The 141,608-nt window shown below is 46.8% G+C and overlaps 4 protein-coding genes and 1 non-coding gene across 5 annotated transcripts; 2 read left to right on the forward strand and 3 right to left on the reverse strand.

Moving 5' to 3' along the window:
- The first annotated feature begins 2,663 nt into the window (after positions 1–2,663).
- TRNAF-GAA (transfer RNA phenylalanine (anticodon GAA)) lies at positions 2,664–2,736 on the forward strand. The gene has a single exon. It is a non-coding gene; the product is annotated as a tRNA-Phe (tRNA).
- A 3,957-nt stretch (positions 2,737–6,693) lies between these two features.
- LOC149366598 (thioredoxin-like) lies at positions 6,694–27,398 on the reverse strand. The gene is made up of 5 exons (XM_089551396.1): positions 27,217–27,398; positions 20,782–20,886; positions 17,929–17,988; positions 15,844–15,909; positions 6,694–8,077 (listed from the first exon to the last, which is right to left on the reverse strand). The coding sequence occupies exons 1-5, from the start codon at positions 27,241–27,243 to the stop codon at positions 8,015–8,017; spliced, it is 321 nt and encodes a 106-aa protein (XP_089407522.1). The 5' UTR covers positions 27,244–27,398; the 3' UTR covers positions 6,694–8,014.
- A 9,995-nt stretch (positions 27,399–37,393) lies between these two features.
- Positions 37,394–60,956, reverse strand: LOC149366599 (neprilysin-2-like). The gene is made up of 10 exons (XM_089571473.1): positions 60,713–60,956; positions 58,525–58,753; positions 57,019–57,313; positions 54,951–55,109; positions 53,090–53,405; positions 51,820–52,244; positions 50,180–50,425; positions 47,189–47,268; positions 44,337–44,609; positions 37,394–37,677 (listed from the first exon to the last, which is right to left on the reverse strand). The coding sequence occupies exons 1-10, from the start codon at positions 60,954–60,956 to the stop codon at positions 37,425–37,427; spliced, it is 2,520 nt and encodes an 839-aa protein (XP_089427599.1). The 3' UTR covers positions 37,394–37,424.
- Positions 60,957–68,714: 7,758 nt separating this feature from the next.
- LOC149366600 (uncharacterized) lies at positions 68,715–97,459 on the forward strand. Its single transcript, XM_089571485.1, has 8 exons — positions 68,715–68,825; positions 70,586–70,689; positions 76,977–77,117; positions 82,550–82,752; positions 84,437–84,513; positions 87,360–87,447; positions 89,272–89,430; positions 97,316–97,459. The coding sequence occupies exons 1-8, from the start codon at positions 68,740–68,742 to the stop codon at positions 97,457–97,459; spliced, it is 1,002 nt and encodes a 333-aa protein (XP_089427611.1). The 5' UTR covers positions 68,715–68,739.
- A 20,385-nt stretch (positions 97,460–117,844) lies between these two features.
- LOC149366601 (isocitrate dehydrogenase [NAD] subunit gamma, mitochondrial-like) lies at positions 117,845–123,991 on the reverse strand. Its single transcript, XM_089563550.1, has 3 exons — positions 123,526–123,991; positions 120,797–121,093; positions 117,845–118,727 (listed from the first exon to the last, which is right to left on the reverse strand). The coding sequence occupies exons 1-3, from the start codon at positions 123,763–123,765 to the stop codon at positions 118,101–118,103; spliced, it is 1,164 nt and encodes a 387-aa protein (XP_089419676.1). The 5' UTR covers positions 123,766–123,991; the 3' UTR covers positions 117,845–118,100.
- Between the last annotated feature and the right edge of the window lie 17,617 nt (positions 123,992–141,608).

The raw sequence follows: 141,608 nt of genomic DNA on the forward strand, positions 1-141,608 counted from the left end.
GGAACCGAGTGAGATAATGCGCAGCCCGCGGCGTCCGACCTTGGCGTCGATGCGCTGTCTCGGGCGCATTGTGCAAGTCATGCCACGCTGTCTGATCGGGGCTACGAGAACGCGATAAGGATAAGGAATCGGGGAAGAAGATTGCGGCGCAGTGGGGGCCAAGGCTGGACGCAATCGCGCTTCAGGCGACGTGCTTTAGTACTCACTACGGGGAACGCGGCGCGGTAGCTCCTCACGATTTCCATGAAACGAGACCCCTTGGGTTGGGCGCTGATAACGGCGCCAAGTAACAGTTGCAGATCCTCAGGTTGTCTCCTAGGCCCCGTTCTGTGGTCTTGTATTGCGCGCATGCGCTGTGTGGCTCTACAAGTAGTAGTTTGGTTTATTGGTTAGTTTATTAGGGTTTAACGTCTCAAAGCGACTCAGGCTATGAGGGACGCCGTAGTGAAGGGCTCAGGAAATTTCGACCACCTGGGGGATCTTTAACGTGCACTGACATCGCACAGCACACGGGCCTCTATAATTTCGCCTTCATCGAAATTGTGGTTTATTGGTTAGTTTATTAGGGTTTAACGTCTCAAAGCGACTCAGGCTATGAGGGACGCCGTAGTGAAGGGCTCGGGAAATTTCGACCACCTGGGGGATCTTTAACGTGCACTGACATCGCACAGAACGCGGGCCTCTAGAATTTCGCCTTCATCGAAATTCGACCGCCGCGGCAGGGATCGAACCAATATAAGTAGTAGTAGTAGTAGTGGCAGTAGTAGTAGTAGTAGTAGTAGTAGTAGTAGTAGTAGTAGTAGTAGTAGTAGTAGTAGTAGTAGTAGTAGTAGTAGTTTATTTAAAGATAATTATAAAAGAAAGAAAGATATTTGCTAGTTCCGGCATCTGCTATCGCTACGGGAAGCGCCTGAGCTAGGGCAGTGGAAATAAAGGGATATCAGGCAGACTGGAGAAATGAAACGAAAGAGCTGAGGGGACAGCCAGAAAGGAAAGGGAGGAGAGAGGTACTATATCCAAGTGTTCTATTTACACTATTAACATATGTGCAGGCTCTAAAGATAAAAGGACGATATTCCTTCAGTTTCGGACCGGCCGTGAACACCTGGATAAAAAGGCTTTGTCGATAGAACGAGAGGGCTTACAAGCACGACTGGTTATTTCAATGCTCTTTAGCTTTGTGGAGAAATTGTTAGCTATCCTAGATGTGCATTACACAAGCGTGACCTCTTATCTCCACGTGTATGGTTCAACAAACTACGGTGTGCCTGCAGTGAGAGGTATATAAACCAAGGACCTATACATCGTGTTTTTGAATTAGACGAGCGCTCTTTTCGACATACCATTGTAAGCGGTGTAGTACATCGGAATACATACAGCTGAGACGTGCTAACTAGCAGGCTGGTTAAATAATATTGAACAATTAATTTTTTAACTACTACTGTCAGCCTCCTTACTTATTGAGAGGTGTGTAGCCCACACTAAGTAGTATGCATATCAATTTTCAGAATTTTGAAAAAGCGGTTATCCTCAGCGCTGTGGCCCAACACATTTTGGCTATTTCGACTTCTTACGCGCACTGGAGAGGTTGCTTTGCCTGCAAGCTTCTCGAAAGCGCATGGCGCGATGTAGCCGAAATTTGTTGCGCCACAGTGCCGAGGGTAACCGCTTTTTTGAAATTCTAAAAACTGATAAGGATAATGCTTACCCTGGGCTACACGCCTCTCAATAATGAAGGAGCCTTAGAGTAATAGTTAAAACGTTTATTCAATATTACTGAACTAGCCTGCTAGTTAGCACATCGTATCCTGGTGTACTACAACACTGACAATGCTATGAGGCAGAAAGCGCTCGTCTAACTCAGAGTCTATATTTTAAATCTTAGGTGAACCTGCACTATATACGCGTTTAAATTACTCTCTTGGCTAAGCAGCTAGTGCATCATGAGGACACTATAAACTGAAAGGAGCAAAAAGGGTGTAAAGCTGTCCTCTAGCGCACACCCTTTTATACAAGGGTGTGCGCTAGAGGAAAACTTACTCACTTTTTACTACCATATAGGGCGCATTTCGCATTCCTATGGAGGCGAAATGCTAGAGGCCCGTGTGCTGTGCGATGTCAGTGCAGAACCCCAGGTGGTCGAAATTTTCGGAGTTCTTCACTACGGCGTCCCTCATAGCCTGAGTCGCTCTGGGACGTTAAACCCCATAAACCATTCCGTAAAAATAAAAATTGACAGATGATTACGATAGTCGGTAATGAGAAATTTCAGCGCAGTCCTTCACTTGTTTTCAGGCCACCTGCCACGGCTGGAAGGTAGCCTGTAGTGTTCCTGTAGGAACACTAGTAGCCTGCTACGCTCCTAGCCACTTTCCGGGGTTTTCCAGTGCCGGGTAACCTTCCAGTTGTCCATCCCTCCGCACTCACCGTGGTAGGTGGCGTTTCGCCTTTGCGAAATGTTACGCCGGCAATGCCGACGACTCAGACGGAGAACGCAGGAAAGGCGCCCAAGAGCCGCGCTCTCAAATTACGTTTGAGGCTTGTTGCGTACATGGCGAAAATCAGCGAGAGCTGCCTAAGCATTCTCAATAGCTTTTCACCATTGCCCCTTTTCACGACTGCCTCAATTCTTCGTTTGCAGTACGGCTCAGCGCTGCCATCGCGCCGAAATAGCTCAGTTGGGAGAGCGTTAGACTGAAGATCTAAAGGTCCCTGGTTCGATCCCGGGTTTCGGCAGAGCGTAGGTTTTTTTTTTTTGCTAGCTTTGGTTGCGCCGTCGAAAAGGACAGCGCAAGGAAACTTCTGCGCCGTGGCAGGTACGCGCCGTGGCAGGTACGCGCCGTAGGGTCCATCGACGCATGCGCAGACAGCACTTTGCGGAAGCGGTCTTTGGTAGCGATAGGCGGATCACGCATGCTGAAACTATTTTTAGAACGTTATCCTACAGACTAGAATCTGATAATCTCGCAACCAGACTGAATGCGCCGGCGGCACGCAGTTCTTACCGCCGCTACATCCTAGGTCGATCAGTTCAAATTGATTCCTTGCCAAATCGATTGTTTTTTAATTCTCCGTTCTTTGCCATTGGCTGAAGCGACGCCACGCCTTATGCTTGAGCCAATAACGAAGAGGAGGAGGAGGAATAAACTTTATTAGGAATGTTTGGTCGTCGTTAATCTACTGACGACCCAGGCGGCCTCCATGAAGGGGCGACCTCGAGGATCCAATTTGCAATGTTCGCTTGTAATTCTTTGTTTTCATTGGATATAATTTTATCCCAGCTGTCAGGGCTATGGCAGGAGCTTCCTGGGGGGGGGGGGGGGGGGGGGGGCAAGATTTCCCTTGCATCCGCAGAGAATATGGTCACCGTCTGCGTCATCAATCGCGAAGTACGGGGAATTAAAAAAAACAGCAGAAATCGGCTACAGAATCGTTATATTATACCGCCCAAGTCGTCATGTTCTCGGAAGTTTAGAATCCAGCGTTGCATCCGCAACACGACGCCGCCTGCGAGGCAAACGTGATGCAAAATCAAAGTTCTCTGCTTTTGAAAGGGAACCGGCACCAGTGGACAGTTACACGCTAGTGAAAAAAAAAAAAAGACAAGTGGTTCAACTCTGCTGAACCGAGTTTTCACGTAGCGAAAGCAAAGCGCACAGTTCCGGTATATATACTCCATGCCTCGACATCACAACTGCAAATCGAATCACGTGACCCAGCGCGATTAAGTGAGGTGGTGCAGCACCAAGGAGGACCCCAGATGGTAAGGCAGATATGTGCAACCATTACTTATCTTAAGGTCATTCGTAGGCTCACGGCTAAATGTGTGTTAGCTATCCTAGTGTAGCTTTCGCTACAGAAGTTCTCCGGGACTGGCGCAAACCTACAGGAGTGCTCTGGTCGATGAACCCAACAAAAAAGGCACGCTTGTCAGGTGGTTCTAGCATATATGGCATAAGATGTACCCCATGGAAGCCCTACGTTGTGACGTCCGTCTTTATTACTCCATTTACGGCAAACTTTGAGACGTAAGAGAACATGACTGCTGTCACTCGTCATCCGTTACTTAAGTGGGCTTCAATAGACCTTGACGTTTTGAAACTGCCGCGAGAACTACGGTTATGTCCGCCTGGATAGCCGGCGCCGCTAAATCCGAAAGCGGCGAGTTTGGAGCAGCTTAGCGCAGTATTCCCGATTTTTATCAGGGTGGCGCAAGAGTGGGGTTTCTTTACTGTATCGTTATCATTCAGATCTCAGTACAGTTTTTTTTTTAGTCAAAGATAGTTCAACAAAAGGTAGCTATAGAAGAAAATCACATGCCACCAGAAAGATCCCAGCCCATGACCTCAGCACGTCGCATAACGCGCCGGTTGAGCTGAGGCAGTGATTGAAGAATGGCAGGAAAAATTAGGTTTTCACCTAGCACAGGTGCACGATTACACGCGTACCCAAGAATTTTGTACTTAATACGGACTTCAGGCACAGAGTAGTATAATTTCAAACACTTACACATCGCCGCCATTAGTCGCTTGATGAAATCCACACTATAGCACAACTTCAAAAAAAAGAATAGCACTTACTAACACTGGGTCGCGGCTTCCTGTATTACTCCGCTGGCCAATCGCAACAGTGAATGAAACCAGCTTTTTAATGTTTGGCTATATCAAACAATCCACATATCAAAATTCTAGAGCTTTCATAATTTTTTTCCTGTGATAAGCTTCTTGTTCAGGTAACAAGAAACGGTTAAGCGTGGAATACTTTTTCATTGTGGAGGAATTCTGTGCACGGAGCTGAATGTGGGCGGAGCATCACTGCAGACTTAAAGGTGCAGTGAAGAGGAAGCTGAACTAGTCTTTTTGCCGCGGGAACTCGACCTACACGTTCCGAGCATTCTTAGAAACTCCGACTTATTGCCCTGTGTGGCCGATTTCCATAATTAAATCGAATTAACGTCCGGCTCCCGCCTTTATTATTTGAATTCTCCCCGTACGGTGGGCAGAGTCGACCAACGCATGCCTTTCAGCCAGCTCCATGGAGGCTTTGCTTTGCTTTATTTTGTCTTTTAGGTTTCCGTGAATAGTTTCGTTCGCAGATGATATGGCCGCAAAATAAGCCCGCAGAAATAAAAATACATGCAGACTATTTGCCACTGCGGACTACTCCGCCGATGGTAGAGCGGCAAGCCGCCACGGGACTCGGTGAAAGGCACTCCAAGCGTTGGTCGATTCTGCCCACCGCACGGGACGAATTAAAAAAAAAAAAAGGCGGGAGCCGGACGTTAATTCGATTTAATTAGGGAAATCGGCCACACAGGGCAATAAATCGAGGCTTTTAAGAATGCTCGGAACGTGCAGATTGAGTTCCCGCGGCAAAAAAGACGAGTTCAGATTCCTCTTCACTGCACCTTTAAGCTGTATCAAACTATATCAGCAATTATTTAGCGGTCATAGGGGATTACCATGGGGTGGCCAATGCACGCTAATCTCCAAAGCATCATTTCAAAGAGGTAAACGCAAGCAAAAGTTTCATGTCTAAACTCCTCGAAATTGTGCACCTTCACAAATGGCAGGGATGAATGCTCTGCAGGTTACTACTGTACCATTTTAAAGAAAGTTCCATTTATGCTATTTAGGTTTAGGGGACGGTTATTCCAATATCTGCCGTGTTGCATAAATGCTAGAAAAACGACAAGAAATATATAAATGTTTCATGAAACCAAGAAGTAACACTGTGGAACATTTCAGGGTTACCCGGCTGCTTAAATTTTTTCTCCTGCCCCACTCCGGACTTCAGCTGCAAGAAAGGTGGCTCCATTACTTCGCACTGAGATAATGGAGTTTTTTTTTTGTTTAGTCAGTTCTTGGCTTGTACTTCCGATGCTTGTGCATGAAAAGAGGTTCTTAAAGGGGCTGCGAAACACTGCTTGAGGGGATACCGGCTATACTTCGGGTGGATTCTTCATGTCACACAGATGCTGACTTAAGAATTACAGGAATCGATGCACAGGAACGGGAGTTATTCAGGGAAGAAATTTCAAAATACAAGCAAACAAAACGCTGCCCTCAACTCGATTTTGGCGGGGCTTCCCACTCCTATTTCGCTCTCCCAATGACGGCACTTGGCGCAACCAATCAAAACAGCCAGCCAGAGCACGTCGCGGAAGTTTGTACTCCATGGTTGCCTGCTCTCTGTAACTCGTTCTTGCCGAGACTAGCAGCGTCATTTCCATGCCAGAGCGCCCCATGAATTAGTCAAGCTTCTCTGAAGTTTGTAACTGATGGCTGCTTCAGAATGAAAATTTCCCTGCTACAAAGTCTGCTCCAAAACATTCTCAGCCATTTCCACTAATGCTGGTTGGTTGGTTTATGGGGTTTAACGTCCCAAAGCGACTAAGGCTATGAGAGACGCCGTACTGGAGGGCTCCGGAAATTTCCACCACCTGGGGTTCTTTAACGCGCACTGACATCGCACAGTACATGGGCCTCTAGAATTTCTCTTCCAAAGAAATTCGGCCATTGCGGCCGGGATCGAACCCGCGTCTTTCGGGTCAGCAGCCAAGCACCATAACCACTGAGCCACCGCGGCGGCTGCTACTCGTTCACTAGTGCTTGCACATGTGATGAGGGCAACAGCACTTATACAGAAGTGCATTACAAGACAAAAAAAGGAAGAGAGGAAAAAGACGCCTCGTGAAGCATAAAAGAGCCTTTATAACAGTACAAAAATCAATGCCAACACACATCACAGCCTAGCCACATGAAATATGGCAAAAACCAAGAATGCTGAGCAAACTCAATCCGATAAATCACAGCACCGGAAATTCCTACAATAAAAATGTCGAAGAATACCGTATAGTTGCATGTTTCAAGAAAGCTTCGTGGTATACTTTGCGACCATTAAGGCTTAATCAACAAATATCGGAAAAAAATTCAAGTGCATTTTAATATCCGCGACTCTTCAAGCAGCAATACTTAGGGCGCAGCTAGCTAGAACCCACAACTAGCATCTTGCACAGCTTATAGTAAAAATGGTCCAAAATGGAGCAGTATGTCGAGTATGAATAAGAAACTTTAAGCACTGCACAATGAGCAGCCAGCGGAAAAGTGTTCTAGTGAACCAACATGTACTAAATGGAGGCGTTAACTGATGTGATAGAATTTTCAACCTTTTCTCTATACACTTCTTTCGAGCACATGGAGAGGGCAATACTTGAGGCTTAAAAAGTAGTCACACTACGACAATAGTTTGCACCAACCATCCTACGACTAGCATCGGAAAAAACTTGCGGCACACAAATGCAAACCAACTTTTACAAGCATCTTAATGCTCAAGTTGCCGATAACAATTGTATACATGCCTATACCTTCAAGTGACCCAGAAAACAGGGAACATGTAATCACTCAATCAAGCTGGCTATAAATCTATCAATAAAAAACTACTTCCACTAGCGATGAACAGCTAAAAACGAGCTACTTCCAAGTTTACCAAGACCGGCTGCACACAACGCAACTATGCATAATGCCCTTAGGACTCTAGGTCTTCAACTGTGTTATCACCTCAGCTAGTTAAGGACCAGCGAACAAATTTGAGAGAACTGGTTGCAGCCATGAAGAAGCAAGCATTGCTGAAGAAGTGCAAAGGCTAGTCACTGTTGTGGACGGCAGCGGAGGCAAGCGCGTGCACTGTATACATGGGTTAAGGCGCAGTCAATGTTCCTGCTGACACTGGAACTGCAGCAGCTTTCCATGCTGGCTTAGGTGCTCAACACTTGTGGCTACATGGCTATGTATCTCGATTGGACCATTCGTTTTTTTTTCTTAATACGATGCAGGTAGTATGTGTGTACATGTGCGACATGTGGCTGGCATAGGAAATGAGTAGGAAGGCATGAACGACGAGCAAAACAAGGAAACCAAGGAAGGCTGTTGTAGCGTGCTCGTTGAGAAAGCCGCCCGGGCTTCTTTCCTGCTTCCTCCAACAGCCCGTGGCTGGCTGGCAGTGGCGAGCCCGCCTACTTGTACTTCTCCAGCATCTGCTTGATCATGTCCTGGTTGGCACCGGAGATTTCATCAACCTAGAAAAGCGCACGCCAGAGTGATTAGTTCTCTCTGCACTAACAAAGCACCATCTCTTACTCGAAGACAGCCTTCAGTGCTTCCGTTAAATGAGTGGTCACATACGACCTCCAGTTCTGGTTTCTATGTGCAAGATGTGGAAGATCCATGGGCAGAAGCTTGCATGGATACCTCGGCAACATCACGAGTGCTCACTCAAGCTCACTCAGAAAAGTTTGCTCGACCTATGGGCTCACTCAAACCCAGACTTGCACAGGCACAGGCTCAGCAACTCATCTGGACTCTGAATCGCAACTTATCAGGGGTCAGCCCCTTGTAGCAACTCATGACCAATGCTCCCGGTGCACGAAAGAGCGGCAGCCGAGGTCAGATATGTGGTGCTGCGTCTGCTGGAAATCTGGCCCCCCCAAACGGTTAACTCAGATGTAGTTTGAAGGAGAACCATGTCAAAATCCAATAGACACCTTGCTGCCATGTTTTCTGATTCGCTACTAACCCTTGGAGATAGTGGCTGTCGGCCGTGTATCAGCACATCCCTTTGGAAGCCCATTGGCACGTCACTCATCTTTAGCCAATTTAAATGGAGTCTCACCCTTCCAGTCCAAATGTGCGTTCCCCTCACTTCCATTCGTGCGGTCCTGTGCGCCAAAAACGCGTTCTTATTACGGGTTTCTTGTTCGTGCGATGAAGCCTCCTTAAGCGAATGCCGTGGGCTGAGGGGGCTCCACCACTACAATGTAGCACCTGGGAAGGATGCCACAGAAGGCCTTACTATCCTCTCTCACCCGACATTCTTATCTGGCAGGGTTCAATAGAAAACCCTTGAAGAAGGCCAGCAGGAAAGAAAAGCTGTAAAATGAGGATGCCGAGGTTGACGAGTGAAGTCACAAGAAAGAACTGAGTCCGGAATGACCACATACGAGAGAACATGAGAGGCACAGGCACTGAAAGAAAATTTTCAGAAAGAAGGCTGTGATGGTTGGGCCATGTAATTACGAGGCGCAACAAATACATCAGAAAGAGGGCGATGAGACTCGAAATTGGTGGGAAGGAGTTGCCCAAGAAGAGGAACTTAAATCCTTCAGTGCCTCAGAAAACAGTGCTGCAGCAACAGAACTGTTTCAACAGTTGTCTCGGGATTTCCTTCGAGACAAACTCAGTTACAGGGCTCATGACACCATTTTCAGACCCAAGCTGTTTACTGCATGTTGTGTGCTATGCCTCTCTGAACAACCTGGGAAAATATGAGCTCATTTGGTGCAGAGAGTAATTTGTAAATGAATCGTAAAAGTTCTCCTGAACTGCAGGGCAGCTGGGAAACTCTAGCACACTAGCGGTCCATGATGACACAAGCTGATGGCCACAAGCATGCGTGTGACTGAACGACTGATTGCGCATAGAGGGCACAGGGGAATGAGTTGTTCGGGCTAGGGGTGAAGGGGGGCAAATTTGGAAAGACGATGTGGGGTCGTTAGAGTGCTGAGGAGACAACTCCCCGCGACAGGGCGACAAAGACAACAAAGGCGTACGGACTCGAGTAGGTGCGTGCACGTGGCACCTTTGCAGCAGACGGCGCTGTCGGGTCATGAGTTCACTTAGGCTGCTTCAGTATGACCATCGCGGCTAGGAGGAGGGGCTTAGAGCAGATAACTTCCAACTGCGATTTCTAGCTCAAATGCATGCGCAGAGTCCTACTTCATTCTTAAAGGGGCTCAGAAAGACATCAACTCGCTCTGGTGTTGTCATGACCACCTGAGCCAAATAATACACTCCTACATGCAGCAGAGAACCTACAATCATGCGCGAAAGTTGGCAGGCCCTTCCCGGCGACTTTTTCACGCTTGTACACTCCTCCGTTGCTCGCAGCTACGCGTACAAATTGAGAGGTGGATATTGGTTAGATTCTTTGAGATGTCAGGCAGCTACCATGGCTGCAGCCAGTAAGCTGCGTAGCTCTGAAGGGTCCAGAACCTCTGTACCCCGGCAGTGGAACCAGCAGAGGAGTGCAGACCTTTCAGCATGTAAAAGTGGACAGGAAAGGAAAAGGTGCAAAGACGCTGAAATTGAAATTTTGACTACGGATAACTTTGCTTCAACAAAGCACATTAAAATATTCTCGCAGGATATTAACGAAGTGGAGTCTAATATCCGAGGCATACCACAACTTTATTGGAGCCTCTTTAAGTATGCATAATAACATCATGGCTAGTAGCCCCTACATAAAAATTCAGGGGGCACTTTGACAGTCTAAAGTGCGTAGAGGCGAAAGCCTTTTCTGCAGCGACAAGCGCATGCGTAGTAGGGAGAAGCGACTAACTCAGTGACATCATCAGCGGCATTGGTAATGTCACCACTGGATGACTTTATACCTAATTAATAACTGATTACTAATTAATGTCTAAGTACTACACAATGTACTTAATGACCAAGCATGAGCATTCATGGCTACGACATACTACACCACCGATGATGTCATCAGTTTGACAGCTATAGTGCGACAGAATTTTGGCCGACAGGATGAGCCGTTAAAGGCTTTCGCCTTAAAAACCACGATTTGTTGGTAGACCATGTCACGACCTCCTTTAATTGAAAGAGAAGCTGAACAGTTCCAGTCCCTTCAGTTTCCCATATAAACAATACAAACCACACATGAATCTGTGCCCATTACTTATTGTTACCACACAGAGCTACAAGTTCATAACTGAAGAGGGTTGATTGTGTGGACAATTCTTAACCTGCGAAAGGAATGATAAATAGTGGTGTGCGAATATCAAATTCTTCGAATATGAATCGAATACGAATACTTGGTTCCTAATATCGAATCGAATATCGAATAATCAAGGACAGACGCATTTAACCACTAGAAAACATTTTTGAGCACCCAAGAACATCACAGTTCAACTATCGATGATTAAATGAACACAAAAGGTGTGTGTGGCTGCACAAAAAGTATCAAAGTCTCGAACATTATTCTTAGAAGAGTGGAAATATCAGAGAAGATGGCTAGTACACAGCATTGATTAAGGCTAGCTTGCCATCAGTACGAACGCGCGTTGATGGGATGAACATAAAAGGTTGTCGTGAAAGAAAACCCACAGCTCCACATGGTCAGGCAGAAGCAGTTCCCTTCTAGCTGAAACGACTTCTCCAGCCACAGAAAATGCCCTCCCACTTGGCACTGAACTGGTACGTATTGCGAGGTACTTCGTGCACAGCTCTGACTATACCAGCTTCGCAAGTATAGTCACAAAGAAGATCACCAGCGCAGTCAGCTACGGCATGGCCCTTGGAGGAAGGAATGCGTATTGCTCTGGGCGCCGCCTTGTTGTTACGTCTCTGTCAATAGAGCTTGCGGACCGAAATGAACGCCGGTGCTCACAATGAATATTCGGCTAGATACGAATATTCGCGTCGTGTCGAATATTCGAGACAACACGAATACTTGGATTTCGAATCGGTTATGAATACTAAAAATATATTATTCGAATTATATTCGAAAATTTCGAATATTCGCACACCCCTAATGATAAATCTTGAGTGCCTTTAATGTTTTGGTTTATGGGGGTTTAAAACATTCCCAAGTGACTCAGGCTAGAGATGCCGTAGTGGAGGGCTCCGGAAATTTCGACCACCTGGGGGTTCTTTAACGTGCACTGACATCGCACGGTACACGGGTCTCTAGAATTTCGCCGCCATCGAAATTCGGCCGCCACGGACAGGAACATAAAATTAGGCAAATTCTGCTCTTATATGTGATAACAGGTCATAGCAACTTGAGAGCTGTGAGCTGTCTTTAACAAACTAAAGGACAACATGAAACGCAATGTCCAAAGAACACCTAAACAAACTGAAACGTTGACTGCAGATACAGTGCAGCAGACAGGAATAGGGAACTGAGGGGGTTGTTATGACACACGTATAAGGAGAGCCAACAGTCAATGAAACTGTAGAAAGACAGGGTTCTCAAATTTTATAAAAGCAAAAAACTTGACTTCGGTCTCATCCAAGGAAGCCATCATGCAGAGAACTATTGCGTTGCAACTCTCTTAATGACCGCACTCTTTTCTACCACCCTTCTTCCATCTTTATTCCTCTATTCCCTCCCCTACGCACAGTAGCATGTCAGCAAATATTCATGCAGGCTAAAATCTGTTTACCATTAAAGAGCTCTCTCTCTCTCTTTGGAAAGGTGGACATCTGGGGACTGGAGTCCTGGGGCAACCTTTCTTTTCACAGCCATCTCTGGCACATGGCACTATTGCAATGAGGCTTTGTCTACATGTCAATGCCTCTCTAGTGCTAGTGTGCATGAGATCTGCCAGCGAGAGCTTCGCTCGCATGGAGGACATTCAGTGGCACACACACCATGGTGAAGAACGGAACATTTTGAGAGTGTAAATGCACCAGACATGTTGGCGCTGTATTATTGCCGATATTGCACAAACAGAAAAGTGCACTTTCTGCATTTCAAGGGAAGTCTTCTGCAGTGTTTCAGATTAGTGCACCATGCTTTGCACAGTTCCGATTACCTACAGAAAACGTAGGCCATTAAGCAGAGAAAACAATCACATGGTACTACAGTCGAACACGGATATATTGAGCCCACATATATTGAATTATTGTCTGTATCGAACTCGTAAATTATCCCCTTGAAAATTCTGTGTAAAAGTATAGAAATTCGAACGTTTATATTGAACGATATTTTTACCCGCCATTGGATATATAGAACGCCGCGCGATCTCGGCACTCGCTGCACACACGAGCTCCGCGCCTCCCCCGAAAGACTCTGAAAATGTGAGAGCGAGGGGGAGGGAGGCTCGGACTGTACTCCCGCTGTGCACGCGCTCCGACTTGCGGAACAGCTTTTTTTTTTCCTCTCTCCCAATGTCTCTCATCCTTCCCCCGCGTAACCATAGTGATTGGCTCGGAAAAGGTAGCCAGGAACAAAGGCGCCGGCGGCCTCCTCCTTTTGCCTTTTTTTTCTTATTGCTTTTTCACGAGTTTTGCTCAGCCAACCACAGCTCGTGCCTTTCGTACGTCGCTGTCACCCTCGGAGGTGGCCATCGCGAGCGCTTTGTTGGCGGAGGCTGCGCACGTGAATTGTTGTGTTTTGTGCGCGTTCTTGTGTTTCGTGTTCATTATTGTTTTGCGTGCGTCTCACGACACGTGTGACTGGATCGTGGTGAGCTGACGCAGAAGCAATGGCCGCAGCAAGCACAAGCAGCGTCAAGAAGCGCAAGAACCTGGACTTTGCGACAAAGCTGAAAGCCATTCAGCGTGTTGAGGCGGGCGAGAAAAGTGCGACAGTGGCAGACGACATCGGGATTCCTCGGAGCACTCTAAGCACTTTGTTAAAAAACAAGGCGGACATAAAGTCGAAAGCGGCGGAGCAACGAACGTCGGGAGCTTGTCGTGTGCGCGCTCCTGCCCACGAGAAAGTTGAAAAGGCTCTCTATGCGTGGTTTTTAGAGGTGCGGGCTAAGAACATTCCGGTGGATGGCCCAATGCTAATGGCTAAAGCCATTAGCATTGGGCCATCCACCGCTGCACTGGTTTGCCGCTGCACTCGGTGATGACAACTTCGCCGACAACACAGGGTGGCTGCAGAGGTTTAAGAACCGCCATAAGATAGTTGGCAAAACCATTTCTGGGGAAAGCGGAGCCGTCATCAGCCAGGATATCCAGCAGTGGATTTCGAAGGAATGGCCGGAAATTTGCGCGGAGTTTTCACCCGCGGAAATCTTCAACGCCGACGAGACCGGGTTGTTTTGGCAGATGCTGCCCAGCAAGACGCTCGACATCCGGGGCAGCACGTGTCACGGGGGCAAGATGAGCGTTCCGCGTGAGCGTTCTGCTCGCTGCTAATATGGATGGCTCTCAAAAGCTCCAGCCCTTTGTGATCGGCAAAGCAAGGGCACTGCGCTGCTTCAAAAACTGTAAGCAGCTCCCCGTTCGCTACGCCTTCAATAAGAAGGCGTGGATGACGCGTCAGCTGTTTACAGAATGGCTGCAAGCGTGGGACGCCGAACTGGGCAAGTCGGGGCGTCACGCTTGCCTTCTCGTCGATAATTGCTCGGCCCATCACACCACCTGCGAGCTCGAAAACATCGCGCTCAAGTGGCTGCCGGCGAACACGACAGCGAAGTTGCAGCCGCTCGACCAGGGCGTCATTAAGTCGTTCAAAGTCGGCTGCAGGAGGCGACTCATTGAGAGGCTTTTGGTGAACCTCCGCATGGGCACCGAGCTTAAGGTTGACCTGCTGGGGGCCATTCAAATGATGACGGGCGCCTGGAGAGACGTGAAGCAGGATACCGTGGCCAACTGCTTCCGGAAGGCAGGCCTCGTGACGGCCGAACTTCCCGAAACCTGCGAAGACGGTGACAACGAGCGCATGGACGACGCATTTCACGAGTTGTTGTCCCTTTTCCCGGCTGCCGTTCCAGCCGAAGTGTCTGCTGACGATTTTGTGAACGTTGACAGCAATGTTCAGGCTGTTGCAAGCCTCGCCGACGAGGACATTGTAGCTGCAGTCGCAGGGACCCAGGCCGACAGCTCGAGTGGCGACGAAGATCGTCCGGACGAGGGGGCGGCTACACGCTCGTACTCCGCCGCTGAAGTGGCGGCCGCGTTCAGCTTGATTCGCCGTTGTTGCGGCGACATGGAAGGAACCGGGCTTTCGCATCTGAACAGCCTCGATAAGATCGAGGTTGGCGTCTTTAATTTCATTTGCAAGGCGAAGAAGCAGACCACCATAAGCGATTTTTTTTCACGCAAATAAAGCATTACGTTGCGTCGTGTGTGCGGAAATAATTGTCATTCTTGAATGCTCCGATCGGTAGGTCATCGTCCGCCACAGGTAAAGTCTCTGGGCCTGTATGTTTTTTATATCGAATTTTCAATATATCGAATTAATTCGCGATCCCCTTCGAGTTCGATATATCCGTGTTCGACTGTACAGATTCAAAACCTGATAAGGTATGCAGGTCATTTATAACCACACTTTGGAGCATGCCTAGTGTTGTTGACAGACGCTCGTTCTGAAGACTTGAAGTGACATGTTTGTGTGAACAGACAGAGGTAACAATTCAAAAACTAAATAGACTATGATACATATACATACACTGCAGAAATATGTGCCAAGAGGCACTTTTCAGCCCTCATGAATTTCAAACACATACTTTTGATGAGACCTTACTTGAATGCCCCTCTACTCATCTTCAAAACCTGACCTTCGTCTACAATAAAATAGCTTCACTTCCACAAAATTCTGTTCACGAAAAGCAATCTGCATTGACCATGCTGAAACCCACTCACAGCTATGGCAAGAAGACTTGGTCAGACCGCCAAATGATAAAAACTGCTCTCTGTGGCGACGCATTACGAGCTGCCATTCTGGTGTTTTCAGAACTTTTTACGCTCACGAAATCTGACCCCACTCTGCTAAGTAAGCAGATCGTGTGCGTGGCTGTACTTCACCACAAAATGAGCAATGAGTTTGGATGACCTGTTTCAATCACTTATGCACTACAAACACACCAGGCCAACACGCATTAATAAAATGAAAAACTTCAAGTTATTGTATGTCAAGCCAGCTAGAGCCACAGAAAACAGCTTCGTCAAATTCAGCCAGCTGTGCCAATGCCAGTGTTCTGGTCCAAAGACTATGCTGATTCTGATACATGACAGCAGAATTGCATTTACGCCCCACTCTACCGCATGCGTGAGGCACAGAAACAGGAGGCTGCTTCCGTTTCCAGCCTCTCACCTTTTCTTTCTTTTTGATGAACAGGAACGTCGGCATGCACGAGATTTCGTACCGGGATGCAATTTCCTGGGAGAGAAAAAAAAAAGAAGCGATGCTGGTGATGCCTCAAGCTTGCACAAGCACGACGCATAAGCTTCAGAACACACAGGGGTAGAAGTGTCAGCTCTGTAAACACTTTTTCACACCCCTGTCCACTCTCTTTCATCTTCCCTTTCCCACTTGCCCTCTCCTCTAAAAGTGGAAAGGGAGATTTTCCTCTCAATTCTGCCACCTGCCAACCAAAGCTTCAGAAGGATGGACAGATATTTCCAATACGGACATTTTATTGCAAATGCAATAAAAATCACTGTCTGCATCCAATCCTCAACTGATGTTCTGTTGCTGTCTGCTGAGGTTACACCTGAAATGAAAAACACAAACAAGCAGCTAGGCAATGGATGCTAAGCAGTGGAGGATGAGAGTCATAAGCACTGTTTGTGCTTATGACTCTGTTTTGTTGTTTGTTAAATAATACACTGCATTTTTTTGTTCAGTACCCGATTGCTTTTCCTTTTTATGTGTGAATATACTGTTTTGTTGTTTGTTAAAAGTATGCGGAGCATAACTGCCTGTGTAATTTTCGTCCGTTTGTTTTCCCTATATTTCAAAATGCACGGATCATAGAAATGCACGTACATCACCATGCCTCGTTGTGTTTTTCTTCTATGTATAAATATGACCATGGCCATACTTTCTTGTCCCCCCCCCCTTATGTAATGCCCAAACCAGGACCCTTAAGGGATAATAAATGATGATAAATGATGATGATAAATTAAAGACCTTGCGACAGTGAAATGAGCTGCCTACAGGCATGGTTACTCCCTGCAAAATAGCCCCTCCCCAAAAATGGTGGAGCACTCCATTTCACAAAAAGTCTAGAACTTTGTGGCAAGTTGCAAATGAAAGCAATAATGATAAGCTCTCAGGACAAAGTTCAGTGTCACAAAGCTCATTCAGTTTAGTGGCTTTTAGTCATCTAGTGCGAACTGTTTGGTCCCACCTCTGTCTTCAAATGAATACGTGTAGCATGCTCCATTTCATGAGTTGCTGTCTCTCCTTGGCCTGAAGCAATATTTGAGACATAAGTAATGGCAATTTTTCCTGCTTTCAAAGCTGCGACTCAACATCATCAGCCTGACTGCATTTACCGTAGGATAAAGGCCCCTCCCATATTTCTCCAGTTATCTTTAAGTTGAGACTACTATGCAACATTACACCGCTGCGCAATACCAAGATGCTCTGTACCTGCACTGGCTAATCGTTCGCACTCCACTACTTTTTTGCTAAACACAACTGGCATTCCGACAAACAAGCTCAGTTGTCAACAAGTAGAAAGCATTGCAGAATACAGAGCATCTAAATGCTTTTTGTTTGGTTGCAATGTACAACTGAGCAGTGTAGCAAGTATGTTCGCTGGTGTTTTGCTGCTATTGGTTTCGTGTTTGGATGCGTTCCTTCATTATGCTAGCTTCAGGACTCTCTGTATCATTGAATGCTTCCACAGGTCTGCCCCAATTATGTACACGATGCACAAACTTGTTATGGTTTGGTTTGTGGGGTTTAACGTCCCAAAGCGACTCAGGCTACGAGGGACGCCGTAGTGAAGGGCTCCGGAAATTTCGGCCACCTGGGGTTCTTTAATGTGCACTGACATTGCACACTACACGGGCCTTTAGAATTTTGCCTCCATCGAAATTCGACCGCAGCAGCCGGGATTGAGCCCGCGTCTTTCGGGCCAACAGTCGAGCGCCGTAACCACCGAGCCCAAACTGTTTTCATGTTTGTCACCCATGACATGAAATTTCAACAAACCAAGCTATGAAACAAACCCTCAACACTTCCAAATACTTGCTAAAAACACTGGCCACTTGTCTTAGCTGCAGGCTTGGTTCAGCAGCTCTACTTCAAACTGGCAAGAATTCTGAGACAAATTCTTCCCATTTTCCTCCTACTGTTTCCTTAAAGGGGCCCTTAGGATGGCCCTCTCTTTCAGAAGCAACAGCTAATACAACAGTAATTAGCACACAAAAGTTCGTCAGGTCTCACCTCATTTTCATCAACGTCCACCTTGAGGAACACTACCTCTTTGTAGATTTCAGACTGTTGCTGCAAGGAGGAAAAAATAAGAACACATAAGGTACACCACAGACACTGATTGTTCAGATATTCCCCTGCACAGTTGCAACTGCTGTTTTGATGCATGAAATGTCTGAATGCATTTGTAAGACAAAACTGAGCATTTTCATACAGACAATGAGGGCACGAAATCTGATTGTGCAAAAGTTTGCCAGTCTAGGAAAAATTTGAATGGTTGCTACCCTTTCCAGGTGGTTCATCCCTATTTGTGTACATAGCCTGAACACTGCCAAATCCTCGCATGCCGGGCTCAAAGCTCACTAATGTGGGCATAATAAAAACGCTTTGAAATGTGAAAAGTTTTGACTACGGTCATCTCAAGCCAAGCGTGTGGAATGATTGCAAATTTCTTTTCTGAAGAGGGACCCGTTAGTGCCATATGGTAGCTCTAGCACGGCTTCGCTAAGCGCATTAAAATGCCTGAAATATGCTGATTTGTTCGCATGTGAGAGGAATTAATCAAAAGGAGTTCAACTGAGACCCTGACAGCAGTGCTGAGTCATGATGTGAACATAGGACTTGAGAGAAATTGCATACAGTCGATGTCTGTTAACATGACTGCAGTTAAGATGGATTTTCTGATAAGATGAACAAAGTGAGACTATTTAGTTGCTTCCCCACAGGATTCAATTTTTCAAAAATCCAATTAAAACGAACTGTTTTTGTGCTCGATTCGGTCAAGACGAACTTTCACAGCGGCTGCGAAACCCAGCGACTCTTGTGCAACGGTGCTTAGAAGCGCAACTTTCTTCACATTTCGAAACTGTCAACTTGAAAAACCCCTAACTCAACTTCTATGATAGGCAGGTTCATTTTAGCCTTATTACACTCGCTTATGACATGAAAAAGCAATACCGTGCATTTAAGCAAGTTTCTTTCAGCAAAATTCCTTAAATACTTTCTCCAAGACCTGCATAAGTGCATGGAGGCTTATTTTACATTCAACGACACATTTAGTACCACGAGCGTTGCATAAGTATGACTTCGCAATTTTTTTTTTTTTTTCCAAAGACCATGGTCCCTTTGTCATTGAATAGCTTCTGCGGTAGTGTTGTGCAAGCACGCTCATGATTGCCACTGAAGTCTACGAGAATTTAGCTTTTCAAGGGTTGACGAATCAGTGCTCAGCTGCAATCTAAGTTGTACTTAACGCATCATGAGTAATTGGTTACTTGTTAATCAATTACATTTCCTTGTAATTTTGTAATAAATTGATTACTTTTTCAAACGGTAACGTTTCCGTTAGTTCAATTACCTTTTCTGTTATTGATACTCGTAATCAGTTACTTTTTTCCCAAAAACAAGTTGTAACTAACGGTACAACTTTGAGAACCTCAACCTGACAGCAAACACAGGGTCTTTCCTTCGCAGCAGAGCGACAATGGACCGGCTGTGGAAGAGCGACGAAAACTTCGAAAAACAACTCCTGAAAATTAATGTGTAACAAAACACCAAGCACACCACAATGGTTCATTGTAGTCTGTGTAAATCTGTGTTATAGCCATAAAAGTTGGATGGAAAATAATGCAATAGTAATCGATTACTTTTCTGTAATTGTTCAGGCACTATTCTGGAGCTGTAATTGATGACCAATCAGTTACATGTTAGAAAGAGTAATTGTAATTGCCACTGGTTATTTATTTCCTGTAACATGTAGTACAAAACTGGCTGCAATCAAGTCGCACTTCCTGCCAAATTTACCGCAATCCCATTCCATTTGCACACCTTCCCTTACTCTTCCATTTTTAAGGCTTCGTTCCTTCCCTATAAATTCTTTGGGAAAGGTTTCCAAGTTTCTGCACAAATGAACGGACCGCTGAGCTAGTATGGCCACATGGAAGTGCTCTGATCCTGGCGCCATTTTCAGGTGCCACAATTTGATGTCAGCGCACTTGTGTGCAGTAGTTTCTGAATCTGTTCTTGCACACGCTCGCCTACAACCGCTAGAACACTTATAGAAGAAGAAAAAAAAACAACAGCAGAGAACCTTGAATCAGCTTATACAGCAGATTACGAATGACAATCCTGGCAAACTACATGACAAAGTGGACTGCTATGCAAAGACGTCCATGTTAAACGCTGATTGATGTCAAGAGACAGCAGCTCAATCGTTGCTCAGATAGCCTGCACAACTACCACAATGGTACACTATAAGCTTTTTATTTCTAGATCTGCCCCCGAAACACTGTCTGCTTACGTTAAGTTGACACTCTCAGTGTTAACTAATCTTGTGCTTTTTCAAATAACTTCTTTATTTCCTACGGCGCAACTGCCATTTCGACAAATCTCCCACCGTGACTGAAAACCAGCAGTTGTAGGCCAGATGGATTCAAGCAGCGTCATGAATAACAAGCAGCTATGAAAGTGGACAGACGCAGAAAGACAGAGCAAGCCTAACGATTCATGCACTTGATCCAAAAGCCATTACAGTATGGAGCCAAAAAAAAAAAACTGCAGTCACAAGATGCCAATTGCATTCACACAGCACGGCACCTCGCGTCGCTGCTGCAGACCTCATTTCTCGCACTACTGAACAGGCAATGCACTGCGTCAGAACTCGCAGCCGGTGAAATGAGACACAGGCACTTGAATGTTGCCATGGCATAAAAGCAGCAAAGCAGATGCTCCTAGAGTCGACACAGCTGTCCGTCTTAGTCCGACAGTCGAGTCAAGGATAGTCTGCAGTTATTGTGCGCAGCATGCCAGCTGTAAGCGTGGCTATAAAAATGCTACCTGCCCTACAGCAACTGGAGCAATGCGTACCTTTAGGAAGGGTTCAATCATCTTGCAAGGCCCGCACCACGTGGCGAAGAAGTCCACCACCACCAGCTTATCACCGGCATCCTCCAGCCTCGTGTCGAAGTCCTCCTGCATGTTTAATATACCAACAAGATGTGAACAGTGAAACAGCATATGCTTTGCCACCACCGAATTGTTTCGAGCACAATTTTAGCGACAAGCTATGCAAATGATGGATGCTAAGTTGAATAAAGTGAATGCTTTGTTTGGTTGGTTTATAGGGTTTAACGTCCCAAAGCGGCTCAGGCTATGAGGGACGCCGTAGTGGAGGGCTCCGGAAATTTTGTCCACCTGGGGTTCTTTAACGTGCACTGACATTGCACAGTACACTGGCCTCTAGAATTTCGCCTCCATCGAAATCCGACCATGGCGGCCGGGATCGAACCCCCGTCTTTCGGGTCAGCAACCCAGTACCATCACCACTGAGCCACCGGGGTGGACTAAATGAATGCTTCAGTAAAGGATAGCTCCAACTTGATTGACCACCAGGTTTCTTCGGTGCCATTCCAATTATTCTATATGGCCTGTACAAAATTACCAAACTATGCTTTCCAGCATCACATCAGTTGAGCCACTGTGGCAGGTACAAGTTCAGCATAATGCTGCAGAAAACCATGAATGCGTGGAGCAAACGTGGACTTCCATTACTTAGAGAGGATAGCCTAGCCTAACTGGCAGCCTCACTAAGTATGCTGTGCTTAGTTCCCAAAAACTAGCAGTCTCAGACGCTACGTTTAATTACTTTTCATTAACTACCAGCAAAATTTATCTAAACTGGCCGGCCTCAACCATGGCATCGTTCCTATGTCGCTCAGTGTTCAGATACTTAAAGGGCCCCTGAGGAAAACTCAGTCCATTTATTGTTCTTAGTAAAAATAGATTCTTTAGCTCTCTCCGGCTGTGCTGACATTTGTCTGGCAGCGAAAGAGATTTACTGGACTTAAGAAACTTGACCGACGATTACGGTACTCTCTAATATAAAATTTAAGTGCAGGTTGATATCTTGAGGCAGAAAACTGACAACGCTTGAGCTACCTTTAAGAGCATAATGCGAAGCACTGCCGCTTTGTTGCACAAGGTCTCTAAACTATAGCACCGAACGAATGCTGCTCAGTGGTCCAAAGCGGTGCGGTGCAATCCTTGCCCGGTTGCGGCACACTGTCGCGTGTCTGCTCCTCCCCGCAAGAACGCATTGCAACGTGGCGGTGGCGTTGTAAACTTTTATTAAAGCAAAGGTGCTCAGCCCCTCAGGGCTTTGGGCCCCCGCAAGGTCCCACTCGCGATAAACGTGCTCGTCTCATTGTTTCGAGGAGGAACGCTGAAACCACAAAGAACATGTCTTCGTTTGGAGTGGGCCACAAGGTGTGTGGCCCGCACATTCAGAGTAGTGTGCACTCATTCCCATGGTAAAAGGCGAAGACTCCACAAACGGCCCTCCATAGACGCTCATGTATGTGCTGGTTGATGGTTTGACTATCGATTCATGGCTGACTTAAGTTGCAACAACCAGTTTTGTGGCAGATATTACACTGACTCAAACACTGCCATCCACGCATCTGTTTGACAATTAAGGGGCTCACAAGCTTTGCGCAAGAAACTACCTTACTTAGGCAAGGTAGTGAGTCATTCTTCACAAACCCTCCAACGTGTGCTGCCTGAAATGGAGGGCGTACTGGCGCAAAGTGAATGCGACCCCTTTTGCCTACCTCAACCGTACCAACCTCTTCCACTTTCCACCGTATGCTTCTGCCTTTCTCTCTTCCACTGCTACCCCATTAGCCTTCTCACTCTCACCCTCCTTTCGTTGTTGCCCCACACTCTTCGCTTCGCTACAGCTCTGTCGATCATGCTGACGACAGCAACGACAACGTGCAAGCCATGAACGAGTGCCTAAGAGCTGTGCTCTAAAAGCTTTCTGCTAGTCAATACAAATTAGTGATGTCCTTGCCAAAAAGGATGGGCCACTACCTTTTGAGATAAATAGTGGCATCGCCTAGACGATGGGATGTGTACTCGAAAATAGGTATCAACTGATACATTTGACGTGCGAAATCGGCTGGTGACGGTTACACCTGTATTTCGTTTTCTGGTCTTTTCTAGGTCATAAAAGCTCAGTTTTCAGTGAAAGTGCTCCCTTTGTGATCAGAACACATTGACACATTGACCGATACAGGCCGACTCTTATTTCTCCTTAGCATCCCCTTGAGAGCCACTGGGTTTGCCTGGGTTTGCGCAAGTCATTTCCGTGCTTCCTGGAATGTTGTGTATTAATTTTAATGGTAATTTCCTTCTCTTTCTTCCAGGATGGGCATGAGCTAGAATACACAGACAGGGTGGTCCCCTTCACAGTTAGAGCACTTTGGCCCTGCTTTGCAGACATCGGATTCATGTTCATTAGATGCACATTTGGCACAAGTTTGGCGGCCACGACAACTCTGGGATCCATGGCCACGTCTCTGGCACTTGAAACACCGGCGAGGATTGGGGATGTATGGTCTGACTGCTATTTTCATGTAACCTACTTCTATGGTATCAGGGAGTTGGCTGGAGGCGAAAGTGAGAACTAAGTGCTTTGTTGGCATTTCTTTGTCATTTTTTCTGATCTTTATGCACTGGACATCAGTCACACTTTAGTCAGACCCTCCAGCATTTCGGCTCCAGTCAGGGGGAGAAAATCTTGTTCTGAAATAATGACGCCTTCGACAGTGTTGAGGGATCTATGGGTACTAATGGAAACTGGTATTTCGCAAAAGGTCACTATGTTTGTGAGCTTTGAATACTGTGCTTTGTCTTTGATCTGGAGGAGCAGGTCGCCATTGGTCAGTTTCGAAACCTTGCAGCCAAGGCCCAATGATCCTGTGAGAGATTTGGAAACTATGAAAGAAGAGATGATTCGTGCTTGCTCTTCTGCTACCTCACTATGTACGACGTGGTATCTGAGGAAGATCTTTTTTTGCGGGAACTGCGCACTGACATCGGTTCACCATCGTTTGTGAGGGCGATCATAAGTTGAAGAAAAGGAATCCATAAAAAAAAATTGTTAATCAGCTGCGGTGGCAGCTACCCACCATGGAGCTAGTACGGGGACGAGACAGGAACTTGCAAACAAGTCCTGGCCACGCCAGCTGTACACCGCAACTATAACCAAATATGGCGTAACTCAGGTGGGTTCGAAACACAAGGTTAACCTTAGCCGCCCATGAAAAAAGAAAAACCGAGAAACGAGGAGGTGACAGGACAGTAGTGAGGAAGAAGATAGGAAAGTGAAAGATAGAAGGGAGGACAGGAAAAGGCTAGGCCGGAGGTGCCGTCTACAGGAAGCTGGGGCCAAAGTGGTGTGTTGCCTCCACCGAGGGGCAATAAGGAACAAGAGGCCTAAACCACTGCTCTAAGGAGCGCGGGATATGATGTCACTGCAAAGAGATGCGAAGGAACCAAGACTGAACTGCTTACAGAATGAAAGGAAATTTCTCACCCATGAAAAGGTGAAAGGGTGTAACCTAATCGAAATGTCTAGAAAATCAGTGAATACACAGACGCTCTGAAGAAGTGGAATAAGTCGTTTGAAGGTCAGATTATCTACATTTTGCAAGAAAGTTCCTTCACGAAGCCATGTTGGTTATAGCGGAGCAGTTCATCAGTTTTCAAGCGCTGCACGATACTTTAGTGAAACATCTGCCAAAGATGCTGGTCATTATGAATACCTACCGCCAAACTTGACAGGGACAACATTAAAGTTTAAATTTGTGTGGTATTTACGGGGGATTGTTTCAAGACTGGTTACGTCTCTCTAGATACACTGTTTGTGATTGGATACATTCCTCAAGCAGATATGCACCATTTTCAGGCCTAGTGCGTGCACTTATTTGCAAGTGCTGCGGACTTAGCATGAAACAGTAGTTTCACTAAAAATGCAACAGGAGATTCACTCAAGGGGATGAGAAAAAAAAAATGGAGAGCCCAAAATAAAGGGCAACAAAAGGAGAGTAGTGCGAGTTTACATCCTGAGCAAACAAACAGAAGCAGCCGCATTGTCTTTGTGAGAGTGCTGCCATTAGACATGCCGTGATGGCATGTTGGTGGGCTCGGCCAGACACGTGCATCCATACTGCGTCTAAGAAACATTAACAACACTTAATTTTGAACAATGCCAAGCAAGGGTGTCTCACAGACTGCCTTGAGAGCATATATGGCTCGCTGAAAAGTACACTTAATACGTGTAAATTGACCTGCGCCCCTATACTTAACGCACCAAGAAGCTGGTACTTACCCGTTCCCTCATTCTTTTATGCACTCCCGTGCCAAATCAGAGGTCTATTACCTTTTGACTTGTACTTTTCCTACAGGTATGCACAGATGAGTATTTATTCCCATCTATAGTTTGAGATGAACGTCGTGCCACTGCAGTAATAACTGAGTACAGGCTATCAGCATTTAGACACCTCTGCCTAGCTAGTGGGCAAGTGAGAACAGCGTACTTATGGAACCCATCATTTTACCTTTGTAGTTCTCATTACAGTCACACGAAAAATTGCCTCTGGGTATGGTTTGCCCACATGCCTAGTAGTTGCATTTACAAGTTTATGAAAGTAGCTACATGAAGTTGCGTATAATTCAGTCACTCATTTTAATCAAGTACAAAAAAGTGCAGCATGAGCCAACGACATTGCACAGGACTATGAAGCAGGCAGCACTGGGGATTACAAATCGGGTATTAATTCAGTTTTTTTCACCCCCAAAATTGACTACGATGTTCACCTGATCAGAAAGAAAATGCTTCAGTGATTCAATATGGAAACACCGACATATGAGCAGAATTAGACAAAAAGCAATCTGATATGAAAGTGTTGTGAAGGCTGATTCGTAATATATGTAAACGGGAGGTGTGCTTTCTGAATACAAAGGCCTCCTAATGCTAACAGCAAGCATGCATCTACCACTGCACGTGTCCTTGAGTAGCTGTACAGAGTTATCCCAGCGCCCTTACATCTGTCCGAGTAATATCTACTCCATGCTCTAGAGAAATGGCAGGTAGGAAGCAGCTAACGTTTTTCGCTTCAACCGGAAGTACAATACCCAACCTCTCTACACGATCACCTGCTTCGGCCACGTCCTTGCCGCTCCCCAAGTTTATCTACTAACGCCGCTCCAAAAGGTTCCGTTTCCGGTCGCCACTTCAGGTGGGTAAAGTGTGTCGCGACGTACCGCAAACAACCAGCGCTAAATATACCTTCGTCGCCTCTTCCCGTTGCGAGCCGACAAAACCGCGAAGAGTAAACTACGCTCGAGAGTCGGGCGGGCGAAGCAAAATTAGGCGCGATAATGTGCCGATAACGAAATACTCTAACAGCCTTTTCTTTTCTGACGTCAGCATAGGTGAGGCAGACGAGAGTGGGCGTGCGAGACACGAGTGTCTGGCGAACACGCTTACGCCAGCCGGATCTACAATTCTTCGCTTTTGTCCTTGAAACTAGCCACTTCAGCACGAAGGAACGCCTGAGGCGCGAGAGAGCGCCATAAAACTTCGCACGACACAAAACGCCGCTCCATTGCACACGAGTAGGAAACTGCAAGGCACCGCAAGCGAAGGAGACACGGAACAGGAAAGTCGGGACGGAAGAAAAAAATCAAGAGCCGCCAGACAGTTTCGAAAGGCACGTCGGCCACAAAACGCGTCACATCCGATTGAAGTTACAAAAGCGAGATGAGCAACTACTAAAAGAACCAAGAAAAACCACCTGCACACACAGCTGGCAAGCGTCCGAATTTTTTTTGTACACTTATTCCTTTCGCGCTGTTTTTCTTCCGGTTTTCCTACTTTATTCGTTCTATCTCGCGTCTGGGCCCAGACGCCGAGACAAGCAATCAAGCAGAAAAAGAAAGATCGCTATCGCCTCGCTGTGTTTACAAAGCCGAAATGCGGTCAAATAAATACACCACCCACAATGCACTTAACACGAACATGAGAGGGATCAAACTCCGCGAATAGACATTCGTCGCGTGCTCGGTGACAACAGGATCCCCTCGCGCCAGCTCGCGCTTTGGTGAACGCATGCATGAATGAATGAAACGCTGCCGGGGAGGGGGGCGGCTGCCCGCGAGTCTGGCGCCCGCCCACCCACGAGCATGCGAGGCTATCCAACTCGCTCGTTGAAAATCATTTCCGAGCCGGCGTTAAAGCAGCAACTGTGGATCTCGCAACAACAAACGGCAAGACCTCGCATCAAGCGAACATCTCGCCTGGAAGGCTTTTCTCTCGTGAAGCCGCTAAACACCTTTGAAAGAAGGGCCACGGCTAACTCTGGTTAGGCCTACGCGCCGACATCGACGAAAATCGGCGCGACTGCTGCGAACTTCACCCCCCTGATCGAGTCTCGCGGGCCAGTACGGGTTTCTTACCGTGTTCTCGACGATTTCGATGACCATTTTGGCAGGACGTAGGAGTCAGGTGAGCTGACGAGCTTGTCCTAAACACAACACGTTGAGTTAGCTCGAGCAACGGCACTCCAGCAAGGAACTTCGACAACTCCGGGAAGGCGCGGGGTTTTTTTTCTTTGCTTCGCAAGCGCGGGAAAGGACGTACTGGGCGATTGGTCGAGCGTAGGTCACGTGGTTCCGGCTTCTCTTGGCCCGGTTGCTACGGCAACAGACGCAGCCGATCATCGGGTCAAGCACAAAATCGATTCCGTCGGAAGCGAAGTTATACTTCCACTCGCTTCTCTACCCTTGCTTTCCGTTCGACGAGCAAAGACGCACAAACTACGGGCAACCGTAAATCAATCCGGGTTGCCCACTTATTTCTCTTGCTCCTTGGGCACGCGAAATTCGCCTTGTTCCGCAGCGACATTAATCTTTGAAGAGGTCAGCCTGCGGTGCTGACGCCGTGGCTGACGTCGCTTTGGTGACCGGGTATGGTCAGTAACTTCTTTTGTTTGTTTTACATCTTTTTAATATCATCAGCGCAGGGAAAAGAAGCAGTAAAGGGGGCCACAGAACTCAAGCTTTCGTGCAGACAATGGAAACCCTCATGTCGAAAAAGACACATGTGTATAAGCCGCACAACTTCGACGTACAGACAAATAGGTCGTACCGTTCGGCGGCAATGCCATTCTTTTTGTCTGCACCTCTAAATTAGTGCTTCTTGAGGAAAGGAAATGGCGCAGTGACTGTAACTGTTTCAGATGGAAGAAATTGAAAAAATTATTTGTCATGTTCTGGTCAGCCAGTTTTGAACTAGTAAGATCTCAAAGTTTCGTTAATTATACTGTTGGATTGGTATGATGGCCGTAATGCCTGCAGCCAGCTTTGAAAAACTGAGAACGTCGACACAAAAGCCATGATCGCCGTTTTGCGATAGCAGCGCCACCGCAAGTGTTCTTAGATCGCGCGAAGTTCAAACCACCTCTCATGACTTCGTTGTTAGTCGTCGAGGGCTATGTACTCTCGACCACTTAACGCGACCTCTTGCCAAGCTCTTCCCGGCGAATAAAATGTTTTACAATCAATTGGTGTTGACCTCTGATGAAGTGACGCATATGGACACAAAGGGAGAATGCCAGGATTTTGTGGTGAGTCTCAAAAAAGGTGATCGTAGAAATTAATGAAAGAAAAAACAAATGAGGATCTGTGTTTTGGGCAAAACTTTAAAATAAAACAATGTTGGATTAGTTTGAAAGAAACGCGACTGCATTAAAAAAAAAATCAGTGGAGTTAGGAGGGAAATCTGCAGGTGACAGTGGTAAAATTGGGAAGATCCCTCTGCTAAGTGCGACCCTTACTGTCTTTACTTTTCCCTTTCGGGTATGTGAAAGTGATAACAATATTATGAATAATAAAATAAATAACCAGTCCGCTAAGCTAAGAATTCTGACTCGAACGTTACTGCAGAGACCAGTTCGGAGCCTTTTATTTTTTTTTTATTCAGCTTGGCGGCACTTCCAATACTTTTTTTTGTGCTTAGTGCAGCTTAGTGCTTCCGTTGAAACAGTTACACGTCTCTTATTAGAGTGCTTAGAGAGGAGAAAAAAAAAAAAAGCCAGACTCACGGATTTTTTTACTATTGCTAGCGATCCTAGAGAGCGATCCTGAAGCTGCCCGCCGCGGTGCCTCAGTGGCTATGGCGTTTGGCCATTGGGCTCAAGGTCGTAGGATCGAATCCCAGTCGCGACGGCAGCATTTAAATTAAGGAAAAATGCGAGAACACAGTTCGGGCTACTTCAAAAAACCAAGAGGGTCCGAAATTAATTCGTAGCCATCTACTGCACGGTGTTTAGCTGTCACAGAGATGTTGTTGCTTTGGCACGCACGAATTCATAGTCCAATAAAACATTTAATCGTTCACACTTAAAGCCCGTGCACTTTGCACCGTGTGCTCCACATTATTTAATTTGATTTATTTGTGGTTAATTGCGCACGAAGTAGTTCAGTTTTTTTTTCACCCGTCGCAGATTTGGCTACAAAAATTTTTGCATGACTCTGAAAGGGTGATTTTTCCTTTATTGACTTTTTATTTGCCGTTCAGGTTGATTTGATTATTTTGTGAGCGTTTTGTTTTTTTTTTAATCAGAGCCGGGCTACTAAATGAATCTTTCTGAATTTTTTTTTCAGAGATGATTTTTTCAAATTTTTATTTAAATATGTTCGTACGAAGAATTGCTTTAACGTTGCTTCTTTCGTACGTAACGTTCACTCCTAAAGGGTTAAGCATTTCGTAAAGGGGATTTAAGGAAGGAGATATAAGGAGATTAACGCCATTGGTCGGAAGACCTTCTTTGACGTGCATCTGCCGTCTTATTCATGGGTTATATCCGGCTATTCTTAGCTGGGGAGTTAAATGCTAATAGGCAAATTTTAATTATTACAGTTATGCGCCTGACGCATTAATCGGAGGTCTATTAGCAACAAGCATACGAAGTTTTAAGAATTTCGCAAATGTGACTGCGCGCTGTATGGGTAGACTACGTCAGCCTAATGTAGACTACGTCACTTGATGGCGCACTTGCTAAATTTACAAGTTTACCGAGGGTAATCATGTTTCATCATGATCAACAGCCTGACTGCGCCCCCTGCAGGGCTGAAGGTCTCTCCCATATGCCTGCAATTAACCCTGTACTTTTCCAGTTGCGGGCACCGTAACCTCGAAAAGCTCTTAATCTCATCGGCTCACCTAACTTTCGGTTTGGTATTGGTTTGTGGGGTTTAACGTCCCAAAGCAACTCGGGCTATGAGGGACGCCGTAGTGAAGGGCTCCGGAAATTTTGACCACCTGGAGTTCTTTAACGTGCACTGACATCTCACAGTACACGGGCCTCTAGAATTTTGCCTCCATCGAAATTCGACCACCCCGGCCAGGATTGAACCCACGTTTTTCGGGTTAGCAGTCGAGCGCCATAACTAATGAGCCCAAGCTGTTCTCATGCTTGTCACCCATGACATCAGTGTGAAGGTGTTGGGGATGAAATTTCGGTTTGGTTTGGTTTATGGGGTTTAACGTTCCAAAGCAACTCGGGTTATGAGGGACGCCGTAGTGAAGAGCTCCGGAAAGGGACGCCGTAGTGAAGGGATCCGGAAATTTCGACCACCTGGGGTTCTTTAACGAGCACTGACATCGCACAGTACACGGGCCTCTAGAATTTCGCCTTCATCGAAATTCAACTGCCGCGGCCGGGATCGAACCCGCGTCTGCCGTACCCTTGTACGCTCACAAAATGCTAAAAACTCCACTAGTTTACTACTGTCGGATAAAACTTAACAAACGAAGCGGTATAAATGTTACTCGAAGGACGTCCTCCAACCAATGACGCCAAGCATTTTCATGATTGTCATGACGCAGCAGCCAATCGCATAGCACCTACTAGTGTGGGATCTGAAATGGCTCGCATGTGCAAGGTGATCTCATGTCGACGCTATTGGTGCAGGACCAACTTTGAGGGGCATTCGCTGAGTTATACCCGCGCTTATAGACCTTTTCACGAATCCATGTTGAAGCTTGCTTTTGTACTTTGCTTAGAGTGCAAGTGATGTTTAATTCAGGAATTTTCCCTTGTTTTAGGAGAGCTGAGGAGCAAAATTTGGCGAAAAGGAATACTTGCGCAGTTGGAAGGAAACTGACAAGCCTAAATACCCGAGTTAGATCACTGTTTCCAAATTGCTAGATTTTTTAAGTCGCTGCACGGGAAACGGCCCTAAATAGAGATTTTTTAGTTTAATTGCGGCAATTTTCGGTTACAGAGCGAAACAACATCACTGGAGAGTGCGTGAGCTTGGTACCACAATTCTGTCCTGTTTTACGAGGGGTTGTTCGCAGGTGTCTGCAACAGCTCAGTGTCGAATATGGCGGCGCCACTCGACCACTCCGTGAAAACCTGAACGGAAATTCTATATCGGGTGCACGATGATGTCAAAACACTTGCTCTTTGGGATGGTACCGTGTGTTCAGAGTCAACGCCGCTTGTGTCTATTTTGTGCCTTCGTACGCGTATCTTTTGCGCTGTTCCGCAAAACATCAAAAACCAACTAGTCACGCTATCACTTGAATCATATTGTCACGTAGTGGTGACAGCAGACCGGAAAGCAGGAAGACAGCAAAAATGGCTTCTAAACAAAACTCTTTATTCGTGCTGACTTGCGCCCGCAAAGAACTGAGTGAGTCGGTGACGGCGTAGCAACAAGCGTGTTCGGTGGTCGTCGAACCAAATGCCCTCTGCTTTGTTGGCCGTGCTCACTTAAAGCTGATAGCGAACTTTCGAGATAAAGCGTGCAAAGTTACTAGAACAATCTGGAACAACGTAGAATCGGCTCTGCCTGGATGGGATCAATCGAGATAAATCTGGACGCGTCTTGCATCACAAACAAAGTGATAAAGTGGCGTGCCGGTAACTTTGAAGAATGAACAAACTCTACAAAGATTCGCGGCAATATTAAGGCGAAAGCATTTAATGCCTCATCGTTGTCGACAGAACGTTGTCAGCAGTAGGTTGTCAGCAGATCTAGGTGTCACGCTTTTTCTAGTCAGACCAGAAAAAGATCTTTGTGCACGGTGGGATTCGAACCACCATCCTTCCTTCCCGCAGCCGAGGGTGCTAGTGGCTACGCTACTTCCTGCCAACGCATATGCGGTTCTCCTGGTCTAGGACGCTGGAGAGTGTTTGCAGAAAGGCGTCGAATCAGACGGATGCCCCACAAACGCCCTCCAGTGTCTCCAGCACTTAAGATTCACCAACAATTTTGTAATTAACATCTTAGCCACACATCAGTGACACGAGCAGCAACACCGCGCTAAAGGCTTTCGCCTCACCACACTTTAGGTCAACAAAGTGCTCCCCTGAATTTTTTTCCGCCAGGTGCAACACAACAGTCCAGCAAACCAATATGGCGGCGTCCAGGGAGCCCTTGCAGGGGAGGCTTGTTCTCCGCGCCTGTTCTGCCATCTTGTGGTCGAGTTGTGTCCGAGTTCAAAATATGTTTTCGGTGAAGTCGGAAGCATCGACGGAGTCGGCACGCGTCGGACATCCCACAACGGGTTCAGCGTTGCGTGCAATGTTTGTCGCCGCAGCCGCGGTTAATGAGGCACGGAGGATGGGATCGATAGGCTCCGTCTTATGGACGTGGCGCGTGCCTGTATTTGTGCGTGTGCGTGTGTGCGTGCGTGTGCGTGCGTGGTGCGAGGGGAGTAAGAAGTGCGTGTATCCATCGTGCAACCAGGACAATAACGACCCGGAGCTCGGCTGCAGTAACTGCCCTCTCACCGAAAGCGGCCCCGGCTCAGAGCGGTGTACACTATTAAAATAAAGTTAGTAAAAAGGTAGTAAGTTACTAACTCAGACTTCGTTTTACTAATTTTTATCAGCTATTTACTGCCCTCTTCAAGATATAGTTAGTAAAAGTAGCCCTTGCTACCTTGTTACTATAGTAGGTTACAACTTAAAAAAAACAGCAGTTGCTAACACCGGGCCGCGGTCCGCGGCATCCTGTATTACTCCGCTGCCCAATCGCAACAGTAAACGAAATCAGCTTTTTAATGTTTGACTATATCAAACAATCCGTGTATAAAAATTCTAGCGCTCATAATTTTTTTTCTTGTCATAAGCTTCTTGTTCACGTAACAAGAAGGTTTTAAGCAGCGGACTACTTTTTAGTCGTGGAGGAATTCTGTGCGCGAAGGCTGAATGTGGGCGGAGCTTCACTGCAGACTTGAGTTGTATACGACCATAACTATGGTCGCTAGTTACTACCTAGTTAGTAACCGCTCCTTTAGCCCTAAAACAAAGTCAACGAATATAAACTGACCCAGATTGTCGAGCTAATAACTTGGTTTTGTAATTAAACGTTTCTGCAGGGGCATATGGTTATGTAGGCTAAGCTGTTTCTACAATCTCAACTTCATAATTAACGCTGCATCTTAGCTCAACCGGTAAGAGCCACTAGCCCGTAAATGAGAGTCTTATACGCGCAGTGCGCGAGTGAGACTCCTCATTTGTGCTTTTCCTGCATTCTGAATCTTTGTGTGCGCACGGCAAGGTTGTCGATGCCATCACCTCGCATAATTTCTGCATGTAATGCGTGGTAAGGAGGAAGCTCGGGTAAGTTCCGAGGAGTGTCGCGCCAGCTGTAGCCAATGGGAGGAGGGCGTCATCATAACCTGCCCACCGTATTGTGAGCAAATTGAGAACCTTAGCACAACGGCAGATTGGGCGAGTTGGTGTTCCATGGTGACAAGTACATACAAACAGCGCTAAACAACACAAACAGAAAGAGGAGTAGACAAACACGGCGCTGAACTTACAACTGAGTTTATTAGAAGGAGAAATTTTCAATATATACATACGAAAATGGGCACACGTGCGCACAGCCATACATCGAAGTAGAGATAAAATCAACAAGCCACGATGATCGCACGTGTTGTACCTGCCTTCCAAGCTACCCTCTGTGCAGCAATGCCATTTCTTTCGTTGACAAAGCTGAAGAAGTTTTGCTAACGCAACCTTTTTAATAAGCATTTGTCATCACTCTCCGTTGTTGACCCGTTTGTTGTTCCAAATTCGGAGGCAATTGTAAACTTTATCTTGAAAGAGAACCCGGCTTCGTGCTCTGGCTTTAGCATAGACGTGGTTGATTTATTTTATTCTCTTCCCCATAATCAACTTGTGCAATGTGTTCAGAATTGAATCTCATAACAGAATGATGAGTGCGTATTTCAAAATGATTGTGGCATTTCCGTTGGGTCCTTCCTGGAACTTTTATCCTTTTATTTAGAGAATACCTATGTAACGTGGGAAGGTAAAGTTTTTAAGCAAAAGTCGGGAGTGTGTATTGGAGCCAAAATTGCGCCAATTCTTAGCAGCATTTTTCTCAGTTATGTTGACAGAGAAATAGAGAGTGACTTGAATGGAAAGTACATTAGAATTTTTCGGTATGTGGATGACTTCCTGGTTTTAGTAGGCCTTTGGGTATTGAGTGTGTGTCTGAGGTACTTGACGTTTTTTCACAGCATGGGTCCAGACTGCGGTTTACGCATGAGTTCCCTCAGAGGAACGCCTTGCAGTTCCTAGATCTGAGCTTGTCCTTCTTGCCGAACCATGTATGCTGGCGATACGCTCCCAGCAGTGAAAAACCTCTTGTTAATTACGCGTCTTGCCATTCTAAGCTTGTGAAATTCGGAATTGTGACAGGGTGTATTGGTATGGCCGTCAAAAAATCTTGTATGCATCAAATGTTTGCTAGTCTTGCAGACCAAGCGCAGAGATGTAGGGAGGTTGGGTATCCTGATTCCGTACTGGTGGCTGGTGCAAATAAGGTTCTTAGAACACTGAAATGTTTGGGTCAGCCCAAAGAAAATGCTGAGGGGAAAAAAATAGTTGTCATGCCTTATGTGCACGCGTTGTCACGTCATTTTAAAAGGGTAGGGGCCAAGCATGGCGTGAGGGTGGTTTTTTCTGCCCCTAATAAGCTGGGTAAGTTAGGAGCAGCAGTTCAGAGAAAGCAGGAAGGTGCCAAACGTAAGTCTGTCTGCAAAGTGAACCACGTGAACAAGTTCGTTAATTGCAAGATGGGGGTTGTATACCAAATTCCGTTATCATGTGGTCGCACTTACATAGGCCAGACAGGCCGATGCATTAATGTTAGGCTTATGGAGCATGTCAATTCATTGCAGAAAAAAAGACACGAACCTGGCAAGTCATTGCAGTGTATGCAAATGCGTGCCGTTCTTTGACGATATAGAATTATTTTTTCATACTGACAAGACTACAGGAGAAGTCGCCGAAGCATTCCATATCACTAGAAAATTGCAAGGTTGCGTTAGTAATACTTCTTTTGCTTTGTCAACGAAAGAAATGACATTGCTGCACAAAGGGTAGTTTGGAGGCAGGTACAACACGTGCGATCGTCGTAGCTTGTTGATTTTATCTCTACTTCGATGTATGACTGTGCGTACGTGTGCCCATTTTCGTATGTATATATTGAAAATTTTTCCTTCTAATAAACTTAGTTGTAAGTTCAGCACCGTGTTTGTCTACTCTTCTTTCTGGTCCTGTTGTTTAGCGCTGTTTATATTTACTTGAGAACCTTGGCAGGAGGCAGTTAAAATAATGACCGGTCGAAAGAGATTGCTCGGGAAGAGCAAAATAGGTTGCACATTTTTCTAATACTTTGCACATTTTTCTAAAGCTCTTTTTCTAATACTTATAATTCAAGAAACGTTGCGTATGGTCTACGTTCCGTTGCCCTATCTACTGCAAGACCCAGAACAAATTATGGTAAACAAACAACCGATTATCAAATTATAACATTGTGTAATGCCTACCAGTCTCTTATTCAGATTGCTTTAGAAAGTTATAGTGTGTCTGTATTCAAGAAAAATCTGACGATTCTTCCCCCCCGCCGGTAAAATTTCTGCTAATTCTGTATACTTAGTTTTTTGAGTGTTTGTTTGTCTTCTGCTTTTTTTTAATGTGCATATTATGAAATGTTTTGTTTATTGTTAATTGATATTTATTATTGTCTATCATTAACTATTTTCTATTGTGATCATGTTTTGCTCATTGTTTTTTATCTTTTCTCCATTCGGCCCCCGTTTCCATGATGTGTTGATCGGGGTGTAGGCCTTGTCAGGAGGCGTGCTTGGTCGCGTGTTCGCCAAATGCAGCCGGTACAGCCAGCGATGACAGCGCCGCCCACCGGCAGGTAGCAGCCACATTAAGGCTGGTTATAAATATTCATTCAGAACGACGGCTTGACAGCGCCGCTATGGCGCAGTGGATTAGAGGCACGTGTTGCGTATGGAAGGTCGGCCGTTCGACTCCGCTCTCTGTGCTGTAATTTTATTGTTTTTTAATTTCATTTTTTCCAATTTTTTCCCTTTTAGGTCGCAAATCGTGATGCTTAGTGGCATATAACGCCATTTAAGAGGATTTATTATCCCTTTTAGGTAAGCCGTTGTGACAATCTTCAGTCACCGTGATCAATTCACCGTGGTTTCAAGCCTTGTGGCTGTACAGGCTGCAGTTGGCGAATACGCTGGGTCTACCTCCTTTAGCCTCACCTCTAGGGCATATTGTATGTAATATGGCCAAATAAACATACGACTACTACTACTACTACTACTACTACAATCCCTACCTGTGGCTGTGATAGAAACAGCCATACCTGCCACTGCAGTGGTGCATCTCTTAACCCCTGCGCCCCTGGTCTGGTGGTGGTACGAGGAGGTAGTGGAGAGAATGACCAATTCTGTACATATGGGCATTAATCCACTAAAGCTGCCGCGTCATACCCTTAAGGCGGAGTTTAAATGTCCCCTGCAACTGAAGAATGAACACATGCTTTCGAGTCTACTCGGTTTAACTACGTTAAACCCCTACCACTTTTAACCTTTCGGGTAATTCCTTGAACCAAGCATTCCAAGTACGTGCGCCTTGTGTTTCCGCGTGGTCAGAAAAGTGCTTAAACATGTACTAGCATTGCTCTGACTATGCAAGAGGTACTATTAGAGATACTATCGGTCCGGGCAGGACCAGAAGAGGAGTGGCCGAAGCAACAATTGGACCAGTCCCTTACAAAAAGTTTTGTAGACTGTCTATAAAGTTCTGTCTGTAGAGTCTATAGGCTGTCTATAGATAAATTCTATAGGCTAGTCAATAGGCAATACAAATGCTATAGACAGTCTATAGACAATCTATTGATTTATGGCCATGCACTTTTAGTACACTTATGTCGATAGACTATACACAAAAAGGAATATCTACAGGAAGGCAATAGACTGTATAAAAAAGTCTATAGACTGTCTATAGACCATTTTTGTATTGGCTCCAAACAAAAGACAAGCAATGGATGCAAAGAAGCACTGTTGGGGTAACGTCTTCATTTCCAAGTGACGTCATGGTGACGCATATGTGCCAGCTCGTAACCAAAAGCAGGTACAAAGCACTGGTTTTCGTAAAATCTCTCTTAATTCTTCACCAGCCGATCCTTATCGCATAGTCAAAGAGTCTTATCCCTTATAATTACTAACGGCGTTCTTCGCAAACGCGGTCCCATTCAATCTATTAATGATTTTGTGTGTTTATCACGCGTGGATTCTGCTGGGCACGACGATGCTCCGACGCAGCCTAGAGCTTGCAGATGAGCTTGGGACTCATTGGCGAACCACGCGAGCAGTTGAAGGCCCTCGCGAAGGCCCGGAGATTCCGGAGCGGTCCGTTGACGAGTGTAGGCGCGGGCGAGCGAAGCCCGTTGACCGTGCGCTGTTGCAGGTAGGCCTCGTCGTAGGCCTCGCACCGGTCCAAGGCGAACTCGTAGAAGAACAGCTGGTCTGTGCTGTACGTCACGTTTGAACCCGAACCAACTTCACGCAGCTGGAACCTGCGGACGAAGATGGGCGACCACGGGCATGTCCATGTACTTAGTGTGCCTCCATCAATGACATTTCGGCAAGAGAATTCGATGCAAGCGGTAAAAAAAAAAGCGTAGTCATGCATGTTGTAGTGACTGCAATTTAAAAACAAACATGATGCAGTCGAGTTCTGTCACATGGTTGGTTGGTTTATGGGGTTTAACGTCCCAAAGCGACTGAGGCTATGAGAGACGCCGTAGTGAAGGGCTCCGGAAATTTCGACCACCTGGGGTTCTTCAGCGTGCACTGACATCGCACAGTACACGGGCCTCGAATTTCTCCTCCAAAGAAATTCAACCGCCGCGGCCGGGATCGAACCCGCGTCTTTCGGGTCAGCAGCCTAGCACCATAACCACTGAGCCACCGCGGCGGCCGTTCTGTTACACCGAAACCTGGGTGAATTATTTGTTGTATCAAAGAGACTGGTTATTCCTTTGAAGATTCTGAGCAAAGGTATAATAAAGTACCTCAGTATACCGAGCTCCAATTTCGCCGGTTGTTCGATATATCGAACGATCCGTGACAGCGCTCTTCAATCACTTTTGGAGAGCGGAGGAGGGTCGTCGTCTTTGCAGCCTTGGGCACTTACCGGCAGCGCTAGCGCATTGAAACCACGTGACAATGTACCGTACTATAGGTTGTGCTTGAGGGTGGTCTTCGGTCTCTTGCATGCATTTTCGATGTCGCACCACTGTCATGCGACGAAGCCAAGCAAACTATACTAGTAAAGCTTACAGGCGGCCCTCGCTCCTTTCGAAGGCCTTCCGTAAGCCAACTCTGCCATGTTTTAATGAGATTATAAAACTTCGAGACTACTGGAAACACGATCTGACACCTTATTAATAAGCAGTGGCTGTTTTCAAAGCCCCATCCGCTGCGGCCTCGATGCGAAGGAGGCTAAGCTTAGCGACGACTAAAAGGGAAAAGGGCCGCTCAGCCATCAGGCTGGCAGGCGGTGCCTCTCCGCCAGACACACGTCACTAGCGTAGGCTCAATGTATTTTTGTTTCTGTGTTACAGATACGCTTGTCCGCTGCATTTTTTATATATGGAAGTACGCGATAGATCGAACAATTTTGCGATCACCTTCGAGCTGAATATATCTGACTTTGACTGTAGTTTGTTAATATTTGTGATTTATCCAAGGACACTGAACAAGGCAATGCAGAGGTGTGAAAGTGAGGAGCTGTTGCATTTTCCTATCTGCGCAGAACAAGTAACGAGTCATCCCTTACAAAAAAAAAAATTACAGTCTATAGAGTGTCTATAGACTTCTGTCTATAAAGTCTGTAGACTGTCTATAGACAAAAGTCTATAGGCAATGCAAATGCCATAGACAGTCAATAGACAATCTATAGATTTATGGCCATACACTTTTAGTAGACTTTTGTCTATAGATTACGAATAGACAAAAAGCAATATCTATAGGAAGTCAATAGAGTCAATAAGAAGTCAGACTGTCTATAGACCGTTTTATAAGGGATGGATTCATCCAGAACGGCGTGCACTGTCGCGCAGGGCTATAATAGCGCCCTCTTTAGGGTTCACGCAACAGGCGAAAGTGGAGAACTGCTCCTACGAATGCCTCGTTCACGTAACTTCTTTTTCTCTTTTCTGCACCGATGACGTCAACCGACTAGCGTGGACGCAAAGTGCTAGAAACTTTGCCGAGTCGGCTACTGTGGCCCATAGTATGTGAGGCAGCGCATAACGGGACAAGGGCCTGAGAAAGCGCCTGCGTTGTGCGCGTCTTTCTCTGTCCCTTGTCCCGTTATGCGCCAACTAACGTACCATGGACTAACGTGAAGTTGCACAAAGCGCATTCGCATATCTTGACGTTCCTAGAAACTAGAACAATGCTGAGGGCAATGCAGAGCGACGTGCTCTGCAACGCTTAGTCACCAAACATTTTAAGCATGAAATGCTTTTAGCTCCCGTTGTCGGCAGTGTGGTGACGTCATGCCGAGACCGAGAGCCATCATCCGGGCACTGAATTCCAGTCATCCGGGCACTGAAATGCACTCATCCGGGCACTGAATTCCAGTCATCCGGGCACTGAAATCCACTCATCCGGGCTCTGAAACGAGAACATCCGGGCACCGTACGAGACTTAACGAGATTTAACGAGACTCTGTAAGCCCTCCTACGCGACCGGCATGCAAGCGCCGGTTGGTCTCCAAATGAGACAAAAAATAACTGCTGCCAGTGCCTTCTCAACGTTTATCAAGATATCAGTGGAGCTGTGGGTTTGATAATGTACGGAATTATAATTTCCGATTTCTAATAACGCGTGCAAAAAGCACATAAATGCCACGTTACACTTCGTTGTCATACGTGATCCGGGGGAGAAGCGCTGCGTTCAAAGGCGCCGAACGGGTGGTGGCGTTCCTCCCTTCCTTTACGGTGCGGTTCGGGTGTCCACCGAGATGGCAGAGAATTACTGCGCCATTTCCTTTCCTCAAAAAACCTTGTGTTCAAATGACAAGGCATCGCGTCGAACGGGTGGTGGCGTTCCTCCCTTCCTGTACGGTGCGGTTCGGGTGTCCACCGAGATGACATTAGGCCCGTAAACATTTCATGCTTACTCTACTCTCGTTTACGGGAGAGGCAGAGATTTTTTTTTTTTCCAGAGCATCTCCCTTCTCTACATACCAACAGATTTGGGAGGTGTGCGTCTGCGGCTGCCTAACGTTGCCAGGAAAAAAAAAATCACTTTTGTGGTGCTCTTTGCATCTGCTTTTACAGAGTCCTTGTTATAAGCGACAAATTCAACCTCTCCGTTGATTACGCAGCCGACTGCGGGGTTATCGCGAATTAGCAAGCAAAGAAAAAATTGAAAAAAAATGGAGGGGACACACAAGCTCCGCCTTGAGGGTATGACGCGATAGTGTAATAGGTTAATTCCTGTATGCGCACATCGTCATTCTCTACATTCATAGAACCCTGCGAGTACTCGTACCGCTCCTGGTGCAGTGGTGCAGCGGTTACGCGATGCACCACTGCCCTGCGGCGACAGGTGCTCCCAGCGGTGGGCCCTGTGCATAGAGTTTCTTACTATTACCTAGAGGGAAAGCTGGCAGCCCGTCTATGGGAGTTTGCGTGGAGACCCCTCGAGACCACTTCAGCCACCATGGGCGCTCAGAGCATCATGGGGCGGTGAGCTACTTGTTGCGGAACTGCAACTTTTGGCCACAAAATAACAGAAAAATAAAGCTCTTTGATAACTACAAACGTCCTAACATTCAATATCTTGTCCAATGATTGCAACAAACGAGCAGAAAAGCATTTAAGTGCAAAGTTTGCCCAAAATAAGAGACGACTCGCTCTCCTATTGGCCAAGTAAAGAACACTATAAAAACTAATATTTCGTAATTAACAAGCGCATTTTTAAAAGTAAATATGTTTAAAAAAAAATGTTGTTGCTTAGATACTTTAAGAGGTTTTTTAATAGCATTTCGGAAAAGTGATACCTTTTATTGGCGTCGTGTGTCTAAGCGTTTTCACTACTATGGCTTTTGCCCACTGCGTTCGCGCGAAAGTCGTCTGCGCACACACGAGCAACGTTTTCGGAATGAAACGCCTTAGTACTGCCACTCTGTGTTTCCGAAAAACTACGACTGTGCCGCAACAAGTAGCTCACCGCCCCATGATGCTTTGAGCGTCCATGTTGGCTGAAGTGCAGCGCCGCCAGCTTTCCCTCTAGGTAGTAGTAAGAAACTCTATGGCCCTGTGCGACCCATTTTGCTCTTTCCGAGCGACCAATCATTAATTTAAGTGCCACCTGCTATAATGAGTACGTTGTGATGACGGCGCAAGGTCGCGTGACCTAGGTGTCCCACCTGCCCCCTAGGTTGTTCTCCGGGAATCAGATGACAGATTTATGGTCGGGATTTGTCGCTGACAGCGCCGACAACGCGACATGAAATTTTGTGGACAACGAAGCCTTTAACGCTATCTATTAAAGAAGCGTATCTTGTTGGGCAAGTTTTTTCGCGTAACCGAGAAAAAATTCCAATATACTGTAGCGCAGCAAAAGACGAAGACACAAGAGACGAGAGACGAACAACACGAGCGCTAACTTCCAACAGATTTTATTCTCCTGAAGCATCACATTTATACGCCAGAAAACGGTAATCACATGTGCGAACAGTATCAATTCCTCAGAAAAACAAGCTCTTTATCTGAGAGGAGAATGGAAGGTGTGCTTACACACGAGCATCCTGACCTATTTATCTTTTCAGCTTCGATGATTTCGCGCGTTACTCTTTCTCTGCTTTTTCCTATTACGACACTTTTATCAAATAAAGGCTTACAGGTTTTTGACTTGCATGCGAGAATGTGGTCAACCAGCGATCCGCCTTGCCCGTTTCTGACGTTGCGAGCGTGTTCCATTAGGTTAAAGTTAAACCTTACCAAGCTGGCTAAAGAAATAGGCGATGCACGAAAAGTTTTTTTAGACGTGTTTTTCAGTGCAAAAACCCATAAACCGGAAAAACCATTCAGGGTGATAATTTCTGAAACTGGCACATAGCAAAAAAACGGTTTCGATGTACTTACAAAGCAAACTTAACCTTTTACCGCTTGACGACCCTTTCATGGTTAAGAAATCTGACGAAATTTTAGACTTTGTTCGGTCGCGCTCTGATGACAGCATTGTTGCATTTTCTGTGGATGTTAAGGATCTATATTACTCGCTGCCAAACGACAAGGTGCTGTGCTGTGTAGAGGAGTGCATAGATGAGTTCGGGTGTGTTGCTTTCCAGAACGCGGCGGGTGTGTCGGCGAGCAGTTTTTTTAGAAATTTTAGCTATTTACTTGCAGTCAACGTTCATTAACTGGGAAGGAAAACCCTACCTTCAGAAAGAAGGGATATGCATCGGGTCGTGCATAGCGCCGATTCTGAGTAATCTGTTTTTATCAAAACTTGACAAGGCTGTTTCAAGCCACTTAGACAGCTAGGACGTAAGCAAGGTCTTTAGATTTGTTGATGACTTTTTTATTCTTGTTAAGTGTGACTATGGCTCACTTGAGCCAAAGGCTCATAGCATTTTAACTATAATGAAAGAACATTTTAAACCGCTTGTTTTAACATCAGAATTGCCCATCAATAACTCTATTAGGTTTTTAGACATTAACTTCACCTTTCACGCTCATCACATATGCTGGGCCTACCAGCCGCGTAGCAACAAGCCGATGCTGCCATATCATTCCGCTCATTCAAAACTGGTAAAAAGAGGTATTGCCAATTTATGTTTTCAAAATGCTCTCCAGAAATCTTGTCCGCACATGATGACCGATAGTTTTCAAGAGCAGTCCAAGAGGCTGACTAATGCCGGGTACCCCTCCCATGTTCAAGTTTCTGTTGCCGAAAAACTTGTTAAGAAAATGAGACCAGAAAATCAATGTCACCCAAACCCGGTTCCTCGTGAACGAAAAAACCTTGTTGTATTACCTTATCTCCACAAGATTTCCCACAATTTGAAAAGAATTGGTCAACGAGCGAATGCAATCGTCGTGTTCTCGGCGCCGAAAAAACTTCCAACGTTGTGCAAACTGGGAAAAACAAACACCAACAAAGCGCGCGGATGCGCAACTAGGCACCAGAAGCCCTACGTCACGTGCGATGAAGGTGTTGTGTATAAAATTCCCTTGTCATGCGGGAAACACTATATCGGCCAGACGGGGAGATGTCTGAATGAGCGCCTAATGGAACACGCTCGCAACGTCAGAAACGGGCAAGGCGGATCGCTGGTTGACCACATTCTCGCATGCAAGTCAAAAACCTGTAAGCCTTTATTTGATAAAAGTGTCGTAATAGGAAAAAGCAGAGAAAGAGTAACGCGAGAAATCATCGAAGCTGAAAAGATAAATAGGTCAGGATGCTCGTGTGTAAGCACACCTTCCATTCTCCTCTCAGATAAAGAGCTTGTTTTTCTGAGGAATTGATACTGTTCGCACATGTGATTACTGTTTTCTGGCGTATAAATGTGATGCTTCAGGAGATTAAAATCTGTTGGAAGTTAGCGCTCGTGTTGTTCGTCTCTCGTCTCTTGTGTCTTCGTCTTTTGCTGCGCTACAGTATATTGGAACTATGTACCAACAAGCCCAAAAAGCCACGCTACCGAGAAAAAATAAATGTTTCCGATCCGTTCAAGCAGCACCTTGTACGCCTTGCAGGTCACAGAGGACAGCTAAATGGCTTGAAAAGGTCGCCGCTTAGCGAACTAAAAATGCTGGTTTTCGCTGCTCTAACCGCATCTGTTCCATGCCTGGTGGCTTGTGGAATAAGTCGGATACAACTTAAGCCTGCAGTGAAGCTCGGCCAACATCAGGACCGCTGCGCAGATTTCCTCCACGACAAAAAAGTAGTACGTTGTTAATACTTTTCTCGTTACCTTAACAAGAAGATACTCATAAGACAAAAAGTTGCAAGCTCTTGGTTTTTTTTACCTGGCTTGTTTTATATAGTGAACCATTAACAAGTTCATTTCATTTACTATTGTAATTGGCGAGTGGAGTAATACCCTACGCCGTGGACAGTGGGCCAGAGTTAGCACCTGCTGTTGTCGTAAGTTGTATCCCACTTTAAGCTCTATCCCACTACAATGCAGTACTATGGCTTTACGCACCGGCGGCTCCCCCGCGCCACCTGGTGGCGAAACACGTGCAGGGCGACCCGCAGGGCCAACAGGTCGAGCATGTCCTCGTGGGCAGCGGCATCGCTCGAAGGACGCGCGCTGTGCTGTTGCCGACGCAGGCAGTCGCTCAGCAGGTCCAGCTGCAGCCGCAGGGAGGCGCTGCGATCGTGGGCGGCTGTTGGGCCGAGCCGAGACGCGAGAAGCCGAGCCAAGTCAACGCCCAGGGAGGGCACGTGGTGAACAAAGAAGGCGGGGCCGTCGAACCTGGAAAATAAGAAAGAGAACAATTTCGCAAAATGGAGAATTACAAACACCTCCCTTAAAATCCTTAACGCCACCAAATTCTCACCAAATTATTCCGAACTGATAAGGTCCGAAGCTATTCGGGGAATAAGGGGAACGAGGCAGCCCACAAGAAAGCCAGAGGTTTCGTCGACCGGGTAGTGGATGAGTCTGGCTCCCTGAATTTCACGAAGGACTTTATGATCCCATATCATGATTTCACCAATCATTTTAAACTAGAGAGGAGAAAAAGTCTGACTAAAGGACAAGAGGTTACGTGGCGTCGTCTACAGACGAGATCGATACGCACCCCATCACTCCTCGCGCACATTTGCCCTGTTCTATACAACCCGAACTGTAAACACTGCGGCCAACGAGCCAACTACGATCACATCCTGTGAGATTTTAAAATTGAGCCACCTCCGGGTGATCTAGTTACCGCTCCTTCTCTCTAGTGGTGGGAGACCGTGCTGACTAGCTCTGACCACAGAACGCGTTTGGGCGGTGGAGTGGCCTGGGAAAGTCGTCGAGGGCTATGCACTCTCGACCACTTACCGCGACCTCTTAGCACCACGTCCTTTCCGACGAACAAAATGTTTCACAGTTAGACGCCTTTGCGCATGGCATGGCCTTTCCGTCAGCTTCCCGGATCATTTATGGGCACTGAAGATAAAAATTTCGTGTGTATCTAAACTACTGTGTTCTAATGACAATGAAAACCGCTGTTATGAGCCCGAAACGTGTAAAAATTGAAGAATAGGTGTCGCCGCTTGCGGCTGCTTTCAGAAACAAACTGCGACTACGTCAAGACCGTTTTAAAGTGCTGATCTCTGAGGCTAGGCTTCAGCGCCGTTTACATCCAAACATTGCTCACTGAGTCCTTGTCGCGGTCTTGACGCACCGAGAGTGGAAAGTTATTTCACTTATAAATCGAACTTTAGCATCAATCCTTATGTCCTTTCTGCCGAACAATTATAATCAAAGGGACAAAGAGCTTAAGTTCCCCTACATTTTTTAACGGTGGGAGGCGTTAGAGCTTCTTGCTGCTTGCAATGTAAGATGCGGTTGTACGCCGGGTGCGATTGTACGCCGATGACTGTGTTTTGTATCATTCAATTAAAGCGCCATGTGACATAGATTACCTTCAACAAATGCTAGACAGCATTCAACAATGGTGCGTTAAATGGAGCATGTCTTTTAATGAGGCTAAATGTTGCTGTGTTTCCTTTACCCGCAGGCGCACTCCAATTGACTCGGAGTATGTTTTAAATGAGCACCTTTTATCTAAAGTGTCGGATTATAAATACCTTGGTATTTACTTCTCGGCTGACATTACGTGGAGAAAACAGGTTGAATACATAGCAACAAAGGCGTCGAGAATGTTAAATTTTTTTAAAAAGGAATTTTAAGGATGCTCCTCAAAAGGTTAAGGAGCTTTTATATTTTACTAACACCAGATCAATCACGGATTATGCGTGTGCTGTATGGGACCCTCAAGCCGGAACCCATTGTGCTATTCTGGATCAATTATGCAATTGTGCTGTCACAGCGCTGCACGAAATTCAAATAAATAAATAAATAAATAAATAAATAAATAAATAAATAAATAAATAAATAAATAAATATACAGCTTTCTGGTGAACTTAGAGCCGTGGGAGAAAGACGAAGCAGCTAACCATGAAAAATTCACGCAACTAATATCTCCGCATTCTTGCAGTGCAGCTGTTATTATTAAGAATATTAAAAAGAATAATGTTCATTAGTCGATGCATTTACCATTAACTATTCACAGAGCTCTCCAGACGACTCTCCTGGAAGGGTGCTTGATTCACCAACAGCAGAAGCTACCTGCATCTTGTCAAGGCAAGCGGGCCGATTGGAATTCAAGCTTTCCTCTCTAGTGCTCGTTTTCGCTTGATTATTTCTCCCCCAACACAGACTAGGACAGCTCTACTGCTCTTATCAGTATTTGTAAAAATTTGGGCTTTGCCTATAGTTGTTTGTTCATAATGACTACTGAGAAAAGCTAACGGATTGTATAATTTTCCCTTGAAAAGAAACAGCTATGCCGATCAGCAGAAAAAAGTAAAGAGCGAAACGCTGAGGCAGCGTATGAGTATCGAGCGTTAGCAATATCGAACGAATATTGCGTCATTAGCCATCTTCGTTATATCCGGTAAAATTTTTTCGTTATATCCGTATATCTACTTTTTTTTTGATGCCAACGTGTGCAGCGCAAGGAGACGGATTGTTTTACACCACTTCGAATGTCCTACGACAGTTAGTTTGGGCGTAATGGACGTTTGAATTTTCGAGAAGTCACGGTTTGGGGAACCAAAGGTCGTCGGTGCGAATCCCTATGATAAGCTACACTTTGATTCGACTAGTAATCTTATGCTCTTTAAAGCGCTGAATAGTTTGATACCACTCCGAACATTCTACGCCAAATAGGTGGTCCACAATCTGTATGCCAACGGTACCACCCATGTTTCGTGCTAACGCAACCTTCAGTAATGCCTGTATTAGAGATAACGCAATAAAAAGCCGCGAACTGGCAGTACCTGGTGTCAACAGCACCAGGTGGTACGGCTAGGTACTCTTCGTCGACGTCCAACCATGGCGTGCTCCTCAGCGCTGAACCCTGAAATCGGCAAGCAGGAGGAAGACATGATGTATAGTCTCCAACTGCTCTAGCGAATGTAGGTTCTCCGCATTAACTCCATTCGCGAGATGTGCGAGCTTAGGACAGACGCTCTTGTTTAAGAAATCTCGCGGCCGCTGTCACGTTGTAGTGCCCGGAAAACGGACTTGACGCTCATGTGCGGAGCGCGAATGTCGTGTAAACCAGTGTCCCTCGTGTCTCAGTTCCATGGCCTGCTGCAGATTTAAATGAAACCTTGAGCTATTAAACTTTGCAGATTTATGTGGCCGTGAGGAAGAGAAAGGTGCAGACTTGCTGTCGGTGAACATCTCTACCAAGCTTTGGAGAAAATGGTCGAAAAGGGGTCGACGCAAGAGGAGCGTGATGCTTGCTGTAGAAGAGAGCCGCGGTTGAAATTTAGGCTCTCTCGCGTAGTTCATATGCAATTCCTATAACACGGCATTCTATAACACGTATTTTTCGTGCGCAGTTTCCATCAAATTGCGGCAGGTACGGTCGGGGTTTAATTTTGGGGCGTCTTGCGGGACAGCCAAACGCGATAACCACTCTGGTGCTGGGAGGGCACATTCTAGGAAATAAACGGAGGTATAGAACCGCTGATGAAAAAGAAAAAAAAAAAAGCTCACGAAGTTCTCAGGCGAGCAGAAAATTAGAGGTTTTGGTTGTCTTCTTTTCATTGTGTTTCAGTTTGTCTGCCCTGTTCCAGCCTAATTTCAGCTTTTAAGCGGCGTGCGTATATTGGAAAATTTCGAGTACGAACGAAATGTTTGGATATTTTTGACTGATCATTTATATCCAGTAGGTGGGCTCATCTCATTTCGAATATTCGATGAGACCTGAAAATAACCAGCAAATCGAATACCCGTGACTGCAATCCGAAGCATTGTCCTTTTTTTTTTGTCTGTGGCAAGTCTTGGTTCAGTGATCATGATCCAAAATGGCGACGACTCCGTGCACAGCTTTGTCGTAATGCAGTAGAGGTTAACTGGTTCTGCCATGAACTTGACATTGACTGGGTGTTTATTTCAGTACATTATATATTGAAATATATACTTCATATATTTCAATGATGAGGGTGAGCGACAATTGCGCTCAGCCGTCAGCGAAGCGGAGACGTATAGCCCGAAAAATAAAGTAGTGAATGGTTTGGTTTGATTTACAGGGTTTAACGTCCCCAAGCGACTCAGGCCATGAGAGACGCCTTAGTGAAGGGCTCCGGAAATTTCGAACATGTAGGGTTCTTTAACGTCCACTGACATCGCACAGAACACGGGCCTCTGGAATTTCTCCTCCAAAGAAATTCAACCACCGCGGCCGGGATCGAACCTGCATTTTTAGGGTCAGCATCCCAGCACCATAACCACTAAGCCACCGCGGCCAACCAACTATAATGTTCAAGGCGATATGTTCACTAAATGTTCACGGCGCATTTTGATTTGATTCTACTATGGTTTGGATGCTTCAACACTAGCTACTGTTAAAACCGAGCGCCATAATCACTGAGCCACCTCGGCGGACTAAAGTAGTGAATGATTTAATAAAGCCTTTATTACAAGAGAGGGATGGCTCGCAGCCGCTGTAGGGGAATTAGGAGGGATGAGCGTGTAGGTGCAGGAGTAACTGCTATTCGGTGGTTTTCATAGCCTTCGCGTTGAAAACTATATCCGGGACATTGACATCAATAGAATAGCGTCCCGAGGTGAATGACACCGTACGGTGCACTCTGAGAGCGGAGAACGTGAAAGCTAGTGAAAAAACATTGGCTGCTATGCTGACGCTTGATCCGAGACTGTGCAGGGTTGTCTATTCTGCAGTTTCATTGCAGAAACTGTTTCCGTCACCTGTAATGGCGGAAACTGTGGCTGTTTCCTGATATTGAGCCAAAAAATACCGTTGTTTGTGGTCGGTATGCGCGAGGGTATGCGAAAGGATGCCATTGAGGAGGTAAAAAATGCACCCGAAGGTGGCACCACGACTATTTCCTTCTGCAGCAAGGAGTGAGCATCATATACTAACGACAGTTAACTGAGCTTCACGATCCCTGTGCTCACCACAGGCTAACGGGACCGTTCTTCGTTACCTATGCTAGAGCACTTTTTCAAATTGTTATAAACCTGATCCGCAGTATGAACTTAGTTATAAGTTTGCCGCTTTATTATTCACCAAATTAGAATGCTCCAGTATGTGAAAATAAAAGTTGTGTAAGTAACTGCACTGACGCTTCATTATTTTATATTCAAAGCCATACCCGGACACAACTATTTGTGTTTAATTCATATCCTCGTCAGACCCGAGAAGTTCTGTCTCTGAGCGTTTGTTCAAAACAAGTACACATTTCAAACCTCGGTGGTCCCGTGAATGTACGCAGCCAGGGATCGAGCAGTTCTTCACTTATGAGTTTTCTCCATGCTATCTGTTACGTGCTTTTGGGGCTCCAAAAAGATGAAAGAACGCTTGGTGGCGTATATTAAGCTTAACACATTGCCGACAAAATGAGTAATTAAATCGAAATTACAAGAAATATCAGGCAAAGGCGCAAGCGACTTGAGAGCTGTTTGGCCACTGGGCGCAGAAATCTGCTTTAGACGAATCTACCAACTTGGGAGGTTGCTCAGAGCGCCCCTATCATTTCACGCTGTTTGTAAACCTGATTTCATGGGAACATAGTGAGTACTCTCCGATTTTCAATGGTACTTAGGCTGCGGGAGTGATGCGTTTCTTTAAGAGTTCCGTAAAAGACAAATGCGCATTATAACTGACGAGGATATTCGAATAAGTTGGTTTGGTCCCCCTACTTCTGCTCTCCTTCCACAAAGAATTAACTAGCGTTATGAAAGAAGGCTCAGAGATTCAAATAAGCCGAGAGCACCTCGCCTGGATGTCCGCGTACCTCCCAGAAGGTCTCGAAGCCCCGGTCGGCGATCTTGAGCAGGGCGTTCCTCTTCCGGGAGGCCAGCAATCCTCTCCACGAGACCAGCGGCGACTCCTCGGCGTCGGCGAAGGCAAGCTCAGCGAAGCGCATGCGCAGAGGCGGTTTGTGCAGCCACTCCGGTAGGAACAGCTGCTGCCGCAAGAGCTCGATGTCCCTCAGGAGACCGGAGGTCCGACTGCGCCCCCTACCATGGGCGCGCCCAAGCTGTAATAGGAACGTAGACTTTGTCTTGGCTATATGAGTCTAAAAAAGAAATGTGACGAAAGGTGCAGCAGCGAACATTTTTCAAGCACTATCCTCTCGACGTCCTTCGTAGATCTAACAGTAGCTTGGTTTGGGCTAGTTGGTACCAGTTCTTCGAAAACATGGCGCAAAAAGGACACGGACGACAAAGAACTGGACGGGATAGGCGTTACCCCGTCCCGCCCTGTTCCGTCCAATTCTGTGTCGTCCGTGCCCTTTTTGCGCTGTTTTTGAAGAATCCTTAATAGAATTTTTCAAGGACAATCCCGCCATACCTTATTTAAGATACCGTTGTCCTACGCTGGTGTGCAGTCTTTCAGCGCCGCAAGTTCCTCAAAATCTTAAACCGACTTATCTCTTGCTGTGCCCAAGCTGTGATCGGATTACAGACATATTAGTGCGAAATCATTACTCTAGACGTATCAACCCCGAGCGAGAATCTTGTCATCTTGTCTAGCGCTCCGAACAAACCCGAGCTTACCCGAGCAAGCTCGGGATACTTCGGAGGAACGTCGCGCAAGCTGCAGCCAATGGAAGGAAGCTCTGGTAAGTTCCGAGGAGTGTCGCGCCAGCTGTAGCCAATGGGAGGAGGTTGTCATGCCACCTAGGTCACGTAACCTTGTGGCGTCATCACAACCTGCCCTGGCAGGTGGCAGTTAAACAACTAGTCACGAAAGGTTGCTCTGGATGAGCAACATGGGTCGCGCAATCGCTACCGGTGGCTGTGATAGAAACAGCCACCTGCTAGTGCAGTGGCGCATCGCTTAACCGCTGCGGCACTGCGCTGGTAGGGGTATGGGGACGCGCAGCGATCTATGAATCCTAAACAGAGAATGACAAATTGTACATACATAAGCTATAATTCACAAGAGCTATGGCGTCATAAACTTAGCGCTTAAGGGCCCCCTCCATTTGAGGAATGAGCACATGCTATCGCACGTCTACTCGGTTTAACTACATTAAACCCCTCCCACTTTTTTCTTGGCGCTATGAGAGTTACTGGGTATAACACTGGAGGGAACGAACAGTACTGTGTCCTGTCCTGCTATCGTCTGCACAGCTCTAGCGAGCGCTGCTTCGTTCTGGTTCTGTTAATATGGCTAGACCATACTCTGAAGTGAATGGAAGCCTAGCAGAGGGCGGCAGAATGTTAGGTGCGCGGATGAGATTATGAAGTTTCTGGGGATCGGGTCATCGCAGCGGGCATAGCAAATGGTTATTTTGAGAGATATGGAAGAGGTCTTTGTCCTGCAGTGAGCATAGACAGGCTGATGATGATGATGATAATGATACTCTGAAGAACTCCTTCGGACATTTGCACACCGGGTCATCAACCGTGATGCTGAGCAGATTACCTCGTGGGGCGCCGTCCTGACAGTCCAGTCTACCAGATGGCGGGTCATGTCCCGGAAGCCACGCCCTCGCTGCGCCTCCCGCTCGCTCCGATCCCGCTTCCGACCTCTGGGCCGGACACCGTTCCAGTAGACGAAAGCCATGAGCTCCGGAACTGCGCTTGTCATCAGTCTCAGACATCGCAAGTCGCTGACGTCATCCGGAGGGTCACCGTCGCGCCATCCGGGCTGCCGTGCCGCCGAGAGCTGCGCCAGCCTGAGGAAGCGTGGCCTTCGTTCCAGGAAAGGGGCGTATCGGACTTGCAGGCGGAAGGCCAAGTAGTTGAGCAGGTGGACGGGGCCGAACTGGGAGATGAGCGCGGACAGCTGGCGCTGGAAGGAGCCGCCTTTCACGAGCACCGGCGTCCGTCGGCCGAACGTAGCGATGCCTGCGACGCGACAGCGTGGATACGCTTTTCTCTGATAGGAAAGGTGACAGGAACTGAGAAATGAATATAAAATGTCACCTGGATCTGTAAAGCAGGACCGTATAGCCTTTGCCTCATAAAAAGAAAAGCCCGAGTTCTAAGAGAAACGGAGTGGTGATGAGGAAGGATCATCATCATCATCAGCCTGACTACGCCCACTGCAAGGCAAAGGCCTCTCCCATGTCACTCAGTTCGGCAACAAACCTTGTCCTTTTCCAGTTGCGTCCACCGTATCTCCGCAAACTTCTTAAGCTCATCCGCTCACCTAACTTTTTGCCGCCCCCCGCTACGCCTGCCTTCTCTTGGAATCCACTACGTCACCGTTAAGGACCAGCGGCTCTGCCCAAGCCCATTTCTTCCTCTTGATTTCGACTATAGATGTCACCATACCGCGTTTGTTCTCTGACCCACTCTACCCTCTTCCTGCCTCTCATTACACCTATCATTTTTCTTTTCATAGCTCGCTTCGCTTTGCTTCCCCCTGCTTCGGTGAGTTCGGTTGTATCCATGGCTCTGTTCGCAGTAATGAGGCATGTAATGTGGTCACACACGGACGCCTTACCCCCCCTGCCGAAGCGGACGACAACTATTTCATTAGTTGTCTTCTGCTCCAAAAGGGGCGTCAGGCATCCGTGGGTGACCTCATTACTGCGAATCTGCGCACTCTGACGTCATAACCATTTCGACCAACCGAAAAGCGTGACACCTCTGCTGACAACCTTCTGTCGACAACGATGAGGCATTACAGGCTTTCGCCTTAATACTCCCCAGCTATAGCAAATAGTGACGCAGTCGAGTAAGATCACCTCTGAATACGACGCCGAGGAAGCGAGTCCAGTTCCAGTGGGGTGCATGGGCGAGGTGGGCGACGGTAGTGCGGGCGTAGTCGCCGGCACCCCGCCGGTGTGCCGCCAGTTCGACCAGCGCCTGCTCGACGCGGAACAGACCGCGCATGTCCCTGTGACCGGCGATGCCTTGCGCCGCCGTCAGGTACCACTCGTCGTGGACGTCGCTCATGCGCGAGAAATCACGGAACAGGGGCTCGGGGGCTCCGATTCGTGCCAGCCACCGTGGTCTCGCCGACGCCCAGTCACGGGAAGAGTTCTTCTTCGTGGGATGCCACTGTTCGACGATGGAAAGCGAAGGAAGGCACTGATAATTTTGTACAGAAGTAGCTGTTACACCCAAGAGCCTCATAAGGAACGGAGGTTGATGTTGACATGAAAGGAAGCCATCACATAGCAAGGTCACTTAATCTACAGGGACTGTTCCCATGGTCATTGCAAACGCAAGAAGAAATTTTTACAGTGTCCTCCTCCCTCTGAGTCCGACCCTCTTGAAAGTTTGTCGTCTTTGTACGAATCAGTTGACTACGTTATATGGCAAGATGATACGACCTATTCTCTCCGGTCACATAACCGATGCGCTACCTTTGTTTCCTATATATTGAAAGTGATAGTGAAGGACGCCCCTGCCGAATGCATGTTTTGGGTTAGAATTTGAGTGACAGCGAAATAAATGACGGATGATTAAACGTGAATAGGCCGAATGTGAATTAGGTACGCTCGCACTTCGCTTTTCCCTTCGGTTTAGGTTCTAGGCTGGGATTAAGAAGGCAAGACGATATCGGTGTGTTCTGGATCCACTGCGCACAGATGGAAGCTGATAAAGACGACGACATTCAATGCACAGCACGAGAGGCCGGGAACTAAACAAACGGATTGTTCTGCTGCGGCAATGATTGGTTTGGTTTTATAAGGTCTAACGTCCCAAAGGGACTCAGTCTATGAGGTACGCCTTAGTGGAGGGCTCCGAATAATTCGACCGCCTGGGGTCGCAGTACACGGGTCTATGGCATTTCGGGGATGACGTAGTGGTCTAATACAGTGGCCAGCGAAGCTGATCTGCTTGCGCCGCTGCGAGTTCGAAACCTCCTCGCGGCCATAGAGTGTTTTGCATTGCAAGCATGTGCAGGCTGCCACCTGCCCATGGATTGCCATACTATGGGGTCCACCCAAAAACTTCTTCATTCATCTTTCGCTTGAATAAGGAGTTTTCCATGAATCAATCTGATTTTCCATGGTGTACAAGCACCAAACCTGTCAAGTGTCGCGTCAACCAAATCATGTCTGTGATGAGGGTGGTGAAAAGAATAAATCGCCGAGGAAGGACAGGCGTCGATAAAATTAGAGAAAAGAGTAAAATCACGAGGAAAGGCTAAGCGTATGACGCTATCATTCATTCATTCATTCATTCATTCATTCATTCATTCATTCATTCATTCATTCATTCATTCATTCATTCATTCATTTATTGTACCCTTAAAGGCCCTTTTCGGGCATTACATAAGGGGGGGGGGCAGTTGAAATACAAAGTAAAGGGAATAACAATGTTAATACAGTAAAATGCAACACAGTGCAATACAAAAAAGAAAAAAAGAACAAAAAGCAAAAAAAACTGGAATACACTGTGAAATGTTAAGATAATCATGGCATTAATCGCGTGCGTCGAATGCACTACGGTGTGCAAGAGTCGATGGTCCTGACATTCTCTGCATGCTGGCGGTGGTCCGAGGTGGATATTAATTCACAGTGTTGTAATCTCGAAGCTATGCTTTCCGGAATACTTTTTCCCAAATACACTAAATTAGTTCAGATGTCTTCTGACCTTAACGACTCGTACGTCCACAATTGCCGGTATACCGGATAGCGCCAGCACCCTTGCCGCGGCCGATGACAGGTCGCCTCCATCGCCCTGTCCGGACGTAGGCTGGCTGCTGAAGGGAAATCCCAGCAGGCCATGCTCGGCCAGGATGTTGTCGAATACCTGCGGGAACAGCCAGCCAGGCAGTGAAGACAGCCATCGGTAAGCTATCGTGGTGCTACCAGCGGCAAGAGACCCTTTGAAGTCGTTGCCTTTTTCAATCGTCAAGTCTGTCTATAGCTAACTTCGCTTTCACCATGCAGCAACATTAGCAGGAGCTATAGGTTTCCCTACGCAAAACGGCGAGGGATACACTGTGTTATCTCCCTCCATTATCTGCCAAGCCTTATCGCTTAGTGTCTAATCTAAGCGGAAATTCTAAGTGTCTAAATGTCTAAGTGTAAATGTCATCTGTGGGATATCTGGGGCAGAGCCTTACTCCTGAGTAAACGGCGATGGTGTTGTACGTACTCACTAAATACGTCTGCAATGACTCTCTGGTTCATGAAGATATCATCCAGGTGGACTAAAGAGAACTTGCGCTCCATGGTTATGTAACCATGGTAGTCCTTATCTGCAAAGGACTTCGGGAAAGTACTTTTATAATAGGGAGAGAGGTGCGGTAGATGGCATGTGGTAACTTTGTTAGTTATTTGACACGGAAGATGGTGGAAAACCTGCGAGCTTCTGTTGTACTCTACTCTTTAAAGAAACCATGTGTGTAGAGAAGCTCTGCACGGTAATAAAGCACACAAACGTACCGACAGATTAAGCGACAAAGACAAGTAGACAGCAGACAGACAATGAAAGAGACGGACAGAGCAAAAACACTCACACACAAATAGCGACACGAATGGGGGGACAGAGTGAGAGAGATCAGTAAGGCATGTTGAAGGGCTGGTTGTTTTTGCATCTTGAAACTTGGGAGAAAAACCATCTAGGCGCAAATAATTTTACAAGGACAAAAAGAGACGAGGAGACAACGGACAGGCGCCTGTCCGTTGTCTCTTCGTCTCTTTTGGTCCTTGTGAAATCATTTGCCCCTAGGTGGTTTTTGTTTTCCAAGTTTCAAGAGTGAAAGAGAGACGTACACAGTTCGAAAAAGACAGGCGGTGAGACAGAGATAAACAGGCGTACTGAGGGACAGGAGGGTACGAACAAAGGCATTATAGGCGGATACAAATGGATGAAGGCAGATGACAGTGCTAGTTGTTAAACATTCATTGGGAATAACACAAGCGCGACAAACACAGACACAACGCCGCGGTAGCTCAGTTGTAACGGCGCTCGGCTGCTGACCCGAAAGACGCGGGTTCGATCCCGGCCGCGGCGGCTGAATTTCGATGAAGGGGAAATTCTAGAGGCCCGTGTGCTGTGCGATGTCAGTGCACGTTAAAGAACCCTAGGTGGTCGAAATTTCGGGAGCCCTTCACTACGGCGTCCCTCATAGCCAGAGTTGCTTCGGGACGTTAAACCCCAATAAACCAATAAACAAACACAGACACAAGGGGGTAACACAGGGCTTACTAGCAACTTTATTAATACCGTGTGAAAGACGGTGCACATATGGCATTACGACGGGACTGCTACGTTCTTTCGCCTTCTCGCTCCTAACTTCACCCAGCGAGCAACCTCACTTGCTCTGCTTACCACATGACGGGGGTATACCGACTTTGCTGCAGTCTGTTAACCTGATAAGGATACAATTCAAGAATACAATTCTAGGATACAATTCAAGATCATTTATTCAAGAATGTCATAGCTAACATTGTTTAACTAGGATGTATTTTATACTGTGTTAATGTTTTTTTCTTTTTTTTTCTTTCCCTGAACGCCTCAGCTAACAATGTATGTGTAGGAGTCATGTTTGTACTTTGCCTGTTTAATTAACTTCTGTTTGTTAAATTTCATTTTTTGTAACCACTCCCCTCTGTAATGCCGTAATGGCCCTGAGGGTATAATAAATAAATAAATAAATAAATAAATAAATAAATAAATAAATAAATGAATGCACAGGTGGGCACAGACAGACCTCCTTAGACCGCGGCTCTGCCTCGGGTTTCCGGCAGGCGTCCCACAGCCTCGCCAGCCACCGCAACGACCCGTCGTCTGTGCCGCGCTTCAACTCGGCCATGAGTCGCAGCTCCATCTGTCGGAGCCGCTGTGTACGCGGCGACACCAGCGCCTCTCCCGACGCGGTGGCCGAGTGGTTGGCCGTCCAGCGGCCGCACACGTGCGCATAGAAATCGTCGCACGGATTTGCGTTGGGGTCTACCCGCGTGTCCAGCTGGTCCTGCAGGGCTTCGCAACCCGCTCCGTCGCAGTGCCTGGACATGCGAGAGCGGCCTGGTCTACAGGATGCATATAGGCTAGTACGTGGTGGTTCAGGATCCGAATTCGCAAATGGCCAGGTTCAAGGGATGGCGAGGGACTGCCTCGCGAATGTACAAGAAGCATTTACTCCAGAGTTGTCAATGAAACCCATGCTATTTCTTTATGTATTGTTTTTCACTTGAAGCAACTCATACTACTAGGGAAGACTATAAATGATAAGCAATTGATCTAAATGAATACACTAGAAGGAAATATACCACGGTGGGAGCACACAGGAAGCGCTAGCCAAGTATGATCGCTCACTTAGTCGTCGCCAACGATGGTTGGGTGTAGAAGTAAAAATGAAAACATTTCTCGAGCCCACTGCAGGGCAAACGCCTCTCTCGTGTCTCTCCAATTAACCCCGTCCTTTGTCATCTGCGGCCATCGTATCCCCGCTTACTTTGTAATCTCATCCGCCCACCTAACTTTCTGCCGCATTCTCGTATGTACGTTTGCCTTGCCTTGGTATCCAGCCTGCTACCCTAAACGGTCATCGCTTATCTTGAATTCGCATTACATGCCCTGCATAAGTCTATTTTTTCCTCTTGATTTCGGGATTAACCCGTGTTTGTTCCCTGACCCATCCCGTCCTCTTCTTGTCTCCTGACGTTACACTTATCACTTTCCTTTCGGTATCTCGCTGCATTCTACTCAGTGGAAGTTCAACCCTCTTTGTTAGCCTCCACGCTTCCGCCCCATGGTAAGTACCGCTAAGATACTGCTGTTACATACTTTCCTTTTTAGGGATATTGGTAAACTACCATTCATCATCTAAAAAAACTTGCCAAAATGCGCTCTACCCTATTCTTATTCTTCCAGTTATTTCGCTCTGGTCATCTGTATCTGCGGTCACTACAAGTCCTTAGTAGACGTTTTCCCTTACCACTGCCAGCTCCTGGCTAACAGTCGTAAACTGCTGTCCTCTTCCAAGGCTTTTGAACATTACTTTGGTTTCCTGCATATCAATTTTTAGACCCACCTTTCTGTTCTGTCTGTCTACGTCACTAATCATGCTTTGCATTTCATGCCCTGAGTAACTTAGCACAGCAGAACATATTACGGAGATATTTTCCACAAACTCTGATCTCCAGCCGTTCCCAAGACAAGGTTAGTATAAATAAATGCCGGACGCCGGATTGGAGTGATGAAGCGTCGCGCTCACATGACTCCGGTCGGGGACGCTGTGGACACATGGGCTCCAGCAGGCGGCGAAGCCGTGGCCTGAAGGATGCCGCTGTGGTTGCGTCGTACGCGAGCCTTTGGCGAAGCCTTGGGGCTGCCCGCGCCTCGCGCTCCGCCCTCTGTGGAAGCCCTGGCTCGAATCGGCGGGCCGTGCACAGCGGGCGTTGCCTCCACGCCTCGCCTGGCAGCCCACGTGATGACGTAACCTGCTGCAACAGAGAATTTGGAGATCACTCGGCACACGAGTGACTTTGCTCAGCATAAACCCGAAGGAAAATGTCGCAGCAGTGAACATTGTTCTGCCTCGCCGCGGTGGATCAGTGGTTACGGCGCTCGGCTCCTGACCAGAAAGACGCGGGTTCGATCCCGGCCGTGGCGGCCGAATTTCGATGAAGGCGAAATTCTAGAGGCCCGTGTGCTCTGTGATGTCAGTGCACGCTAAAGATCCCCAGGTGGCCGAAATTTCCGGAGCCCTTCACTACGGCGTCTCTCATAGCCTGAGTTGCTTCGGGACGTTAAACCCCAATAAACCAATAAACCAAACCTGAACATTGTTCTGCTGGGACCAAATCTGTGGCAGACAAGCCTTTAACCGCGTGGTGTACGTGGTTAATTGGTTTGATTTATGAGGTTTAACGTTCCAAGGCGACTAAGGCTATGTGGAAAACCGTAGTGGAGGGCTCCGGAACATTTCGACCACCTGGGGTTCTTTACCATGCACTGACATCGCACAGTACACGGGCCTCTAGAATTTCGCCTCTATCGAAATTCGACCGCCGCGGCTGGGATCGAACCCGCTCCTACAGCTGGCGTTCATGGCTCTTCACTGCATTTTGCTAAATTCGAACACAGTACGAATTACAGGTTGAACTTTGCTAGAAATGCATTCCATATCCTGTCTTGCGAAGGAGATGAGAAACCCAGAGTTACTGTCATTATAAGGTGCGAAAAAGTGCCTGCGACTGCTGTGCGCCGGCTCCCTTGTGTTTTGGCGCGCACATCTCACGGCCAGCGAGTCCACATGATCCGTAGAGGTCACATGGTCTCTAAGCACAACTGGGGCAACCTAGCTCGAAGTTTCGTATGAACATCGGAGGAAGAAGGCAGTGCCTCATTACTACGGGTGAATATCTATCTGATCGCGTGATGCTAGAGTAGCGACGGAACACAAGTTTTTGCTACAGAATATATACAGGTAATTTGACGACGCTTTATTCCGGGTAACACATCTTTGATGCGGCCCGGCTGTCGTTACAAACATAAAATACGGAGCTATATGACCACAGCAGACCCTCAGCTTAGGCCAGCTGAAGTGCAAACGGAGTAAAAGGGTTACGAAGCTTATACGGCGACAGTTGGGCCATGGATAGCAAAAGACAAGGTTTCGTTTGGTTCACGGGGTTTAACGTCCCAAAGCGACTCAGGCTATGAGGGACGCCGTAGTGAAGGGCTCCGGAAATTTCGACAACCCGGGGTTCTTTAACGTGCAGACATCGCACAGTACACGGGCCTCTAGAATTACGCCTTCATCGAAATTCGGCAGTCGCGGCTGAGATCGAACCGCGTCTTTCGGGTCAGTAGCCGAGCACCATAACCACTGAGACACCGCGGCGGCATAGCAAAAAACAAGAGTAATTACAAATAACTGCTAGTGGCAGCGCCACGCAGTGGACGGAATCTTCCTTGTGAGAATAATGACGTGCTCCGCAGTGGATCAGTTGTTATGGCGCTTGGATGCTGACCCGAAAGACGCGGGTTCGATCCCGGCCGCTGCGGTCTAATTTCGATGGAGGCGAAATTCTAGAGGCCCGCGTACTGTGCGATGTCAGAGCCCGTGAAGAAACCCCAGGTGGTCGAAATTTCCGGAGCCCTTCACTACGGCGTCGCTCATAGCCTCAGTCACTTTGGGACGTCAAATCTCAGTAAACCAACTACTGCTGAGGGTTAGAAACTGCACGTTAAAGAACCCCACGTGGTCGAAATTTCCGGAGCCCTTCATTACGGCGTCCGTCATAGCCTGAGTCGTTTTGGGACGTCAATGCCCAGAAAACCAGTAAACCAACTACTGAAGAGGGTTAGAACTTGCGTCATCTACGTATTGTCCAAAGGAGCTGAGCACTAGGCCATATAGGCTGGCATTTCATTGGCCATCCCCGTGCATCTCTTACCGTCGGCCTCTTGCTGCGGCTTCGGAATGGAGACTGCGAAGGTGGACGGCCTCACGAGTCTCGTGGCAGCAAAGTCGTAGTGGAGGAAGACGATGAACACAGCCCCCAGGGTGGCCAAGAAGCCCACCAGGATGAGGTAATCGTTGTCGCGAGCAAGATACAGGCTGCGGGGGGCGGTAGCAGGCCGCCGATCGGCGAGACGCCGGTAAATCTCGTCGTGTGGAGACATTGGGCTGAAATCCATTCCTGAGAGCAAGACTGCAGCCCAGCTGTCGCCCAGCTGCAGTAGCCATGGGAAGAGATGATGATGATGTCCTCAGGCTTAATGATGATGATGATGTCCTCAGGCTTAATGGCACATACCCAAGGCGAGGGATTGGCCAGGGTGCATAGCTTAATGGCTCATACCCACGACGGTGGATTGGCCAGTGTGCATATCGGATACAAACGTACTCGTGTACAAGGAGTGGAATATTTGGATAGTTACGCCTCTTAGACTAGAATTTGTACCAAAAAAAATACGGAAAAGGAAAAGCAGTGAATTCTCATTCTAGCAGAGGAATCTACCTGACGTAATCATATAGTCGCGAATATAATCTCACACTGGTTTCAGCCTGACGTGAAAGAGAGGATAATCGGAATAGATAGAGGAAGCCGAGCGATGGGGATCTCAAAGTAAATTCTATGGAGAGCAGCGTACCGCCGGCAGAAGAGAAAAAGTGATTACAGACTCAATTTCGCCGTAAGACTCGCAGCGGTTGGTCATAGATATCCCTGATTGACGTAAATAAAGATTTGTGTGTGTGGCCGAAGTTGTCTTCGTCTTCTTATCGTCGTCGTTGTGGCATCAGAGGGAAAACTTGGCATGCCCACTGTGAGGGATTGCCCAAGACAATGTGGCGACTGACAGTTGCTCAATGGCCTTTTAAAACGACAGCTGTTAAAACTTCCGTTTCCTGGGTTTCGCGCCGCTATAGTGTGAGTAGGGGGTAACCGGAGGGTGCTTGTCACAGGAGACGTGCAGAGGGTTGTTATTGTGGAAAAAAAAAGGGGGGGGGGAGGAATCCCCCGCCGTGGGTATGTGCCATTCAGCCCGAGGACATCATCATCATCATTAGCGCGGAACGAAGGAGGCATGGAGAGATCGAGGAAATGCGCAGTCCGAGGGTTGTATTAAAGTCTATTTCACTTTACAGCAACAGCTGCTAACAGACCCTTCCTTTGGCTCCACGTCGTCGTTAAGATGGTAAAAGAATGAGTATCGTTAACGTGGAACCAGGAAGGCGTGCAGAGATCGGCGCAGAGCACATCATCATCCTGACACGCCGCCTGCAGGGCAAAGGCCTCTTCCATGTTTCTCGTATCAAACCTATTCTGTCCTTCGCCAGCCGCGGCCCCCATATTTCCGCAAACTTTTTAATCTCATCCGCCCACCGAATTTTCTGCCGCCCCCTGCTACGTTTGCCTTGTCTGGCAATCCACTCCGTTACCCTTCAGGACCAGCGGTTATCTTGCCTTCGCATTGCATGCCCTGCCCAAGCCCATTTCTTCCACTTGATTTCGACTAGGATGCACTAATATGTGTCGTTGGCGTTGGTATGCGATGGCATAGGTGCATTCATGTCTAAACCGTCTTCAATTTCTGTAGCACGCAGTTGTCATTCCGAATAGCACTCGCCCATAGCTGTCATTAATATTTAGAATTGCCATAATATGTGGTAAACTAAAAAGCTGCTTCATTAAGATTGTAAGATTATTTAGAATAAGACGAAACTTCGTCTTGCCATGCTTGCAAAGTGCGCAGCATGCTAACACCAATCACTTGTCTGTAATCAGGTTTGGCTGCTCATACTCTTCCATGTCCTGTGCTTATTTCATTTCTTGCGTATAGGTAGAAAATTTAAGATTTGCTTTCGGTTGCCAACCTAAATTTCTTGTCGTTCAAGGTGACGGGACTCTAATTTTATTCGCATCACAGCGAGAAGCGCCCTGACGGGCAGCGGCTGACGCCCCCAACAAACCTCTCGCGTCGAAGCTGCGGCACAAGCTGTATATATAAAGGGATGCCCACGCAAGCACTGCAGTACTCCAAACTAGGCTTTACAGCAACTACCTTTTTATGCCCCAGAGCCAGAACAGCGCCACGATGCTGATTTGTGAAACACTACTAACGCCAATAACAGAAGGTTAAGGTGGAAGGACACGAGAAGGACATTGACCATAGACAACGCGTCACGTGACCCCCCTTTCCGAACAGTGAGGTTTGCCCCTGGAGCAGGATGTTGATGAAGGTATCACAGCGAAAGACGTGCTCATGTCTAATCCACTCACTGCGGCCTGCAAAGGTGAAGTGTGAGTCACCGCGGCGGATTACACCAATCAGGCATGTGCGCGGCCTTTCTCCATACGAAGGCCTGGGCAGACCTAACTGAGCGGGATTAGGTTCAACATTAGTGCGAAACAGAACTGCACAAAGACGACGGGACAAAATAAGGCACGAATACACACACACAAAGCGCAGTTTATTATAGGTAGTTGCCGCTTGGCCCTTGTTCATAGGAGGAGTGGTAGAGCCCAGAGTAGAAGAAATGTATTGAAGTAAGACATGATGTTGGGCTAGTCGGTTCATGGTTAGAGCGAAACAGAACTGCGCGAAGACGACGGGACAAAATAAGGCACGAATACGCACACACAAAGCGCAGTTTATTGTAGGTAGTTGCCGCTTGGCCCTTGTTCATAGGAGGAGTGGTAGAGTCCAGAGTAGAAGAAATGTATTGAAGTAAGACATGATGTTAGGCTAGTCGGTTCAACATTAGAGCGAAACAGAACTGCGCGAAGACGACGGGACAAAATAAGGCACGAATACACACACACAAAGCGCCGTTTATTATAGATAGATTGGTCCTTGTTCATAGGAGGAGTGGTAGAGCCCAGAGTAGAAATGCATTGAAGTAAGACATGATGTTGGGCTAGTCTGTTCATGGTTAGAGCGAAACAGAACTGCGCGAAGACGACGGGACAAAATAAGGCACGAATACACACACACAAAGCGCAGTTTATTATAGGTAGTTGCCGCTTGGCCCTTGTTCATAGGAGGAGTGGTAGAGCCTAGAGTAGAAGAAATGTATTGAAGTAAGACATGATCTTGGGCTAGTCGGTTCATGGTTAGAGCGAAACAGAACTGCGCGAAGACGGCGGGACAAAATAAGGCACGAATACACACACACAAAGCGCAGGTGAAGCTGCGCTAGCCCGACTAGCGCAACATCGTCTTACTTCAACACATTTCTTCTACTCTGGGCTCTACCACTCCTCCTATGAACAAGGGGCAAGCGGCAACTACCTATAACCTGCGCTTTGTGTGTGTGTATTCGTGCCTTATTTTGCCCCGTCGTCTTCGCGCAGTTCTGTTTCGCTCTAAACATGAGCCGACTAGCCCAACATCATGTCTTAGGTTCAACATCACATCAATTGATCATGAGAATGCAAGTATACAGCTCATAACATATAGCTCTGCAATATTACATTTTTTTAGTTCTGCGACGTCAAACTATACAATCATGCACCCCTCGTGTATTTGTCGTACATGTAGCTCTATGCTGAGCTATAGGTGTACAATGACGTAAATGTCCGGCAACGTAGGCGTACGACAATGTAGGCTTGCGTTTGCGTTGGTATGTGATCGCAAAATGTATACAGAAATATTTACGTACAGCTGCCTCACTCTTATCTCGCCTTGCCGATAAACGGTAGTAAGCGAAAAAATAAAAAAGTTGCCTTGACGACAAAGCAGTGAACTAACAAATTAAAGTAGCCTTGACGATAAAGCAGTAAGCGAACAAATCAAAAAGTAGCCTTACGGTAAAGTAGTGAACTAATAAATTAAAAAAGTAGCCTTACGATAAAGTAGTAAATGAACAAATGAAAAAGTAGCCTTACGATAAAGTAGTAAGCAAACGAATTAAAAAAGTAGTCTTGACGATAAAGTAGTAAACGAGTCAAAAAGTCAAAAAGTAGCCTTGACGACAAAGTAGTAAACTAACCAATTAAAAAGTAGCCTTAGGATACAGTAGTAAACGAACAAATGAAAAAGTAGCCTTATGATAAAGTAGTGAACGAACAAATCAAAAAGTAGCCTTACGATAAAGTAGTAAACGAACAAATCAAAAAGTAGCCTAACGACAAAGTAGTAAACATACAAATCAAAAAGTAGCCTTGACGATAAAGTAGTAAACGAACAAATCAAAAAGTAGAAAAAATTATGTCCGCTGCACGTTTGGCAGTGAGGCTGCCATGTCTGTATAGAGAGGTGTAGTCAGCGCAGATGTCAAGAGGGCCCTGTCTCGGCGATCGTCTGGAGCAGAGGCGCCTCCAAGTTGGTCTCTGTGCACCGTCGCTGGGGGTCGTCGTCCAGAAAGATGTCGAACACAGCCACGGGAGCGTCGCCCACTCCCTCTTCGTACGAGCTGCTGATGCGACGCTCCAGCTCTTGAGGTCCCGCCAGTGCTGCCACCTACGCGAGCAGTGCATTCAATAAAAGGTAAATATGGCAAGCGAGAGAGAGAGAAAAAACATATCTGGAATTAGACCTTTGGTTTGGTTTGGTTTATGGGGTTTAACGTCCCAAAGCGACTCAGGCTATGAGAGACGCCGTAGTGGAGGGCTCCGGAAATTTCGACCACCTGGGGTTCTTTAACGTGCACTGACATCGCACAGTACACGGGCCTCTCAAATTTCTCCTCCAAAGAAATTCGACCTTTGTAAGCACGTTCAGGGCGTAAGTTCTCGCAAGAAATTACGCCCGAATAGCGCCGATTCTGAGTAATCTGTTTTTATCAAAACTTAACAAGGCTGTTTCCAGCCACTTAGACAGCTTGGACGTAATCAAGGTCTTTAGATTTGTTGATGACTTTTTTATTCTTGTTAAGTGTGACCATGGCTCACTTGAGCCAAAGGCTCATAGCATTTTAACTATCATGAAGGAACATTTTAAACCGCTTGTTTTAACATCAGAATTGCCCATCAATAACTCCATTAGATTTTTAGACATTAACTTAACCTTTCGCGCTCATCACATATGCTGGGCCTACCAGCCGCGTAGCAACAAGCCGATGCTGCCTTATCATTCCGCTCATTCAAAACTGGTAAAAAGAGGTATTGTCAATTTATGTTTTCAAAATGCTCTCCAGAAATCTTGTCCACACATGATGACCGATAGTTTTCAAGAGCAGACCAAGAAGCTGACTAATGCCGGGTACCCCTCCATGTTCAAGTTTCTGTTGCCGAAAAACTTGTTAAGAAAATGAAACCAGAAAATCAATGTCACCCAAACCCGGTTCCTCGTGAACGAAAAAACCTTGTTGTATTACCTTATCTCCACAAGATTTCCCACAATTTGAAAAGAATTGGTCAACGAGCGAATGCAACCGTCGTGTTCTCGGCGCCGAAAAAACTTGCAACGTTGTGCAAACTGGGAAAAACAAACACCAACAAAGCGCGCGGATGCGCAACTAGGCACCAGAAGCCCTACGTCACGTGCGATGAAGGTGTTGTGTATAAAATTCCCTTGTCATGCGGGAAACACTATATAGGCCAGACGGGGAGATGTCTGAACGAGCGCCTAATGGAACACGCTCGCAACGTCAGAAACGGGCAAGGCGGATCGCTCGTTGACCACATTCTCGCATGCAAGTCAAAAACCTGTAAGCCTTTCTTTGATAAAAGTGTCGTAATAGGAAAAAGCAGAGAAAGAGTAACGCGCGAAATCATCGAAGCTGAAAAGATAAATAGGTCAGGATGCTCGTGTGTAAGCACACCTTCCATTCTCCTCTCAGATAAAGAGCTTGTTTTTCTGAGGAATTGATACTGTTCGCACATGTGATTACCGTTTTCTGGCGTATAAATGTGATGCTTCAGGAGAATAAAATCTGTTGGAAGTTAGCGCTCGTGGTGTTCGTCTCTCGTCTCTTGTGTCCTCGTCTTTTGCTGCTCTACAGTATAATGGTTTAACTTTGGGTAACAATTCAGAGGAGGTGTCAACATCTTAGGAGGGTAGATGTGTAGGCCAGTTGGTGAGACACGAAGGAGCTAGACACCACAGCGGACACGGGACAGAGAAAGAAGACGACACGGGGCGGTACTTGCGTCTTCTTTCTCTGTCCCGTTTCCGCTGCGGTGTCTAGCTCTTTCGTGTCATCATCGTCGTTTTTCCTCAATGGCACATCGCAGTCTTCATCATCGTTTCTTCACCATCCTCATCATCATCACAGACTTCATCATTATCGTCGTTTTTATGCGACCCCCCTTCAGCACACATTTTGTGCTACTTTGATGCCCTTTGACACATATATTGTTTTCTCTTTCCAATAAAGCGCTTAGTTGTGAGTAAGCGCTGGTGTTTCTTTCCTCCGTTGAGCTCTTTAACTATGATTGCTATCGAAGCTCAGTGCGTCTGTACTAACTGGAGAACGCAGGTGCTACTTCGAAGGCAAAGAAGTTAACTGTGGGCACGTGACTTCGATGAAGATCTAGGGGCGCACTAAGAAGAAGACGAGGTCGGAAGCCCGGCGGTCAGATATCATATCTTCAAGGGCGTCGCCAAAGCTTTCCCAGCTCGCACGCCGAAGTCGTCTCCGCGGTAAAAGCCAGTTCTGTAGTTTTTCTAGTTCTCTCGGGAGCGGTCCTGAAAAAGTGCCTTCGAGGAAGTAAGCTACGCATGTGCTATTTTAAACGGAAACCTGCTCATTTAAGCTCGTTCCAGTGGGCCCTTCCAGTGGCCAGTGCATCGCCTGCAAAGGCTCTGTTGAATTTCTTCTAGCTGCAGCAGCACAAGACAGGGACAGGCGGTTTCCTCGGCTTTCCCTTTCTCAGTTGGTTGACGTTTGTGCTCGTGTGTCCACAAACACACACAGCTTTCTTCACTGAAGAGTGGAGCATATTGTTTTGGTACACTCTAAACTGAAAGGAGTAATGAGGGGGTAAAGCTGTCCTCTAGTGCACACCCTTTTATAAAAAAAAATATGCTAGAGGACAGCTTTACTCCCTTTTTACTCCCATATTGTGGTGTACTGGTGTTCAGAGTGTACGAACCGCTGCTCCCAATCGTAAGGCAACGACAGTCGCCGCAATGCTTTCGTTGGTATACGGACGTCCAGTAAACTCGTAGACATGCATTGAGGGTACTTTTAAGGCGAAAGCCTTTAATACCTCGTCGTTGTCGACTGAAGGTTGTCAGCACAGGTGTCACGCTTTTAGGTTGGTCGAAATGGTTATGACGTCAGAGTGCGCGGATTCGAAGTAATGAGGTCACCCACGGATGCCTTACGCCCCCTTTTGGAGCACACGACAAGTAATAAAATAGTTGTCGTCCGCTCCGACAGGGGGCGTAAGGCGTCCGTGAGTGACCACATTACATACCTCATTACTGCGAACAGAGCCACGGATACAACCGAACTCATCGAAACAGAGAGAGAGTCGTGCTAAAGAAGCAGTCAAAGTCGGCAGTCAAAGTGTGTACTAGTTTCAATGTGTAGTCAAAGGGTGTAGTCAAATAAAGCGCTAGTACAGCACAAACAGCCTCGCAGTCAATGCCAAACAGTGCGCCAGGGATTTCGCCTAGCAGCACTTTAGAGAGCCAGTGTACCCGAGTTTTTTTCTTTTTTTGCAGTCGTTTGAGCACTTCATCACACATCAGTTGTTTCTAGACCTGGTTTGGAACTTACTTTAGGCAAGAGCTTCGATTGATCGCGATTATCATTCACCGCGCCCTACCAACTGTGCATAAACACGAGAGAGCGTGCGTCCAAATACCCCTATGGCCTTCCGCATCGCTTAAGACAGGTGGCGAAACCACCATAATGTACGGGGCGAATGGGCCTCAAGCAGACAGCGCCCATCATCACTCGAAGCTCTCTCAATTAGAAGTTAGTCGGCCTGATGACGGCGCTCTCACTTATTGTCTTTTCTTTGTCTTTCTGCAGCGCCCTCTAATCTTGCTCCTGGTCGAAGGAATCCTAAGAGGCACCAAAATGGCGGAGTTGTCTATGATGCGCTCCAGTATGATGCGGTCCGGCATGCGATCAGGGATATCCAGGATCGCCATCCAGCAGCCACGGTATGTGATCCCACTCGCGGTCGTGCTGTTGTGCAAAATTACGGACTACATATGACGTCATGTGAACTTTATGAAAATCGTACAGAAATTATGTCGAATGATTATGGACTCCGTACAGGCAAGCTATCGATTTGTATACAATTTGCCATATCGTATGTACTCCATATTCCCATAATTCCATACGAGTGGCTCATATAGAACGTTTCGGCAGGGAATTCTTAGTTTTAAAGGTGCCGTGTGGCTTTAGGTGTACCACACAAATGTACAGTCTTTGTCAAAAGTAACCAGACTGCATGGTTTGCTTCTAGCTGGTACAGTAGAGCCCTTACGGCTTCCCTGAAGCTGAAATGGTCTTTAAATGTAAGGACTGGAGGTCTTCTTTACCTTCCAACACGTTTTGATCTTTAGGAAAGCCACAAGGGCTCCACTATACGAGCTAGAAGCAAACCATGCAGCCTTGTTACTTTTAACAAAGACTGTACAATGTGGACTCTGTAAGAACTTGTGGCGAAAGCTAGCCAAATTTTTCGTGTCTGCAGGATGTGCAATAAGCAACAACCTTTGGGTTGTTGCTCAGCGTCACTCGCCATAACAGTATAACTATTGACTAAAAGTGTTGGTACTAATAATCACCACCTTTGCGTTCGTTGCAACACCAGTAAGAAAGACAGAGACAGTTGTTATATTATTTATACGGGACAGCGACGTTGCGACGTGTTGCTGTAAAACATGCACTGTGCCTGGCAGCACCAGCTTTGTATATATGGCTGATAGTGAACTCGGTCGCTAATTACGTAAATATACTTCAGGGTAAAGACGTTTCCGGAAATCATGCCTGCTGACCCTCTTGATGAGGCTACGGCAGCCTGCTAAGTAGAAATTGCCTCTCGTTCGCAAAACAGCTCAATTTTCGCTACGCTGGATATTTGTTTCCTTATTTTATCCGCGTCCTCCTTCGAAGCGAGAGGAAGTTATTGCTAAAGCTTTAAGTTGGGCTAGTTGGTAGTCGGTATCACACATATTTACCAGCGAAATTCACACACGCAGGACAAGAGAAGGCGACAGAACACACGCTAGACTTGCAACTGAGATTTTTACTAGACGAGTAACGTATATATACAGTCAACTTGTACTGCCAGCGGCGCAAGTACAAGTTGACTGTATATATACTTTACTAGTTTAGTAAAAATCTCAGTTGCAAGTTTAGCCTGTGTTCTGTCGCCTTCTCTTGTCCTGTGTGTGTGAATTTCGCCAGTCAGTATGTCAAAGTCAAAGTCAAAGTGTTTATTTAGACAACTCAATGGTACAGTTGCCTAGGGCGCAGACTAAAAGGCAAAAGGATGCCTGACAAAGAGTCCACGCCCTTCTTGCTCCCATTCGAGAGCACAAGACATTCAGCGCATAAAATAGACACAGCGCATAAAATAGACAGCGCATAAAATAGTCTGTGAGAGGAAGTAATTCCTTCCAATAATACTTGTCCAGGGAAACCCTTTTTATTTTATGTATAACGAAAACATTCATAAAATAACTTCAAAAAAGAAGCGCAATTCTACACATCCGACACTTTACCACGGAATGCTTTTCTAGTGTGCCCTGCATGATTTTTCAAGGGTTGCCTAGAAGTGTGTGTGTGTGTGTTTTAGACTTCATATGAGGTTTTAGCTCGAGCAAAGCGATAAATATAAATGTTGTTCCTGGTGCTGCACAATTTACTAATTGAAAGCACATATCCACATCACTCTACCTACTCCTCTCAGGTCTACCGGCACTGTGTGCATGCAGTACATCGTCGTACTCCTCGTCATCTTCATGACCATGTTCATAGTCGGCATCGGTGTCTATTTCGCCTTCATCAAGAAAGGTGAGTGGCTTAGATATGTACTCGCAGTCACAGGCTCACTGCTCCAATGTGCTTATCCCGTATTTCCGTGCGCAGTAGATATGCAATATCGCAATCTCGTTTCGCGTTGAACTCGAGGTAATACTGGACGTACTACATCCGCCGCTATGGATAACGGTGGCGCTGGTGAACAGTCTCAAGGCTCGGTTACACTAGAGATAAATGCCCTCGAAAGCAGATTGGACATTTGTCTCTTTTTTCTTCATTGTCCGACTTCGGCAAGGACCACAGAATACAAAAATTCAAGGGGGCACTTTGTTGACCTAAAGTGCGGTGAGGCGAAAGCGGTGTTGCTGCTTGTGTCACTGATGCGTTGTTAAGATGTAAGGCTTCGCCTCTAAGAGTGAAACGCGACAGCGTCTTGCAACGCTGCCAGGGAGTCCATAGAACGCCATCGCCCGTTCGGTTCTACGCCTTGCTCGTCGGTAAATTGGTTTTTGAGGAAAGGAAATGTATCTGTCTCGCATATCTCGTAGACACCTAATCCTCTCCGTAACGGGAAGAGAGGAAGATGAGTGAACGAAGACACCGTATTCACTAGACGCGCCCTTGTTCATTCCAAGCCATCGAGCTGGCATGGCGGAGTGGTTAGCATGCTCGTCTCGCACTCCGGAGACCGGGGTTCAATTCCCGAACTCGACCAATTTCCTGCTCGGTATTAATTATTTATCTGGACTGACTAGAAAGGCTAATTAAGGTAATTGGGTAATTAAGCAATTAACTAAACTTCCACTTACTTGAAGCATCACTATACGATCTCTTTATTGGTTGCATGGTTACTAGCCAAAGTACAATTAGACGTCACGACCGTTTCGGCCAACTGAAAAGCGTGACATTTCTGTCGACAACTCCTACTTACAACGACGAGGCATTAAAGGCTTCCGCCTTAAAAAAAGAAAAGCCTACGGGTCGCAAAGAACAAAACAGTAACAACAATATCTGCATATTGGACCTTCGTCACCGTAGCTTAGTTGGTAGAGCAGCGGACGCCAAACCGGAGGTCGTGGCTTCGGATCGCACCGGCGGCGTAGGGTTGTTTTTTCTTCTGCTTTCGAATAAATTATCTTAAAGCGATGAAAGAATTCTAATAATGACCACCCATTGATTAACATCACAAATTAAGACAAAGAACATCGCGTGTGCAGGTTTAAAAATGGATTAAAAACCATGTAAAGCCTTAGTTGAAACACCCTGTACAGTCTTCTGAATAAAAGAGGTATGGCCACACTGTCTCCTTTTCTGCATTCTAGGAATCCGGAAATTAAGGTCTTTGGTGTACGCATTGCTTTGTGAAGATGCCCTTGAAAGTGCGGACGTGCGATCACTAGAACTCATTAGTTGTTTTTTTCTTTCTGCACAGACAAGCCGCCTGTGGAAGAAGGTATGGTACATTATTCAATACGTAATTATTCCAGCACACAGTTTACGTTATTGCACTTTGAGCAATAAAGTCACAAGTATTGATTTTTTTACTTCATTTTTTTCCTCAGAGGAGGAAATCATTTCGTCCCAGAAGTGTAAGTACACATGAAAACATTTTTCTGTGTAGGATTGATTGATTGATTAAAAACATCTTTATTTGTTCAGTATTCTCAGAACGAGTGGGTGGGCCGCCTAGTCCGGTAGTCCACTGGCTGCTGCTGCTGCGCTGGCCCTCCCCACCAGCCAGTGCTGACGGTCAGGATCATCGCTGAGCAGAATAGCCTCCCACTGCTCCTCCGAGGAGACACAGCTGTTTTGCCAGCCATTGGAGCTGACTCTCCTATTAAACCTAAGGCAATATATCTGAACGCTGGGCGGAATAGGATTAAGATAAGGCAGTGGGTGGACCTTATGTATTTTGTAACAAGCAAAAAGGCGAACAGAACCTCCTCTAAGCAGTGCCCCTATCTTGCTGAAAACAAGGACGCTTTGATGGTAAAGTCTTTTCCAAAAGTAACCGGGCAACGGAGGTTCCTTTTTTAGCCGCGAAGCGGAGCACTTAAAGAAGCCCTTAAGCTCTGAATCTTTGTAACGTAAGGCAGGCTTGCCCTTACGTTTCGACGCCTTTCGGTCATTTAGGGGTGCCGTAAAGACTCCGTCATACGGTTGAGAAACAAAAATCTGTTCCTCGGTTACTTTTGGCAAAGGGAATGCAAATACACATTTTCTGTGTTTAGGCGGACACTGGAAGCGGTCACATACAGCAACATTATGATATTTCCGAAGAACAAAAATGAATGCCTGTCTTCAGTTTCCCGCATATTTTAATGCTAGCCGGTGGCCCCGATGGCTGTAGGCATCGCTTTGTTTCGTAACCTGCCGGAGAAGCGTATAACAAGGTTGCTTTGATTTTGCCTCTGTCAAAGGGAATCTTTCGATTTTCTTAAAATTTTAGGCATTGAATGAATTCCACTCTTAAAACTACCTCGCTTGTTCGCAATAAAATGATCTTCGAAGTAATGAATGAAAGAATTTTCACAGACCGAACAGAAAGCGGTAAGCAATACTAAAGCTTTCCTCTGTGTGCGAATAATACGCTTCTGGTCGGTCCACTGGTGCTCGGGAGATCTACAGCGCGATAACATTGTCTATGCATTGCGCGGCAGTGAAACGCATGGGGAATTTTTCGCTGCACTGAAAAACCAGCGTCGCGGGAGCTTTTGCGGGACATCTCAGTGAACGCCTTTTTCCTCACGCAGGCAATGAAGTGACCTTCCTGCGTAAGTGTCTTCGAAGCAACGATGCTACGGTGCTCTAAATATCTCCGCACAAAGTTTACTTATTGTGAGAGACTTCGCAACGCGCTCCCTCGTGATAACTGTGCATTAAAAGTTGTGCGGCACGATCCGAACCTTCAGGTACTCAGCAGGCGAGAGGCTGAAAAATACTTTCGGCTCAGCAGCTGCGCCAAGGTTAACAAAGCCAGCTGCTCTGAGGTTACCCGGGCCTGCCACGCTGGGGGAAAGGGATATTGGTAATGGGGGGATTGAATTGCAGCGATCAGTGAGAACAAGGATTAAGTAAAACGGCGAGTTGAGCTAGTTGGTACATCTTGAGAAAAAAAGAAACAGCCCAGGAACAGGGACACAACAAAAAAAAAACGACGGGCCCGCCTGTCCCGTCGTTTTCTTTTCTTGTGTCCCTGTTCCTGCGCTGTTTTTTGGGCACGCAGGAGAGGGTCGCAGACGGTAAAGGAAAGAACGTGCAGGGTTCATAGGGAAAGAAAGATGAACAGAAAGGCAGGGAGGATAACTAGGCAACGCCCAGTATGCTACCCTACACGTGGCAGGGGGAACGAAGGGAGAGGCAGAAAGGAGAGGAATAAATAATTTTTAACGCTTACCATAGCTCTATCTCCCCATCCGTTCTGATGTCTACGAATAACATATCCACTCTAGAAAGATGGAGAGCACTTGCAAGGCTTAAATTTCTATACTCATTTTACTCTAGTCAATTTAATATTAATGCTGCTCCCTATACAGTCTAGCCCGGTTATAACGAAGTCGGCGGGAATCGGAAATCACTTCGCTATATCCGCTATTTCGCAATATGCGGACTACGAAAAAAAAAGGCCAACATCGGCATACCGATTTATTGCCGCTGAAAGAAGCCGCCCAGCGTCCCCTGAACACGTTTCGCGAGTGCGGACTTCAGGGTTGCGGCTTCCATACCATCCAACTGCGAACTAAAGATCTGGTCGAACTCCGGACTCCCGAGGTACATCCGTAGCGTGTCAACAGCTGCGATGGCCGCTGCGGAGGTGACCGGCTTAGGGGCAGAACTGGTATCGTCGCATTCGCTGTCGGAGGCGCTCTCCGCCAAGGTCTCTTCCATGACACTCCCGGCAACTTCTTCAGTCGTTGCTGCCGCGCTTTCGCCCTGCCTTGCGCACCGCGCCACCGACATAAAACAAAGCGTGCGCTGCCACACCTCCTGCAGACTGCAGTCCAGCCGTGGCGCGATTGGCCAAGACGGCCGCTCTCTGCGACGTCATCTCGAAAAAAAAAAAATCGCCTCTGTTCTTTTTTACATTTTTCCCCTGCGCGGCGTGCTCTACCGCTCTACGCCGTGACGCCGTTCAAGGACGGCGCTACACGAGACCGGCGTGCCATGCGATGCAGTGAAGCAACCTTTCGCTCCGCAGGAGAGCAGACGACGCCACGAAAGGACGCCGTCAGCCGAATTTTGCTCTTATTTTCGCGGAAAAAATCGCCTTAAGGACGCAAAAATGTATTGATTGGCATATTATTTTTCGGTTGGTATTAAATCTCTTCGTTATATCCGCTGCCGCGCTCTTATTTACTTCGTTAAAACCGGACCCAAAATGTACTGAAAATGCAAAAATGGGAACGGGAAATTGCAATCCCTTCGTTATAACCGCTATTTCGCTATAAGTGGCTTCGTTATAAACGGGCTAGACTGTATATCCTCCCGTTCTACACGACAGACACGCAATAGCCACAACCATAACCTTACCCCATACTTTGCACGCACAAATATGTTCAAAAACTCATTTTTTCCCCGAACAATCTCAATATGGAACTCACTGCCAGCAAATGTCTTTTCGGCTCATGATGCCGCTGCTTTTGAAGAGAGTATCTTATTGTATGTGTAAACTTAACAATATCATTGCACTCTCTTTGGTTTCCTTTGTTTGTTGCCGGAACGCTGGTTTTGCGTAGTGTTTGATATTACTTTTGCTTTTTGAATATTGCCCCCCTGCTTGGTCTCCATGACTGCAGTATGTGTAAATAAATAATAAATAAATAAACGAAAATTACTTTTTCAGGTGTCCGTAGGCCACTACTAACAGGGTATACAGGGCACACACTGGAAGTTTATAATCTTCTACTCAATCCTGAGTCCTTCAAGAACTTGAGAAGCAAATTCACAGCTGTCCTCCGCGATGAAGGTGTAGTCCACGGACCCAGAATCTTGGCTTCTGTAAGGGGCCGAAGATCTAAGCGGCGGAGTATTGCAGCCAGGAGGAGACGCTTACGCTCAATCTTAGGGCAGTCATAAAGTAGGTGCTCAAAGCTGGGAGAGTATTTAAGTGGACGCGCTGGAGATATCGTTGCGGGCCGGTGAGCGATTTGTCAGGAACAGGAAGGATACGAAGAGGTTCTCTAATGACGCAGTAAGGTTCAATATTAAAACGGAAGCCTTTAATCCCTCATCGTTGTAAGCAGGAGTTGTCGACAGAAATGTCACGCTTTTCAATAAGTCGAAATGGTCGTGACGTCACAGTGCGCGAATTTCAAACGGGGCCAATCGTACTTTGCCTAATAACCATGAAACCAATTGAAGGGATAGTATAGTGATGCTCCAAGTCGGACTGAGTTTTGTTAATTGCTTAATTAACTGATTTGTCTAATTAACCTTTATAGTCACACTAGATAAATAAATAAAACCGAGGAGGAAATTGGTCGAGTTGGGGAATCGAACCCAGGTCTCCAGAGTGCGAGACGGGCACGCTACCACTCCGCCATGCCAGCTCGACGGTTTGGAGTGAACAAAGGCGCGTCTAGTGAATGCGGTTTCTTCGTTCACTCCCATCGTCCTCCCTTCCCGTTACGGCGATGCTCTAGTTTACACCGAGACATGCGAAATAGGTACATTTCCTTTCCTCAAAAACCAATTTACCGATGAACAAGGCGTACAGCCAAACGGGCGATGGCGTTCTGTGGACTCCCTAGCAGCGTCGAAATCAAGAGGAAGAAATGGGCTTGGGCAGAGCATGTATTGCGAAGGAATGATAACCGCTGGTCCTTAAGGGTAACTGAGTAGATTCCAATAGAAGGCAAGCCTAGCAGGGGGCGGCAGAAAGTTAGGTGGAAGGATGCCGCAAAAATTACAATCAAATATGTGTTTATAATATGAAACATTCTAGTTTTCAACGCGAATGCTACTAATGAAATGTGCGATATTCAGCGTCATCATAGATAAGGTCATCTGGTTTTAGATTAAAGCTTTCTTATTGCAGAACAAGAAATTGGGAGCTGGTTTCTCCACTTAGATGACATTGCAGCTGTAGGAAGCTTCACTGCAGTTTCTAACACGAAGCTCCACTAACCGATAGGGCGGAAAAGAAAAGTGAACTGTGTACCCCAGTTTTGGCACTCATTCTAAAAATTTTCTCATTGGATAATTGAGCGCGGGCTCTATACACTGAAAAACTATCCTCGAAGATATCTCGAGTTAATTTTTTTTTCTGCCCCGTTCTCGCTCTGAGTTTAAGAGCGTAAATTGAGCAATTGCCATTTCAGCCAACAAGGAAGAGCCGCCACTGATCTGCTCCCTGGACGGACGCTACACGCTCCGCTACGTGGAACAGCTCTGCTCCCACATCGTCTTCCTCTCGGCTTCGGTGGACATGGCTAAGAAAACAGCAACCCCTGCGAGCGGAAGTAAGCGTGGGACGGCATTTTTTTTTTTGTTTCTTGAACTGAGTAGGAAAAGATTACGGAGGGCAGTTGAGACTACTTACGTGGTTTTAATGCGAAAGCCTTGTTTTTTATATATCAACGTCCGTGACTGTTCTGACATCCACGTACTATGGGTGCGTTCCAATTCTCTAGACATCCGACAAGACGTCTAGAAAGTGTGACGTCTAGGAAGCCGTCTACATGTCTACATATTGGAACGTGTCTACTTCACGCGCCGCCTTGCGGCATATAAATTGAACTAAAATTTGCGAATAGTTGCACGCCTGTGTTCTTAAAAATTGTTAATAAAACAAGTTAAAAACGCGCTGTTAGTAGTTTGCTTGTTTTTTTTTTTTTTTTTGCAATGATGGTGCGTTCATTGCTACCGCTTTAGCAGACGATCTCACCCGCATAGCAGACGATTTCCTCCCGCGCAGTTCACACATATAAGCTGCTATAGCAATCGTAGGTCCACAAAGACTGCTTTATTGGCCGCCACTTCTCATAAAAATCAACTTAACGGTATGACTCACACTTTGAAGATAATGCGTCTCCGGGCTCCAGTGCCCGCGAAGAGCGCGACTCGCTCAGCTCTGACTGCACCAACTGCTCCGCCATCTTTAGACAGGAAGTTAGCCTGCATCGATGTGGACTTCGGCGAAGCAGTCTTATTGGACTGCTTCGTGAAAAATGAAACGCGTCGCAAAACGGCGGCTGTCCGGCAAGACGTCTAAGTAGACATATACTCGGAAGTATTGGAACGCACCCTATATCGACGTCCGTGGCTGTTCTGGCGTTCATGTACTATGTCGACGTCCATGGCTATTATCACGTCTAAGTAATGCGAAAGCCTTGTTTTAGAGCGCAGCTCTTTGGCGTCCGTTCCTGGGTTTCGCGTCGTCGTCGGCGTCGGCGTCGGCGTCGGCCTCGTAACCAGCTCCGCCCCCAATGTCATGCTTTTCAATTGGTCGAAATGCTCGTGACGTCACAGTGCGCGAATTTCAAATGGGGCCAATTGTACTTTGCCTAGTAACCATGCAACAAATCAAAGGGATCGTATAGTGATGCTGCAACTAAGTTGGACTGAGTTTAGTTAATTGCTTAATTAATCAATTAGCCTAATTAATATAGAGGAGAATGAAGAGGTCAGAAGAAAAGAAAAGAAAGACGCGCGCCGCAGCGACAACAGCGTCCGCGGAAGGAGACGCTGCTGAGAAAAAAACAGATAAGTACGAAGCCGCGTTCCCTCCACCACCACGCACTTCCCCACTCAGTAAGACGTTGCTCGTTTCATATACGTTGTGTCGAACATCCTAGACAGTTCCAACAATTGACAGGTTAATGACAGAACACGATGGATAGAAATGCAATAATGTAAATATGAAATAGCCTAATTAACCTTTCTAGTTAGACCGCATAAATCTATAAAACCGAGAACGAAATTGGTCGAGTTGGGGAATCGAACCAGGGTCTCCGGAGTGCGATACGAGCACGCTAGCCACTCCGTAATGCCAGCTGAATGGTTTGGAATGAACAAAGGCGCGTCTAGCTAATACGGCGTCTTCGTTCACTCCCATCTTCCCCCTTCCCCTTACGGCGAGGTGCAGGTGTCCACCCAGATATGCGAGAGAGATACATTTCCTTTCCTCAAAAAATAAATTAACCGTCCAGCAAGGCGTACAGCCGAATTGGCGATGGCGTTCTGTAGACTCCCTGGCAGCGTTGCAAGACGCTGTCGCGTTCCACTCTTACAGGCAAAGCTTAACATGTTAACCACACATCAGTAACACACGCAGACAGCCAATGGACGCGTCATTCGCTGGCAGCACTTGATTCATCATTCACAACCACATTCTTAACGTACGCTCCCTTGCCGCACATGCCAAGGACGTACACCACGATCACATTCTGCGCCATTCCTCTGTACTTTGCTTTGCTGAAACCTGGATGGATCCCGAAGAGCCTCTCGAAATCATAGATTTCCTATACTGCTGTGGTGCTCGCAGAGACCACAACACAGCGGCGGGAGTCGCTATCTACTTGCGCACAGGTCTTTCTGCAATACCAGTCGAAATGTTTGGCACGTCACATGAACTTGGCGAACTGTGCGCCGCAAAGTTGCCCAACGGCTTGCTGGTAGTAGCTGCCTACTTCGCCCCTACCGCACTCACGAAAGACGTCGTGCACTTCCTGCAACTCGCATTAACCGTCCATCGATCCACACCGATGTTAGTAGTGGGGGACTTTAATGTTGACATAAAGACAAACAGCAATTTCCTAACACTTATGCGGGAGCACATCCCGTTCCTCTCGCTCGTAACGCGTCCCACGGCTGTGACAACCTCGCGAGGCACTTGTATAGATCTCGTCTTTGAGAATCAAGCATTGGTGTACCAAGTCGAACATATATCAGTCTATTTCTCCGACCACAAAGCTTCCTTCATGACTGTCAAGAATTGTTAGTGGAATCTTTGTTAAAGGAATACGTGTGAAAAATAAAAAAAAACTCTGTGATAGCGCACACATGTGTTGCTCGATTTCTTTGCCTCAATCTATCGAAAAGGTGAAACAGCTTTTTGCTGCGCTCAAATTTCGCATTAGGAAGTAACGTAATCGTCGGTAATTTTTTTTTGTATATCAACGTCTGTGACTGTTCTGACACCACCATACTATATCGACGTCCGTGGCTGTTCTGACGACCACGTGCTATGTCGACGTCCATGGCTATATTCATGCCTAAGAGTATTTTTTCGCGTTTAATTAACTAATTACACCTTATAAACCAATTTTTTTTCCCACGGCAACATTTTATCGCACTCTATCACAGTTTGACATATTTATCTTCGGAGAACGACTTCATCGTGAATTGAAAATTTGCTGACACGTTTTGCGGACACTTTTTTTTGACGCGACATAGCCATATAATGCTCTCGCATTAATAACTCCAGTTATCGGCGTTTAAGAAATTTGTTCCGAAAAAGACCGTGTGTTGTGCAGCCGCGTTTCTACACAAACAGCTGTGATTGCGATGGAAAAAATCGACGGACACTTAATTTGATTACTTGTGTGATGCGATAGCATAGCGTCGCTTGGCGCCCGAGTGGAATCAACTCCTGGTTTGGTGACGTAGTTGCCGTTTAGTTGAAGTCACTTCCGGCTTAGTTGACGCCACTCCCACCCTAGTTGTCACTTGCGACCTGGTGACGTCGCTTACGGCCTATGTCATGTGTGATTACTGGTCGCAAGACTCATATCCACAGTTGCCGCACACCGCATCCATCACTTTCAGACCGATGACGTCATTTCCAGTCTGTCACGAGTCATGCCTGGTCATATGACTCACACACATAAACAGTTACCCCACACAGAATCGACGCACCCCAGTACACCAATAAGCCAATATGTACTGCCCAGGCCCCGATGTGACATATTGGCGTCAATGAAAAATGATCCGGCTGGCTCCTTATGCCATCGCATAAAATTTCGTTAACTACACTTCGTACGCATGGTATGAAGACCCATCGCTTACACGAGGCGAACGCTACAGCTCTCCGCCTTTGCTATGACCTACGTTTTACACTTAACCTAATGCTAATATGAAGCAAACAAAAGTCATGAACAACAGTCAAGGAAGCACAGAACTGTTTGAGAGGCAGTGATCTGCTGGAATTTAATGGAGAATACGTCCCTGAAGGTAAAGTTGTGAGCACAGATCCTTGGCACGAGAGGTTAATCGCTCAAGGAGTAGGAATGCGGAGGAGGGAACTCTACAGGTATTACCAGGCCTAAATCGAGTTAGAAGCGCGAAAGCATGGTTTGGCTTGGTGCAGATGTTGGTTTGCTTTTGGTTTTGCTCTAAGCTTCGTTTTGGTTACTCTCTAGAATATGCACACATTAGGCGACGTGTTAAGACAAAGAAATTCGTCTGCGCTGTAGTCGAGCATTATTCCCACATGGAAAGTGTTTGGCCAGAAACGCACTGACAATACTTCGTCGCTGCCGTCCTCGGCAACACTGATGCTGTTTAATAACGTCTTTCATCTCCAGATCTTGTCTTTTTAAGATTATGATTCATGGTTTATGGGGTTTAAGGTCCCACAGCGACTCAGGCTATGAGAGACGCCGTAGTGGAGGGCTCCGGAAATTTCAACCACCTTTGGTTATTAAGCATGAAATGCTTTTAGCCCCTGTTGTCGGCAGTGTGGTGACGTCACGCCGAGACCGAGAGCCACCATCCGGGCACTGAAATCCACTTATCCGGGCACTGAAATCCACTCATCCGGGCACTGAAATCCACTCATCCGGGCACTGAAATCCACTCATCCGGGCACTGAATTCCAGTCATCCGGGCACTGAAATCCACTCATCCGGGCACTGAAATCCACTCATCCGGGCACTGAAATCCACTCAACCGGGCTCTAAAACGAGAACATCCGGGCACCGTACGAGACTTAACGAGATTTAACGAGACTCTCTAAGCCCTCCTACGCGACCGGCATGCAAGCGCCGGTTGGTCTCCAAGCGAGACAAAAAGTAACTGCTGCCAGTGCCTTCTCAATGTTTATCAAGATATCACTGGAGCTGTGGGTTTGATAATGCACGGAATTATAATTTCTGATTTCTAATAACGCGTGCAAAAAGCACATACATGCCATGTTACACTTCGTTGTCATACGTGATCCGGGGGAGAAGCGCTGCGTTCAAAGGGAAGGCATCGCGCTTAACGGGTGGTGGCGTTCCTCCCTTCCTGTACGGTGCGGTTCGGGTGTCCACCGAGATGACATTAGGCCCGTAAACATTTCATGCTTACTCTACACTCGGTTACGGGAGAGGCAGAGATTTTTTAACGTGCACTGCCATCGCACAGTACACGGGCCTCTAGAATTTCGCCTCCATAAAAATTCGACCGCCGCGGCCGGGATCGAACCCGCGTCTTTTGGGTCAGCAGCCGAGCGCAGAGCAGCCGAGCCACCGCGGCGGCGAACACGGCGTTCAGGATGGGACACTAAAAAATTAGGAAATACTCGTCTTAGACACGAAAGTTTGAACAGTAGCTAGTGTTGAAGCATCCAAACCATAGTAGAATCAAATCAAAATTCCCCGTAAACATTTAGTGAACATATAGCGTTGAACATTATAGTTGGTTGGCCGCGGTGGCTGAGTGGTTATGGTGCTAGGCTGCCGACCCGAAAGATTCGGGTTCGATCCCGGCCGTGGTGGTTGAATTTCTTTGAGGGAGAAATTCTAGAGGCCCGTGTGCTGTGCGGTGTCAGTGCACGTTAAAGAACCCCAGGTGGTCGAAATTTCCGGAGCCGTCCACTACGGCGTCTCTCATAGCCTTAGTCGCTTTGGGACGTTAAACCCCATAAACCAACCAGCCAACATTATAGTCCCGCGTGCTCTCAATTTTCCAGCCGAGCAAGGATTCAAGCGGTTCAAGAGCCTAAGTAGACAGGCGGGCACCGTCAAGAAGCTCGTGAGTTTCCCTCTGGGCGACATCAACCAGATGGTCATGGCCGACGTAGATACCAGCTTCAGCTCTATCCGTGACGGATGGCTGGACGGCATCGACATCAGGTACATCCGTGGCGACGAGCAGTCTCTGAACCTCTTCCAGGTACGAAGCAATGCTGAGTGGAACTAGGAAGTAAGAGGTAGCATTAAAGCCATTCAGCCTCACCTTTCCTGGAAATAGGTTTCCTTGCTCATTTTAAAACTACAAAGCAGGGGAAAGGTTGTAAAATGTCGAAATTACGTCGAAATAGCGCGGACGTGACACAGCCACGGGAGCGGTGCGACGTCACATCCACCGGAAGTCGTCACGGCATAGTGAAAATTGTCACAGAATGGTCGGAAAAACGTCGGATTTGTCTCAAATTAGATGGAGAAATGTGTAATTAAGCGTAATTAACACGTCAGATCCCCGAACGGTGTATAACTTGGGTATCGATATAGCCACGGGAACGGGGTGACGTCACATCCACCGGAAGTCGTCACGGCATAGTGACAATTGTCAAAGAATAGCCGGAAAAAAGTAGAATTTCTGTCAAATAAGATGGAGAAATGTGTAATTAAGCGTAATTAACACTTAAGATCCCCGAAATATGCATAATTTGGGTGTCGATAAAGCCACGAGAACGGTGTGACGTCACATCCACCGGAAGTCGTCACGGCATAATGTCGTCGGCTTTCGCCTCTTAACACTTTAGTTGCCAAAGTAATTACCGCGCAATTTTTTTTGCACACATATTTGTTTGGGAGTCTGTATATTTTGCATGTATAGACCTGCTGCTGTGTGCACCATTTGCGTCTTAGCAATTCTCATTTTTGCTGAGTCATTCTTCGTCTGGCGTCTTGCTCCTCTCCCCTACAAGTGCAGAAGGAGAGAGAGAGAAGGAGAAAGAGGGGGACGGCTGACAGGAGGCAGGTGGTAGAGAGGCAGATTTCCCTGAACACCACCCGGGGAGGCGTAGGCTTTACACCGACGACGCCGGACAGTCTTCGCCTTCCTGGTCCTCTTACGCTATCGCGTTAAAACGCTACAACCATATTATTACAGCGACGCTTCTAGTGTTAGCTTGATATTTGCAACAGCCCCCTTCTGGGAATGTTCTACAGCTTATATATATATATATATATATATATATATATATATATATATATATATATATATATATATATATATATAAACGTAATTCGGTTGACACACGGTAGAAAAACAACAACTTTATTCTAACGTTTCGACCAGGGTCTGGCCTTCGTCAGAGTCACTCAGCAGCAGAATCCCACAGCACCAGAGTCAGACTCTGACGAAGGCCAGACCCTGGTCGAAACGTTAGAATAAAGTTGTTTTTCTACCGTGAGTCAACCGAATTATGTTTATGTTCTAGCGGACCCATCCTATCTTCACCCCCTTCTTATATATATATATATTCTGTATTTCTACATTCCTTCTATATTTATATATATATATATATATATATATATATATATTCATGTGTGACTGCTGAACACCCCTGTACCACCTCCCCCCCCCTTATGTAATGTCCCTAACGGGACCTTTAAGGGTTAATAAATGATGATGATGATAAGAATTCCGCATTTGCCAGCTTGCCTGTGTGATGCGTGGAGGGTGAATAGGCACATATGGCTGCTGCTTGCGCTGCAGTTTCTTGCACATCGCAAGTTGCAAGCACAAGCAAAATGGTGCACATCGAAAAACATCTCTCTATTTGCATGTGTTTGGACGGGACGAGCTTAATGGGTGTGCTTACTGCTTCGCCTCCCTCATTTATACCCAGGAGCTGCGGACGCTAGCCGAAACCAAGCGGTACATCATTCACGGCGTTTTCGACAGCGTGAAAATAGAATTCATGAAGTAAGCTTCACTGTTTCTCGTTATTTTGCAACTTGCTTTTCAATTCTCGCTGTTCAGTGCCTGCTGAACACATACGCTGAATGATTACACGAGACACTATTTTGGTCGGTTAGCACACACAAAATGCAGCGGCCAGAAGTTACGATAGATACCTGGGTAGAGGGCTGTGCTCTTTTGTTTTAACGTGTCCGAAATCCAACATGAAAAGCAAGCAAGTTTTAAGGACGTCTGTGAAATTGATAGCAAAGGCATTCTTTCTGAAGCTGTGTGGTGGATGGCGTCGTGTATTTCTTGCTATTTACCTTCTATTTCTCGGAAACCCACTATCAGAATTAATCGCCGAATAGTTTTTCTACTTTCTACGTTTCCGCTTTTCACCTCGCTTTGTCCGTATTTTCAGCCCACGAAAGATGACGTCTTAAAATATTTTTTACCGCACCCGCTTTCACATTTGTATGCCCATGAATAGTAAGGCTTCGGAAAGACAAGCTGCGGTCGGACCAGCATAAAATGCAATTTTGATAAAATACAGTTCATAAATTACAAATTCATACAAATACATAACACAAATACATAAAATACAATTTTGGATGCCCAGCTCTCCATCAGAGCATAGCCATACTTAGCTGTAAAGAGCAGTTCTCTGAATTTTTAATTATCGCAGTAATTCTAATTGTTCTAATAATTATAATTATATGTTCTCAATAAATAATTATAATTACAATATTTTTCGCACGCTTTTAGTCACGGCCTTTCTATCCGTCACAATTTGTGTCAAATTAAGCATGCAAAACTGACTCTACGCTCGTGGCCATGTCCTGTGCTCTGAGGTCCACTGTTTGTCTTAGGCATGAAGTGAATTAAATTATTTTTTTCGTTATTAGTGTAATCATATGGATGCCACATGCACGTGGAAAGGAAACATGGATCTTATGTCCAGTTTTATCATCAATGCCTGCGCTGTGTTGACCACTAAGAGCAACGAGGAAATCGCCAACGTATTTCAAATATGTGAAAAACTGCGACCGCTGAGTTTTCTTTGGTTTCCTTTTCAAGTACCGAAAATTGCTTCTTCGACTATACGCAGATTACTGATACACCACTGCAGACACCTTAGCGTAAGGCGGTGGCGCGCTGAGATGGTTTCTGCGGAGTAAAGGGCGTTCCCTACTTGTTCGGTGCAGTATTTATATATTTCTTTATAATACTACCATATATCGCCCGTAGGCACTGCTGTAGGGGGGATGTTGCTGAAAGGAAAAACGCGAACAGTGGATAAATGAGCAAAGGATAATCCCAAATAAAGCATAAAAACACAACGAGAACGAAATTTATCTAATAAAACAAACAGTAGAGAATCAAGTTTGTTCAAGTTTGTGTATCAAGGTTTTCTAATTGACCGCATGATACCTGCTCGGTCCCTTTCTTAGTAGAAAACAATAATCTCGAGCATGAGGGTGATGTTGACCGGAAAGAGACGTCTTTGGAGAAAGCTGTGATCACGAAATCATAGTAATCTTTGTCATGTAAATGGACACACTCATGGGGGCCGGGAGGGGGGGGGGGGGGGGGAGCGCAGGCTTATGATGCAGTATCCAAAGCCTTTTTTGTGTTTACCTTATTGTACTCCAGCGATACCCCAACTACTGTACCTGCACTAAAAATTTCCAGTTGCAGCCTTTTTTGCTCACGTTTCTAACTTGCACCCAGTTTCCCTCTCGAATCTTTATCGGCATAGTGCTTGTTCCATCCGCAGTTTTGATCTATTTCTCCCATGGTTTCGTAGAGCCCCTAGCGTTATTTGTACGCTCCTGCTGCATATTTACATATCTACCGTCTGTGATGCTTTGTTCTGCTTTATCCCCCCCCCCCCCCCTCCCGTGGCATTTAGTCGTCTAGAACTATTGTAGTGTTACAATCTCAAGCAACCGGAAATAAAAATTGGATGGCGACACAACGATTGCGAAAACTTCTGAGCCCATCAACATTAAACATACCTTGCGTCTCGCGCTTCTAACCACAAACTATCCAGTTAGATAATCCCTGAAATCATAATCAAGAGGGAAGTTTTTTCATTTACAGCAGAAGGCCGGTGTCTTTTTTTTTTTTTAATGATTCGATTCACTGGAATTGGTCACTGAAACCATAATGGAATCACAGGGCGCAAATGTGTTGGCAAAGTAAAGTGCTTTTACTTGGCTCACGGCCCCGAATTAAAGCAACATAATTTATTTGCCATTTCTAGTTTCCAATGTAAGGCTCTCTACGACAGTTTTTTCTAGTGCTAGCTCAGCTCTTGAATCCTCGGGTCTCGTTCGCTCATGACTAAGGCGGAAACTTTCAATAATGATTTTTCAATATGCCTTGATATTTACTAAACAAAAGTCCCAAATGATAAAATTGCTTTGACACACGTTGCCATAACTACAGCGCATTTGACGGGCCAGGGAAGACGACACAAAAGAACGCTCTGCCTCGCACTCGGTGAGTGCCGGGTTCAGACCCCAGTGCAACCGGCTACCTGCAGGTTTTCGAATTGCTTCAAGAAATCTTGAAGCAATTCTGGGGTGAAATTTTCAGGAAAAGGGTCTTGCACCACAAACACAAGATGAAAAACATAGCTCTGTGTTGTGTGCCTTCTTCTGTGATCCGTCAAATGCCCTGTTGCTATAGAAGTCGAAAAGCAATTTGCCCAAAATGTTGTTTTAACAAACATGTGCTTTTTTTATTGATCAATCCTGATGTACGTGCAAACATTCTACGCCGATACCAAACAGTAGAGGCCGCATATCTTTATTATCAGCATCTGACAAACCGTCCTTATTCCCTCTCTGTCTCTCAAACAGGCATTTTCACCTGGCGTCAGTCCGAGTGTACACTGTTCAGGCCCAGGCCCCTTTCAAAGCAGAACTTGTCCAACCAACAACAGCCATTGTGAGTACACGCGCACAACTACCGGTTATCTCCGCGAATGCCCACCTGCCGCTTATCTTTGAGAAAATGAAGGAAGAATAGGATATACTATCTAGCGAATCATTAAATCTTGCCGGGAAAAACTGGCGCCATTTGAGTTTCACCCTATGAGATTCAAGCAGAATAGTACTGCTCAGCCTCCCGATGTTCCAGTGGGTTCTCGTAGGCGGTCTCGTCACAAGCCTGGACCGCACGTCTTTTGTGCTTACCTACTGCCCTCCTTGTGTTTTCACAACTGCGTGCATACAATCTCGGCATTTCGAGTGGTAGACATTTTAATTGGACGCAGATGTGTGGGAAGTACTAATTACGACGAGCAGGAAGTGAGAGAGACGTCACTAATCCCCTATGAACAGGAATGCACCTATATGGGAGTGACGAGGGAGTAAGCTGTCATGTTACTCTCTTTTTTACTCCTTTCCGTTTAGAGTGTAGGTGGTAGGATTTACGGCTCTGTCCACCATTACAACCAACAAATGAAGAAGCAGAAGAAATAGGTAGATTTCTAAACGTAATCAGGGTGAAAAATATACATTGCTTGAACTTGTATTAGCTCCACAGCGAGTTAAAGACAATTTGTTCGCGCAGGAACAAACTAATGCTTAACATCTTGTATAGTTGATCATGCTGCTATCTACTTCATCAAGTTGCGTACTGGCAAGCTTGTAACCAGACGGATGTCCGTTTAAAAAAATAATAAGCAACAAGGGCAGGCACCTGGATGCAGTGGCTGCATAGCTCAGAGTTCCGTACAGAATGTCTTCTAAGGTGCCCCAAGTGGCGTAAAAGCAGATCTTCTGCGGCAATAAAGGCGAACTAAAGTTCGTACGCGCGACTCTAAGGATAACGGCAGCTTGTGCAGGTACTACGTTCCAGAAGTTTTCGAAGGAGGAAATGTGCGATGTCGATGGCGTGCACCCCTCTAAGTAGAAAAGTGTAAAAACGGAGTAAATCATCCTCCAGTCCACTCTTTAAAAAAAGGAGTGTGCTAGTTACTCCTGTTTGCTCCCTTTTTATTCCCATAAAGACCTATTTGTGTTTGGAGTGTAATGCAACCGCTGTTCAAACATCATTGAATAATGGAATTGAGTGGCGAGTTGGTTTTCCATCTTGACAGTGAAAGCGCTCAAAAGGACAAGGACGACAGAAAAGGAAAGACATACAAAGCGCTTACTTTCAACTGATTTTATTTCATGCGAAAAACAACTTTATACTGATGGTAATCACCTGCGCATGCTTACAACGTGGAAAACAAAAGAGGTGGGCACTTGAGTATCCATTGTCTGAAGTGCAAATGGAAAAGCAAGAAAAGCAAGGAAGGCTGCCGTTCCGATTTTCACAGGTGTGAGGTACTTTTTAAAAGTAGATGTCAAATAACGAGAGAGATTGTGGAGGCTCTTGAGATAGCACGAGCGGGCGATGATTGCGTAAGCACTCCATCAATTTTGTTGTCGGATAAAGAGATGTCCTATCTTACGTCGGGCATGCCGGTTGTCTGAAAGAACGTGCCAGCTATCACTCGTTGGTAATGTTCTTGTAAGCATGCGCAGGTGATTACCATGAGTATAAAGTTGTTTTTCGCATGAAATAAAATCAGTTGAAAGTAAGCGCTTTGTATGTCTTACCTTTTCTGTCGTCCTTGTCCTTTTGAGCGCTTTCACTGTCAAGAAGGTTCAAACATCAATGCCTGTCGTTTCTGAACGCCGTCGCACTCCTTAGTTTATTGCCTCTCCCAGTGTATCTTTGCAACTTCCACACTAACCGGGCGCCATTTGGCCTGCGTAGGAGAGTCGTGTGGGAGAGTACGCAGCGGCGGTCTCCGGCGCCGGCCTTTCGCCGTCTGGGAACCACTGCATCGCCTTCAGCCTGGCTGCCATCAAGTACAGCGGGTCCAAGGACATTGGGGATCCCGCTAGCGCCGTCGAAAAGGCCATGTACTGCTCGGTACGCACGTCTCTTTGCTCTTCGAGGCTTAGCACTGAATGCTCACGGAAGCGGCGAAAGCAAGGGAACGTTCTCTGTTGATAGAGAGAGGACTAACTGGACTGAATGAAGGCTTAAGGAATTTCAGTGAAGCAAGACGGTGAAGTTAGTCTAGGAACGCAATAAAACATTGAACAACCGCACGTTTTCTGTAAAGTCGCCGCAAGAACATGACTTCCTGCTTCACGTGCCTACCCCGTTGCTGTCATTTGAGTAAACCATGAATCCCTATTCCGTACCTTCTCACTCGATGTCTCTTGTGAGGTGCTGTCCACCGTCATAATTTAGCGTAAATTTTAATATTTTGTTTGTATATTTTAATATTTAAGACAAGTCGTAGAGTGATTGAGAATAAAATCGTCTTGCACTGCTGCAAGCACGCCAAAATTATTACTGGTTTGTACTAACAGGCTGTCGATCACACATTATCAAAAGTAACATTATAGCAATCTACGTTCAATAAATCATGAACAAGCAGATAAAATTTCATATTAAAAATATAACCATTATATTCTCAAAGTCGTGGGCAACCTTCACCGCAGATATATTATCAGAAAGAAATCAATATGGGACGGCTAGAACGTAAGTAGATGCACAAGTGTACTAAAATAGGCATGCGATTGTACTGCGCACACAATGAAACTTCAGTGCCCTCACTAACAGCGCCTTCTACACAATGGGGTATGTAAAAATCCCTTTCTCTGGAAAGACAATTTTTGCTGATCGTCGTTAACGTCGTGAAATGCATCCAAAGTTCCCTTCCAGTATAATTTTAGCTTTCTAGGCTCTTAGGCTGCAGCACGGATTTAATGCTACACTCCAGAACCTTGTCAGCTCTCGAGAGAATTTTAAAGGGCGAGTTTTGAGGTGTAGGGGAGGGTGGCGTTTTTGATAGATTGATTATCGCTAGGTTTATGAAGGGAAGTAATTGCCTTCGACTGCGCAAAAGAGGCATGTTGGCTAAACTCAGCAGCTGTAGGCCATACTATTGTTGCTACGACTGCGCACGTCAAGAGAGGTTTGGTTTGGTTTATTGGGGTTTAACGTCCCAAAGCAACTTCAGGCTATTAGAGACGCCGTAGTGAAGAGCTCCGGAAATTTCGACCACCTGGGGATCTTTAACGTGCACTGACATCGCACAGTACACGGGCCTCTAGAATTTCGCCTCCATCGGAATTCGGCCGCCGCGGCCGGGATCGAACCCGCGCGTTTCAGGTCAGCAGCCGAGCGCCGTAAATACTGAGCCACCGCGGCGGGCGTCAAGAGAGGATACGGACATAACAGGCACGAGGAGTACAGGACTGGGCGTTGCAAATACACGTTTTTCTTATACTAGAGGATCATGCGCTGGCGAACGTCTCTCGGCATCTTATAAAGATAGAAGGGCAGCGCAGTTAATGACAAACACAAGCAGAATGATGAAAATCACAATTCACATCACTACAATGAAGCCATTACTAAGGACGACACAAATGTTTGCAGAAATAAGCTTTAAAAGACCTTTACTTACTGCTGTTCGGCCCCTTAAAGGTTGCACCACAAAAGGGCTATTTTGCGATCACTCAACTTTTCACTTACTTGAACTTCCCAAGACAGCTACAAGAACCGAGATGACCGTTGCACTATAAGAGAACCTTACACTTCTCGAGATTTCAACATATGACCTTCTCTACAATAAGACATTGCTGGCTTCTTCCAAAGCCGATGAACTTTTGTCAGAGGGCTTGTCGGTGGGGCTTGCGTGGATGAAATGCTTTAAGGCTTGCGCGGGGAAAGACAAGGCCGGTATATAGGGTTCACGTTGTTGGCGATTTCTTTTTTTGTCCGCTGTTTGTTCACACAAAAACATTGTCTCAAGAGCGTTATCTAAAATGGAAGTTTGCGAAAGCTTCAGCTTAAAATAAAGGTGCACTGAAGAGGAATCTGAACTCGTATTTTTACCTCTGGAACTCGATCTACACGTTCCGAGCGTTCTTGGAAACTTCAAATTATTGCCCTGTGCGGCCGATTTTCCCAATTTAAATCGGATTAACGTCGGGCTCCCGCCTTTATTTTTTAATTCCCCGCAAACGGTGGGACGAGTCGACCAACCTTTCACCCAGTCCTGTGGCGGTTTGCCGCTCTGCCATCGCCGGAGTGATGTATCGGCGAAAGCAAAGAGTCCACGCGTATTTTTATTGCCGTGGGCCTAATTTACAGCTGTGTAGTCTCTGACTAGACCAATTTATTCACGAAAACCTAAAAGAAACAAAATAAAAGCCAAAGCAAAGTCGCCACGCGACTGCCTAAAAGGCACTCCATGCGTTGGTCGACTCCTGCCACCGTATGCGGGGAATTTAAAAAAAAAGGCGGGAGCCGGACGTAAATCCGATTTAATTAGGGAAATCGGCCACACAGGGCAATTAATCGAAGCTTCTAAGAATGCTGCGAACGTGTAGATCGAGTTTCCGCGGAAAAAAGAGGAGTGCAGATTCCTCTTCAGTGCACCTTTAAGGACAAGGCAGCGAGCTATGGAAAGAAAAATAATTGTAACATTAGGAGATCGGAAGAGTGCGGAGTGGATGAGGGAACAAACGCGCGTTAACGATATCCTAGTTGAAATCAAGAGGAAGAAATGGGCTTGGGGCAGGGCATGTAATGCGAAGGCAAGATAACCGCTGGTCCTTAAGGGTAACGGAGTGGATTCCAAGAGAAGGCAAGCGTAGCAGGAGGCGGCAGAAAGTTAGGTGGGCGGATGAGATTAAGAAGTTTGCGCATAGGGTGGCCGCAACTGGCAGAGGACAAGGTTAACTGGAGAGACATGGGTGAGACCTTTGCCCTGCAGTGGACGTAGTCAGGCTGATGATGATGAATAGAGTTTTTATGCCTTCTTTTAACCCGTTTTCCAGGATGAGTACAAACGAAGCAGCGCAACCCAGGCCGCCACGGATCTGTCGCATTTTGTACGGGGCAATGACGCCCTGTTTGTCTTTGATACGCCTGAAGGATTTGAGGAAAAGGTAAATTTAGTCAGAAAAGAGCCTGAGCTGTCTGACAAGCCTGCTACAAATACTCACAGAAACAATAGTTGCCAGCGCCGACATCGAAAAAACGAATTTATCATGGTGGTAGCATCGTGCTGAAACACAAAACTACAGAGGTTTAAGAGATTGAGAAAGTGGAGCAACATGTGCCCAAAGCATGCAGGTAGTTGGCAAAAGTGATGTCTCGACTGATCTTCTCATAAATGCAACCTATCGTGCGATACCAAGGAATACTTATATAGCAGGATTCAGGTGCCTTTGCAGGTAGGCGAAGTGAAAAATTTGATACCTGCAGGCGTAATTATTGAAGGTCCGTTGCGTGTAGAATTTTAGTTGCTATAATGATAGCAACATAATAGAGCTGCAGCTGCAAGTGCGTTTGCTGATTTGGTGTTTGATTTTTGTTCCTTTAAGTCCAGTGAATTCTCTACTGTTGTTTGTCAGATGTCATAGTTGTGAAATCTACCTCCTTTTGAATGCGCATTTAGTTTTGCACTCTTGTAATAGCTTGCAAAGGCTGACAGTACGAACGAACGAACGAACCGAACCGAACCGAACCGAACCGAACCGAACCGAACCAAACCGAACCGAACCGAACCGAACCGAACCGAAACGAAACGAAACGAAACGAAACGAAACGAAACGAAACGAACGTTTTTCACAAATATAGATTCATTGAAAGGAATACTGTTGTTTCGAAGGCGTTAAGAACTGAGAGAGACTGCGTACAGTAACAATCAGGCAATATGGACAATGATTTTTCTAAAATATTTGGTTACCACGTTGGCACGCAAAACTAGACACCAAGTAAACAAAAGAGAACCGGTATTAGGCTAGCCCCAGGGCGTACAAGCGGACATTATTAGCGCATTTTGTGCGCAGGGAAGATAACAGATGTGATAAGTTAATACGAAAGAGTACGCAATAGTCCAAAGAAACTCTGTGATAGCTGGTACAGAAAAAAGTGAAATGATCATACCAGAGAATTAGATGACAGAGGTACTCCGGAAGAGTGGAAAAAGGTGGAGATGGAAGTTACAGGAAGAGGGATTTTTCAGCCGGCTGATGTTAGTGATGATCTAGTAGTGGCGTAAGTGATGTCCTAGTCTCTCGACCACAAAAACTACTGTCCGTGTGTGCAATCCACGTCTCCTTGTGGGCTGATGAGTGGTTATAGGAGGGAAAAAAATGACGATGCTAACTCACTTGGTTCTAGTTAAGCACCACAAAATCTGTAGACTGTAGAGATTAACACCGGGAGAAAGAGTAAAGCCCAGTTTAAGGAAGCTCATTGAAGTGAGACAAGCAGGGGGAACTATGGTGGATGAGCGGACTCTCTACTAAGACAAAATATTATCGAGCGAGCACTAGTATGCCACTCACCCCAACAGCCCAGCTATTCGATTCAATATTGGAAATGTACTAGCAAAGGCCGGTGCTGCAAAGGAACAGAGTCAAACGAGCCATTTCAAATATCGGGCTGTTTACCTGTACCCGCTTGGATTTCGCTACCACAACGACATACCAAGAGAAATCTCATGCCTGTACTTGCATTCTATTTGGCGACAGAAAAAAAATTATTGCGAACTGCGGGGTGATCCAAAATTCACAGAAAAATTAAGAACTCAGTTTTTCGTATAGTGGAGACAATAGCGCGATGCGGGTTTCACAGAAATGTCTACAAAATCTTGGAATTTCGTTAAATAACGAAAAATGTTACCGCAAAATTTGATACCGAAAGGTGACGCTGTAAAGCTATTGTGCAACATAGTAACGCAACTGCAAGGAGACTACGTATTAGCTCAGAACCGTATGCTGGTAGAAAATATGAATGATAATGAATAATTAAATTAGGAAAATGAAAGAGGCTTTCGGGACGAAAGCCTCTTCGCTTTCGTCCCGAAAGTGAGACTGCGAACGTCCAGTATTGGTCAAAAAATTTAACGCCGAAGGCTTTTCGCTTCAGCCGCATAACAAAGCCATTACGTCACTATCAAAGACCGAATGACCTTGAAGCTAGCTGTCGGTTTCCTCTTGCGGTAGAGAAGATTCTTGATTGACTGGTGTCTTGAATGATCCGCTAAACGCAGCATTCTAGGAACATTAATTTCGATCAGCCGAACATGGTGGCCTTAGGACTTTTGACCAAGACTGTAGGTTTGTGTAGTAGCTACGGATAAGTGCAATATAGCCAGGCAAGCACCTGCGCTAATGCTGATTAATGACGAAGCTAGATTATGTTTTCCACTGTACAAATCTTGACGCGTGTTCGAACAATGCATATGCATATAATTTATTGTGAAGGCACTATAATAAAGAACTGCAAGACCAAGCGCAACAGAAGTACTCAGGCGCAAAGCTAAAAAAATGCATCCAGCCGCACTGTCGGACACTGTGCTTTATTTCTCAAATATATTAGAACTTTGATATCACTGCGGTGACCCGCATTGGAGCAATGCGAAAGCAAAACGTCCACGTGCTATATCGACGTCCGTGACTGTTCTGACGTTCATCTACTATATCGAGGTCCATGGCTATTTTGACGTCTACGAGGGTCGTTCAATAAAGATTTCCCCTGACCCACTTCCTTTGGACGGAGAGCAACGAAACTTTGCAGATTTATTAGTCCTTCTCTACATAGGTGCCACCCAGGGACACACACTTCTCCCATTTTTTTATGCATCTGTAAACACCTTGCTTGTAGAAGTCAACACGTGGCTCCAAAAGCCATATTGTGACTTCGGAAATCAGAGTCTCATCATCTGGAAAATGCTTGCCCTTCAAATATGACTTCATTGTTCGAAAGAGGAGGCAGTCCGATGGTGCGAGGTCGGGTGAATAAGGGGGATGCGGTAGAATTTCAAAGCCGCAGCAGCGTGCTTCCATCTGGGCAACATGAGAGTTGTAAACTGAGGCATTGTCTTTCAGAAGGCGGACACCTTTGGTGAGCATGCCACGTCTCTTGCTTTTGATGGACTCCCGCAATTTCCGCCGCAGTGAAGCATACTATGCCCCAGTAATCGTGGCACTATTTGCTAGGAAATCCATCAAGACTACTTCGTGCTGGTCCCAAAAGACTTTGAGCATGGCCTTGCCCGCCGAGGGCCGGGCGCGTGCCTTCTTTGTAGGCGGTGAGTCCAAGTGCTTCAATTGCACCGACTGGACACTAGTCTCCCGATCATCGTAATGGACTCAGCTTTCATACTGTGCAATCAGTCTGTTGAAAAAGTCCTCCTGGTTTCCATGGCACGTGGTCAAAAGAGCCTGGGAGCATTCGACTCGTTCCTGCTTTCGGAAAGGTTGAGCAGCCGGGGAACCCAGCGAGAGGATACCTTACGCATGCGAAGATGGTTCTGAATTATTTGTTCCACGGACCCCACACTAATCTTGATATTTTGGGCTAGGTCTCGAACGGTTACGCGGCGAATTTCTAAAATGGCGGCCTCTACTTGCTGGATGGTGTGTTCATCGATAATGGAGTGAGGTCGCCCTGCAATCGGAGCTGTTTCCACCAAAGTCAGACCACATTTGAATTGACGATGCCAGTTCTTTACTACACCATATGATGGGGAATCCTCCCCATAAACTTGTTTTGTCTCATCGAAAATCTCCCTTGGAGTGCGACCTTTCAAGTACAGGAACTTGATGACTGCTTTGTATTCCACTGCATCCATTATCACACCTCACACCACTTCAGCACCTGTGAAAGCAAGACCGTTATTAGTTAAGAGTTGCATATTAGCACGTGACCTATAGGGACTTAAGTCATTACACATGCGCAGTTTCAGCATCCTGCAATAAGTAGAAGTGAGTCAGGGGAAATCTTTATTGAACGCCCCTCGTAAGTGTACTTTTTTCGCCTTTAATTACCTAATTACACCTCAAAAACCAAATTCTTCCCACGGCAACATTTTATCACATTCCATCACACTTCACACATTCATCTTCAGAGAACGACGTAATCTTGCGGGCACTTTTCGCTGACACGACGTACCCACATAATGCTTTCGTATTAATAAACGTGCTCAATAAGAGGGGAATCATTAAAAGCGTGCTTGATGATTTCGGATATATGTTGAATTTACTGCCCTGCAAAGAAAAAACTCAACCGGAGGTGACACTGTGGTGTGTTTACGTTTTGATTAAGTACGACATTTTATACCGCATGTGTTTCACTATATATGCAACGTAATGCTTAATTCTGCCAAAGAAAAATAGAATGATAGTAAAAGGCTATCAAAACTGAGCACAGAAACCTGAGACCTTTTGTGGCCACTCCCAGCAAAAACGTAAGTTAGGTAAGCAACTCTCATTGAAGTCCTCTGAGGACAGGGTTCCTTCTGAAGTCGTAAAATGCGGAAGCTTATTAGGTATTTCATATACGAATGAATTTGGGGTCAAAATGCGCACTTTTTTTTCAAAAGGATGTAGACAGGATGAAAAGAAGTGGGCGGTGAACTAATTGCGAATTATATCGGCGTCAGATTCATTTTAGCATAATTGGATAGGGCAGTTTAGTTCAAAACGTGTGAAGTGGCACAGCGTAGAGCAGAATGTTTATGTTCTGACCCAAAAGAACCGATCTCTTATTGTTGTTAGTGTCTATGTGCTAATAAAAATACAAATTGAAGGAAAAGACGTTGCTAGCCGCAGCGTCTACCGTCGAAACTTGAAGTACCTTAGCTAGCGGGAATAAAAGGCACGAAGAGGGAAAGAAAGGGGGGATGGAAGAAAGGATAGGGGTAGGGCGGCAATATACTCTATGTTTGTGAAGTGTACTGTCCAGATTAGCATTGCACTGACTACACTGAGTTTCTTCACAGGTGAAGAAGATCAGTGCGCTGCCCGGCGCTTGCATACTGCTGGACGACGTCTACTACGACAACCACAAGTGCGAGTGTGTCAACAAGAACTACAAGCTGCTGCGCACTGCGCGCAAGGTTCTATGGCGCACCCTAAAGGGCTGACTTTGTAGCTCATTCCTCGCGCTAGATAGGTTTCTGCCAAAACTTTTATTCTTATTGCAGAACGATAAATATTAAAAGCATACTTGTTTACTGTGTGTACTGCGCTGTGTCGTATGTAATTGCGCGTTCGGAGTAAATACTTGACTACCAATCCTGTCGAAGTCTGTTTTTAATACTTGTTTCTTTCTTCGCGTAGCATAACTACAGGTGTAAGAAATACAGTGCGTTTTGAAATAGAGGCCTTGTCCCAGTGGCCAGCCATGCGCCCTCTTTGAAAGTGCGCGCCAGTTCTGTGGGACTCAATCCTAGAGTCGCCTGACGAGGAGCACGCCCCATACATTGAAGCAATGCGAAGCAGATTTATTCCCCTAGTAATTCCACATTTCGCACCCTCCCTGCTTGCTTTTGTAGGGCAAAGGTCAAGGTCAAAGTTGAAAATCGAAGTTCAAGGTCAAAGGCTGTCCACTAACTGGACAAGACATGGTTAGGTATATGTGCATAGAAACACTAGCCGCCGCGGTGGCTCAGTGGTTATGGTTCTCGGCTGCTGACCCGAAAGACGCGGTATCGATCCCGGCCGCGGTGGTTGAATTTCTTAGGAGAAGAAATTCTAGAGGCCCGTGTGCTGTGCGACGTCAGTGCACATTAAAGAACCCCAGGTGGTCGAAATTTTCGGAGCCCTTCACTATGGCGTCTCTCATAGCCTAAGTCGCTTTGTGACGTTAAACTCCATAAACCAAACCAAACCATAGAAACACTAGCCACGACTTATCTCAAGGTCGTTTCAAGATCGTTGGATGGCTGACGGCGAAGTGCGTCCCAGCTATAGTAGTATAGCTTTCGCTACAAAAATAGCAATCCTTTCATCCAGCATGTCAACTATACGAACAAGACAAGCGTACTCGTTCATGCACCTAAAATATTCTATCCCTGTGTCAACCGGTCTTAAAGCAATGTGCTACGCATTGCAGGGAAACTGCTTTTCTGGTTTCAAGCTTTTGAGATTATAAATATTTCAGCAGATGAGGCCCGTGAAATGCAGTTTTAGAGGGAAGAACAAACCACTTGTTGTTTTATGAAGATTATTTTCTTATTGCAAAACTTTTTGGTACATCGAACTAAAATAATACTTGTATAAATGACAAAGACACAATGAGGCGTTCGGAAAATAAATGATATCTAGGGGAGCAGCAATCTACGATAGCTATACAGCAGACAGTGTTTTACTTGCAGCATGCAGATTTTTTCAAGCTTTGTTTTTGGGTAGTGAGACAAAGAAAATTCAGAGACGCCTAATTTTATTATGTGTTGGCAATGCATGCGATAGCGCTAGAAGTTGATGCCTTGACAAGAAGTAACGTCCCTTCCTGTCCGATGACGTCACTTATGTTCTGCAAGTGGGGATGCTCCGCTCTGGTGGCCTCACTCCCCCCAGCCAATGGCATTGCTCCGGTCTGGCATCGCGACTTCCTCTCAGCCAATGAGCGAATTTTATGACCGACACGCATTTTGGCCTCAAATACGCTTTAAATGCTATCGCATAAAAGGTCACCGTACATTCTGAACTTGGCTGAGACAAGGTCCAGCCCACTTTAGTCATTGCGGGTTACTTCTTACCAGGCATGTAACACTTGTTTCTCTGCCATGGCGGCTGAATCTAGAGTACGGCTTCCTATTCTGTCCAGTCTGAAGAGTACTTGACACTGGCCCTTGCAAGTTTTTTTTGATAGTCCACACAGACTTCTATGAAGTCTATAGACTTCCTATAAACAAATGCTATAGATAGTCTGTAGACAATCTATGGATTTATGGCCATACACTTTTAGTAGACTGTTGTCTATAGACAGTCTAAAGACTATGAACAGACAAAACGAAATAAAATTGGCGAATCCTAGAGAACAGCCTATAGGTACTACAAATGCTATAGACAGTCTATAGACTATAAATTTATGGCCATACACTTTTAGCAGACTTTTGTCTATAAGCAGTCTATAGACTATGAACAGACAAAATGAAATATCTATGCGACGGCACCAGAGTGCATAAGAAGTCCATAGACTGTCTATAGACCATATTAATAAGGGAGTACTCGGGTGAAAACATTTTTTTCGGCACAGTCCCATAATCCAGTCTCCTCATATGCGTCAGAATATGAAGGACGTTGATACTCTATTAGCTGGTAACAAAAACGCGGCTGTGTCGCAAGCCAGAGCCGGAGTAAACACTTTTCCGAGAACACGTGTTCCGCAAACTTTTCATCACGGTAGTACACAGTAATTGAAAAAACGCTGCCACCTGAGCGGCTTCGGCAGGAAATCGAAAATAGAGAGCAAGGAAGGTTGAGTTTCATCTCCAAAAGTGCACAATAATTTTACGCACACACACGAATTGCGCTCTATGAAATATGCAGCTTTGGCTGACGGCTATGCCTTCGTTGACAGCAGCCACGGCGTGCATGTACGGTCGTGGCATGGTAATTATAGCAATCTACGCATTTTATCAACCAGCTGCAAACATTCGCAAGTCTTGGTCTTGGAGCAATGACAAGTCTTGGGTCAATGCCGCGAATCTTTGTTGTGATCGTTTTTTGTAGCGAAAGCTACATTGGCCACGAACTTTCGATTTCGCTGTGGCGGTGCTCCGAGGAGGCACAGAGACCGACCTTGAGCCGTTGCCCAGCAACCGCCGCAGCTGGCGGGCAACGCTAGCATGACGTCACACCGCGTGCCTCGCCGCGGAGCCGGCGCCGCTGTTTGGTATGACGTCACACCGCTTGCCTCGTCGCTGCGCTCGATTTCGCTACGTAAGTACTGGCATAGCCGAGCTAAGCCGCTGCCGATTTTCTTTTTCATCCTTCAAATGTGTCAGCACTCCCAATTTATCGCTTTTTTTGTGATGCAAGACGCGATTTACCTCGATTGATCGCATCGAGGCGGAGCCGATTCTACGTTGTTCCTGAATGTTCTAGTAACTTTCCATGATTTAGCTCGAAAGTTCGCTATCAGCATTAAAAATAGCGCGGCCGAGAGCGATGGGCATTCTGTTCCACGACCGCCGAGTCATTCAGTTCTTTGCGGGTGCAAGTCAGCCCAAATAAAGAGTTCTGTTTAGAAGCCATTTTCGCTGCCTTCCCGCGCTGCGGACTGCAGTTGCCACTGTGTGACATCTGAAACAATCACTACAGATTCGCGACATGGTGATTATATTTACTTATTTATTTCAAAAATACCCTCACGAGGGTACCACATAGTGGGGTTGTAAAAAATTATTAGATGGAGATTCAAGAAGGAGCATCTAACATGATATACCGAACAAGAAACAAAACAACAAAAGCGCAACACCTGAACAGTCAACACGCATCAAAATGCAGCGGAACAAAAAGCTAAATAAACGTAAAGAGAAAATAACGCAATAAACAGAATGAAAAAAACAAAACTTAAATGCATAACGATGAGCAGAACATAACTAGAAGAGAACTACACGTCGGATTCATTTCTTAAAAGTTCATGAAATGATGTCGCATTCGTTTCAGTTGCGATTGTGGAAGGCAGCCGGTTCCAATCAATAATGGTTCTGGGTATGAACGTTCTGCCAAAAGTTGACGTGCGGATTGTGATCTGTTTGATCTTGAAAGGGTGGTCGCGGCGTGGAAACACTGCTGCGTGTGAGTGAAACAAATCGTCGTGAAGCAACGGATGTCGGTAAATTTTGTGGAAAAGAGTTAAGCCAGCAAGTTTCCGCCGATGGGAAAGGCTGTCAAGTACAGCACGAGCTTTTAACACCGTGACGCTAGTAAAACGTGAGCAGTCAGAATAAAATGAAACCAGCAGCATGGTCTTGCAAGGATTCGACGTCATCTTTGACGTACGCTTGATATGGGTCCCAAATGGCTGAAACGGACTCAATTTTAGGTATAATTTAGTATAATCAAGTACACCTGCGTACGTGCGCCGGAACACGTCTAAGGTAACGTTTCAAGAGGCCAAGAGAACGGTTAGCAGCTGCTAGAATCAAATTGATATGATAGTTCCAGGTTAAGTCTGATTGAACGAGGTAAACTCGTAGATACTTGTAAGTGGAAGCTGTGTAAACTGTTATGTCATTAAGAGAGTTTGGACGCGATAACAATTTCTAGTAAAGGAGACGAGCTTTGTCTCAGAGGGGATCAGGGTCATTAGCCACAACTGGCACCAAGTGTTAATAGAATCGATGTCAGTTTAAAAACATTGTATGTAAAATTCATTTTAATAATTCGCCGACCGGGGGTTCTTTAACGTGCACTGAAATCGCGCAGTGCATTACTAAGCACAACGCGAAGCCCTGTCTTGGGCAGCACGAAAGGCGCGAAGCGGGTGATATTTTTTACAAAGCACGGATGAGAGCGCTGTAATCGCGGCGCATCCGGGCGCACGGAGCGCGCTGTCACGTGGTATTTGTTAAACTCCGCGGGCTTTTGTTTTTCCCGAATAAAAACGGCCACGCTAAGTCTATCTCGTTGGAAGTGCCTGGGCTGGAAAATATTTGTGGAGCTCCACAACATTCCGATTGACGCCGGAACGTTTCAAGCTATATTTAAAAAGTTAATTTATTCATCCCGACTAATTATTCAAATAGGAGGAGTGAAAAATGGTATTCTAACTTTAGATAAACCCTAACAACATCCACGCAATATCAGTTCTGAAGAACGCTTAGTTTGTTTGTTTTTTTTATAAATCTTGGTCCAAGTTAGCTGGGACACCCTGTATATGAGAGGGCAGAAAAAACTTGCTGACGGCAAGAAAATTAAAACTTTATTCTCCGCTCTCGATGGCATTTTCTTCAACATGGGCTAACAAGCAAGCCCAAATAATAACTAAAAAGATTTAGGGTGCCGATGAATGATCAAATGTACCGCTAATTGCGAGACCACAAAACCAACGAGACATTCACGAAGTTCCCAAGTAAGAAAGCTGGTGCGGAAAACAGTGGAAGTTAGGGTAACATTTCCTGGTACGATATTTTCTCCACATGCAAGCTTACGCTACCGCTTGCCATACAAGAGTGGTCACAAAAGAAGCACAACACTATGGAGAGATGTTAATCACAAGTAAACATATACCCTGTAGAAATTCGCAGACCAGATGAAAATTTTATAGAATACGTTCGTAGTATAAATACAAGTCCTTTGCTAGGCGTTTGGGAAGGTAACCGCAATTACGAAGCGAATAATAAAAATAAATAAAGTTTCAGACGTTAGCTACTGACTGCTAGCCTACACTGTCATGTCACACTTCTCTGAAATAGGCGGTGTAAGGGTTTTAGGCGGCGTACGTCCATGGTTCCGGGTTTGAACGGATGACGCGGTATATAAATATTCGCCCCCGTCGCTGGTTCCACGCAAAACGGAAGAGGCGGCGACTGGAAGCGTAACGACTGCGACCGACGCGCCACCTACATTTCCCGACCTCCTCTTCTCAAGTTATTAGCGTCAGCGGCAAGCGCGGCTGCCTGCATGGCGTCCATACTTCTGATCATCGCCATAAGAAGGCCCGCATTGTCGTAGCCGGCTAGCCCTTCGGCAGCTTCTGCTGAGCTGCTCATCGTCTCCGGGCCTGTCGCATGGGGAACCTGTGAATCTCGGCGCAGCGACATCGACGGAGCATGGCTTGGTCCCTGGGAACTGTGGGGTCCGAAAGATGACCCTAACGCGGCTTCCTGGATGGCGTCGATGCTTCCGGGCGCACAGACATTGACACCTGTGTTTTTGGCGCCGTCGTCAACGCCGTTGTTAGCGCCGGGTGATTCCTTCTTTGCTCCTTGGTAAACAGATTCTGAATCGGCTACGGCCGGGGGAAATACGCTTGAGGATCGGCTGCAGGACACTTTCGGCGCTGCTTGAAACCGGACGGCGTCCCCTATGGAGCTCATGATGGGCGCCGGGACCGTCTGGTCACTCGACCGTCTCGGCTCTAGATTTGGTCCTGGCATCGCTTTCCTGCACGCGGTGACAGAAAATGGCAGCTGTTCAGTGTGTCATGCAGAATACAACCTCATCGCTAAAACGACTACAACGTCTTGACATTAAACGAAAAAAAAATACAGAAAAAGACAGGAACCTGGCAAGTTATTGCAGTGTATGCAACTGCGCGCCATTCTTTGACGATACAGAATTTTCATATTTTCTTACTGACAAGACTACAAGAGAGGTCGCCGAAGCATTCCACATCACTGGAAACGGTGCGTTAACGGTGGAAACGGTGCGGTTTGCTAACGGTTGCGTTAGCAAAGCTACTTTAGCTTTGTCAGCGAAAGAAATGACATTGCTGCACGAAGGGTAGCTTGGAAGGCAGGTACAACACGTGCGAACATCGTGGCTTGTTGCAGTTTTTATCTGAACTTTGATGTATGACTGTGCGCACGTGTGCCCATCTTTGTATGTATTCTTAACATTGTCCTTCAAATAAATTCACTTGTAAGTTCAGCGCCATGTTTGTCTCCTCCTCTTTGTGGTCCAGTTGTCTAGCGCTGTTTGAATTTTCTTGTCACCATGGAACACCAACTCGCCCAATCGGCCGTTCCGCTACATTAAACTGAGGGCGGAGGAAGAGGAATAATGAGAGTTTGAAATGGTTGGTTGGTTTGGTTGGTTTATGGGGTTTAACGTCCCAAAGCGACTCGGGCTATGAGAGACGCCGTAGTGGAGGGCTCCGGAAATCTCGACCGCCTGGGGTTCTTTAGCGTGCACTGACATCGCACAGTGCACGGGCCTCTAGAATTTCTCCTCCAAAGAAATTCAACCGCCGTGGCCGGGATCGAAGCCGCGTCTTTCGGGTCAGCAGCCGAGCACCATAGCCACTGAGCCACCGCGGCGGCTGAGAGTTTGAAATGATCAGAGCAAGCGGTCAGTGCCGGTAGGTAGCACAATTTAATTATATACGCTGAGCAAGAAACTGGAGTTAACAAAAAGCGAGGAAATTCAGTGAAAAAAAAAAAGCCAAGGGCGTGCTTTCAGTGATAGCTCTCGCTACATTCGGTACTTTGAAATAGTTTGAAAGGCACACGTAAGCTATGATAGGAAATCACCGTGCTTTCAGGATGCCTCCGTAGCTCTCCTTATAGCGGTTGCTAAAGATAATACTACAACGAAATGTAGCGCCGACATTTCTGAGGAAGTCATGTTTGCTATATTCGCTTAGAATTTTACAGCAGCCAATGCTTGACTTACGAACTATATACAAAGCTAGACTCCTGAGCGCCTGCTAAGCTGAACTCATGTGCAGGCTTGGTCAAAAGTCTTGAGGCCACAGCGTTCAGCTGCTGCGAAAGGAATGTTCCTAGAACGCTTCGTGTAGCGAATCATTAAAAACAGCTTCTATACCGCAAGAAGAAACCTTTTGCTAGCATTTAAAGGTCATTCGGTCTTTGATATAGTGCCGCATTGGCTCTGTTATGCGGCTGGAGCGAACAGACTTTGGCCTTAAGACTTTCGATCAAGACTGTACGATGACGCTGAAGGTAGTGGAACTCCAGCCTACGTTCAGAACTGTGCATGATGTTCTCGGGGAGTCCTGAAAACATTCCACTATACTGGCGGCGGCAGTGTGTGATATTCAACGCGACGATGGGACCACTTTTCTGAGCGAACTATATCAGCAAAGCTCTCTTGTCGTCTGTCAGGCAGGAAAATAAACTACAGCGAGCATCAACTACAGGTTTATAGTCAGGGGAAGCTCTGTGCCTGCCAGAAAGCTACCGTGACTTATGTTGTGACATAATATTCGGCAGGTTGATCGAACGAGGTTGGCACGTCGATCAACCAAGAGAAGGCAAACGTAGCAGGGGGCGGCAGAAAATTAGGTGGGCGGATGAGATTAAGAAATTTGCGGGGATATGGTGGACGCGGCTGGCTAAGGACAGGGTTAATTGGAGAGACATGGGAGAGGCCTTTGCCCTGCAGTGGGCGTAATCAGGCTGATGATGATGATGATGAAACAAAGCACAGGTTTGCTGAAGTACTTAAGAACGTGCCGGAGACAGCTTGTGGCTCAAATTACGGGATATTAAATGTATTTTATTTATTTATATGTATTACAAATACCTACAGCGCCCTTTGGGCATTATCGCAGGGGGGTTACTTGTCAACACAAAGTAAAAGGTCTACTTGACCGAAAGCTTACTTTAGCTAATTTTGCGCTCGATATATTGTGCATGTTATGAGCAAGATTGATTTTCAATATTCGGGCTGTGAAGCATCTGGTATTTTAGTTAGAAGCGTTCAAAAACCCCTGTAGCAGACGACGCAGTCCCCTAGCGGTGTGTTGGACAACTAGCAAACCTGACCGCAAATGACGCACCATTGAGACACCGGCATCGCCGGCTCGCCAGTTTCGGGCGCTTTGGGACGTTAAACCCCATAAACCAACCAACCAGTTAAATCAAAGGCTGGACCCCGTAAGTGTGAACAATGTTAGGAAATGTCCCTCACTGCTTGCCGCCGCGGTGACTCAGTGGTTATGGTGCTCGGCTGCTGACCCGAAAGACGCGGATTCGGCCCCGGCCGCGGCAGTTGAATTTCTTTGGAGGAGAAATTCTAGAGGCCCGTGTAATGTGCGATGTCAGTGCACGTTAAAGAACCCCAGGTGGTCGATATTTCCGGAGCCCTTCACTACGGCGTCCCTCATAGCCTGGGTCGCTTTGGGACGTTAAACCCCATAAACCAAACCATAAACCATCACTGCTTGCCTAGTGTTGTTCCACCTTCATTGTATGATGGTCCGCTGCAATAAGCAATGACAATTTAGAAGCGTAGACACAGTTCTGCGAAAGTGCAGCGTCTCCCGACATCGAAGCCGATCAGATTTCACACGATTAATTCACTGGCCTATACGCACGCATGCTGTTGGCGTCGTTTTGGCAAAAGCTGGAATTAACCCTTTCACCACCCATTTTTTGTTTTCACTGAAATCAATTATTGTTTCACCTAAGTACTATATTCAAGCCTCAAGAAAGGGAATTGGTTAGTTTTCGAACGTGAAAGACCAGCAGGCCAGTTCTTACAATGATGTCGAGAATTCCGTACTTTGTACGGATTTGTTAGTGGCAGATTTGTTAGAAATAATAACATCGAAATGTTCTCGTGTGTCAGGTAAACACCCTAGGGATGGTGGAATCGCTTTGTGTTTCCAAGATTCATATTACGCTCGAAACTGAGCAAAAACGATCGATGTTTTCACTCGCGGCAAAATCTGCACAAAACCGGCGGACAAAGTGCTACCTAGCTCACTCTGGTGAAATATTATTTGCTGCATTCGCTACATGGTACCAAAAAGCAACTTATTTGCAACAAGAAGGGTGCTCAATTTGACTGAATTAATGAAATCACTGTTAAGTGCTCCAGTTTCTCAGAAAAAGCAGTTCGTTTGGCACTTCGTTTGGGCACCGAAGAAAGAAAGCAGGAAGCATTTCTGGTTTGGTTTGGTTTAGTTTATGGGGCTTAACGTCCCAAAGCGACTAAGGCTATGAGAGACGCCGTAGTGGAGGGCTCCGGAAATTTCGACCACCTGGGGATCTTTAACGTGCACAGACAATTAACATGGGTGATGTGTGGGCGCACAGGCGTGGTGTAAAGGGCTAGTTATTTCGGCAGACAGTTTATTTGTACAGCAAGAAACAAGCCAGCGAAGAGGGCGGGGATAGTTAGGTAAGAAGACGGATAGTCATGTGGAAGCGCCTATGCAGATCAATCACAGAAACATTTTGAAATTGGTTATTGTCATCAAAGTAGAGCCGCAATCAATACTACAAAAACTGGCACTATCCACGAGGTTCTGCTTATATGAAACGCTTCCGTTTTATGGGGATTTAACGTCCCGAAGCGACTCAGGCTATGAGCGGCGCCGTAGTGAAGGGCTCCGGAATAATTTCGACCACCTGGGGTTCTTTAACGTGCACTGACATCGCACAGCACACGGGCCTCTAGAATTTCTCCTCCAAAGAAATTCGACCGCAGCGGCCGGGATCGAACCCGCGTCTTTCGGGTCAGCAGCCGAGCACCATAACCACTGAGCCACCGCGGCGGCCCGCTCTTTTAACGCGATAGCGTTAAGGGCCCCGTGTTGCAGAAAAGCCGGTGTCGTCGTCGGCGGCGTTGGCCATGAGCGAAAGATCCCACAAGTATTAATAAATAAACTTTTTCCGGGTCGTCGCTTGGATAACTCTACAAGTTTTTAACTGATCTAGAGTATTGACTACCATGACGTGCAGGCTTTCTGCGGTGCAGCGGTAACAACTCGACTTACTGCTGCTTCACTCAGTTGCTTTCACTCATTGGCGCCCCTAGACCATGATGTAAAGCACGCGTGAGTGTCCCTGCCATGTTTTCAATTCTACTTCCACTGCTCATCTGCATCTTTGCGACCGAAGGCTAGCACTCCACGGTCGCATGTGACGCTTCACAACCCGCATATCTCTTACTCTGGGGTTAAGGTTAAAAAAACAACAAATGACATGACGGTCACCACGTGTCAAAGCGATATTCAGCAACAGCTGTAATGCGATATGTTGTTGAGAATATGAGCACGACCTCTTATCTGTGTAGTTCTATGGCGCTCTTTTCAGTATACCACACGCAGTCGCTTACGCACCAACGTATACAGCTCGTTCGTTTGGTCGAAAAGCCGTCGGCGTCGTAGTTGCCGGCACCGCTCGTCGGAAAAAATTGTATTATGCCAACCGTTTGCCGTAGAATGTTACAGATGGTGTAATATCATTCAGCCTTTCGAGCAGCATAAACTTACACTTTGCGGCAGGAATTCGAACCGGCGACCTCTAATCGGGGCTTCTGGTGTTCACCGAGATGTGACACAGTTACTGCAACTTCATTTCTTCAAACACCAATTTTCCTTTCGTTCATGACGGCACCTCGTTCTCTCTCTCTCTCTTCTTTCACTCCCACCTACCTCCTTTTTCTTACGGCGTGGTTCGGGTCTCTACCGAGATGTGAGAGAATTAGAGATTTCCTCTCCTCAAAAATGCTTTGCGTTGAAAGCTGTTCCCAACGGTCAAGGCGTCGCGCTGAGCGGGCGATGGCGTTCCGTGGACTCCCTGGCAGCGCTGCAACACGCTGTCGCGTTCCACTCCTAAAGGCGAAGCTTAAACGTTCTCGACAGGAGTTGTCGACAGAAATGTCACGCTTTTCAATTGGTCGAAATGGTCGTGGCGTCACAGTGCGCGACTTTTAAACGGGGCCAATTGTACTTTGGCTAGTAACCATGCAAACAATTAAAGGGATCGTATAGTGGTGCTCCAAGTAAGTGGGACTGAGTTTAGTTAATTGATTAATTAACTAATTAGTCTAATTAATATTTCTAGTCAGACCAGATAAATAAATAAAACCGAGTAGGAAGTTGGTCAAATTGGGGAATCGAACCAGGGTCTCCGGAGTGTGAGACAAGCACGCTTACCCCTCCGCCATGCCAGCTCGATTGTTTGGAATGGAGTTCATGAATACGGTGCCTTCGTTCACTCCCATCTTCCTCCCTTCCCGTTAAGGCCCGAGATACGCGAGACAGATACATTTCCTTTCCTCAAAGATACATTTTCTTTCCTCAAAAACCAAATTACCGACGAGCAAGGCGTACAGTCGAACGGGCGATGGTGTTCTGTGAACTCCGTGGCAGCTTTGCAAGACGCTGTCGCGTTCCACTCGTACAGGCGAAGCTTAACATCTTAACCACACATCAGTGACACATGCAGCAACACCGCGCCTATGACTTCCGCCTCACCGCACTTTAGGTCAACAAAGCGCCCCCTGTATTTAATCTTTGTACACGCCAGCGTCGGCATGCTGTACACCATTTCGCTTAAATTTACCACTCATTTGAAGAATATATAAATGTTGACAATTCTATCAAGGTCAGTTTGCCTACAGAATGCCCTGGGTGGCGTGTTTTGATATGCACGAGGTTGGACCAATTAGATTTGTTTCGAAGCTGACCCGAAATACGCGGGTTCGATCCCGGCCGCGGCGGTTGAATTTCTTTGGGGGAGAAATTGTAGAGGCCCGTGTACTGAGCGATGTCAGTGCACGTTAAAGAACCCCAGGTGGTCGAAATTTCCGGAGCCCTCTACTACGGCCTTTCATATTAGCCACTTTGTGACAGAAAACCCCATAAACGATAAACCATCGAAGCATTAGAAATGCTATTGACCCTGCAGGTCGTTGGGAGACAGTAGTCATTATGAGAACGGCCAGTATCGGTGGAAATAACCTTCACGGCGGCTCGGTGGTTGTAGTACTCGGCTGCTGACTCGGTATACGCGGGTTCGGTCCCGACCGCGGCGGTCGGATTCCGATGGAGGTGAAATGCTACAGGCCCGTGTACTGCGCGACGTCAGTGCACGTTAGAGAGCCCCAGGTGGTCAAAACTTCCGGAGCCCTCCACTACGGCGTCCCTCATAGCCCGAGTTGCTTTGGGTCCTTAAACTTCATACACCAAAGGAAATAATTGGTGGATATTGGGATCGAACCCCGGACCTTCCGCATAGGAAATGGGTGATGAAACAGATAAGATCGCGCTGCAAAGCAGAACACAATTTAGAAGAGGCAAGGAGGTATGGTTGGTTCATATTCCGTAGCGGGTGCCTTTTTTCGTTTGTCAGAATTTCCACCCAATATGGATTCCGCGTCACTGAAATGCGTAGAAGGTATTCTGCTTGCAACAAAAAAAATGCCCAGGCTTAGCTTGGTTAAGCCAAGAATGCGTTGCATATTGCGCGGTCTTTTTGCGCGACGTAATGCTTGGCGGCACTCGATTTTCTCACCAGCTCTTCCTCCGTGACGCATGGATGGATGGATGGATGGATAGATAGGAGCGCCCCCTTTGAAACGGGGCGGTGGCAACCGCCACCATGCTCAGCCGTCGTTTTTCTTTTTTGTTCTGTTTTTCTTTTTTCTTTTCTTTTTTTCATGGTTTGGTGACGTCACGTCACCACGTGACGTCACCAAACAACGTGACGTGACGTCACGTGGTTTGGTGGCTGCCCGGCCGCGCCCAAGGGCTGAACTGAGTGATTGCAATATGCTACGCATAAAATTGGCAGAGGCTTAGCTTGGTCATAGTCCTTCAATGCTTTGGTTAAGCCCGGAAGGTTGCGAAAGCTAATTACGAGCAAGTTTAGCGACTACAGTAGTGAAAGGCGAAAGCCTGAGTGCTGCACGAAACGCCGGAATTAGCTTAAAGTGCTATTGAGGTGTCCACTAAACCACAGATTTTGTAAGGCGCCTTTCCTTTCCTCCAAATCAACGCAGTCTACAACGCTGTCTACGTCAGAGCGCATCAATGAACGCCGGAATTATCTTAAAGTGCTATTGAGGTGTCTACTAAACCACAGAGTTGGTAAGGCGCCTTTCTTTTCCTCCAAATCAACGCAGTCTACAACGCTGTCTATGTCAGAGCGCATCAATGAACGCCGGAATTAGCTTAAAGTGCTATTGAGGTGTCCACAAAAACCACAGATTTTGTAAGGCGCCTTTCCTTTCCTCCAAATCAACGCAGTCTACAACGCTGTCTATGTCAGAGCGCGTCAATGAACGCCGGAATTAGCTTAAAGTGCTATTGAGGTGTCCACTAAACCACAGAGTTGGTAAGGCGCCTTTCCTTTCCTCCAAATCAACGCTGTCTACGTCAGAGCGCATCAATGAACGCCGGAATTAGCTTAAAGTGCTATTGAGGTGTCCACTAAACCACAGAGTTGGTAAGGCGCCTTTCCTTTCCTCCAAATCAACGCTGTCTACGTCAGAGCGCATCAATGAACGCCGGAATTAGCTTAAAGTGCTATTGAGGTGTCTACTAAACCACAGAGTTGGTAAGGCGCCTTTCTTTTCCTCCAAATCAACGCAGTCTACAACGCTGTCTATGTCAGAGCGCGTCAATGAACGCCGGAATTAGCTTAAAGTGCTATTGAGGTGTCCACTAAACCACAGAGTTGGTAAGGCGCCTTTCCTTTCCTCCAAATCAACGCTGTCTACGTCAGAGCGCATCAATGAACGCCGGAATTAGCTTAAAGTGCTATTGAGGTGTCTACTAAACCACAGAGTTGGTAAGGCGCCTTTCTTTTCCTCCAAATCAACGCAGTCTACAACGCTGTCTATGTCAGAGCGCGTCAATGAACGCCGGAATTAGCTTAAAGTGCTATTGAGGTGTCCACTAAACCACAGAGTTGGTAAGGCGCCTTTCCTTTCCTCCAAATCAACGCAGTCTACAACGCTGTCTATGTCAGAGCGCGTCAATGAACGCCGGAATTAGCTTAAAGTGCTATTGAGGTGTCCACTAAACCACAGAGTTGGTAAGGCGCCTTTCCTTTCCTCCAAATCAACGCTGTCTACGTCAGACCGCATCAATGAACGCCGGAATTAGCTTAAAGTGCTATTGAGGTGTCTACTAAACCACAGAGTTGGTAAGGCGCCTTTCTTTTCCTCCAAATCAACGCAGTCTACAACGCTGTCTATGTCAGAGCGCGTCAATGAACGCCGGAATTAGCTTAAAGTGCTATTGAGGTGTCCACTAAACCACAGAGTTGGTAAGGCGCCTTTCCTTTCCTCCAAATCAACGCTGTCTACGTCAGAGCGCATCAATGAACGCCGGAATTAGCTTAAAGTGCTATTGAGGTATCTACTAAACCACAGAGTTGGTAAGGCGCCTTTCTTTTCCTCCAAATCAACGCAGTCTACAACGCTGTCTATGTCAGAGCGCATCAATGAACGCCGGAATTAGCTTAAAGTGCTATTGAGGTGTCCACAAAACCACAGATTTTGTAAGGCGCCTTTCCTTTCCTCCAAATCAACGCAGTCTACAACGCTGTCTATGTCAGAGCGCGTCAATGAACGCCGGAATTAGCTTAAAGTGCTATTGAGGTGTCCACTAAACCACAGAGTTGGTAAGGCGCCTTTCCTTTCCTCCAAATCAACGCTGTCTACGTCAGAGCGCATCAATGAATGCCGGAATTAGCTTAAAGTGCTATTGAGGTGTCTACTAAACCACAGAGTTGGTAAGGCGCCTTTCTTTTCCTCCAAATCAACGCAGTCTACAACGCTGTCTATGTCAGAGCGCATCAATGAACGCCGGAATTAGCTTAAAGTGCTATTGAGGTGTCCACAAAACCACAGATTTTGTAAGGTGCCTTTCCTTTCCTCCAAATCAACGCAGTCTACAACGCTGTCTATGTCAGAGCGCGTCAATGAACGCCGGAATTAGCTTAAAGTGCTATTGAGGTGTCCACTAAACCACAGAGTTGGTAAGGCGCCTTTCCTTTCCTCCAAATCAACGCTGTCTACGTCAGAGCGCATCAATGAACGCCGGAATTAGCTTAAAGTGCTATTGAGGTGTCTACTAAACCACAGAGTTGGTAAGGCGCCTTTCTTTTCCTCCAAATCAACGCAGTCTACAACGCTGTCTATGTCAGACCGCATCAATGAACGCCGGAATTAGCTTAAAGTGCTATTGAGGTGTCCACTAAACCACAGAGTTGGTAAGGCGCCTTTCCTTTCCTCCAAATCAACGCAGTCTACAACGCTGTCTATGTCAGAGCGCGTCAATGAACGCCGGAATTAGCTTAAAGTGCTATTGAGGTGTCCACTAAACCACAGAGTTGGTAAGGCGCCTTTCCTTTCCTCCAAATCAACGCTGTCTACGTCAGAGCGCATCAATGAACGCCGGAATTAGCTTAAAGTGCTATTGAGGTGTCTACTAAACCACAGAGTTGGTAAGGCGCCTTTCTTTTCCTCCAAATCAACGCAGTCTACAACGCTGTCTATGTCAGAGCGCATCAATGAACGCCGGAATTAGCTTAAAGTGCTATTGAGGTGTCCACAAAACCACAGATTTTGTAAGGCGCCTTTCCTTTCCTCCAAATCAACGCAGTCTACAACGCTGTCTATGTCAGAGCGCATCAATGAACGCCGGAATTAGCTTAAAGTGCTATTGAGGTGTCCACAAAACCACAGATTTTGTAAGGCGCCTTTCCTTTCCTCCAAATCAACGCAGTCTACAACGCTGTCTACGTCAGAGCGCATCAATGAACGCCGGAATTAGCTTAAAGTGCTATTGAGGTGTCTACTAAACCACAGAGTTGGTAAGGCGCCTTTCTTTTCCTCCAAATCAACGCAGTCTACAACGCTGTCTATGTCAGAGCGCATCAATGAACGCCGGAATTAGCTTAAAGTGCTATTGAGGTGTCCACAAAACCACAGATTTTGTAAGGCGCCTTTCCTTTCCTCCAAATCAACGCAGTCTACAACGCTGTCTATGTCAGAGCGCGTCAATGAACGCCGGAATTAGCTTAAAGTGCTATTGAGGTGTCCACTAAACCACAGAGTTGGTAAGGCGCCTTTCCTTTCCTCCAAATCAACGCTGTCTACGTCAGAGCGCATCAATGAACGCCGGAATTAGCTTAAAGTGCTATTGAGGTGTCTACTAAACCACAGAGTTGGTAAGGCGCCTTTCTTTTCCTCCAAATCAACGCAGTCTACAACGCTGTCTATGTCAGAGTGCATCAATGAACGCCACAACAGAGGTCAAGCTAAAGGTCAAACGTGTATCCGCCGGGACGACGCTGAAGGCTCGAAACCTAGCGCAGTATTGCTTTCGCAATAAAAAAAATGTCCTTTTCTGCGGACTCCAACGAAGACCTGCAATGGAGGTATGCGTATTAGGTCTCCCCACTGGCGCTCACCAGGCAGCAGAAAGAGACCCCCAAGGCGACGCGGGCACGTATTGCATGACTGGTCATTATGACAGAAATTCGAGCGCCTTCGGAACGGGAAGAGCTCTGGGAGCAGTACTAACGCCTCTCTTCTTCTTCTTCTTCCTCATAGAGGGAGGGTTTTCTTCCTCTTTCGGAATTAATCTTCTTCTTCAGCCTTTCCTCGATTCCCGCGCGAATCGTTCATGGCCAAGTTCCCAGCGCTGCCGGATCGCAAAGTCGATTTCACGAAATTAGTCAATATGTCTTCTTCACTGCCCAAGAAGCTCCGCGAAAATAGTGCTGAAAAACATCCTGTGTGCTTCGACCGAGTAGAACAAAGCCCTGGCTCTTGCTTCCTTACTGATGCGAGTGCATTATATGGCTCTGTCCCGTCAGCAAAAAGTGTCCGCACTTTTGTCCGCCCGATTACGTCGTTCTCTGAAGATAAATGTGTGAAAGTGTGTGATAAAATGTTGCCGGGGGAAAAATTTGGTTCATGAGGTGTAATTAGTTAATTAAATGCGAAAAAATGCATTTAGACGTCAAAATAGCCATGGACGTCGATATAGTACATGGGCGTCAGAAGAGCTACGGACGTCGACATGGTATGTAGGCGTTTTGTTTTCACATTGCTCCAATGCGGGGCGCCGCAGTGATCTCAAAGTTTTTCACGTGGCCAGTACACATGTCGGATTAAAAAAAAATTATTTGAAAGCCTCACGAAAATGTAGGGCGGGAATTCCAGAAATGCGAATGCACTTTTTGGAAAATGCTTGAGAGGTATCTGCTGCATGAAACCAGTCCCTCTTCTTGAGTTCCGAATCATGACCTGAAGATATGAGTGGGAATAAGCTTCTGGTTCTAAACGCGGTTCTGTGTTGGGTTACTTAGAATTCGCGTGCTATTGTGCCATTGATGAAATTTATAACGAAGTTATGACTAGACACATACATGGCCATTTATGACATAAATAGCATTGCCGCTGTGCATCAATCGTTAAAGTTATTAGCTGCGTAGGGCAAGGACAGAAATGACGAGACAGCTTGCTTCAGTGTATCGTATGAGAGGCCAGGGGTCCTTTTTGCACATCACTTCGGACACATGGACGCTGTTTATTTTTATGTATTTTTTTTAATTTGCTGTCAAGTAATTACGATCTTTCGCTCTGAGGAGAACGTGGCCTCTTAACACAGAAACAAAAAATCTCTGCCTCTCCCGTAACTGAGAGTAGAGTAAGCATGAAATGTTTACGGGCATAACACGAAGCATACGCGGACACGACGAGACGCAGGCCTGACAAGAATGTATATGCAGTGCGTTCGAAACTGTCTAAAGTGCGTAGAGGCGAAAGCGTTTTCCGCACCACTGGTGACCGTCATCACTGGTTTACGTCACACATAATTGATGACGAAGTGTTAACAAATTACAAATTCATGACTAATCACTGATTAATGACTAAATACTAATTAACTGCTAATTAACGACGCTTAATCTTCGCCTTTAGGAGTGGAACGCGACAGCGTGTTGTAGCTCTGCCAGGCAGTCCACGGAACGCCACCACCCGTTCGGCGCGATGCCTTGCCGTTTGAACGCGACGCTTTTTGAGGAAAGGAAATGGCGCAGTAATAGCACTGCGGCGGAAGCAGACAAGATCCAGAACGCACTTATACGCAACCTCTGCGACGAGGCGGTCGACCAACTGACCACCTTCCTCAATGGACACTGGGCAGCAGGAGCGGTTCCTGAAGAGTGGAAGCATGCAGAGGTCGTAATGATCCCCAAACCGGGTAAGAAACTCCAGATCGAAAATCTCCGACCTATCTCACTCACCTCCTGCCTAGGCAAGCTCTACGAGTGAGTTGTTACTCGGAGGCTCCAAAATTACATGGAAGACGAAGACCTGTACCCCCCCCCCCCCCCCGCCACACCCCCACAGTATGTTCGGCTTCCGAACCCACCTCTCCACCCAGGACGTCCTCTTACAACTAAAAGAGGAAGTCCTTACCAGCGTCCCAAGCGTAGGCGAGAACGCGGTTATGGCCCTCGACATCAAAGGGGCCTTTGACTACGTTAGCCACGCGGCTGTAATGGAAGGACTCAACAACCTCCACTGCGGCGAGAAGATTCACAGCTACGTGAAGGCCTTTCTCTCCAACCGAACTGCAACGGTTGTGCTCGGAGACCTTCGCAGCGATAAATTTTCGACCCCCAACAAAGGTACACCTCAAGGTTCCTTCATCTCGCCACTACTTTTCAACGTGGCCATGATCGGACTCGCGAGACAACTCGCGAAGATCGAAGGCATACAGTACGCCATGTACGCTGACGATATCACGGTCTGGGCTACCTCCACGTCGCTCGGCCAGAAAGAAGAACGACTGGAAGCAGCAGCTACCTGCGTGGATTGGATTGGAAAACGTTTATTGTCAGCACTGAGCCCTAGTGGGCATTATACTAGGTGGCTTCGAGCCCATGGCTCTTGGCGACCTTGTGAGCCCACTCAGTGGCCCGGACTTGCGTCAACGGGTCTGAGCTGGCCAGTATAGCCTCCCACCGCTCTAGAGAAGGGACTGGTAGTAGGTCCGCCGGTGGCGGCGCCCTTTTGCAGCTCCATAAAATGTGGTCATATCCGGCTATCTCGCCGCATTGTTTGCAAGTAGCGTTGTATTGTGTTGGATACATGTGTGCTAGTCTCGACGGGCTAAAGAAGGCTCGCGTCTGGAGCCGACGCCACGTTACCTCCTGGCTTTTGTCGAGTTTTTTGTCTGGTGGCGGATAGATCCTCCTTTCCAGTTTAAACTGATTGGTGTATTCGTGAAATGATATGAATGCATCTCTCGTGAAATTTGGGGACTCGACCCGGCTCACTGTGGAAGAGTGTCAGTGCACGAGGCCTCGCCTGCTCCACCGAAAAACCCAACTCCTGCGAGTCCACAAAGGGAAACACAATGAAGGGTCCCTCAATGTCTCCCTCGAAGGACAGCTAATTCCCGAACGAGACAAGATACGAGCCTTGGGAATGTGGCTGCAGAGCAATCAGCGATGCGGTCATACGCTCGGCCTTAAGCAACCGACCACTCAGGTCGAAAGAATGATCACGCGCGTGTCGCAGAAGCGGAGCGGCATGCGAGAGGGGTGGTGGTGAAAAAGACCTCTAAACCCTGAGTACGCTTGACTAACTGTTGTATCCCTTACCGTTGGGGAACTGCCCGGCCCGACTACACCGGAGCAGCCGGAGCACCACCACGTCAAGCACCCGCCACGTACTTCGACCAACTCCTTTATTCACAGTTCATGACGAATCTATATACAGATGTATGAGTCAGCTGACCAGATAGGGCGCGTGCCTAGCGCCACCTACTTTATACAAACAGAACTACAGAATACAATACCACACTAACCATACCTAATGGCTAATGGGCATATTGCCTAATGTTTCACACATTGTGGAACGCATGACTAACCATAGCTAATAGCTAACAGGCGTATGGCTTTGTGTTTGGGGTATTAGGGCCAAAGCATCAGCTGAAAAACTAACCGCTCAGCCACAACTACTCGGCATACTGAGATCAAATCTTTAGAGGATGAGTGTTCCCGAAAAGGAGTTTATTGTAGTTACGTCTGGAAACCAAGACACTTTGTATTGTTAGCAATGGATATAGCATACACGTGCTCCCGCACCCTGCCGCTTCTGGAGCGACTGGATCCTTTGACGGCGCTGCAAAGTTTTTTTTTCGCACTTTTGCGTCTCGTAAATTTTCGATCACGGTGAAAGCGCCCATTCAGAATCGAGAAATAGAGACCGGATTCTACGGGTAATGTATTCTCCGCTCTAACGCAGTTGCTCCAACGGCGAAAAACACGTCCACGGCAGCTGTGCAGCGCATAGAGCGTGTATAGGACGACAGTCGGCGAAGGCCTACGCCGTGTTCTTCTGCACCTCATCGATGATGCTCTCCATGACGTCCGTTGTGGTGGCCGTTCCACCCAGGTCCCTTGTGTGCACCTTGTGCTTGTTGATGGTGGTCCGGATGGCGTCGCGGATGGTGTACGCGTGTTGCATGAGGCCCAGGTGCTTGAGCATGTCCACCGCGGCGTACAGCGTGGCTACCGGGTTGGCCAAGTTCTTGCCGACCAGCGGCGTACCCGTGTTGCGGGTAGCCGTCTCGAAGACGGCGTACTCGTCGCCGTAGTTTCGACCCGACGTGACCCCGGCGCCACCAACTAGGCCGCAGGTCAGGTTGACCACGATGTTGCCGTACAGGTTGGGCACCAGCACCACGTCGAACTGGCGTGGGTTGGAGACCAGCTGCATGGAGCAGTTGTCGACGATCATGTCGTTCATCTCGATGTCTGGGTAGGCGGCCGCCACTTCGCGGCACGTCTCCAGGAAGAGGCCGTCCGAGAGCTTCATGATGTTCGCCTTGTGGACGACGGTGACCTTCTTCCGATGGTGCGTGCGCGCGTACTCAAAGGCGTAGCGGGCTATCTGCTGGCTCTTGGCGTACGTGATGATCTTGAGGCTCTGCACGACGCCCTGGGTGACCTGCGAGCCGTTCGGAGAAATGAAAGTTGGCGACGGTGTTGACAACTTGGAGGCACATTGCGCGCTTTATTGACTCATCAATAATGAAGTTAGTTTTGGGGGAGGGTTCTGTTTGCATACCCAATCAAGGGCAAGTGAAACAGTAATTCTGATGTCCCTGCGTTCTTCTGAAGCGGAACAGGCGTACATTCCCATAAATGGCGGAGCATGCGTGGACGATCAGTAACGCTCCAGTTGTTATTATTTCCCTGCTTTACTGTCCCTCTTTCTCTTATGCACAATCGCAGGAAGCTCATTTTTCTATTCGACTCTACATAAGCCTGTGGACGCTGAACTGCCTGACAGCGCCTACTAACATGAATCAGTGTAATTTGAAAGGTATGACATTTCTTGACATTCAATATTATAGGCTCAAAATCACTAATGGACAACAGTTACCTATAAAGCAAAAGCTCTGACTTGGCTATTGCACAGCTACTGTGCACAGCTACTGTGCATTTAGGCACCACTAATTCTGGGTGTAGCGCATGTAGACTGGTGCATATATCCTTGCCTATTCATTTAGAAACGTAATTATAGGGCAGAATTCTGAACTTATATCTACCAAGCAGATAGAACGTGAAATCAGTGCCAGCATGATGTTTGGTGTACAGCATAAATGTGGTCAGTGGGACCGGCAACTTAATTTTAATGGTGCAAGTTTCCTGGTAGCACCGCAACTTTATTGCCCCACATGATCCACTTTACAGCTGTTTATCTCGAAACAGCCTGAAGGGTTTTTTCCAAGGATTGCTCGATCAGTGCATATCCTCATCTTCATGTACAGGTAACGGCTATAATCATAGCTCGAAGAAAACTTACGAAGCCAAAGCTCCGTAAATTTCCATGCCCTTATGAAATTTACGAAACGGAAGCTTCGTAAATTTCCGAAGGGCATGGTTAGAAAGTTGGTGATGTGACCGACATTGGAAATACAGAGGAAGCGGTGATGATGGCGGTGTTGTAAAACCTTTATTGAGTCAAAAAATTGCGAGGAACTTTAGCAGCTAAAGTGGTGAAACGCGAAAGCCTGAGTGCTGCATTCTGCTACGCGATTGCTCACTTCACATTCTGTTGGTGCATTAATTAACTGTCAATTAATGACGGTTAATTTTTGCCTTTAGGAGTGGAACGCGACAGTGTGTTGTAGCGCGGCCAGGGAGTCCACGGAACGCCACCACCCGTTCGGCGCGATGCGTTACCCTTTGAACGCAACGCTTTTTGAGGAAAGGAAATGGCGCTGTAATTCTCTGTCATCTCGGTGGACACCTGAATCGCACCGTACAGGAAGGGAGGCAGTGGAGTGAAAGAAGAAAGAGAAATAGGGGCCGTAATGACGAAAATGAAAATTGTATTTGAGGAAAAGAAATTGCGCAGTAACAGTCACATATTTCGGTGGACACCCGTCAAAATTCGCGCGCAGTGATGTCACGACCATTTCGACCAATCTGAAACACGGACAAATTTGCTAACACGTCTTGGTCACGACAGTATGAGCCATAAAATGCTTTCGACTTAAAAGAGGGGAGGCTCTTTAAACAGCCCCGCTATGGGTGGAGTTCTTATTCCGGGACCCCATTGGTCGAAGCCGCCAGTAGCCCTCTTGACCAAGGCCTTGCGGCCTGAATGTCCGAGCAACCAAGCAGATCCACTTCCCATTCCTATCCGGCAGGGTTGCGGGGGGGGGGGGGAGCTGTTTTGCGCTGGCAAGCCCGCACCATGTGGTAGGTGCCAGCCACCTCCCCACAGTGTTGGCACTTGCCAGTCAACGCGGGATCCAAGTGTGAGTACTCCCAGGCACTGCATAGTATTGGCGAATTATCGGAGCAGAACGCGTTCTTTCGCTTTCCCCGGTTCCTTTGCAGGGGCTGGGCACTGGCACTGCCTATACTTATAATATGTTCTATAGTTCAAAGAGAATAAGTGGCAACCTTCAGGTTCCAGGTGTTCAGGAGCTAATGGGAGGCGGTGGACGTTCGAGACAACTGATCAAGCACACAACCCTGTGGGCAGCGTGCCCGTGCACTAACCTCGTGCTCCAGGCAGCTGTACTCGCCCTCGGTGTTCTGGCGGATGATCACCACGTCCACGTCCGGGTGGCGCGTCTTGATCGCCGGGTGATTTCGGCAGTGCACCACATTCACGTACAGGCCGAGTCGGTTTCGCAGCACCAGGTTGCGCGGCTCCACGTGCGGACTGTACGAGCGGGTCTCCACGTTGCCCTTGATGGCCACGCCCGATCGCCGGATCGAGGTGATGGCGTAGTCCATGGAGGAGGCCTCCTCCGAGTCCGCCTCCACCGTCACCTTCTCGAAATCAACCGGCACCTGCAAGAACAACCCTCATAAAAGTGGTCTATAGGTAGTCGATAGACTTTTCGTAGACTCGATTGCCTTTATTTTGATATTCCCGTCTGTCTATTCATACTCTATGGACTGTCTATAGAGAAAAGTCTACTGAAAGTGTACGGCTATAAATCTATGGCCATAAATCTATAGATTGTCTATAGACTGTCTATAGGATCTATATTTCCTACAGACTATTCTCTAGAATTTGTCTATAGACAGTCTATAGATTTTATAGACAACAGTCAATGGACAGCCTATAGACTGTCTCAAGAAATTTTTTAAGAGAAACATGACAAGGTGTTGGTATTGCGATTAAGTTGAAGGGGTTTTCACCCTTGCAATATTTACCTCGAGTTCCGCTCCGCCTGTGCCTCCTATGCTTAGAGAACTGCGTCTTCCACGGAACGGATATATTCTCAAGTGCTGAGAAGCATAGTAAGGGAGCCAAACACTCTTTAGCGTCTACCCAAGCGCCACGGAGAAAAGCTATACAGCTTCCAGGGAAAACTCGTATAGCTAAAGAAAAATTTGTCCTGCTCCGGTGTTCGAACCCGGGACCACCGCTTCACCGGAGCAGTCACTCTACCAACTAACTAGCGAACCGGGACAGCTGACGTATAGTAGGGCAAAAGCGAATTGGTAAATAACTCGAAATGGGAACAGTGTTGTTCATATGCTTACAGGAATCCCCAAGGTAAAGTAGATTTGTAGTAAGGGAGCAGATTATTGATATTATTATTAAATTTCTTATTGGCATCCACCCAAGCGCAGCCACACGGCTACAAAGGAAAGCATAGTTTAGGTGCCCAGACACCTCCAGGTGCGTGATATGAGAGAAGATATCGAGAAGACACCGCGGGAAACTCTGATCTGTAGTACGTTCCAAACTGAGTGCTTTCAGAGCAGCTTCTGAGGATCGTTAAACAAACCTTGCGTCCACTATAACTAAATAGATCACTGCGGAATGCATCGGCGATTACTTCTTTCACTCCCACCTTCCTCCCTTCCCTTACGGACGGTTCGGGCGTCCACCGAGATACGTGAGACAGTTAGTGGTCCATTTCCTTTCCTCAAAAAACAATTTAGAAAAGCAATTTTCAATTCTGAACATGTAGCTAAACACGCACAAAATAGAAAAGCAAAGCCGAGTAGCTATTTGTGTTTCAGATTGCCTCGTTGCGTGCATAAGATATATGCAAATATGATTGTGCCAGAGATTCCGTACTCGTTGCATGAATGCGCCAGACCGACTTTACCTACCGCAAAAGCCGGGAATTGTAATCAGCTTTCGCTAAAAAATAAGCTAAGCCCCAAAGTGTTAACTCCACTAACCTTTTTTGCCGCTTCCGTTAAAAGCGGTTATTGAAAAAGAAATGGTTTTGAGGAAAGTATATGAGCAGTGACTGTCTCACGTTTTGGTGGACACCCGAACTGTACCGTAAGGGAACGGAGATAGAGAAAAAACTATTTTACACAGGCATTCGGGGCACGCCCCAGGGTCCCCGCACGACCCCACTGCACTCAAGTGTTTATGTTCCTAAGGTCCATAACACTGGCAGCACGGCCGGTGGCCTGTGGATCTTTAACGTGCACTGAAAACGCGGAGCACACAGGTGCCTTTTTTTAGTTTTATGTCATTGCACGTTAAACAACTCCAGGTGGTCGAAATTATTCCGGAGCCCTCCACTACGGCACCTCTTTCTTTATTCTCTCACTTCGGCCTTCCTCCCTTCCCTCGGTTCGTCGTTACGAGCTTGCTCCAAAGGCTAGATTTTCCACCACCCTCAAGAAACTCAAGCAGGTTGTAGGCGCGATATCGCACCTCATCAGCAGGGTTTCGGGACGTCATAGAGGCATGAAGGAGCGCGACCTATGCCGCCTCATTCATGCCTTTGTCCTCAGTCGTGTGCTGTATACTACCCCATATTTACAACTATCCAAGCATGACATAAACGCTTTGGATGCTTTGATTCGCAAGGCATTCAAGGTAGCACTTCACCTTCCCCTCAAAACACCCACAGACAGATTACTAGGCCTGGGCCTCCACAACACGATCGGGGAACTGGTGGAGGCCCACCGACAGGCCCAATACATCAGGCTCACACAAACCTCCACAGGTCGGTATATCCTGGACTCCCTAGGAATCAAAATACCGGCCAACGACCCTACCCTCATCGCCATCCCACGACCCCTTCACCTGGAGCTCCTCATCAGGCCGCTCCCGAGGAATATGCACCCGTCCCACCATGAGCAGCGCCGCAGAGCACGTCCCTCGTATCCCGAGTCGTTTTAGGACGTTGAACCCCCTTAAACCTAAACCAAGCACACCGGGAGCGATTCGATACAACTATTCATACGCTAAAATTCTTGCGACCCTCTCTCTCAGGACGCTGAGAGGATGCACCGCTCACCTTTCCGTGGAAGAAGACGTTCTCAACATGGTTCATCATTTCAGGCCCGATGCCATGGCCGGGTAGCATGGTCACGAAGTAGCGGCCCCCGTACTTGGTCGTCTTGTACGAACGCCTCCATTCTAGTGTTGGCGATGGCTGCCCCAGCTGCTCCGGATCGCTGTGAACAACGGCACGAACCCGAAGGAACCTCCGGCAGGTCGTCGACGACGCCGTCTTCAACCAGAACACCGCCGCCATCTCTTGTAGGTGTCAGCCTTTCAAAAGATGGCCATGCCTTCTGGCAAACACCTTTTCTTTTTCGTTGTCGTCTGCCTTTCGCCGCGTTCCTCTACAAGTGCGATTAAAGAATTGGCGAACGCTTCCTGGTGAGCATGCTTGCTTCTAAAAGGCAAGCAGCGTTGCTGCACCAAAGACCAGGGCCGCTCTAGAACGCAAGCGTCTGTTTTACGGCCTGTGTACTGTGCAAAGTGCTGTTTGCCCTCGGAGTCCGCTGTCTCGGATGGTGGCGCTGTTAGCCAACAGGATGCGGATCTGATGCCCTCCGCTTGAAATAACGACAGCGGATTGCAGCTGTCCGCCATTTCATGTGCGTTCGCACGCAGTAATTCTTGATGACTTCTTTAAGGTAAAAAATATCCGGAGACCTCCACTACGGCACCTCTTTCTCTCTTCTTTCACACCCACCTTCCTCCCTTCCCTTACGGCGCGGTTCAGGTGTCCGCCGAGATATGTGAGACAGATACTGCGCCATTTCCTTTCCTCAAAAAACCAATTTTATGGGGACGACATAGGTCTGAGAGTGTAGCGTTATCATTTTTTTGCTAGTATCAGGACCATCCGCGGAAGCATTTCCGTTCACTTGTAGGGAAAAAACCGTGACTTCAAACAGGACGAAGAAAACTGCACAGGATTATAAAGAGGTGAAGAAGAAGAAGAAGATGAGCGGTTAACTTGGAAACTAAGGTTTACTGTAGCAGAGCAGACATTTGGTCTAGTTGATGTGAATTCATGGTGGAACAACAGCGCACACTTAGAGCCCACAGAAACAAGAGGGGAGACACTAGAAGCGCTGTCGGCCGCGGCGGCTGAATTTCGATGAAGAACCCCATGTGGTCAAAATTTCCGGAGCCCTTCACTACGGCGTCCCTCATAGCCTGAGTCGCTTTGGGACGTTAAACCACAATAAAAACAAAAAAAAAACTAGAGGCACTGTAGTGTCTCCCCTTTTGTTTCTGTGTTGCGTTTTTGTTCCACTATAAACTAAGGTTTATCGGAAAACACCCGTAGCAGCAAAAGGGGGTATCTGCGCATCTCAAAGGAAAAAAAGGAACAAAACAAGATGATGCCACGTCGAAGGCGGGCGAGATAACCGCCAAATGAGCACAGAAAAACGCGATATCATATGCGTCACAGGTTGATCAAAAACCGAGTCTCTGTCCAAAAGTGCTACAGACGGCTCAAACACGTGTGAAGTCAAGTTAGTGCATATGTGGCGCTTCCAAAATCTCCCTTTCTAGCGTTGTTTCTCCTTTTCCTGCTTGCGTGCTTCTCAATTTGCAGCACTTGGTTTTTCTGTGGTTTAACGCGCACACAAAAATCATCGAAACGCGCACACAAAAATCATCAACGAAGCGTTTAATTTGTAAAAAAAGTGGTAGACTCCTGGCCCTGAAGACAAAACAATAGCAAAGTGGACAGTAACCTGGCAAGCCACAAACGGTACGCCTCCGGTATTTACTGTCCCCCGTTACGACCACCAGCCCCTTCTTGTCGTTGAGGTCGGTCAATGTCTTCGTTATGTTTACACGCAAAGCCCTCCCGAACCTGCCAGCTCCGAGATTGGCTGTGTACACTTTGGGGCTGTGGCATGTATTGCTTTGACAATTTAGGAGGGAGGAACACAAAATGTTAGGCAGAACTGTAGCCTTTAGGTTAGCAACTGTGCTTCTATTAAGGAAAACATTAACAGCAGATTCCAGGAACTCCTCAATCGCAAGCAGCTTAACTGCGGAGTTGTTACTGAAGCGACAACCTGCTCTTCCGGCGAGGGATGTGATGTTTAGCTTGGGGCTTGTGTTGCTGTGCAATTTGCGCAAAATCTTTACCTGCCACTACACAAGCACTTATCCCGAGCACTTACCGCAGCCATGTACAGGAAGCTGCTGTCATCGTTCGTGAGCTGCAGCAGGAATGAGAGAACAGGCGCCTCCATGTGCAACTGCAGAAAGGCACGGGATTCAACCATGTTTCTGCGGCGCCGGCACTTAGGAATCCAAGCAAACCACGGGCGTTAAAGAACTAAACATTCGCGCAAACACGCCGCATGAAGTTCACACGACACCGGTTGTTGAAAATGCGACGAAAGCATCCACGATACACCCGCGACACAGCTCAAATCTGGCGAACACCCTCTGCGACGACACACTGGCGTCTCCTAAAGCGTGTCTTTGCAATCAGCGCGTGGAGCGGCAGCGTCTAGGACCACAATCGGCGTCTGTCACGATGCAAATCGTAATCATTGCTCAGGCCGTCAAACAGGCGCGCGCCTGTCAGCAAGCTCTGTCAGCAAGCGCTGCAATTATATAAGCGAGAGCAAATCACTTGATGCACCACGTGTCACAAGTGCAAGAGCAAACGTTCAGAGCGGCGGTAGGCGCAACGGCGGACGTGACTGCCAAGCGCGAGATCGAATCACGTGACACGTCACGTGATACAACTGGCGAGGAGGAGCTGCCGACCAGCAGCCAGCGCCAGCATATACAGTAACTTTTACGCAGCGGTGGCCGTGACTGCCAAGCGCGCAGCTGTGGCGTCGGCGAGTCACATGGCATGACGTCATAGTCGCATGAGGCGCGCCTCCCGTTAGAGGTCGTATCTAAGAGCCAGTTGACCTTCAGGCTCAGCATGGGAGGTGTAAAGCTTTTCGCTCTAAAACACTCGGACACATTCACTGAGGCAAAGCGCCCACTGGCGATGCAAATCTCGAGGTCAAAACCGCTTGACAATGACCTTCAACCAGGAGGAGGGGCGGATGTGTGGCTGTGACGTCAGATCACGTGCCTCGCTCTCCGCAGCGCCGCAGCTGCACTCGTCCCTAGCCGCTGCCTCCCTTCGCCCTGAGTAACGCGCTCGCCGAAACACGTGCTAGGAGTAGAAAGGGACAAAATGAAAAGCGGTTCGCCCTAACGGCAAACGATTCGCAAGCGAAGGCAAGCAGAGTGGGATAATCAGGCTGATAAAGCTCGCAGACAAGCTGCGTTACAGCGAAAAACCAGGCGCAGCCGCGCTTTTCGCTTGCCGTATACTATAAATTCAGCCGGGTTGATTCACAGCCAGTTTATTGGCCAGCGTTAGCTTTAGCAGCATGCACCGTAAATACCCAAAATAAACATAAAAAACCGGCGCAGTGGCTAAGTGGTCATGGCGCTCGGCTGCTGGCCCAAAAGTCGCGGGTTCGATCCCGGCCGCCGCGGTCGAATGCCGTTGGAGACGAAATGCCATAGAGGCCCGTGTACTGTGCGATGTCAGTGAACGTTAAGGAACCCCAGGTGGTCAAAATTTCCGGAGCCCTTCACTACAGCGTCCCTCATAGCCTGAGTCGCTTTCGGGACGTTAAACCCCCATAAAACCAAAAAAAGAACGAGAAATATAATCTACATTGGTCCGTATTATAGGCCAGTATGCTGTTACGTGTCGTAGTTTACTTGACGATAGTGTACTCTTCAATGGGGAATCAAAAGGAGCTTTGTGGAGCAGGAATGTAAAATTGTAACTTGAACCTGCTGGAGAGGGCTTCAACTCTCACTATGGCGTTGCTTTTCGTGCTTATTATTTGTTTACTGTGTAATGAATAATTCCGTTAAGGCTGATTCACATGTGCTAGTTTCTGTGCGGGTTTTAACATATTTCCCGCCGAGGGCTCCTTCATGCCTTCCTCTTTTCTATCCGTTGCCCTTTCAGTCAGTGCTCACCAGCTGTTGCCTGTCTTAGCATTCAGCCGTAATATAAGCTACGAGAAGAAGTGTTTGGGGATCTTCTCTTTGATGTTAGCCGCGTATTAAGAAATTCGGCGCCGGTGCTGGAACTGCACGAGCTCTTTTGCGGCTTTTCATAGTAGTTTCCTCCTGATGTCCAACTCGCAGGTCTCGTGTATCTCATTATGTGAGCGACCAGTTTTATGCGGATATGACGCCTTTTATAAGCACACGTCGTATCACTTTCAAAGAGAGGCTAGTCGCTATCGTCGCTATTTTAACCTGCATCTTTTCACAGCGTTCTGCAGGCCATTCACTACGAGGGCGATGCGCGATTTTATGCAAATGTTAGACAAGCGACATAAATGTTAGTGTTCGCAAAGCTAACATTTAAATATTGCAACCAGTACAAGAAGCCTTCCATCGCCTCCGTCTACTGCGCACCTTGAGAATAAGAAAAAGCATGGCATTCGTTCGGAGAGCTCTCTTCTTGAGCAAAAGAGAGAGTCTGGTTTTAAATGATGAAGAAGGTTGTACTTGCCAAAGGAAGGGTTGAAGAAATAAAAAAAAAAATGTATAGTCGAACTTTTTTTTTTTTAAAACAGCTCTGCAGCGCGCTTCTAAACTCGTGAGTACTACCTCTGTGCGCACGGTTCGCACGAAAATAGGAAACAGAAGCGCGTTCATCCCACTCCTGTCCGTAGTCGAACGGCCAAGCGTTTGAGCGTCGTTTTGAGCATCCAGTAGTGGACATTCTCGGGAGGAGGTTTCCTTTTGAGAAGAGGGCAATGCATGGCCTTCCCTGAGTGGTCGTTAAGTTTTCTTCTTCTCTCTCTGGAAGCCTCGAAGCATACGGGAGCTCGGAACCGCTTGCTTGCTTGTCGTAAAACACGACTCTCGTGGAAGTGAAGCACGCTGGCCGGTAGACTCAGCAGCTGCTCCTGTCTTTGCTACGAGCACACGGTGGCCACGATTTCACAGCTCTCCGCACAGTTTTGCTCACGTGTGAAGAGTCCGGGCTTGGCGCTTTTCCTGGAAAGCACGGACGATGTAGTTCCAGCGACCATGTCACCCTCTTTGCCCTACAAGGCTCCCGGAACATTCGAGCGTAAGATTCTCGGACCTTACGAGGAGTCTTTCGACGCCAGCGTGGTAAATATGGGAGGAACCTTACACCCACGAGGAGGTCGACGTCGTGCTACCTTAACTGGTGCGTGCGCTTCGTACAGCAATAACAGCAAGATGACAGCGGGATAGCTTGCTTTCTTCAGCGCACTACGAATAGTGGGTCGTAAAGAGTTTCATGTATGGCAGAACTCCGAAGCACCTTCCACGGAAAGGAAGCAGCGGTAATACCTGGAGGTTTTCGTTCTTGGAGACAAATGAGAACTATCTTCGGAGTAGTCGGTACCGTATACCCTTCAGGAACTTTGAAAGCCACGGCCTTAAAGCTCTACGATGGGCTTCAGAGAGATGTATTCAGAGAAAACTATTCTGAGTGAAGCACAGCTCTAACATAACCATGATATTCATTGTAAAGCTAACAACCGTTTACTATTTTGGACTTAACGCTTGTTGCCAGCCCTCTGAACTCGCTTACGCATTTTCCACGTAGTACTAAAACAGAGTATTCCATTAACATAACGGCTTCAGCGAACATGTGGTTGGCCCCCGCCGCGTATTCGCCAACTGCAGCCTCTACAGCCACATGGCTTGAAACCACGGTGAATTGATCACGGTGACTGAAGATTGTCACAACGGCTTACCTAAAAGGGATAATAAATCCTCTTAAACGGCGTTATATGCCACTAAGCATCACGATTTGCGACCTAAAAGGGAAAAAATGGGAAAAAAATGAAATTAAAACAATAAAATTACAGTACAGAGAGCAGAGTCGAACGGCCGACCTTCCATACGCAACACGTGCCTCTAATCCACTGCACCATAGCGGCGATGTCAAGCCGTCATTCTGAATGTGGCTGCTACCTGCCGGTGGGCGGCGCTGTCATCGCTGGCTGTACCGGCTGCATTTGGCGAACACGCGGCCCCGCCGCGGTGGCTCAGTGGTTACGGTGCTCGGCTGCTCACCCGAAAGACGCGGGTTCGATTCCGGCCGCGGCGGCCGAATTACGATGGAGGCGAAATTCTAGCGGCCCATGTCCTGTGCGATGTGAGTGCACGGTAAAGAACTCCAGGTGGTCGAAATTTCTGGAGCCCTTCATTGCGGCGTCCCTCATAGTCTGAGTTTCTTTGGGACGTTAAATTCCAATAAACCAAACCGAACTTATGGTTCATTTTGTGGGGCAGCTCCCCCTGTTCGAAAAACATGATTTTTGCTGCCTTCTCTGTAGCGTAGCTCCGGACAATCTGTTAATATCTTTCCTCGCAAAAGATGCGCACGAGTCAGCCAAGTGTTCTTATTTGTGAGGGACACTGTGTAGTGGGCTTGAATTGTGATATCTCCTCCCCTGCACATAATTATCAGTTTCTCATACCGCATACTCTCAAGGAAGAATAACAGGGGTGGTCATTGTATTCATCACTATGCGTCAGGAATGGCACGCATGAAAAAAATTACCGACGATTACGTTACTTCCTAATGCGAAATTTGAGCGCAGCAAATAAGCTGTTTCACCTTTTCGATAGATTGAGGCAAAGAAATCGAGCAACACATGTATGCGCTATCACAGAATTTTTTTTTTTTTTTCACACGTATTCCTTTAACAAAGACTCCACTAACAGTTCTTGACAGTCATGAAGGAAGCTTTGTGGTCGGAGAAATAGACTGATATATGTTCGACTTGGTACACCAATGCTTGATTCTCAAAGACGAGATCTATACAAGTGCCTCGCGAGGTTGTCACAGCCGTGGGACGCGTTACGAGCGAGAGGAACGGGATGTTCTCCCGCATAAGTGTTAGGAAATTGCTGTTTGTCTTTATGTCAACATTAAAGTCCCCCACTACTAATATCGGTGTGCATCGATGGACGGTTAATGCGAGTTGCAGGAAGTGCACGACGTCTTTCGTGAGTGCGGTAGGGGCGAAGTAGGCAGCTACTACCAGCAAGCCGTTGGGCAACTTTGCGGCGCACAGTTCGCCAACTTATGTGACGTGCCAAACATTTCGACTGGTATTGCAGAGAGACCTGTGCGCAAGTAGATAGCGACTCCCGCCGCTCTGTTGTGGTCTCTGCGAGCACCACAGCAGTATAGGAAATCTATGATTTCGAGAGGCTCTTCGGGATCCATCCAGGTTTCAGCAAAGCAAAGTACAGAGGAATGGCGCAGAATGTGATCGTGGTGTACGTCCTTGGCATGTGCGGCAAGGGAGCGTACGTTAAGAATGTGGTTGTGAATGATGAATCAAGTGCTGCCAGCGAATGACGCGTCCATTGGCTGTCTGCGTGTGTTACTGATGTGTGGTTAACATGTTAAGCTTCGCCTGTAAGAGTGGAACGCGACAGCGTCTTGCAACGCTGCCAGGGAGTCCACAGAACGCCATCGCCAATTCGGCTGTACGCCTTGCTGGACGGTAAATTTATTTTTTGAGGAAAGGAAATGTATCTCTCTCGCATATCTGGGTGGACACCTGCACCTCGCCGTAAGGGAAAGGGGGAAGATGGGAGTGAACGAAGACGCCGTATTAGCTAGACGCGCCTTTGTTCATTCCAAACCATTCAGCTGGCATTACGGAGTGGCTAGCGTGCTCGTATCGCACTCCGGAGACCCTGGTTCGATTCCCCAAGTCGACCAATTTCGTTCTCGGTTTTATTGATTTATGCGGTCTAACTAGAAAGGTTAATTAGGCTATTTCATATTTATATTATTTATTTCTATCCATCGTGTTCTGTCATTAACCTGTCAATTGTTGGAACTGTCTAGGATGTTCGACACAACGTATATGAAACGAGCAACGTCTTACTGAGTAGGCAAGTGCGTGGCGGTGGAGCGAACGCGGCTTCGTACTTATCTGTTTTTTTCAGCAGCGTCTCCTTCCGTGGACGCTGTTGTCGCTGCGGCGCGCGTCTTTCTTTTGTTTTCTTCTGACCTCTTCATTCTCCTCTATATTGATTAGGCTAATTGATTAATTAAGCAATTAACTAAACTCAGTCCAACTTAGTTGCAGCATCACTATACGATCCCTTTGATTGGTTGAATGGTTACTAGCCAAAGTACAATTGGCCCCATTTGAAATTCGCGCATTGGGGGCGGAGCTGGTTACGAGGCCGACGACGACGCGAAACCCAGGAACGAACGCCAAAGAGATGCGCTCTAAAATGCGCGAAATTGCCAATAGTTCCTGTCTACGAGATTTTCGCGACATAGGCGACGTACGGCATTTTATGATTGCGTCGCTACCGTGTGAGTCATAAGGTCACGGTTTATGAATCTTATTTTGAATGCAGGTAGAGGCAAAGAGGCTTTCTCCTTTAACTTCCGTAAATGTCACTCGTGCGTAAAAAGAAGACCGAGGATTCTTACTACCGCTGACCACTTAAGAATCTTGCTTGTACCGGAAGCCGACGGAAACGTGCCTTTTGATCCACCTCGCTTCAGAGTTGTTCATGTCGGCGTGAAAAACAAAATTTACAGGGTCTTTTCAGCGCCAGTTTTTTTTAGAAATCTTACTTGTGCAGCAGGCTGAAGGAAAGAGTGTTTTTTTTTTTTAGGAAAGTTTATGCCTCCTTACCTAGCTTGGAAGTAATTCATGTGAGTTTCAAGAAAATTTTCACGTTATTTTTCCACGCAAGTAAATAAGGTATTCACCCAGGAATTTTCATCTAAACGTCCTCAGAATCAGGCTCTTTCGTGTACGTCTGCAAAGTCGGCCGGTCATAGAGACAGTAGCTGCGGATATCCAATCAGTAGGAAAACAGAGTAGTTGTCTTCGAATGCACCTTGGTTTTTCGAAAACAATGCATCGCTCTGGAATCGTAGTTCATGAGCGACGTTTCCGCCTCGACGGGTTACGTTCACAGGAGATAACACATATCCATCTCTAGCACGTGGTCCAAAAGAACACCTGCTTAAGTCACATGGACACTGTCCAGAGTAAAGAAGTACACAGTCCCTCCTACTTCGGCAAAGCTCCATTACCATTTGCTAACTTCAACTCAGCAGCCACACCTTTTCCTTTCGTCCTTTCCTCCCTCATGTGTTCCGCTACTTCAAATGGAGCTCCACACAATACCCATTAGTGCGAAAAAAAACGTGCTTCACACAGAAGTTGTCTCGAAATAAGTGGAAAGTATTTAGCAGAGACACAGCTCTTGACCGATTGTGTCTTCCTACAACACAATACCTCGTATGGCCAAAAATTCGCTTACCGGCTTGAAGAGGGGATTTTTAACATTCCGGCGGAGTGTCACAGAAATTCGATGTAAAGCAATGCGATGGGTCGCACGCACAAATTTAGAAGCTCCTCTGAGCAGAAGAAGGCGAAGCTAATAATATTACCCCTGTATAAATCATATACAGTCGGACCTCGCTACTACGAAGTTTAAGGGGTCCGACTATTGCTTCGTTATAGCCGGAGCTTCGTTATACCCCTCTTGACCGAGCTACAAATGGGAGTAAACCCTTTCGTTCTAATGAGGTTCGACTGCACTTTTGGTCTTTATCTAAAGGCTCAGATGGGACAGGGATAATCGGTCTTTCCGACGATCCTAGCCAAGCCAAGCGCTCCATGAGAGGAACAGTGTGTGAGGTTTGAGGAAGTACTGAAGCACGCAGAGACTCGGAGAGATATTGCTAGAGGTTAGCACGCGGGGATGGGAGGTTGGGGAGGTGGGCTGCGATCAAAATTGCAAGTAGTTTAATCAAGCATGAAGCATTAAGATGTTGGTATGTATCTTCCCCAGAAGCTCAACTTGCGCCCTGCACAGTAACTTTATATGATCAAAAGGTGTAATCGATAGCATGAATAGTACACACCTGCATCACCCGCACCTTCGTCGATTCTGAAGTATTCTACCATTTTTAGCAATAAATATGAGGAAGAAGCAACCTGAATTAAGAATCGCGGAAAAGGAATTTCAACAAAGTTTTAAGTGTTACGCATTTGGGATAGCGAAGCTCCGCGCCAGTGCGAATACGAATCGTTATGTATTGTTCCCCGCTTGGAGTTCTACATTTTTTGTTGTTGCTGTTACTGTTGTGAGCAAACAGAATACGGGACAGTAAGATGACTGAAAGCAGGAGACTGGCTTCCTAAGGCAAATAGGGCAGTCAGTGATGCTGGTACATTTATTTCCCACTATAGTGTCCATACCCAACAATTCTGGACAAAAGCATTTTTGAGCGGGCAACTATTTAGTAACGCAATTTTTTTCATATAATGCAAGATTTCACTATAACAAAAATATTTCCGCAAGTGACCCAACGCCAGTCTTGATTTTTTTTTTCTATTAACGTTTCTGCTATCGTCAAAATGGTTTCCCATTGGTTTTATATGGCAGTCTTAACTGTTCAATGCGGTCGATGGAAACAAGTTAAAAGAAATACTTCACTCCATATTAGAAGAATGGGCCAATACCTTCAATATTTCTGTAGTAGTATCCTAAAATTTCCCGATTTTCAAAATTTTTATCCGAGAATGTTGGACATGATCATAGATTCCGTTTCAAGGCTGCGTTCAGAAACAGCTGGCCACAAAACCCGTGGAAAAACGCTCATCAGTATTATGAAAATGGTTTGTATTTCAATAAAAGGCCCTGATTACACGAATGAAAGAACTCAGTCGATTAAAGTAGAGGCAGTTAGCGAACCGCCTCCCACACAAGAGTAATGGGTGTCTTGTGCCCTTTGCAGCGAATGCTGACCTATCATTTTTTTTATCCCCTCACCCGTTTCCCCCCATGTAGGGTAGCAAACCGATTATTGTTCCGGCTAACCTCCCTGCTTTTCCTCTTCTATATCCTCCTCTTCCTCGCCTATCAAAGTTTTGTTTCCTGTGGTTGAGGACATCGCACTAACTGAGAATCTTTAGACGCCATTCGCTGCAGAAGCATGCCAAAATGTTCAACTACTAACTGTAACGAGCAAATTTTACACTGTACAATTTTATTCTCGGACATTTATCTGTCTTCTTTTTCCCAGGCTCTTCTATTCATATAGCCCTTCTTCAAAGCAAGGTCTTACATTTAGAAAAATGTCAGCTCTTCAATGAAAACTTGTCCTCCGGTAGCTTCCTGCAATACCTAAAATGCAGTTGTAGAACGCCCACCTTTCACCTTCGGGGATGATGACTCCGACCTCTCTTTATTCTACAACTGTCCAATGCTGAAACCGCAATAGCAAAGCCAGCTACAGAATTTCGGAGACGTAAGCACATTCGGATTAAACATTTTTCATGATTTTTTCTTCAATGCGCAGTGATTCTGGTAATGACAAAATTGCAAGACTAAGCAAACTTTGTCCGTGTTATGCGTACATTCCTTAATCCGTACTCTTCCCCTTTCATGGTTCCTGGAGGTGCATACTATATCTGCAGTCTCTACGTGTCAGAAAGTACAGATCATGTCTCTGTCACCACCTCAGCAACTGCAGTCTTCGGGATTTAGACGCAGCTCCTATAAACGCTGCCAACGAAGCCTCGGATCTCTCCGAGAACGGTGAAAAGCGGCTGACAGTTGAAAAGCAGCTGAGACGTAAGAGCCTCGTGGCACCTTCAGCGACACTCCACAAAACGGACGGGACAAACGGACCTGTCCAGCGCCAACAGACGCCCCTTCAGGCATCCAGGGTAGCTGGCGTCGTTAATGTCAAGCTAGTGAGTTGGAGAAGACCGTTCCCCGAATGCCGCCAGGGGTGCGCGCGGAACGCGAAGCAGAGAGGCCGTGCATGGATTCATCTGGACAATCGGAGTCCGTGACCACGAGCCTGAGCCCAGGCGATGGAGAGGAGCACGTATGCATATCGCGAAGAGACGAATAAAAAAAAGTAGGGAGGGGGGATGGGGGGGTGGAAAGGGGGGTTCGGAGGACTCTTGGGAAAAGCGGCTCATCTCCAAAGACCCGAGCCTTGAAAAGGAGCCAACGCAATCTGTTTCCGACTAAAAGAAAGCAATGTTTGCTGGCCCCGAGTCCCGGAAGGTCTGCCCGGCAGCGCCTGCTTGCCGCTTCAGGTTTTATTCGTTCTCCGGGAGTGAAGAAACAAGCAAATGATGAAACGGAGTGAGGATGGCCAACTGACGACTGACGAAGGGGTCCTTCCTTCTTACGTGCGTATTTGAGCTTAGACCACGTGACCTACCGAAAAGGAAGCACATCCTCCCCTTCTTTCCCGCTCCCTTTCTTTCCAGTGCATCTTACATGCTTCTACTGTCGTGCGCGCTTGCATTCGCATCCCTCATTCACGAGTGGAGAGCTTTCGTTCAGCGCGCTCTTTTACGGCCGGCGTCGGGACCTCGTGGAAAGAAGGGCGCCCATAGATCCACGGTAGGTCGGGCAAATTAAAAGGGCTGCGATAGAAAGACCGAAGGAAATGGTTGAAAGAGATGGTGTGAAGGCGGAAGACCCCGAGTGAAAGATGTGGAAAGACCCTTCTCACTGCTCTCACAGCGTCTGAATGCTATGGCACACCGGTCAGACCCCCTTTTTTCTTCTCCAGAACTGACGGCAGGCGGCTGTCGAAGCGAGCTTCTGAGAGAGGAGCGAAGGGCGGTTTTTAAAGCTGGAAAAAATCCCGCGCACCCTCTGAGTCGCACAAGACCGCGGTGTTTAGCGGAGGTTCGAGTTCCGTCGTGTCGTGGACGTGGACGGCAGCTGGTCGTGTCCAAAGGGAGAGGATCCCGAGAAATCAAACGCCTAGGACAACGGGAGGCAATTGAGAAAGCCGCTCAAGATGACGAGGATCTGCAGGACTGTCGCCTCATTGCTGGTGCGTGACAAAAGGGGTGCTCCGGGGAGAAAGGGACGCAGGTATTCTGAAGGCTAACGTAGCCCACTCTGAGATGTATTCTCGCGTGGACTCTACTCCCTCCCTAGTCTCTCGCCTTTTAAACCTATTTTTCTTAGTAGTAGAAAACTAACTACTGCCGTCCGGTTTTCCAGAGATTGCGCCACAGCTAGACATTAGTTTATTATGTCCCTTACACTCTGGAAAAAATTCAGGGGGGCGCTTTGTAGACCTAAGGTGCGGTGAGGCGTAAGCCTTAAGCGCGGTGCTGCGGCTTGTGCCACTGATGTGTGGTTAAGATGTCAATTGAGTGCACAATTGTTTGTGAATCTTAAATGCTAGAGACACTGCAGGGCGTTTGGGAGGCAGCCGTCTGATTCGACGCCTTTCTGCAAACACTCTCCAGCGTCCTAGACAAAGAGAACTACATATGCGTTGGCAGGAAGTAGCGTAGCCATTAGCACGCTCGGCTGCGGAACGGAAGGATGGTGGTTCAAATGCACAAAGATTTTTTTTTTTTCTAGTATGACTAAAAAAAAGCGTGACACCTCTGCTGACAACCTTCTGTCGACAACGATGAGGCATTAAAGGCTTTCGCCTTAAATATACAGGCATCGATTGACGTTCGCACTTTCCAAGCGCGGCTAGGGAATTGATCAACACGTCGTTATTATCATTATCTGGGATGAACTCAATTCTTTTTCCGTTGACGCTGGTGCTTCGGCGTCTTTACCATAGCACGTTGTTGACTTCGTGATGTTTTGAGGCTTTTGACGCGCGAGGCTTTTGAGCCCAATGCATGCATCATCTTGGCGCTCACAATTCGGCCAAAAAGTAGAAACGAAATTTAAAGTAGTAATCATTCTAGGACTACGATGTTTCTGAGACAAAAGCGCCTTCCCTGTACAAGCGAGTGTGCCGCTTTAATCCCTACAGTGTCGACCTGCAAATGTGGGCAGATAAGTCTGTAGGTTTCAGGTCTCGATAGCTGGCGCTTTGCAGCATAAATTCTACTGAAGACACTGACCTTCAGCTGCGAGAACCGATCTTGAGTTTCAGTACTTTAAGGTTAGTACACACCACGTAAGACTTTAGAGGCTAACATTCATTTAGAGAGCCCGAAGAAAGGACTAGAAAAGAATGGGGACGGCAGAACACAAGCGTTGTGTGCTTCGTTGCTCTTACAGGCAGACATCTTCAAAAAGTTATCCCATTCAACGCGGGGGACTTCCTAGCCTAGTGCAGATGCTGCAGGCTGACAGCAAGAGATGAGTACCTTGTACCGAAGTGTGTTTGTTATGTATTTGAGCTCTGAGATTAATTCCTAATCCTGGAGGTCTGCTTTAAGCCATCAAAAAATTGCTCCACATCGGTCTATGCGAATAATTTTGACCTAAAATCTCTCCTTTCTGCTGCAGAAAAGTGAGGAGCGTGCATAACGTAAAGCATTAAGCCAGTCTTGTGCGGTACCATGTAAACATCTCGGCCACTGGCGTTGTGTTCAGGAAGTGTTTCGCGGGGATTTTATTCGCCTGAGAGACGGCAATAAAAATTTATCTGCTATATGAGACAACAGAATCGCGAATGCAGTAGCCATGGCAGGAGGCTCAGCAACGTGAACATATTTTTCTCGGTTACTTTTGACATGACATAAACCGTTTTGACATAAACCAGCGTTCTACATCTGTGGCGCCAAGTCTCAACAAGCAAACGAACTGGGTGTCCAAAAGGGGCCTAGTCCTAGCGGGGTGATGTGGCTGGGATTGAAATAGGCGAGGCGTTGTGACTTCGCTACCAGAAACCTACAACGTCTGAGAACCTATTACAGCGATATCTATAAGGCTTACACTCCTGGCAGTGCGTGTCGACCATCTGCACGCACAATTATAGCGCCTCATAACGGTAGCGGCGCGGACAGACGAAGAAAAAAGTGAAAGGGGTGCCCCAGTGTGCGCAGTTACAGTACAGAAGCTGAGATTTTGTAACATCTGACATCAGCAGGTCACGACTATTTTTGGAATCTCGCGAAAGCCGATGTAGATCTGTCAGCTCACAGGTCTGTGCCGCTAATAGCCGTTTTTAATTAGCATCTAGGTGTGACTACTGTGGAGCAATTGCCGGTAGAATAACTGGAAGGTTAACACCACCAGTAGCTAACGAAACCTCAGCAACTGGTCACGATCTTATTATTCGTGTGAGGCGGAGCAATTGCTAACAGACCGCCATAAGGCTAATCCCACCTGTGCGCTCCATGCCACATTCTGCCCGACGTTTTTCCCTGCTACCCAGACAACATGAACAGGCGCTACCATAACCTTTGACCCCTTAAGGTATTGCGCACAGGCACACAACTGTACACACATATGGCGATGGTGTCAACGTTTGGAATACGTTTCTCAGGAGCGTATCTTCGGTTGGCGTGTGGCCGGCCACTGACATCTTGTAGTTTCAATCCCGGACGTTCGCATACGCTCTAAAAGCTGGTTAATGGCGCGCACTAAGCTCTACCGCGCCATGTAGACCCTGTCATGCTGCGATGCAAGTTATTCAGGTTTCATAGGAGAACGTTTCTACGGGCGCAGCGTTTCTGTGTTTTTGTATCGTACGAGTGAACATAAAAACTACAGTTAATTGTGTCCCCGAGGGATTGTTCACCGTTTGGTGTTCCTTCTTGTTCTCTGCAGGTCATTCTTAGCACCACCTGGACAGCAGTATTCTCTGCAGGTAAACGACCCTCTGCCAGCCTAATATCAACATAGGTGTTCACGAAGGTGCTGTTACGGGCTAGTTGGTTAAACATTGCTTGAAAGGGAACAGCGCAAACACAGGACAAAGAGAGGAACGTACAACACAGGCGACGTGCTCTGCATGTGGCGGTGATCAGAAGACTGCGGCAGACAGCTGGATGCGAGAACATATGGGAAGGGAAAGTGCCCATTGCAGAAGAAATGAATTTCACGAGTGTGCTGTTGCGGGCTAGTTTCATTTCATTTCATTTGTACACATTGGTTGAGTACAGGGCGTTTCATTTCTTATTATACAATGGTAGCTAACGCGAAACAAAAACGCTGATGGTCGATGATGGAGGCTGTACTTCCGGGAAGGTGGTTCCAGTCCTTTGCTGTTTGCTGTTGGTTAAACACTGGCAGACCCTGCGTTGTACGTTCCTTTCTTTGTCCTGCGTTTGCGCTGTTCCCTTTTAAGCAATTTGTAACATCACCACACTTTACCGTTTGCAAAAGTTTTCAATACAAGGACCCGGTGTAATACTAACAAATCCTCTTCTGTAGCATAATTCTTGCGAAGTGGGAACCGCCAATGTGGCAAACTTACTGTTGCTGTACAGCGACAGCTCAAGACAGTACAGACAGGAAGCACTGGTCTTGAGAGGCGCAGAATGGGTCTCACGTAGTATCAGATTGCTGCTGTTATGTATATGGTAGAGACAGGGCAGTATGATCGGTTTTTTGCAAATACAAAGTGAACAAGCGATGGCGAAGGCTCAAGGAGCTTGCTAACATTTCGACAAGAGGACATCTTCGTCAGGGCAAGTTCTCTTGACGAAAGATTAGCAAGCTCCCTGAGGCTTCCCCATCCCTTGTTCCCTTTGAGTCTATTATGTTTATTTTACATGTATTGAAAACAGCAATGAGCTTCTTTAGCAGCAGCTAAGGAATCCGCAGGAAGATACCAGTGGCCATCAAAGCGGTCTTTTCTTCTGTATGTAATCTAGAACCACAGCTGTTGAGCAAGGAATACCGTAAGCGATATAGGTTGGTTTGGTTTAGGGAGGTTAACGTCCCAAACCTATATCAATTTCGACTTCTCCAACTAATGCAGTTTCCCCCACCCATGTCAAAATTTATTTATAAACTTTGGCCTCCTTAGAATTACGCTAGGCTTTAATGCACACACGAAATCGGGATGCATGGGTCAGACCTTTTTTTTCGTAGTAACTATAAACTGCAGTCGTTACCTCATAGCCTTTCACGTACCTTAAATGAATTTCAAAACACTACTGGCTATAAATGAAAGCAACTACGGAACTACTTTGTAACATTGCGAATACTTGCGTATTCTGAATATCATTGTTATTATTTTAACTGTGTTGTTTGTCTCGGTGTCCTACTTGTGTTCGCTTCGTTGTTTTAAAGCGTGCCATCATTAGTTTTCGGCTTATATTTTTTCACTGTACAGCTAGGGACTTCATGACTTTTGCACTACGTCATTGCCTCTGTTCTATGCATTGTGTTTTTACAATTTGCTGCTATAATAGGCTTTGTAGTTACTGGTAGCTTTAAATTAGCTGTCACATGTTGTATGCTTTGCATTGTATTGGTTTTCTGGACCTCGTCAAGCTGCGTGAGCAGCTTTTATCGAGCAAACCATCCAGAAATGTATGTACGGTGAATGAATTGAATTAAAAGCGACTCAGGCTATGAGGGACGCCGTAGTGGACGGCTCCGGATAATTTCGACCGGAGCCCTCCACTACGAATTAACTCAGCCTGACAAACCGTACAGGCAACATGCTTAAACTCGGAGCTCTACAGTGGCTCACTGAAAACATTTCCGCCCCTGTCAAACCCAGGCTCGGCAGCGTAAAGATGAAATTTTGTCTCAATTTTTAGGTCTCACTGAGGCAGCGCTATTACAAAACGTCATGCGCATAACTCGGCGGTATCCGCACGTACAGCAGTAATTATGAACCACCATTAGCTCAGTTTCTTTCGGCAGGTGCCGTAGGTGACTTTGTGGATTAAAATTTTTGAAATGCACAGCTATACACTTTATGGTTTTTATTCGAACGAAGCAATTAATACACTCTAACGGTATTACCTTTTTAGAACAAATAATTCGAGCTTCATGCCGAAATAAAAGCTTTTCTCCAACTTTTACCAACCTTTTTACTTTGCTGACTGCATGTTGGAAGCCGCGAAATATATTATAAATTTGTAAGTAAATTATGAAAGCTATTAAAAAATTGTTCAGCACTAGAAAGCCTTCGTTAACGAGCTGTAAAATAAGACTACAATGAACTGTCAGTATGCGGCTGGTGTTTTGAATACTGCGTATGCTGTCTATTATTGAATATTTGTGCAGATTTCACCGTGAAGTTCAACAAATTTACGACTTCGCTAACCCAACAAACCAGGAAGTCAAAATGATAGTTTATGAACGTCTATGTACGCATAAATGCGTATGATA

The sequence above is a fragment of the Amblyomma mixtum genome, chromosome 1, assembly GCF_055824585.1.
Source record: "Amblyomma mixtum isolate Tamu chromosome 1, ASM5582458v1, whole genome shotgun sequence".
Taxonomy (NCBI): domain Eukaryota; kingdom Metazoa; phylum Arthropoda; class Arachnida; order Ixodida; family Ixodidae; genus Amblyomma; species Amblyomma mixtum.

Bases quoted from the DNA above. Each gene is read 5' to 3' on its own strand.
- LOC149366599 (XM_089571473.1), bottom strand. From the start codon at position 60,956: ATGGATTTCAGCCCAATGTCTCCACACGACGAGATTTACCGGCGTCTC. The intron at 55,110-57,018 runs GTCTGTCTGTGC...CTGTTCCCGCAG, and splicing joins CAGAGCCGCGGTCTAAGGAG to GTATTCGACAACATCCTGGC. The intron at 52,245-53,089 runs GTGATCTTACTC...GTCGCGTCGCAG, and splicing joins CCTCGGCGTCGTATTCAGAG to GCATCGCTACGTTCGGCCGA.
- LOC149366598 (XM_089551396.1), bottom strand. From the start codon at position 27,243: ATGGTCATCGAAATCGTCGAGAACACG. The intron at 15,910-17,928 runs GTGAGACCTGAC...TTTCTCTCCCAG, and splicing joins TGGACGTTGATGAAAATGAG to GAAATTGCATCCCGGTACGA. The intron at 8,078-15,843 runs GTGAGAGGCTGG...GCGCTTTTCTAG, and splicing joins TCATCAAAAAGAAAGAAAAG to GTTGATGAAATCTCCGGTGC.
- LOC149366601 (XM_089563550.1), bottom strand. From the start codon at position 123,765: ATGGCGGCGGTGTTCTGGTTGAAGACGGCGTCGTCGACGACCTGCCGG. The intron at 121,094-123,525 runs GTGAGCGGTGCA...TTGTTCTTGCAG, and splicing joins ACGTCTTCTTCCACGGAAAG to GTGCCGGTTGATTTCGAGAA. The intron at 118,728-120,796 runs GTTAGTGCACGG...AACGGCTCGCAG, and splicing joins ACAGCTGCCTGGAGCACGAG to GTCACCCAGGGCGTCGTGCA.
- LOC149366600 (XM_089571485.1), top strand. From the start codon at position 68,740: ATGGCGGAGTTGTCTATGATGCGCTCCAGTATGATGCGGTCCGGCATG. The intron at 84,514-87,359 runs GTAAGCTTCACT...TCTCTCAAACAG, and splicing joins GTGAAAATAGAATTCATGAA to GCATTTTCACCTGGCGTCAG. The intron at 87,448-89,271 runs GTGAGTACACGC...TGGCCTGCGTAG, and splicing joins TCCAACCAACAACAGCCATT to GAGAGTCGTGTGGGAGAGTA.